At 29.8% G+C, this 144,179-nt stretch overlaps 11 protein-coding genes across 15 annotated transcripts; 4 read left to right on the top strand and 7 right to left on the bottom strand.

Moving 5' to 3' along the window:
* Positions 1-1,970: 1,970 nt before the first annotated feature.
* Positions 1,971-4,217, bottom strand: LOC109818141 (uncharacterized). The gene has a single exon (XM_083074699.1). It carries the CDS (start codon positions 4,067-4,069, stop codon positions 2,330-2,332), a length of 1,740 nt encoding a protein of 579 aa, XP_082930825.1. The 5' UTR covers positions 4,070-4,217; the 3' UTR covers positions 1,971-2,329.
* Positions 4,218-20,341: 16,124 nt separating this feature from the next.
* On the bottom strand, positions 20,342-26,941 carry LOC109818145 (plasma membrane ATPase). Its single transcript, XM_020383549.3, has 15 exons — positions 26,718-26,941; positions 25,336-25,455; positions 25,119-25,217; positions 24,646-24,783; positions 24,236-24,550; positions 23,785-24,111; positions 23,500-23,619; positions 22,991-23,113; positions 22,793-22,897; positions 22,389-22,698; positions 21,670-22,184; positions 21,405-21,578; positions 21,142-21,324; positions 20,872-21,056; positions 20,342-20,786 (listed from the first exon to the last, which is right to left on the bottom strand). Exons 1-15 carry the CDS (start codon positions 26,757-26,759, stop codon positions 20,690-20,692), a joined length of 2,853 nt encoding a protein of 950 aa, XP_020239138.2. The 5' UTR covers positions 26,760-26,941; the 3' UTR covers positions 20,342-20,689.
* Positions 26,942-55,548: 28,607 nt separating this feature from the next.
* LOC109789462 (ethylene-responsive transcription factor ERF003) lies at positions 55,549-56,931 on the bottom strand. Its single transcript, XM_020348424.3, has 2 exons — positions 56,712-56,931; positions 55,549-56,372 (listed from the first exon to the last, which is right to left on the bottom strand). Exons 1-2 carry the CDS (start codon positions 56,792-56,794, stop codon positions 55,901-55,903), a joined length of 555 nt encoding a protein of 184 aa, XP_020204013.1. The 5' UTR covers positions 56,795-56,931; the 3' UTR covers positions 55,549-55,900.
* A 13,200-nt stretch (positions 56,932-70,131) lies between these two features.
* Positions 70,132-74,747, top strand: LOC109789456 (defective in cullin neddylation protein (DUF298)). Its single transcript, XM_020348416.3, has 10 exons — positions 70,132-70,394; positions 71,155-71,239; positions 72,806-72,880; positions 72,983-73,019; positions 73,239-73,322; positions 73,451-73,511; positions 73,618-73,724; positions 73,811-73,876; positions 74,127-74,228; positions 74,416-74,747. Exons 1-9 carry the CDS (start codon positions 70,319-70,321, stop codon positions 74,220-74,222), a joined length of 687 nt encoding a protein of 228 aa, XP_020204005.1. The 5' UTR covers positions 70,132-70,318; the 3' UTR covers positions 74,223-74,228; positions 74,416-74,747.
* A 5,735-nt stretch (positions 74,748-80,482) lies between these two features.
* LOC109789453 (PPPDE putative thiol peptidase family protein) lies at positions 80,483-82,698 on the bottom strand. The gene is made up of 3 exons (XM_020348412.3): positions 82,044-82,698; positions 81,613-81,900; positions 80,483-80,886 (listed from the first exon to the last, which is right to left on the bottom strand). Exons 1-3 carry the CDS (start codon positions 82,177-82,179, stop codon positions 80,645-80,647), a joined length of 666 nt encoding a protein of 221 aa, XP_020204001.2. The 5' UTR covers positions 82,180-82,698; the 3' UTR covers positions 80,483-80,644.
* A 6,813-nt stretch (positions 82,699-89,511) lies between these two features.
* Positions 89,512-96,779, top strand: LOC109789450 (uncharacterized). 3 transcript variants are annotated; one of them, XM_083074697.1, is made up of 6 exons: positions 89,512-89,863; positions 90,276-90,641; positions 95,006-95,055; positions 95,154-95,206; positions 95,738-96,169; positions 96,527-96,779. In XM_083074697.1, exons 2-6 carry the CDS (start codon positions 90,475-90,477, stop codon positions 96,578-96,580), a joined length of 756 nt encoding a protein of 251 aa, XP_082930823.1. In that variant the 5' UTR covers positions 89,512-89,863; positions 90,276-90,474; the 3' UTR covers positions 96,581-96,779. The 3 variants fall into 3 exon arrangements, with proteins under 3 accessions (XP_082930823.1, XP_029125278.2, XP_082930824.1); XM_029269445.2 differs by lacking the exon at positions 90,276-90,641 and having other exon boundaries at positions 89,517-89,863; XM_083074698.1 differs by lacking the exons at positions 89,512-89,863; positions 90,276-90,641 and adding an exon at positions 91,295-94,417.
* A 3,064-nt stretch (positions 96,780-99,843) lies between these two features.
* LOC109789452 (uncharacterized) lies at positions 99,844-101,016 on the top strand. The gene has a single exon (XM_020348411.2). It carries the CDS (start codon positions 99,844-99,846, stop codon positions 101,014-101,016), a length of 1,173 nt encoding a protein of 390 aa, XP_020204000.2.
* Positions 101,017-101,860: 844 nt separating this feature from the next.
* Positions 101,861-103,386, top strand: LOC109789454 (uncharacterized protein At2g39795, mitochondrial). Of its 2 annotated transcripts, none has more exons than XM_083074696.1 (3): positions 101,861-102,154; positions 102,241-102,617; positions 102,958-103,386. In XM_083074696.1, exons 1-3 carry the CDS (start codon positions 101,957-101,959, stop codon positions 103,118-103,120), a joined length of 738 nt encoding a protein of 245 aa, XP_082930822.1. In that variant the 5' UTR covers positions 101,861-101,956; the 3' UTR covers positions 103,121-103,386. The 2 variants fall into 2 exon arrangements, with proteins under 2 accessions (XP_082930822.1, XP_020204002.1); XM_020348413.3 differs by having other exon boundaries at positions 101,866-102,154; positions 102,286-102,617.
* Positions 103,387-107,180: 3,794 nt separating this feature from the next.
* Positions 107,181-108,673, bottom strand: LOC109789458 (zinc finger protein 1). Its single transcript, XM_020348417.3, has one exon. The coding sequence runs from the start codon at positions 108,265-108,267 to the stop codon at positions 107,563-107,565; it is 705 nt and encodes a 234-aa protein (XP_020204006.1). The 5' UTR covers positions 108,268-108,673; the 3' UTR covers positions 107,181-107,562.
* Positions 108,674-116,891: 8,218 nt separating this feature from the next.
* GOS11 (golgi snare 11) lies at positions 116,892-121,613 on the bottom strand. Its single transcript, XM_020348410.3, has 5 exons — positions 121,376-121,613; positions 119,072-119,311; positions 118,454-118,621; positions 117,435-117,548; positions 116,892-117,183 (listed from the first exon to the last, which is right to left on the bottom strand). Exons 1-5 carry the CDS (start codon positions 121,412-121,414, stop codon positions 117,070-117,072), a joined length of 675 nt encoding a protein of 224 aa, XP_020203999.1. The 5' UTR covers positions 121,415-121,613; the 3' UTR covers positions 116,892-117,069.
* A 4,435-nt stretch (positions 121,614-126,048) lies between these two features.
* Positions 126,049-130,908, bottom strand: LOC109789459 (aquaporin NIP6-1). Of its 2 annotated transcripts, none has more exons than XM_083074695.1 (7): positions 130,786-130,908; positions 130,377-130,718; positions 130,023-130,292; positions 129,487-129,711; positions 129,034-129,228; positions 127,289-127,350; positions 126,049-126,606 (listed from the first exon to the last, which is right to left on the bottom strand). In XM_083074695.1, the coding sequence occupies exons 3-7, from the start codon at positions 130,251-130,253 to the stop codon at positions 126,408-126,410; spliced, it is 912 nt and encodes a 303-aa protein (XP_082930821.1). In that variant the 5' UTR covers positions 130,254-130,292; positions 130,377-130,718; positions 130,786-130,908; the 3' UTR covers positions 126,049-126,407. The 2 variants fall into 2 exon arrangements, with proteins under 2 accessions (XP_082930821.1, XP_020204007.1); XM_020348418.3 differs by having other exon boundaries at positions 130,377-130,468; positions 130,575-130,861.
* Between the last annotated feature and the right edge of the window lie 13,271 nt (positions 130,909-144,179).

Genomic DNA, 144,179 nt, shown 5'->3' with positions numbered 1-144,179 from the left:
CTTGTTAGGTTGGCATATGTTATGGTGATCTGTAATTTTCACTTTTAAGACTTTTACTTTTCATACTGCTTTTTTTCATTCAACAAGAAAGCAAAAAGTAACCTCAGTATCCTAGTTATTTACCATGGCTAACTCCTTCAAAAATCTAAAAGTACTCAAATGGATAGTAACTAGTTCAATATAGTGTGTAAAAGTCTCTTTGAATATAAATTTAGAAATTCTCAAAAACACTTTTAATTTATATTCCAAATTATTGTAAGTTTATGGATATTGAGTTCAATTTTTATAGATAAAAAAAAAGTTGTTCCGTTTTAACAAAATTTTCTCTCTACATACGAGTAAGATTCAATCCTTCACTTGTTTAAGAGATTCAGTCTATTTCCACTTATACCAATCACACTTGTCGGTGACTAATTTGTTCGTGGAACTCTTTAAAGCCACCCACAAAAATTAAATCACCACTCATCGGACATTTCCTATTATGGCATATAGGCTTGTTGCATTATGTTGTGTGAAGAGCTCGTTATTTCTGCACATTACTCTTTTCTTTGCTTTCTTTCTACTTACTATATTGCGGACATGACCATTGATTTAACCACGAAATTTGATGAAAATGCAGCGCACGACTGCCAAAATCATTCATGCTTAGATAGTTATTTAAAATAAAAAAATTGCTATTTGGTGTAACGTAATCACGAAAACAAGATAAACGCGGCCGATGGTGTTTTTATTCATTTTGATGCCATTTAATAATATTGGTCATAAGATATGATCTCGATTTGAATAATGGTCTTGCAAAAAAATAATATTTGTGTATCTATTTATGAGGTGTGAGGTGTGGAGTGCAGGCACACCAGCAACTGGTACAGAAGGATTGGTAAGAACTTTCTCCTTTCTTGACAAGATGCAAAAGAATATTAATTTGTTAGACGAATAGGGCACTTGTAACTAGTTAACTGCATGAAAATTCACGATTATTCTGAATCATTACAATGCATTTGGTATCCACAAAAGAAAAAATAAATAAAGGCATTAGGAATTCTGTTTTTTCTGCAAATTTATACATTTTCCTTACAGCAAATCACGTTCTTAAATGGGAGAAGATTGATATGAAGTTATCAACATACCTCAATTAGCTGAGTCTCATTAAATAACTAAGGTGACTTTTTATTGATTATTTGCATTTATTATTATTATTTTTTGCATTATGAGTATTTAATCGATAATTAATCAATATAGTATTGGTTCAAGTAGAATTGGTCTCAAATTTCCTAAATGAAGTTTCATGTTCAAATTTTATGGATAAAAATATATGATTAAGAAAGAAAATTTTACCAAAAATATCAGTTAAGTTCTTAACAAAAATTAATTATTAACAAAACAGTCAAAACTAATAAAGAGATACTATGCAACAATAATATGGTAACCAAAAATTTGGCATTTGTTTAACAGTGCTTTCCCTTGAACATTTCTAGTAAACTTTCACACGAGACTGATCTAAACACGTGAGTCCATATCATAGTTGATTTTGTTACAAAAGCCTCGTAAAAGTTGTTGATACATCAGAAGCTTCATCTCATCCAATATGATATGTTGTCTAGGGTCTGCTGCCTGCGTTGTCTTCTAGTTTGTTCACATTTGGTCATTTCACCAAACAAATTATTAAAAGTTTTGGTCGTCCCAAAACCAAGGTTGTTAAAACTCACTCATCATTGGTCCAAAAAAGACGATAATATTATGTTGTTTTTGAAAATTGAAAGGACTCATGTAAAACTAAAATAAAAAATGCAGAACAACTGTATTCTAACTTTCAAGGCAGGTCCGCAAAATCTAATATTTTCAATTGCTGCAATATTAAGTTTCAACTTATTTTCCCTCCAAAGTTGCCATTCATTACCATCACTTTGAACAGTGAAACTATTTTCAACAACACAGAAGAATCCAAGTACTATAATTCAAGGCATAGCAAGGAAAAGCAATACAATTCGAAACTGTATACCATATATATAATACAAGTCCAACTGCTTACAACGTATGCTATTCACAGTTAATAATAAAAGATGGATACAACATACAAGCACTATCAAAACTAAAAAAATGCGACCAAGGTACAGAGTTACATAATCAAGCACGAATAAATAAACAAATAGTCAAATTCAAATACAAGAAATGTAGACTGATATATTTTCCACCTTGAGTGCTTCTTTATATTCATCTCCTCATTTATACTACTTTTGAATGTCTCTCTTCTCCCGGCACACCCTTAATGGTGTGAAAGCATCTTCGTTCCTTTGAGAAAACAAAAATATCCTACATTTCATATCTCAAATTAACAAACAAGGCATCCATGTCGCAAGAAGAGTTCTCTCTGGCCATCACTGAGATCAAACCTAGGGGGAGCCATTATCCTTCTCAATGAAGGCCTTGAAAATACCATCCAAGCAACAATACTAGCTTCCACTTCATAACAAGACACCAAACTTATCTCTCTCAATTGCGTGCAATTCTCCACCATTTGCCTCACTCCCTTTGCCGTAACACGAGAGCAATTTTCCAAGTCCAACTGCAGCAGCCAACGACAACATTTTGAGATCACAGAAAGCGCCTCATCATCAATCCCTGACCGTGACAAGTTCAACTCCTCAAGTTTGCGAACTTCAAAGTTCAAACCAGTTAACCTCACTCCTGAACAAAAGGCCAAACTCAAATGCCTTACCTCAGTACACCTCCTTAAAACCTCAACAACACCTTCATATACACCACAACAAGAGCTCAAATCAAGCACCTCCAAACTAGGGAAAACAGAAGCAAACATTTCAACACTCTCATCCCTCAACCACGAATTGTTTCCCAAATATAGAGACTTCACTTGATAATTCACAACACCACTCACCAAAGCATCATCGTCAACCTTCCTTTTACCAACATCTGTAGCCCCCATTCTGACCTCATTCAACAAAGGACAATTCCTAGCAAGTGCCAACAATGCCGAATCAGTCACCATCCTACAACCACTAACATCTATATACACCAAATTACCAAGAAACGCACACAACTCCTCCACACGCTGATCGCACAAAAACTCAGCATTCTGAAGATCCAAATGCTCCACAAACCGACACGTGGACAACAAACACAGCACCCCAACATAACTATAATTACAACAACCTTGCAAAACAAGCTTCCTCAGAGGAATCCCCTCCTCCGCGACACAACATAGCAACTCGTCGGAGATCGAGGAGAACGACAAATCGAGGCAAGTCAACCCCTTTAAGCCCACCAACGCTTCAATGAAATCGGAAGTCACATGGGGTCTAAAAAAGTCCCCTTTTTTGGCCCCGCACCCGAAGTTGCTAACACAGAGAGAACTCACACAAGGCCTTTCACGAATCGCGGAGGCGATGCCACGTTGCGTGATGAAGTGGCACTCGAAGATGACGAGTTCCTCGAGAAATTGGCAGTTTTTGCAGAGGCTGAGAATGGAAGGGTCGTGGATGAAGAAATTACCAGAGAGGTTAACCCTGCGAAGGTTGGGGAGGCCCAAGGAGAGAGCCTCGACGGCGGAGTCGGAGACAGGGTCGGAGGAGTTGTCGGGGAAACTGAGGTCGAGGTGTTCGAGGAAAGGGAAGTAGTCTTTGATGAGGGAGAGATCGGAGTTTGTGAGGGAAGCGATGTGGGAACAGGTGAGGGACTTCAAAGGAGGAGTCTTTTGGGACAAATAACGGAACCCATCGGAGGGAATTGAGGGGTGGGCGGAGAGGCTGAGGGAGCGGAGGGGGAGGGCGGAGCGTGAGAGATGGAGGAGGAGCGCGTGGAGATGCGCGTGGGGGAGGCGCGTGATGTGGAGGGTGGTGAGGGAGGGGAAGCGGAGGAGGAGGCGGGGGAGGGTAGGGAGGGTTTGGGGTGTGACGGTGAGAGAGGTTCGGAGGCGGTTGGTGATGGATAGGCATTGTTTGGAGAGAAGGGAGAGAGGTTGGAAGTGGCGATGGGATTTTAGGGTTTTGAAGATCAATTCCCAGCACTCGTCGGGTAAGTGCAACTCTATACTATCCTCTGAACATTCAGACATTGTAATACTATTACTAATGGATGCCTTACCTCTTTTCTTTCTCACTCTGCAGTCTGCATCCACCAGATTTAACTCACGTCTCACGCTCCACTTCACCTTTTGCCCTCTGGAATTTGATTATTATACGAGTTTAGCTGTCAAAGATTTCAAGTGGCTCATGTAACTGTTTTGATTTGGTTTACCTATCTATCACGATTAAATAGGTTGCCTCGTTTTAATTATGTTAATAATAGAACAATAAAATTTGTAAGAAAAAAAATATCAATTACAATTAACTTATAATATTAAATAATATTAAAATAATGATATAAAATATTAATAAATAATATCAAATACACATTAATTATAATAATTCATAGCTAATATATATACAATTTAATTAATAATATAAAGATATAATCACATTATATTAACTAATATTTTAGAATAAAAAGTAAATTACATGGTTAACATGTGAGTCAAATTGGTTCACCATAAATTAATCTACGGTAGGTTAAGTTATAAGTAAGATAAGCTATTTTTTTTCTTCTTATAATTATTATATATATATATATATATATATATATATATATATATATGAGGAGGGTTCAAACGACGCCGGTATAGCTTTTACTAAGTGTTACACCGCTCAATAACTTTATATTAAATGTGAATTTTGAAAATCAAACCGTTAGATTGAAAGTTCATATCTCTTAGATCATATATGTTAAATTTTGTTAAAATTGAAGAACAACTTGAAGGTAATCAAAATGTTCATATTTTAGTATATTTTGAAATGTATATATTATGTCAATTTTGTTTTATGAGAATGAAGTATCAAATCATCTTAGATTAATACAAAATTTGACATATATGATCTAAGAGATATGAACTTTCAATCTAACGGTTGAATTTTCAAAATTCACATTTAATATAAAGTTATTGAGTGGTGTAATACTTAGTAAAAGTTACACCGGTGTCGTTTGAACCCTCCTCTATAATCCAACTCAAGCTCGTAGTGGATCAAATTGACTCCCGGATTCTATTTATTTTGACAACTCTACATATGATTGTTTAATAAATGTCAAATTATAATATATGTAATTTTTCTATTTGTTCATGATTGCAATGATGAAGATTTGTTTCAATAATAATTTTTTTATTTTCAAAATAGAATATTTGTCCCTAAGTAAAAAAAATGAAGTTACATTGTCATATGATTTACTACGTATTTGTTTTACCGATAGAATATCATTTAACAGGTTTTTTGAGAATAAAGTAGGTCAACGCATATATCTCAGGTTAGTGGAAGCAAATTTATTATTCTTGTTCTCTACGTAGATTACTTTTACTTGTTAGCAACAATTATTATATGCTTGTTGAGATAAAGAAATTGTTGTCAATATCTTTTGATATGAAGGGTCTTGGAGAGACATCTTTTGTTTAGGGGTATAGAGATCCACATAAATAGGTCTCATAATCTTTTGAGTTTTATCCCGAGATTGACATCTTTTGTTTAGGGTATAAAGATCCAAATTTTTATTGATAGTATTTTGAAGTGTTTTAACATGGAGAATTGTAGGTCTGGTGATGTCCGTATTGTCAAAATGGATAAGTTGTGTAAGGAAAAATTCCCTAAGAATGACATTAAAAAAATTTCTATGGAGAATATTCCATATGCCAATGCAGTGGGTAGCCTGATGTATGTACAAGTATGTACTAGACTTGATTTGTCCTTTGTTGTTAGTGTCTTGGTTAAATTTTTGTTAAACACATGATATGCTCATTAGGTTGTTGCTAAAAAGGTAATGAGGTACTTACAAAAGTCAAGAATACATGTTTGTTTACACGAAAGTAGATGAGCCCAATGTTATTGGCTACTTTGATGTAGATTTTGTTGGTTGTTTGAATGATGGGAAATTTATTTCTGTATATATTTTTAGGTTGGTTGGACGAGTTGTATCTTGGAAGAGTGTAAAATGAACTTTGATAGCTTCTTTTACTATGAAGGCTGAATTTGTTGCATGTTATGGGGTTGCATCACATGCTTTATGGCTGAGAATTTTGCTTATGCTCTTGGATTTGTAGACTCCATTTCTAAGCCATTGAAAATTTTTCTTGACAATAGTTCTATTGTTTTCTTTACTAAGAATAATAGAACTACTACAACATTTAAGCATATAAGGATTAAATTCTCGAATGAGAGATTCTTGTTAAGCATATATCTACTGAGGAAATGCTTCTTGATCCACTAACTAAGGGACTAAGTCTCAGATCCATAGTGTTTATGAAACATGTTGGGAATATGGGTATTGTACTGTTTTTTTTGATATATTTAGTTAATGGGAGTTGCAATTATTTAATATGTTTATTTCTATTGCATTGAACTTATACTATTTTTAATTTTAATATTAATATTATGTAATGGCATTTAACATTATTGATGTAATAATTATTATATATTTTATCTCGAGATGTTTTTAGTTCCTTTTAGGAATGTTGTTTCATGAGAAACATGATGAATATATAATTTCCTTGAGAAGATTGATTGTGTTTTCTTGGAAACACACAATGAAGGATCCATCCATACAGTATAGCATGAAAATAACACATAAATTATGCTATAATGTGTATCTACATTTCACACTAGTGTTATGATCATGCTAATGAGATTGTTAGGTATATATGTGGTCATTACTAACTAAAACTTTGAATAGTTTATATTTATCATGGCTCTTAACTTGTGATTTTATTAGTAGTCTTAATCATGTTTTTAATGGTGATTATATTCAAGTTATTTTCTTACCACAGTTGTTCAACTCAAGAGTCATTTTCAAAATAAATAGAACATGATTAATATGACCAAGTGAAAGAATGTTAAATTTTTTTATTTATTTGAGTTATTATTAATCAATGTGATTTCATTTTATTAAAATGGGTTGAATTACTTAACATATATTTTCTCTATAAGTTCATTATATTATATGATCTATTTTGGATTTAAGAGTCATTGTGTAAGTATATATAATTATTAGGTCCAATCTAATAGACAAGTGTGTTAAGTTTTTATGTTAGGTCTAATATTTAAGTTTCAAACTTTGAAAAGACAAGATTTCACTATATTCTTATAAGTATTGTATATGTCCTTTTTGATTCATTCAAGAGATATAGTGGTTGCAAAGAAGAATTTTGATGAGAAAGTTGTTCTTGACATATAAAAACAAATATGTACGCAAAATTGTGATAATAGATTCACAACAAAAATATCTACAAAAATTAAATAATTTATAATAAATTAATAAATATTATTATAATATTCTAAATTCTAATATTGATCGAATATATAAATCTATTACATATAACTAAGTAAAAATAACACTAATATTATTCCCATATTAAATAGATTCATTAAAAGTTTCTATTAAATATATAATTAGTATTTTCATCGTGATTATTATTAGCTAAGTTAATTGTATCAAAACTAACCCATTACCCACTTGATTATAATTTGATCAATATTTGCAGGTAAAGTATTATCAAATTTGGGTATCAAAATTTGTCTAGCTTAGCCTTATCAAAAAGTTAAATAAATGTAAAATAAACACACACCAGTCATTCATCGAGTATGCCGAGAACCATTTCAAAATCAAGTAATTTGTGTTTTGTTAAAAAAGCGATTTTAAATCTAAAATTAATTTTAAGGCATTTTACGTTAAATAAAATTATATTAAATTTATTATTAATTTATTTTTAAAATAGAAATATTTAGACATAAATCATCCACTTTAAAATAAATTTATAAATATTCCCTCAAATCAACAAATAAAAATCAAATATAAAACCACAAATTAGATCAAGAGAAAAATTAGAGAAATAGTGGAAAGAGATATTAGTCACACTCTTCCTAACGACTAAAATTTATTAAAAGCTACAATTTTTTTTTTTTGAAAAAGTGGAAAATATTGTTGATTATTTAAATTTTAAACCCACTCATTTACGTATAAACAAAGGGGGGCCCATCATCACATGGTAAACGGCGACGGCGGCTCTACATGGTCACGAACCTCATTCTCCGGTAGACGGTAGCTCATCTGGAAGCTCCGGTGGCTCTTGTGGAAGCTCCGGTGGATCTTGAGGGAGCTCCGGTGGCTCTTGCGGAAGCTCCGGTGGATCTTGTGGAAGCTCCGGTGGCTCTTGCGGAAGCTCCGGTGGGTCTTGTGGAAGCTCCGGAGGCTCTTGCGGAAGCTGCGGTGGGTCTTGTGGAAGCTCCGGAGGCTCTTGCGGAAGCTCCGGTGGGTCTTGTGGAAGCTCCGGCGGGTCTTGTGGAAGCTCCGGCGGGTCTTGCGGAAGCTCCGGTGGTGCCAAGAAAACATCCGGCGTAGTGGGCATGTTAAACGACGGTGGATCCTCCGGAAGCTCCGGCGGCGGCAGGGAAATATCCGGCGTAGTGGGCATGATAAAAGACGGCGGGTCGTCCGGCATGGTGAAGGCCGGTGGCACGTCGGGGACCAATGGCGGCGGCAACAAAATATCCGGCGTCTGCGGCGCAGTGAAAACCGGTGGCGTAGAAAACACTGGAACCAATGGTGGTGCTGTGACGAAGGGGTTGGGAGGTGATAGCCACGGAAACGTTGGTATTTCAGGCGTCGGAGGAAGAAGGGCAAGAGGTGGCGGAATTATCAACGTAGGCCCAGGTGGCGGCGGCGACGGAACCAACGGTGGCGGCTGAGGTAGCGGTAAGGCCGGCGGCAGAGGGCAGCACGGCGTAACAGGTGGTGGTAAAGGGCAGCACGGCGGAACAGGCGGAGGTGGACACGCTATTGGCGGCGGTGGAGATGGCGGCGGTGGTGATGGAGGTGGTGGCGAAGGCGGTGGTGGCGATGGTGGTGGTGGGGACGGTGGTGGTGGTGATGGTGGTGGAGGTGGTGGTGGTGGTGGTGACGGTGGTGGTGGAGGTAATAAAGGTGGTGGAAAATATTGAAGTGGTGGTGGTGAGATTCTTGGAGTGTAAGTTATTGGTGGAGGTGGAAAATAAGGATATGAATATGATGGTGTTGGTGTTTGGTCAAAAGGGTTTTGAGGGCATGTGAAAGTAGGAAAAGGCCAATGGCCACATCTTCCATATAGAAATAAGTAAAATGGATCACACTTTGATGATGATGATCCTCTCCTTCTTCTTCCTCCACTGTGTTTGTTTCTTCTGCTTTTTCTATCTCCTCTTAGTTCTGCTTCATGTGTGTGGTTTTGTGGAGAGGTTTTAGTTTCAGCAACAAGAGACAGTGTGAGCAAAAGAACTAGTACTGCCAATAATACAAATGATGTCACTGAATTTGCTTTCATGCTTTAGATTATTGCTTTTGGCACTGTTTAGATGACACTGCGAAAACCACTACTACTACTGCATGATGTGTGCATGTTGTTTGTTGTCTTATACACACACGTACTTTGATATTTTTAGAATATTGTAATTGCATGAATGTGTGAGGAAGGCTTAAATGCAGCGTGTAAATTTAGACAGGAAGTAAATACTATAGATAAGATGTGCATGCATGGTCATCAACCATGCACTCTCTCTGATTGACACACACACATGAGTGACGCACCAAAATCGAATGTGAGGCTTCTTACTTAATACATACATACGAGACTTGCAGGAGGTAATGAGGGGAATTAATGGAAGGAAGAGATGCCTAGTTGTACGTGCCAACTCCCTTCACAAATTTGATTCTTCTCCAATATTTCACTTGAGTGTGGCTTGTAACTCGAACGTGTCTGCATCTAGTATTGCAGTTGTCAAATTCTCATTCCAATCGATTGCATGCATTTCTTTGGAGAAATTATCATTAACACATGATTACTAACTATTTCCTATCCAGTGTTATTAATTTTTTTTTTATAAATTAAAAACTTAAATAGATGTTATGTAGAATTTAGTTAAAATTATAGACACGTGATAATTTATAACCATTACTTCTGGTAAGGGACAGAACCAAAATCAAAAAATATTAGAGCTGACAAAATTTTATCACATGAGAACTAATTAACATGTAGAAAGATTAGGCGAAAAAATCTAAATTGGATAAGAATTAATATTTAGAAGAAATAAAAATTTAAAAAAAATACAAAAGAACAAAAACAAAAATTACTTATTTAATTTGACTAAAAACGTGTTTAAGGTGAAAAAAAAATTGGACTAAAAATTCAAAATTAGAATTTTGACATTGTAATATGTAACGAAAAATTATTTTTTTTATAAACTTTTTAATTTTTTTTATTTGTAGTATAGAGGTAAGGTGATTCAAATACCCCAATTTTAATATTTCGTAGTTTCGTCACTAATTTATGTAAGACCTTCTATTTTCATTCAACCATAACATAATGTTTCATTTATAGATATAAAGAAAAAAAAATATGTTGAAAAAGATATATAAAAAATAAATATATTATTTTTTTATTTTTTTTGCAGGTTGGTCTAGTGGTCCCCCAACTCACCCTTAGGCGGATTGAGCCAGAATGTCTAGTTTATTTTTACTTGTCGAGCGAATTCCACCCATTTTTTACGAACTAATGGCAAGTAAAGTCTAAACAGGTTAGACTGATCCATTTTGTCATTCCTAACATTATTTGAAGTACCTACAATCAATATTTTTTTTGTTTAAAACACCTTTTAACAAATTAATTAATCATACATGTCATATGTTTGTTTTAATAAATAAAATTAGGGAAAAGAGACATTCTTCTAAATTTATCCTATTTGTTAATAATGGATGAAGTTGAGACACTTCGTATTTTTATATATATTTTATTTAAATAAAAACTAATTTATCCATTGAGAGAGAGATGTTATGTTTTCTTAGACATTCTAGTTTCAAAAACATAGTGAGAGAAATAGAAAATCAATGTTTTAAAATTGCATGTCTCACAATGGTCATCCTACCACCACACTCACTAGATGAACCTTTAATAGGGTCACTTGTGACCTTCACTCCCATAATTATTGTTGTTAGGTTCATTAAGAGGTATTTTAGTTTTAATACAATATATATAAATATTTGAATACCTCAACCTTTTAATTGACGCAATTTTAAAAAAATACACTTCATCATAGGAAAAGGAATCGGAACCAAAACATCTCCATTAAATAAATATGTACTTTGATAAAAAAAAAAAATAACTTTGTTGTTGCCTACTAAATTCATTCATAGGATAGCCATTCACATAAAGTTGGGTGTCCATCTAATTAATGGGTTTTAATCTCATTCCCCTCAACAATTCAATATGTGTTCACACAACTTTTTTTTTTCTCTCTTTATTATAAGAGAATAAGCATAATTTCTTCTGAGAAATAATTTCATTCTCCACAAGTTAATGTTTCTCACTACTATATATTGTATCAATCTTGGCCATAATTTTGATAGGAACACACCTGTTCACACCTTCTATTGATAAGAACACACTTGAATTGTTGAGAAGATATATAAGAAGATTAAAAAAAAATAACATTAATTGGTTTATCAAACATTCTTTTATTTTCTCACAAAAATTTTGTGGGTGTTTTCCTCTTTTCCAAAGATGAAACTCATAAAGAGTATATGTTTTTCAATTTCATTTTCCAACTTTCATATGACAATTGAAAATTATAGGAACACCAACCCCTATCTCAAGGTCATGCCACAACTCTTTTAGAATTATGCTATGCACTATCCATCTTGATTTCAATTATCATAATTGTGCAAGAAATCAACCTGGTCAAAACACTCAAAAGAACGCAACAAATTTTCAAATTAAAAAGTTAAAGAAAAATTAAATATAAAAATATTTAATTTAAATTTCATGACTTTCATCACTATTAAACCATAGGGTCAATCACATCCATTGGATTGGATTCTTTACCCTAGTCTTCATATTTTCACATTTGCACTCTCCAAGACAATTTTTATTGTCTTTATATCATCATTATACGATGTTTGTCCTCTATCACATCAAAACAATATTCATCAAATAATAACTTATTCATATCATTGACTTCTAAAGTAATAATTTCTATTTTCATGATAAATATTTTTTATGAAAAAGAATTATGATTTAGAATCAATTTCTCTCTCTAAGATTACTAGAACCATGAAAATAGAAAATAAAATATATATTATTTATCAATAAAATTACTTCAAAATGAACATAAACAAATGATAAATTAAAAAAGACCAAAGTCTAAAATAAATAAGATAAGAGTTTAGAAGAGATTGGATTGAAACATGCTAAATATTATCTTTAGAGAGAAAATGTTTCACTACTATGATACATTAGTTTGTAATATGTTTCCTTCCCAAGATATGACAATCCGTCATATCAATCATGTACAAAAAAAGGATCTTTGATTTTTTTTTTTTGTAAAGATAGAAAATATTATAAAGATCGTCGCAACGAGGATTGAACCTAAGTTTTCATGCTTCTAATTATCTAAATCCCTCTTACTCGACCATTCGGCTAACCCGAGTGATTAAAGGATCTTTGATTTAGAACATCATTCCATAATATATAGTAGTAAAAATAATTTTTTAAAAAGAAAGATGAGTAAATTATTATGTCTCTTATTTTCATCCAGTGCCGATTTTTATTTTATAAATTAGAGTATGACACGGTACTAAAATCTTTTTCACAAAAGAAGGAACGGTAACACCAACAACCTAACATGCAAACGTTAAGAATAAAAATAACATGCAACGTGCACCAAATAAGACTTGGTCTAAGTAAAAAAAAAAAAAAAAAACAGATTTAATCCTTAAATCTGTCAATAAAAGTTAATTAAAAATATTAAAACAGAAATTAAATAAATGAAAACATTTAATTAAGTTTTAAATTATAATAAAATTCTTCCACAAGAATTATATATAATATAGATATAGATTAATGTTAAATAAATATATATATATATATATATATATATATATATATATATTAAATGTATATATATTATTATGGATTATGAATTATACATACATGATATAGATAATAGATATAAGTTATATATATCATAATAGATATATATTATGCCCCAAAAAAGAAATAGATATATATTATGTATAATATAAATATAGATAAAAGTAAAATATATAAATAGAAAAAATTTAAAAAGGATACAAGTTTTAAAAAAATGGGATAATATAGAAGTTAAATAATATATATATATAAATTATATATAATATAGATATGGATTAAATATAATAAAAGAGAATTTAAAAAAAAATTGAGATGACATAGAAGTCAAATAATAGTGAGTGGAATAATTATAGGGAATATAATGATGTAAAAATTGTGGACCAAAAAAAGTTAAACAATCACTATCTTTTATATATAATATTAGTGAAGTTGAAGTATTTTGTGCCTCTATATATTTTGCTTAAAAATAATATAAAATAAAAAATAAAAAATAATAGAGGTCACAAAATGTAAATGAAGTGAGATAATATATAACTAAAAAAGAGTAAAATAATTTGAAACAAAATTGGAGACTAAAGATGCTTACAAAATAAGAGGATAGTTATTATTGATAAAGTGAATAATTAATTTTTGGTTTAAATATAATTTTTACTCCTTTAAATTTAGATAAATTTATTTTTACTCTCTCAAATTTTAAACTACTTTTTTGATCCTGTAATTTTTAAAAATCTTATTTTAGTCCTTTAATTCACTAATAACACATCTAAAAGTGACAAATTGAGACAATCATGCAATATTAATTGGATTAAATGTTATAGGTAGATTTTGTGTAACAATATTTGACATTCCCTAAAAAAATTGAGTATAAGGACTAAAACAAGATTTTTTAAAATTATAAAGATTAAAAAGATCAATTTTAAATTTAAGGGACTAAAAAAAAATTTACTTTAAATTTGAAGGACTAAAAACATATTTAAACCTTAATTCCTTTATTCATATTTTTTTCTTCTATTTTACCCTTAAGAGATATGATGGTGGAAAAAATAATATATAATAAAGGGGTATAATTAATGTCTAAAAAAAATGTGAGAACCAAGGGTGTAACACTATGTTTTTTTTTCTTAATTATGTATATTTGTGATATATGTAATTAAGAATGATATTTTATGTTGTTTCGTTATTTTTAGCCTATGTGAGGTGAAAGTTAGTGTTGAGCTAACTCTAAGCTTAAGTTATTGAAGATATAATTTAAGTGTGTAACCTAAAGTGGGTTGGGGTATATAAGGTGGATTTTGAAAAATGAACATCATAAATTTATAATTCTATAATCATAAAGAAAAGTTAAAGAGGGGTGCTCTAGAACCAACAGAGTTTGATCTTCAATTCAATTCCATCAGAAGATCTATTTTCTTCCCTTGATCAATAGTTGGTATGGTAGAAGCTAAAAAGATAAAAAAATCGGAGGTTGAAGTTGTTGTACGACAAAGGCATAGGAGGTCTCGTTCTTCACCATTCTTCCTTCATTTCCTTCTTTATGGAAGATTTGAGGTTAGCAAAACTTGTAGATTGATTCCTTTATGTTGCATGTGTTGATTTAGGTGTTGTTTGGCCCTTTAGTGACATTTATGTTGAGAATGTATGAATTCTATGTTATGGGTTTTCAAGGTTTTTGAAAGTTGAAGATGGGTTGATGATTTTTAGTTTGACCATTGTTGCATGTGATGTTTTAAAGTGTTTTGAGTTGTAGTAGATGTGGAGAAGAATAATCATAAGATGCATGTGTTGTATTTGATGTGGTTAGTTGCATTTGAACTAATTTCATGTTGTATATGTTGTTTAGAATCACTTTGATGGAGTGCATGTGAGTTTGCAAGTTTTGTTTAGATTTTTGGGCTTATAGATGAGTTTAGGATGGTTTGGAACTCATTAGAAGTGTTGTTGAGGGGCATATGCTCATAATCCTATGTTTGGGAACTGTCACATGCGTGACTAGGTGGTCATGATCATGATTGCATTGCTTGAGGTTGAAAAATATTGTAAGTGATAGAATAAGGCCTATCATGGACATGACTCAATGGTCATGACCGTTATCTTTGTTGCTAGAAGTCAAAAACAATTGTAGGTAGCAAAGTAAAGTTGGGCATGACGAAATTGTCACGACCATGATCGCCTTAGGAGCCCTTTACATTAATTAAATTAGCTTTTATGGTTTTCATGAAAGTTGTAATTTTGGATGTTAGCTTTCCAATGATTTTGGAATCACCTAAAAATAATTTCTAAAACTCCAATTATCACCTTTTTAGTATAGTACATATTTTAATTAAAACTAGAAGTCAACATTAAGGATGATAATATGTTAGGTCAAGCAAAAGTTTGAATATACAAGTCAAGTCTGTTCTATAAAATTAAAGTCTAAGTTTGGTCTATTATCTATCATAAACTTTTTTATATGTCTGACCTAACCTTTTTAAAAGTTTGGTTTGACCAATAAATTTATTTAAAAGCTTATTTTACATTAACAATGCTAAATAAGTTAATAAATTTTATTTTAAATAAGTTAATAATTATATTTTTAAATACACATGCGTCTTTTTTTTAATTTCTATGATAAAAGAATAATTTACTCTATTATTATTATTATTATCATTAAAATTTAAAGTTTAAAATAAAAAAAAATAAAAAAACTAACTAAAGGACAACTCATGTATATCCATCCAACATGATTCTAAATTGTGGTTGTTGTTGTGACCACTACAGCTGTTGTGATGTGGATTATAGCCATTGTGGCATGAAGTTAATATATATTTGCATTAAATATAAACAAATAATTCTATAATAATAAAAATCAAGCAAACCTATTTTTCTTATTTTTTTTACTCCAAACTCCTTTCTCTATTTCTTAAAATGCATTATGCACCTCCCAAAACTCCAACCAACCATCATTAGTTACCTCCTTCCCTCTCTTGACATCCCATATGATCAAACTTATTAGCTTAGAAAATTAAAACTTGAATATATGTTTGTTTTTTAACACAAAAATTAGAGTAAAATGGTGTTGCAGATTTATTGCATTGTAGAACTTTAAGTGATTTAAAATCACATTGCAATTGCGGGTGGTTGTAGTTGCGGAGAGCACCACAACAACAATATTGTGGTCAAAATAGTTGTTGTGGACTGCAATTTAAAAACCATGATACCCAAGTACACTCATGCATACTCATGCACATGATATAATTAAAGAAGATAATCTTATCCAAAAGAAAACTTTCTAAATATTTCTTATGTTCCTGTTGAAGTATTTTAAATAATTAATTATGAAGATGAAAGAAAAGAGTAGGCGAACATGGTACTGCTAGAGCTTTTATTTTTGATTTCTTGATTTCATATGAATAAAGAATGTAAAATATTTAAGTATAGTGGAAACGTAAAAAATATTGATAATTTTATTTTTTGTATTACAAATTTATTCATTTAATTATATTTTTTAAAATGTAATATGCACATTATTTTTTTATTATGTCATATGGATAAATAGACTAGTTTAACAAGTTTTTTTTTAATTATAAGCTTAAGACAAACCTTTTTAAATAAATATGTTAAGTTAGATTCAAGTTTGAATAGACCAGACAATATGTCCATGTAATGTCTAATCTATTTTCATCCCTAATCAACATAAGCATTGTAAATAATCTTCTTAACTTTCATATGAGATAAATGTGAATGTGATAGGATTAGTATAACTCTACATGTGTTGCTTTATGTGGAAGTTGTTGTGTGATAGTTGATTATGAGAAGTTTTATGTTGTTTATAAAATGGATATGATTCTATGCTTTAATAATGATAATGTAGTCTATGATATTGATATGATGTTGTTGTGTAGAGTTGTGTTGTGATATGCACAAGACTTGTTGTTGTATTGAATTATCTTGATAAGATGCATGACGTTGGCCTGTGTTGTGAACTTAGAACTAGAGGAGATGTGTTATTCTAAATGTTGAAATATTCTTCTCAAGTATTGTTGACTCTTGAAGTGAGGTATTGAGTCTCCTATAAATATTTAATTTATATAGTATAGGGCTAGGTCGAGCCATGTTATTAATATTATGACCTATTTAAGTAAGGTATGAAATTGAAGGGTAAAATCCTTAATTAATTGTTAGAATGGTACACAATATTTGAAGGGTAGTCGACGGGTTAATTTCATATAAGCTTAGTTGATGCATACTAATGTCATAGTAAACTCACATCCAAGTCGTTCTATTCTTGATAGTTGTATTGGACTTTTCTAATGTAAGTGGCGAAATTTGAAAAATTATGTTGTGTTGATAATGGATTGATATCCAACTTTATTGTTGACCTAGAAAGTCAAAAAAGTCATGTTATTATGTTGGTTTGCTAGGGTCATGTCACTTTGACTGCGAACTTATGTCGTAAGAAATCTCTTAATTATGTTGTAATCCCATTGAAGGATCTTCATATTTTAAGTTGTTTATTCCTATACATATATAATGTTGCATGAATATCTAAGAATTTCATGTTAATCCTATGTTAGTTTATATTTATGTTTTTCGCTACTTAATTGTTAGGTTGTAGTAATGGTAGTGATTTGTCAGATCGTTACAAAGAATGTATCCCCTTTTATATAATCTTGTAAAATCAAAAGGAAGCCCAAAGTATAATTTGAAATCCCCTTAAGTGTTATAAGTTTTTATGATAACAAACACATTTTTAAACAGATTAGAGTTTCATAAAACGTTAACGCCTTTCTCACAGATTAGAGTTTCATAAAACATCTTTCTATAAAAATAACAAACAAGAAATCAAAAGTTTTTTAAAAAAAAACATTTAAGATGTAGTGCATATTTGTTTATAAGACGAAGTACACCTGATGAAACATATGATTTGGAATCAATGCCATATGTATTTCTCGTTAAATTGTCAAACTATTCTTTGAGGAAGCATTAATACTTTATTCTTTAGCAAATCGAACGGGAAAGCTTCTCCGTAGATAACGAAAGCCTTCAAAAAGGGAATGTCAAATCATTGTGTCTGAATAAAAAGAAAAAAATCTGGATATCTCAGACAAGACATTGAAAAGGACTACTCTACGCTGACACCACTTTGCCACACTCAATCCTGATGGGGGTTATTATATGGTATTTGTTTGAGGGGGTTATTTTATGGGGGTTATTTTTATAAACTTATATAGCATAAACATACTTCAATGATTGAGAGGCCTTTTGAGTGATGACCAAAAGCAAAACCGTGAGGGCTTAGACCCAAAGAGGACAATATCTCATCATTGTGGAGTATGTTTGTGTAATAACCTAATAAAAATAACCCTCATAAAATATCTCCTTAGACAAATACCATACAATAACCCTAACAAATCCATAAGAAAGAGATGATAAGTGGCTACAACGATCATTTTCTCTGAAGCTGCTATATAAGGGTCAAGCTCTCAAACAACAATAAAAAAGAAGAAAAAAGGGAGAATGCACAATGTGAATAAGGATAACACAATATGAAGTAAAAAAAAAGTGTGCGAGCAAAACATAAAGTGCTAAAAATAAGAAGCATCATAATAGAGCAAAACTCACGTAGTGAGAAATACAAAACTGAAGCTCTACGGAGAAAATCTTCATAGAAAATCTTGTATAGAGTTCTTTGTAGATTACTTGTGCCAAATTTGTATAATACCACATCTAAAAGAGACGAAGCTATTTTTGTAACTCTTATCAAATTTATTTGTAAGGGTTGAGCCTGAAGAGGTTTGTGCAAAAGAATACGTAGTTGTTGAACCTGAAGAGATTTGTTTAAAGAATACTTGTTTAAAGAATACTTGTGTTTGAGTCTGGAAAGACTTGTTGAAAGAATATTTGGGTTTAAGTCTAGAGAGACTTGGTGAAAGAATACTTATTTTTAGCCAGAAGTGACTTGGTAAAGAATAATTGTATCTTGTTAAAGATAATGGAATTCAATCTAATTGGATCGAGAATTGGACGTAGTCTCTGGGTTGGAGACGAACCAGTATAAAAACACTTGTGACATTTCATCAATTTCTAATACTTTGTCTGATTACCTTCCAATACTTCATTTGTTTACATTTTTCACTACCTTATTATAAAAACGCGAGTTTTTGATATAGACTATTCAACTCCCTTTTTAATGTGTATCTTTCTCTCCAATAATAATCTATATAGTATAAAAGAGAAGAAGAGACACTATGTGTCTATACATATTTATTTAAAAAATAACAAAAAAAATATAAATTACTAAAAAAGATAATTGTTGTATTTTTTTAATGAGAAAATATAATTATTCAACGATTGTTATTAGAAAAGATAACATATAGTTACTAATGTCTTCAATAAGAATTAATAACAAATAAACGTAAACAATTAAAATATTTTAAACAAATCTAGATAAATAAACTAAAGAATAAATGTGTCTTAAAAAAAGTGAAAACCAAAATATGTTTAGTTATAATTAGTAGAGTGAACAATTAATTTTTGTATACATATTTTTTTCTTTTATTTTATTCTTAAGAGATATGATGGTAGAAAAAAGATTAATTTATAATATAAGAGTATAAATGTCTAAAATAACTTAAAAATTAAAAGGAAATATCTCTTTTATATATAGTAGAGAATATATAACACCTTTAAATTGATACTTTAACCCAATTTAAGTAAGAGACTATTTTTGAAAGAGGTAAAATTCAACAATTAATTAAGAAAAATTAAAATTAAAATGTTATTTTAACATGATATAGAATTAATTCAGGGATCAATCGAGACATAATCAAAATTTGAGGTTTATATTCATAAATGTGTAAAATTTAAAGATCAATTTGGAGAAACTAAAATTTAAGGATTATATTTATAAAAATAAAGGTAAATTTTAGGGGCTTGAGAACTCTTTTTCAATATTATATTACATTACCTTTTAGCTTTAAATAGTAAATTAAAAAAATGTATTTACAATTTATAATGATAATAATATTAAAAAATAAAAAGATATCTTATAATTATTTATAAAAATTAAGAAATAAAAATATTTGAAAAACAAAACTTAACTTTAAGTCATAAGGATATTCAATGATGACAAAAAGAATTAAACTACACTTATTAGATTAAGTGAATTGCATAAATTATAAAATAGGATATAACTCCCTTTAATAAAAAAAAAAGGATATAATTCTAACCTATTTAGTGTAAAGATATATCATTTAACTTTGCAGGTTTGACCAAGACCAATAGTTTTCAATCTCGTGTTACCTATAATTATTGAATTATACATTTAGTAAGCTCTACTTATAGCATATATTTTTGAGACACATTTGGAAACCATTCGAGATGAAAATCTATTTCAACTTTCTATTCAATGATTGTATTTTTAGCCTGAACATGTGCAAGGAAATTCACTGACACCACACTAAAACACAATTTGTTTCAACAGTAAAACAATATTCGATTATAAGACACAAGACTAAAACGATTTCAACATGACTTCAAAATAACATTTCACAATAGAACGATAACATCTGTTGATAGTTTCGTCTATCGATCCAACATTGGATTGTCTTGCACAATCTCAAAGTATTGGATTATTTCAAAGCCCATGCATCATCCAAAAACTAATCAAGTTCGAGAAAATAAATGACAACATAACTAATCTTCCAACATGACTTGCTACACTCAAACAGTGTAATGCTGCTGAATTGTGTCAATGTCCAGTCCCTTGAGTTTCACAACAGACTCTACATGCCCCTTCAATGTGTGAAGTTCCCTCAACCTAGAAAACAAGATGATTTATCAGATTGATTTTGGTTCACAGCTTTAACTAAAAATATTGCACAATAGCATTCACTTCACGTTACCTTGCAACTTCAGCGCGTTTCCTTGCCTGCTCTGCGATTTCAGACAATTCGCGGTAGTTGTTCCTGTCGCTAAATATTTGCTCTGTTGTTTCAGGAGGATTCAACCCATGTAGCGTGCGCTGAGCTGAAGCCCATTGTGCTTCTCGCTCTTCCTTTCCATAATCTTTCTTTGTTGTGAAAGCAGTCTGCATCATTGGACATATAAGCGAGGGAAATATATATTTATCGTCTATATATGATACCATTAAGTACAAGAAATTTAAACGGCACCTTGTTCTCGGTAATATTATTCCATGCCTTGCCACTCAATGCATATCGAATGAAGAATTTAAGAACATCTAGGGGGAAGTAGAAAATGATGCTGTAGAGCCAAATGACACCAGCCCAGCCCCACCCAATTCCTTTCATCCTTGCGAAGCCCCAGTTTCCATAGACAGCTATGATTGTGGCAATCTACGAGATAAACATGTATACTAGAGTTGAGTAATTTGTTATAGTCGAGAACAAAAATCAACCTATATATTACAACTCACCAGCTGTGCTATTATAAAGGCTGTAATAAGCAAGAGACCAGGGCGCTCAACAAAAGACCAGCTCCGTGACCGAGTAACAAAGATGAGAGCCTGACTTACAATACTGACTTGAAGGTAAACAGCAGCTGTGAGCTCATCCTGGTTATTCTTGATAGATCTGACACCAAATTTTTCCTGCCAACATTGTTGTACTTTGGTTAAGCCCGAAACAATTTTTAAAATATTTTGTCCGTAAGTCTAATCATAAAATAAGACTCGTGCTTACCGAAAAGAAATCAGAAGCATGAGCGGCCCAGAAGAAGACAACAGTCATGATAGCAAGGTAGGCACCAAGCACTATGCCTGTGGCAAAAATCTCATTCAACTTCCATGAATCGGGAAGAGGTGATGGCTTCACTCTATCCTTGGAAATGGTCATAATTGTTCCGTCATTTAGTATTGCAATAATCAGAACCATAAAAGGTGAGAAATCAAATTTCCAGATAAGAGCTAGCAGCAAAAAGCCCAGCACGATTCGGATTGTGATAGAAACAGCATAAATGGTGTAGTTCTTCATTCTCTGGAAAATGGCTCTGCTTGTCAAAACTGCACTCACAATCACACTTAGACCAGGTTCTGTCAGGACAATGTCGGATGCACCTCGAGCTGCATCAGTTGCATCAGCCACTGCAATCCCAATATCTGCCTTTTTTAGGGCTGGCGCATCATTCACCCCATCTCCAGTCATCCCACATATGTGTTTTCTCTCCTGGAGTATCTTCACAATCTCGTATTTGTGCTCTGCATTTTACATCAATCAATAGTTCAATAAGTTATTCTAACAAAATTGTATCTCGATCAATGAAGTAAAATCCTCTTTTAAAATTAGAAGACTATATTCAGATTATTTCTAAACAAAATTGCAGCAAGTTATTATCAAGTATTGAATAGTTAAGATCACCAAGGAAAGGCACGTTACATAAGTTTTATTAACAGTATATTTACCAGGAAAGACACCAGCAAAACCATCAGCCTGCTCAATAAGCTCTTCAACCGGAATCGCAGCCATACTCTCATCTTTGTGGTCACCAAGGAGGGAGGAAGAAGGATACATGTTACTTCCCATGCCAAGCCTGCGAGCGGTCTCCTTTCCAATAGCTAGCTGATCACCAGTGATCATCTTAACATTCACTCCAAGATGGAGAGCACGGCGAATGGTCTCTGCACTGTCATGTCTAGGTGGGTCAAATAGAGGCAAGAGACCCACAAACTTCCATGGTCCTCCTGAACTTTCCTTGGTCTTCTCTGGAACTTCCTGGTAGTAGATAACAAATCACAAAACTAACTTTAATTTGAATGATTATTGCTGGAGATCAGAAGATATGAGTTTACACAGAACCACAACTTACTTGCTTGGCAACAGCAAGGGAACGGAGACCCCTATCTGCAAATTTTCCGATAATGGCATGAGCTTTCTTTTTCACATCTTCACGGAGATTGCAGAGAGATATAATCTGGCAAAAAGTTTCATCATGAGCTACACTAATCATAGACATTGTAAATGCAAACAAGAAAGATCAATCTTATGCACTAAAAGATTTATTTACCTGCTCTGGTGCCCCTTTGCTTGCTCGGTACCAATTGCCCTTGTCGTCTATGTATGTTATGGCCGTACGCTTGTCCACTGGATTAAAAGGTAAGAAATGCACCTCTGTGATACCATCTCTGGCCTGTAACAAGTGTGAAAAAGTTGTTAACGCAGTTACCATATATCAGACCAAAGATTGTGATTATTATAAAGTTTGACATGCTTGTTAAAAGAGCTAGCGCGCCAAAAATATTTTACCAGTGTAAAACCGACACCATTAATCAGGCTAACATGCTCGTATCCAGATAATTTGCCCTTTACCCTACTTCATGTCAATATTATATTTATGATCTAATCAATTCTCATCCAGATGCATGAGAGAGCTCGAAAGAACGAAATTGAATTATAGAGTCTTTACGGTCAAAATGCTTGCTCCGTTTATGCAGCAGGAGTTAATTAATTGATATTAAGGTACAAATGCAAGCAGAACCTAGCAAGTCAATATATCATTGAGAAGAAATTACAAACCTCTCTTGGGTCACCCAACATTCCAACAATGCAAGCATCAATAGCATCTTGGTTCTCTACCCTAGACGCCCTAGCTCCGTACAAAATTACAGAGTCCTTGTCAAATTCTTTTCCAAAAACCTGCAATATGTATAAATCACTTCCATAATTAGTAAATTCGAAATAGTTCTAGACAGCAGACCCTACACATCAAAATTGGTTAGTTGAACATTAAATTGACGGATCCTCGTTCATATATCAATAATCAATTTTAAATTACATTTTTTGTAATCTATATCTTCTGACCTCAATCAAATTCTTGTCTACAGTGAGCTTGTTCAGCGTTAGCGTGCCAGTCTTGTCACTGCATAAAACATCCATCCCAGCCATCTCCTCAATGGCTGTCATCCTCTTTGTGATAGCTCCTTGTTGGGACAGCCGATGGGAACCAATAGCCATCGTCACTGACAAGACCGTCGGCATGGCAATAGGAATCCCTCCAATGAGAAGCACCAAGAGATTGTCAATTCCACTCCTATAGGGCCGGTGCTGAATTGGGTACATGACAATGATCTCAATGATCATACCCACAGCTATTGAGCAAATGCAAAAGTTACCAATGGCTGTCAACACCTGAAAAAGTCGAAACCATCAAATACATATCAAACAGGTTGAAGTTGAATACGCTACACTGCCAGCGTAACACAGCTAGAAAACATTTTCACAAATCCATGTTAGATAAGAGGGGAGATAGTACCTTCTGAAAGTGGCCTTCTTGGTTGGTGCTGTCCACCAAATGAGCAGCCTTACCAAAGAAGGTGTGTACCCCAGTAGCGATTACAACAGCCTCAAGCTCTCCTTGCTTAACTGTAGACCCAGAGAAAACTTCATCACCAGGATTCTTGGAAACAGGCAATGATTCACCAGTAAGTGCAGATTGATCGATCTTGAGAGGATCTCCTTCCAAGAGACGAGCATCAGCTGGGACTATGTCTCCCAACTTGATGCTGATGATATCTCCTGGTACCAATAAGGCAGCATCCTCCTCACTCCACTTTCCGTCTCTTAGAACCTGCCATCCATTCAAACATAATCAATATATAAAGCCAAACTATATGTGATTACCAACTGAAGCAAGACCTTAATTAGCTTTTATTCTAATTGTACCTTGGTTTTGGGTGCAAGACCTGCCATAAGTGCTGCAGCAGCATTGCCTGCATTGTTTTCTTCTATAAAACTAATAGTGGAGTTGATAACAAGCAATGCCACTATTCCCACAAAGTCCTGCCAATCCGGTGGCCTTCCCTGTACGTTTAAAGAGGATGACAATGAGAATGAAAACTGAGTGAAAAAGGACATAAAAAAAAAAAAAAGGAAATAGCATACTATCACAGGATTTTTTCCCTTCTAGTCCAATTGAGCTTAAAAATGACATTTTATGTTATACCGTGTATAATAATCTGTCTCATTTATTTTTTTATATATAGTTTGTGTGCTTGCACTCAAAATTAGTCCCAAAATGAAAAGGAACAAATTTTTGTTATCCTATTTCGATCTCCAATTTTTTTCACTGTGCTGATTTTTTTTTTAAATTATAGTGAAATGTGATCAAATGCATGCAAACAATCAAAAGATGATACCCCTCCATTTGCCAATGCAATTGCCATGATAGCAGCCGCTTCCATGACCCATGACAGCGGATTCCACATAAACCCCAAGAACTTCAGAAACTTACTTTCCTGTTTTCAAAGTAGTTTGGCAAGGCTTAGTAACTGATTAATTGATGAGAACGGACACAAGTTTAAAGTAAAAAACATAACCAAGTAGCAATTGACCAGGTAGAGATTAATTAATTGCCTTCTTTTCTTCTAACTTGTTGGGCCCAAAAAGATCCAATCTCTTTTGGCCTTCATCAGTGGTAAGACCATCCTTCGAACAGTTCAACTGTTCGAAGACTTGGTCCACGGGTATTCGCTCCTGCAACACAAGCATGCAATTAAATTAGTCATGATTCATCCCTATCAACAATAACATGTCATACAACAAAATTACACAATATAGATTTCCAATAAAAGAGATGCAACACATTAAATATTTAAACTGCGTACATAGAATGAGTAATGTCTGATTGCAAGACGTCTATCAAACACATGAAAATTACATTGGACCATTACAAGCATGAAAACGTTGGTGTAACATCTATTTAATAGCAAAAGAAAAACTAGACTTTACGCAATCCACGTTCAAAATTTGTCATAGTCTTGTAATTTTAAAATAATTATTGTATTTTATATATAATGAGTGGATTTTGTTTCTAACAAAATTAGAAAATAAACTGCTTAGTTAACTTTAAAATGGTATAATAGTTGAATAAATTAGTTAAGAAAATTAAAAAAAATAAAAAAAAATATCGACACCAAATCAGGATATATCTTTCTAAAGAAATCAAGGTTAGGGAATTCACTCATTATATTACAAAAACTAAAATCATAATTTTTAATGAAATGAGATCGAGATTTTGAATAACGGTAATTTGCTTCAATTTCAACTGAAATGTCAAATTTCTAAACTCTCTAAAATCTAATAATCAAAACGGTTCAGAATTTTCCGCCTCATCAAAGAATATGACAAAATTACAATCACGATGACAACGCGACAAAATTACAGTCATGATAACAGTTTCAAACCTAATAATAATTAAGATTTATTTTGACCAAAAATTGAAGGACCTAAAACACATCTAACACGCGAAAAAATCCGTCTAACACATAATAAAAACAACATGAACTCCGTTTAGATATAAAGGAAGAAGATCATCGAAAAAAGATGACACAAACACAACATAACCTAAAAAAAAAAATAAACAAAAAATGATTTTTATATTTTCATTGAGCAACACACAATGATATTTGATCGTAGGCATAAATAACATGTATCATGAGTTTTACGACCTAAATTAAAAACATTCTGAATCACAAATCAAATGCAGCCACGGATTAAAACACAAATGACAAGTGAAACACAAGATCAGGATCAAAAAATTTCAATTCAAATCATAATTCAAATCAGCAATAATAATAAATAAATAAATAAAATACTCCACAAGGATGGAAGCATTATCATAAACAAAATCAGCTGGTTATCAGGCACGCACGTGAATTTCCGAATGAAGATAAAACATAAAAATAAAAAATAAAAAAAAACGATACGAAGGAGAAGACAAAAGGACGGAAACTAACGAGATCGATGTTCTCATTCTTCAGCTTTTCGAGGTTATCCATCGCAGCGAGAGAGTGAAAGAGAGAGAGAGAGAGAGGGTTTATTGATTCAGTAGAAGCGCCGCTCCAACTGCATCAGTGAACCCTGCCGCACTGTTTATATAATGCGCGAGACCACGTTAACGGAATATGACTACTAATGAATCTCCCTCGATTGGTGTGAACGAATGCATGTACACTGTACGATACAATACGCTTTCCCTCTCAATATATAGGATCCGCGACTACACTGTGCAAGTCAGCCTAGAGAATAGAAAAGTAAAAGTAAAACCTTTTAAGTCATTAATTTAATTAATTGCTTTATTTTATTTTATTTTGTTTTAATCTAAATTGCTTTATTTTTATTTTTTTAATCTAAATTGCTTTATTTTTAGATCACAATAAAATCAACTATATCATATGTTTTTGTTGATTTTCTTTTAATATCCTGATATTATTTACCTTATCTTTGATCCTTAAAAAGGAATTAAATCTAATCTGAATAAAAGTACAACTTAGACCAAACAGCACTGTGCAATGGCGGTGTAGTGGTTGACTCGCTCACTGCCGCTAGTTCTTCGGGTGTATTAAATATTGGTATATATATTTTTAGGATTAAAATTTTGAATTTTACTTCTTATTTAATATATGTATTCATAAGTTTTGACTAATGTCAAAATAAAATATATCACATTTTTTATTTAATAATGAATGTACATTAAATGTAAATCAAAATATATAATCAAAAATCATGATTTGACACTAGAAGAAAAGAAGTATTTTGTATTTCTTGATTTTGAATAATAATAAAAAATAAATAATTGTTTAATGGGTAAAAGATTTAGAAACTGAATATTACTCAAGTAGAAAAAGAAAGAATAAGTAAAATATAATGAAAGATAAAGTAGTTTAAAGATAATTTTAAAGATAAATTAGTTTAAAATTTATATAGATTATTTTTTATAAATAATATTAGTATTTTAATTTATATATTTTGCAGCTAAATATTTTAAGTTATTGTTATAAAAATTAATAAATTTATCGTAAATAATTATTTATGAGATTGAGTGATACCTAAGTTCTGTATATAATTTCTTTTGTTTCTTTTTAAATGGTAACAACCTAAATGCTTTTATGGGAAATAATAAGTTTCAAGATTCAAAAATACGCAAATTGACATCGGATCGATCGCACTTCGGCATTCGTTCTCCATTTTTTATTTGTTCTTTTTTCTTCTTTTTCTCATTTCTCACGTTTGCCACATGTTTTATATTTCTCAATTAGTTATTCATGTAATTCTTTCTAATTTTTAAAATATTACTCTTTCATGAATGAATTTCAGAAGAAAAAAAAATTAAATCACATTAATTAATAAAATTAGTTATTATAATATCATTTAAGCTTAATAATCTTTTTTAAAATATATTTTTTACTTTGTTATTATATCATTCTATTTATGATTATCTTGTTTCACATTTTTTAATCAATTAGTGTTTATATATTAAATACATATGACTATTTTGCACAATAGTCTTTTTAACTGACGAGAGATTTTTTTTTTTTTTTAAGTTTTAACTTATATAATTTAGTTTTTATTTATCATAATTATTTTTTTAATTAAATTTTAATATTTAAAATGAATCATCTATAAATATAAATAATAATGTGCTACAATATAAACTATTTATTATGAATTTAAAATATAATTTATATTTTTAAAATATTTATTTATATAAATTTTAAATATAATTCATATATTTAAATATATTATTTATTAATATATAATTTATTATAAAATTTCGTTATATATTATATAATAAGTATTTAGTTTGTACAAAATATTAATATACTAGTGATAAATAATTTCACAATTTTTTTAAACCTTCTTATCTTTTATTATTATTGTGTAAGAAAAATCTCTTTACTTATTATAAAACGGATAATCCTAACTTCTCTATTTTTTTACACTCAATTTTATTGTTTTTATATTACAATTAATACTAAGAATATAATAATAAAATTTAATTAGTATTTTAATTTATGTAATACATATATATATATATATATATATTATATATAATTAAAAATTATAATAAATTATATATATACTATGTTTAAATATATAAATTATTTTTAAAAGTAATAATATACATAAATATTTTTAAATATATAAATTATATTTTATGTTTATGATAAATAATTTGTATTGTAATAAAAAAATATTTATTGATAAATTATTTTAAAATATTAATTTTTAATTTTGAAATAATTATGATAAATAAAAATAAAGTTAAATTATACTTTTGATTACTTATCTTATTTTTTAGATTCATTTTAGCCCTTTATCTATTATAATGTTCATTTTGATCTTTTATTTTTTTATATTTGGATTAATTTGGTCATTTTAAAACAACAATAATTTTAATTTTGCGACATAGTTTTGAATTGATTTTTGACTAATTCGAGACATAAAATTTGTAATAAAAGATTTAGTTATATAAAAACTATGAAATTCAATTGACATTTAAATTTATAAGAGCTATAACATAATAAAAATTGTGTGAAAAATATGTCTCATAAGCAACTAGAAAATAATATATAATTATAATTTTTGGATTTTCTATTGCATTTTATAATTATTTTTATACAATTTTCACCATGACCGTAATACTTTTTATTTAAATTTTAGTTGCTTTTAACTGTTTTCATATAAATAAATAAGATGAATTTTAAGTGTTGAATAGTTAAAAAAATTCAAAATCATTTCTCATAATTAAAAATAATCATCATTTCATAAGGACCAAATTGATCCAAATTTAAGAGATAAATGATTATAATGAACATTATAAAATATAAAAGATCAAAATGAATCTAAAAAATAAGATAAAGGACAAAAAATATAATTTATCCTAAAAATAAAATTAAATAAGATATTAAAACAAATTCTTATCCTAAAAACAAAATTAGATAAAAAAAATTAAAAAGAATTCTTATAAACTCTCTCTTTAAAGAAAACCTCGTAAAAAATATTTTCACGCATGATAGAAGTTCATATTTAATAAAAGTTGATAAATATATACTATTAATATAAAAGATATTATATTATCTGAGAAATCATATATAATTTTAAGGTAATTATTTTCAAAGTCAATATATATAATAAATGCTTAGTTTGAAATTGAATGACAATTTTACATTGTCCGTGTATGTATGTATGTATGTATGTATATATGTGTGTGTATATATATATATATAGAGGATGGATTCATTTACTTTAGGAGTAAGTTTATTTATACTTATTCTATTCAATAACTCATGTTGTACATCAAATTTCAACAATCTAACCGTTTAATTTAAAGTTCTTAATGCATAGATCAAATCTACAAATTTTTAGAAAATTTGAAAAACATTTGATACTTTGTTTCATTAATTCAAATCAATGTATAAAATAATTTTATAATTATCTGTCAATTTGAATTAATGAAACGAAGTATCAAATAATTTTCAAATTTTTAAAAAATTTGCAAATTTGATCTATATATGCATTAAGAACTTTAAATTGAACGGTTAGATCGTTAAAATTTGGTGTAGAATATGAGTTATTGAGCGAAATAAGTCTAGGTAGACTTATTCCTAGAGTAAACGAATCCCTCATCATATATATATATATATATATATATATATATATATATATTATTCTCTTTAATATTTTTTTTAATTATTTATTATTTTTACAATTTAGAATAATAAGATATAAAATATATATTGATTCATTTGTTTTTTCTTTATCTAAACCCTTTCTATATTTGAATTAAAAGTAATATTTTTTAATGGGAGGCTTTGTAGGGATTATCCTTCAACCAAAAAGTATTTTAAGCTTTCAATAAGTGCTATGTGGACATATTTTCACTCTCCTCTTATATGTTGTAATTTTTTTTTACTTTTAAATTAAATTTTAATTTTTAGAAAAATTTCCAATAATTAAAATTAATAATGTGTTACAATATAAATTGTTTATTATAAATTTAAAATATAATGTATATACTGAAGTAAAACTAAAGTAAAAATTTTTCTCACAGAAAATACTTACTATCATAAAAGAAATAATATATATAATAAACATATAAACTGTTATATTTATTTTGTAGGAGTGATTAAGTGGAAAGAATTTATACTTCTTTATTAAAAAAATAGACTAAAATTATAGAATTAAAAGAAAGAGAGAGAAAAATTATAGATTTAATATTATAGAAGATCAAAAATGAATTTAATATAAAAAATGATGAAAGTTCGAGAGTACTTACTAAACAAATTATTGTGAGAATTAAAAAAATTTAAAAAGTAAAAAGTATGATGAATCAAAATAATATTTTTTTTATTGATAGAAATTATAATAATAATAATAAAGTTTAAATTTATAAATATTTTATATACAACTCCCAACTAGAACAAATAATATTATTATTGAGAAATTTTTTTCCTAAAAATTAAATCTTATACCACATTCTTCTTTCAAGTTTCAATTATTATTTTAAGAAAAAAAACTCTTATTTATTATTTAAAAATTTTGAAATAACATTAATTATTTTTAATGATATTTTCTCTTACTAAATAAATTAATAACATTAAAATTTATTAGAGTTGACCTAATTATTACTTGTTTACCATTATATATGAAAACATGAATATCATATAATACTAATTTTTTATTAAATAAAAAAGTTTTTTTTATTGGTAGCAATATTATTATTACAAAATATCTGTTGGGGGACGTGATTGGCCATTTTTAGTTGGATCATTCCAACCACAATTTTTTTCAATATATAAAATTTGAACCCGAAATCTTATTTAAGAAAATTGAGTTTAATATCACTTAAATTAACGATTTATTGATAAAAAAAGGTTAATTATAAAGAGAAATACTAAATAAATTAAAGTCTAAAGACTCATTAAAAAAATAAAAGTTAATAGTAAAATTATTGGAAGTTTATTTTTTTATAAATAATATTATTTAAATAATAAATATTATTATCATTATTTTTAATATATATATATATATATATATATATATATATATATATATATATATATATGAGGAGGGTTTATATGTGTATATCAAATTTTGTTAAAATTGAACAACAACTTGAAGGTAATCAAAGTGTTCATATTTAGTATATTTTGAAATAAATATATTACATCAATTTTATTTTATAAGAATGAAGTATCAAATCATCTTGGATTAATATAAAATTTTGTATATATGATATAAGAGTAAAGAATTTTCAATCTAACAGTTGGATTTACAAAATTCACATTTAATATAAAGTTATTGAGCGGTGTAACACTTAGTAAAAGTTACACCAGTGTCATTTGAACCCTCCTCTATATATATATATATATGCCCTATTTTTGCAAAAAGTGAAATTTTACACACTTCCCCTCATCTTAGTGGGAAAGTTTTACAAGATGTGTCTCAAACTAAAATACTCATACTTCTCTCATGTTCCCTCACATTAGACACACTTCATTTCATTTTTTAACTTATCATTGTATCCTTACACTTCTTCACACTTTATTTTTTTACAAACACACCCAAAAAGTAATATGGAGAAAAGAAAGACACTAGAAGGGGATTGAATAATATCAATCAAAAACTCAACATTTTTTCAAGACAATAAAGTAGTATTGAAGATCTTAAAAGTGTAAAGAAAGAGTCAAGAGTAAAGATCACAATATTTTTATACTATTTTGTCTCATTATCTGAGGCTACGTCTAGTTTCTGATCAACTAGATTAAGTTTTACTATCTTTTACAAAGATACAAAGTATTATTTCACAAGTCACTTTTGGTTCAACCTAAGTAATATTAGACTTGTCTCTTCAAGCAACTACCCAAATATTTTTTAAATAACAAAACCTTTATAGACTTAAACAACCAAGTATTTTTTACAACAAAGTTTCTTCAAACTTCAAGCAATAAAACAAAGTTAAAGCTAAAAAATTACTTGTTATTTCTTCTTACCGTTAAAACTTGATACAATCAAATTAAGTACAAATCCTTTTATAGAAAGAATGAATATGTTTTTACAATGAGCACTAGTGCAAAAATTGGATTTAAAATCAGAGTTTTAAGATCGGTTATAAGGTAACAAATCTTAAAAGTGACGCGATGACAATTTTGTAAATAATATGAACACTTTTAAGATCGGTTATAAAAATAAATGATCTTAAAAGGTATGTCTGAAATAACTTTTAAGATTAGTTACAAAAGAACCGATCTTAAAAGTTGTATCAGACATCACTTTTAATATCGGTTCTTAAATAACCGATCTTAAAAGTGCTACTTTTAAAATCGGTTATTTATGAACCGATTTTGTATACTACATACTCATTAGAAACCTTTTATATTTCCCTCCATTCTCATTCTCTTTAATTTTTCCTTCCATTCATTTTTTTACTCTCTCGCGCTCTCATTTTTTAAGGTCTCCAATAAGGTAAGTTTCGTTCTCATTTTCATTTTCGTCTTCTCATGCTCTTTTTGTGTCTCTTTTCATTTTCTCATGCTCTTCTCTTGTCTCTATTTTCGTTGTAGGATCATTTTCTCATGCTAGGAGGCCCGCACTCATTTTAAAAAACCTGGAACGGCTCGTTCCGGTTTTGGAACGGCCCATTCCAAATTAATTTTTTTTGCAGCCCGGACTTTTAAGATCGGTTATAAAATAACAGATCTTAAAAGTTAACTTTTAAAATCGGTTATTTAACCGATTTTAAAAGTCTAACTTTCAAAATCGGCTCTTTTAAAATCGATTACGGAACCGATTTTAAAAGTTGAAAATAACGGATTTTAAAAGTCTTTTTTCCACTAGTGGAGTTTTCTCTTTTTTCTTAGTCTTCAAGCTTTTTTATATTGGTGTTCCATGAAGATAATCATTGCAAATCCTTGAGCATCTCTCACAAGGTTGCTTCATCATCTATCTTTGTATTCCTTTATTGTATAGAGAAGTGTTTGTTGGGGTATTAAATGTATTTCACCAAATTGTCACTTTTTATCTGATCAAGGAGGTTACTTATCACTTTTAAGATACCAAATGGAAGGAACTAGTTAAAAATGACTTTTTTTCCAAGACTTTGCATACTTTGAGGGATTTGTTTATCCTTTCTTTGACGAAAAACATGCCTCTGTTCCTTTTTGAAGTGTAAGTACCAAAAAAAAGTTTTTTATTCCTTTCAATCTGTTAAGGAATAACATAGATAAATATGATTTGATTATCAAATATCATAAATGATATATATATATATATATATATATATATATATATATTAAATGCATTCGTCTTACAAATAAAATAATTCGTTTGAGAGATTACATGTCATCATAATCAATCCTTTTATTTTAATTTGTCGTATTATATGATTTGAAAAACTTTTCTTTAAAAAATGTTTATGTTTGTTAACATTAAAATTAATACTTTGAGAGATCCTTTATCGTATTTTGATTTGACAATCTATGCTTTTCTTTATAGTGACAAATATATTTTTTGAAAAGATAATTTTTTTACGTACATCAGATCTAGTCAATTTCAATTATTAGATAAATAATCAATCATTCAATGTATTTCTTATCAGAACAAAAATGTACATTCAAAGCAAGTATTTATGATATGTTTAGACAAACTATTTATCATTTCAACAAAGTCATTCAAAGCACATATTAGAGCCTATATATAGGAGCATATAAATGTTCAAACATACTATATATTAGAGCATGATATCATAGCATAATATCATAGCATGTACTATATAAATATCGTAGCATATAAAAAACTTTCAATGTATAAATTTTTGAACTTTTAATCAACTTCCTAAAATGGAGCAATAAAGTTTTTAGTGTTTAAAAATAAAATTTCAAAAACAAAAACTATATGTACTCCCTCAATAATTTATTTTGGATATAATAAACAATATTTTCTGCTTCTGTTCAAAAGTGTTTTTAGTAAAGAATTTTTGTAAAAAAGAGTTATAGCCATTGTTTTTAAAGTTTGATTCTTTATTTCAACTATCTTGTTTTGTTGAGATATTTTTGGTAAAGAGAAGTTATGAAAGATAACCGTCTTTTCACAAAATAATTTAAAATATGCATTTTCAAATTCAATTCTATGATCACTTCTGATGGCAGTAATACAAAAACCTTTTTCAGTTTAAACCCTTTTACAAATTATTTCAAAGATATTGAAGGACTCGTGTTTGTGAACTAGAAAGTATACTAATGTGTATCTAGAATAGTCATCTATAATGACAAATCTATACTTGCCTCCCAGACTTAGAGTTCTAGTTGAACTAAACAAATTCATATATAATAGTTTCAAAGGTCAAGAAGTGGAAACAATTTGTTTTGATTTAAATAAAGTTTTAATTTATTTCCCCTTCTGACAAGCTTCATAAAGAAGATGAGTTTTTCTAGAAATCTCAAGCAATCCTCTTATTAAACCTTTCTTATTTAGTTTAGAGATATGTTTCAAATTTATGTGCCCAAACTTTTTATGTCAAATTTATCTTTCTTCTTCTCTGAAAACAAAACAAATTACATTTTATTTTCTAAATCATCAAGATTAATTTCATAGAGATTATTTATAGGCTAAATATTTATTATATCTAATTAAAATTTATAATAAACTATATATACAAATAAATATTATGTTCAAATATATAAATTATAATTAAAATTTATATAAATATATTATTTTAAACGTATAAATTAGTAAGTAACTTGTGCGTACGCATGAGAGTTTTCTTTTACTAATTACTTGTGAAATAAGTATTAGTTAAACATTTTTACATTAAATAAAGATAAGATAATAAAATGAAAATATGTAAGAACGAATAAATATAATATAAAACTTTATATTAGACACAAATAAAAATCATATTTATAAATTATTATAATGTCACAAAAAATGGTCATTCTAGTTCTACTAAAAAAATATTTAATTGAAAAATACATAATATCATACAAAATGAAAAATATCATATTCTATGAAATTAGACAAAATGAGTAGTAAAAGTTTGTCTATAAAATAATTAAAATCATGTTAACATAAATAATATCAAATTCTTCAATTAACTATTTTGAAGATTAATATATATATATATATATATATATATATATATATATATATATATATATATATCAAACAATATAAAGAGAATAAAACAATTATACATAATAATTGGACTTTCAATCAAACACTTCTTTCTTTTTAAAAATGTACATTTTAACAATATATTCATATTACATATAAGACAAATTTCTTATATATAAGTAATGTATTTAAGTTTATTAAAGTGTGATTATACATATAATGATTAATACGCAACTAAAAATAAAAAAGACTAATTCAAAAATTCGTTGGTCATATTATACAATCAAAGTTCCATAGGTTTAGGGGAAATATATATATTGATATTTGAGATATGAAGTGCAAATGAAAGTCAAATATAAAAATTAAAATGTTAGTTTATAAGAAAGCTAATATTGTATGGATATAAATTGAACTCTTTATTGAATTTAGTAAATAAACACTTGTTTTAGATTTTGGAAAGTAAGGCACTCATGTGTTGCACACCTCACTTCCATTTTTACACATATACAATGTGACACCATCTACCCTACATACATAATACACAATAAATAAACATAAAGTACATTCCTGAGTAAATAAAACTTTCTTAAAAATAAGGTTTCAAATCACATAGATAGAGAGTTCACATTCATATTTCGCAAATCGTAGTCCAATGAGGAAATAAAAACATCAATCTTTCCAAAACACAATAACAGTAATGAAACTCCTATGCTAAACCGAGCTAAGCCCCGATGTCACATATCCTATCAGAGCATGCCCAACTGAAGCCTAAGCCTCATCACCAACATCCTCATGCTGATGATCACCTGCAACACAATTTAAACACTTACAAAGAACAACAAGGGAGTGAGAAACATCTCACTCAGGTTCAAGTGCAGAAATAAAGGTTAGATAGCACACACACAACAAACATAAGTCACAAGTACAACTCACATGTAAACAATACACATACACAATCAACATCACTTACACACTCATTTATCATGTAATGATGTCATGGACTCGACTCATAAATGCATGCATGTGGCGCCATACGGAAGTTTCACATTTTTCATCACTGGTGACCCAAGGTACACCTAGAATAAGTCATTTCATCACATTGCCTATTACATCACTGGTATGCGGCCTAAGTAGCACACCTGGCATAAGTCATTTCATCACATTGCCTGTTACATCACTGGTATGCGACCTAAGCAACACACCTAGCATAAGTCATTTCATCACATTGCCTGTTACATCACTGGTATGCGGCCTAAGCAGCACACCTGGCATAAGTCATTTCATCACATTGCCTGTTACATCACTGGTATGCGACCTAAGCAACACACCTGGCATAAGTCATTTCATCACATTGCCTGTTACATCACTGGTATGCGGCCTAAGCAGCACACCTGGCATAAGTCATTTCATCACATTGCCTATTACATAACTGGTATGCCGCCTAAGCAGCACACCTGACATAAGTCATTTCATCACATTGCCTATTACATCACTGGTATGCCGCCTAAGCAGCACACCTGTCATAAGTCATTCATCACATTGCCTGTTACATCACTGGTATGCGGCCTAAGCAGCACACTTGGCATAAGTCATATATGCATATGATACATGTCTCACATTCACAATTACATTGACTCAACACTTCACATTTCACATCTCATCATATCTCATGTCACATAATGTCATATCAAAGATCATATGTTCACCTTTCACATTCTCACATCATATTCCTATAGTCTCATGAAGAAACTTCTCATCATCATATACATCAAAATAATACATAAATCATATCAAGAACTTATCTAAAACATGAAGCTATCATCAACATTACATATAATGCCTCAAATCATGCATAGATCATATTCCTAATTTTACCTCATAGGATTTCCCAAAAGAACCTACAGAGCACTCTAATTTATATCAAAACTTATCTGTTTTCAAAATTAATCACATATTTTTATACATCTTATTCAACAAGGAATACAACAGAAGAATCAGGAATCAAAATAGAAAATGTTCATATTTTGCTTGCTTCTCACAGGGTTCTTTCAAGAACCCACATAGCACTCTAATTCATATTAAAACTTATCTAATTTTGAAATCAAATACATATTCATACATCACACTCAATAAGGAACACAATGAAAGAATCAGAAAGCAAAATAGAAAACATTCATATTTTACCCGTTTTCTCATAGGGTTTCCCGTAGGAAACCACAAAGGACTCTAATTCATATAAAAACATATTCATTTTCAAAATTAAACACATACTCATGCATCACATTCAACAAATAACACAACAAAGCAATCAGGAGGCAAAACAGAAAACATTCATATTTTGCCCTTTTTCTCATAGGATTTTCCATAGGAACCCACATAAATCTCAAATCATACAATTACAATTTTAAAACAGAAACTAATCATTCATTCAAACAATTTATACAATTAATTACATACGAGAGGATCAATAGATGAAACAGATACAATTGGGGAAAACCCCTCATACATGAACATACAACAAACATAAGATTGGAGGCCAATCCCACTACCCAACATACATTCCCACACCCAGAGTAAGGTTTCTCACTTCCCCCTTACCTGGATGAGCAGAAGACGAATGATCTTGGTGTGATCTAAGATCGTTCCTGAGTACTCTTCTCTTAGAGCTCTTTGTTTCTCCTCTTTTTTTCCCTAACCCTCCAGAACGCAAATGAGACAGATAGGGTTAACGCTACCTGACTCCTTTCTTAAAATTAATCCGTTGGGTTGGGTCAACCCAACCCATTTTTCTTCTCTTCTAACCCACTTCTCTTTTTCCTCAAAATAATTAAATAAAATAAATACATGTATATTATAAAATATTTTTCTTCTATAATAATAATATATTGCTGACCCCAACATATAATAATATAATATCAATAATAAAATATTATATAAAATCAACATTCTCTTAAAACATATAAATATTTATTTAAAAAAATGCTAATAAAAATACTTATTTAATACGTACAAAATAATTGTCCAAAACAGTAATTATTTAACACGTACAAAATAATATTCTTATATAATTATTAAAATAATTATGACCAAATACCATCTAATAATAATAATAATAATAATAATAATAATAATAATAATAATAATAATAATAATAATAATAATAACCTTTTTGAAAATTGGGATGTTAAATACAAAATACACTTATTTATAAAATTAAAATTTTATACTTTAATCAACATAATTAGTTGTTAAAGCTCTCTAAAATTACAAAGAAATATGAGACATTCAAGCATATAAAATATATCTGGGTATAGTCTTACATATATATATTTTTATTTTTTACATATTTCTTTTAAAATATATATTTTGAAATGATAAAATAATTCAATCATTTTATAAGTGATTGTATATAAAATATTTTTTTTTATTTTTATTATATTTAAAGTTTAATTTGTGCATACATAAAATCATATATTTTGTTATACAATATCATAATTATGAATTAAATAGATATTATGTTTACATTTAAAAATATTAAATCTAGATAATTTTTCAAATTTAAATATTAAATGATAAAATTTTATTTATGTTACTACTATATTATAAATAAAAATAAAATAAAAGAGTATTTAAGTTTCATAAATTTATTTCTTTTATTACATATAGTCTCCCTAAAATTTAATATTTTGTCACAGTATTGATAATGCTTTTTTACTGGAAAAAATTACTCATCATATCATTAACAATTTGGTACACAATACAATGGGGATGTAATGAAAATCAATGAGACCAGCTTAATCCTTAAAATAAGTTTCCCTTACTAATTTGTGTGCAAGTAAGCTTGCTTGTCTAGGAGAAAAACTAACATCATAGTTTGGACATATACTCTAAGTGCCTCTTTGCATTTTTATTTATTTATTTATAACATATCTCCATATTCAGTATCAACAGTATCAGACTTGAAGCTTTGTAATATCACTCTGAAGTCTAATTCAACTGATGTCGTCTTAATGCCTAAATCCTTCAAGGAAAGTGCTTCAAGTAATGCAACCACCTCACAGACTCATGGATCCGAGTTGCATTTCAACAAACCAGAAACTGGGGCCGACCAATGCTTCTGATTAGTCTTCTTCACCCCTATGTTATTCTGTTGATCTTTCTGACGTGCCTGAGTCCAATCTCCCAGAACTACCTTTGCTTTGTAAAGAATATCTTCACTGCTACAAATAGTTTTTTCCCAGAGTGATAAAGTTAAAGTTTGAATCATCTTTAATATAGATTGTTTTTAAAACTTTTAATATTTATAAAATATCTTATATGTATAATATTATAAAATTTATACAAAAGTACCCATTTGACTTATATGATATCAATCATAATAATAAAATAAAAAATTATATATTATTATGCTAAAAAAAGTTTAAAATATTGATAATTGATTTTGTAACCCTAAAATTAAAGATTGATCCAACTTATATATTATTTGAGATATTTCTAACATTAGTTTGTAATATGCTGATTAAGAGTCAATAATAAAAATATTGTGTTCTTATTTATGGTATTACTAACTGCTAAATTACTATTTCTAATACAATTTTAAGTTTTCATTTTAAAGTTAATATATTTACTCGTATTGTAGAAAAGTTGTCTAGTTTATTATTTAAATATTATTCATGCATTTAACAAATTAGCAAAATAACGTGAACTTTATCAAAGTTTAAAAGTTCAATTTATATTTGACATAATTATTTATTTACATATATATTCTTTCCTAATGAATATATAATTATAATTCTACAAATTAGTTTTTAAATTTTTAATTTTTATTTATAGGTCAAGTGTAGCATGTCACATATTATCATTTAATGATCAAGCTATCATTTATACAATAATTATTGCACTCCTTTCTAACTATAAAATGAAAAAACGAGAATGAAGTAAACTAATAGAATAACTTAAAAAATTAAAAATAAGAATAAATAAATAAATAAATAATCATATCAAGAAGAAGCTTAAGAAGCTTTTTGTGTGAGCATGAAAATTTTTTATAAATAGATCGAAAACTCTTGAACATTAATTTAGTGTGAAAATGATTTACAAATCTCTTTTGTAACTAACATATTTAAAACTTTTAATTTTAAATATTTAAATAATTTGATAATTTAAAATATATTTTATATTTACAGTTTAGGCTTTAGAATTTAGAGATTATTAGCTTTATTTTCTTGTAATAGAATTTTCTTTTGGTGAAAAATATTTACAAATTTCATAATTATTCTGGAAATTTTGTAACTGATATATTTAAAATTTTAATTTTAATTTTTAGATGATTTGATAAATGAAAAAAAGATTTATAAGTCTTCTAATTATAATAGTTTTTTTTAACTGACATATTTAAAAATTTTAATTTAATATTTTAGATAATTTGATAAATTAAAATAAGGTTTTATATTTAGTGTTAAGGGTTTTAGGATTTAGTTCTTTTATTTTCTTATAATAGAATTATTTTCTGGTAAAAAAGATTTAGAAATCTTGTAACTGTTCTGATGATTTTTTGTGAGTGATATATTTAAAAATTTTAATTTGAAAATTTCTAGATAATTTGATAAATTTTTTAAAAAAAGTTTTATAATAAAAGTATTTTATGGGGAATAAAAAATTATAAATCTCGTAATTATTCTATTGATTTTTTGTGAGGGACAACTTTGAAATTTTTAATTTTTTAATTTTTAGAACAATTTTAGATCATGTTAATAAGACAATTAAATCACATCATCAATTTAATCACACAATTAAGTCTTACACAAGCATAGTAGACTCGTAACTCACGGTCGAATGAATCGACTTGCTCTAATACCACTAAATATGACACACATTCTACCTTAACAAATAATACAATTGAAAAAAAAACAAAATTCAATTAAAACTAGTTGGTAAAACAGGTTCACATATAAATTGTCTTTAACATCCGATCAGATTTAAAGCAAATTAAATTATAAAATGTAAGGTTTACAATTGTGTCTAAATAAGAAAGAACATGGTAAGTTGAAATGAATTATAAATTCTTATGTTAATCTCGTGGCTTCGATGTCACATTATCATAACAACCCATTGTCTCAACTCTTGCCACCTTGAGTATCGACCTCATCACTTACATCATTACCTAAAATAAGCCACAATATATACGGGTGAGAAAAATAAGCATTCACATGTATGACACAAGAAAAGAATCTTACTCAAACACACATAAGCATTCCTCATACAGTTCACAATAGTACCCCAACACAATAATATTAATATCAATACAATTATCCATCGATTGAAATCACCACAATCACATCACCATAAAACTCATACATAATGTTTATGCTCACATCAATACATATGCAATGCAACCTCCCAATAAGCATCAACTTAGGACATCGGACAATGGGCAAACTTCATCAATCTCCTCAAGCACCGTCACGCATGGCCACACCGCTTACATTACTTATGACCAGTGCTACATTGTTAATCACTATTTATGACCAGTGTATAACTAATGCATCCCACACCATTTACATCACTTATGACCGGTGTCACACTGTTAATCACCATTATGGTTAGGGTAAATGTGTATGCAACATGCACAAATACTCATGTCATGTCACCTCATACTTTCATCCTTTCTATCCATACCAATGCACAATTAATAATAATAAGACACATCTAACCACATTCGTACACCAATTCATCTAAACACACACCATTCATACTTAATCATACAATAGCCATCTATGAACACCACACAACTCACAATCATCATCAAACACATCAATACACATAGCATATTTATAGATTGCATCGGGCTTCACCAAGTTACACTCGAATTTAAGCCACCACAGAGAGCACACACATAGTTTTCACGTCTGACGAAGCTCAGTGCTAAGGAGCCATAGAAAGCACCAAGTCTCTCTCGCGCCCGGCCCCAAGAATTTACGCCCGGGGCTAAGGAGCCACAAAGAGCTCACCACATTATCATGCACAGCGTAATATATCTCACGTCCGACGTGATTTTGTCTTGGCTACACATTCATTAGTATGAATGCAAATCCGGTGCCAAGGACCCAAGCCCAACACCAACACGTTTTCCAAGAAATGTAATATGAACAAGGCGTCACCAAGGCTCATAATCAAACATGCACACATCCTTTTGTCAATCCAATTGGCCATAAACGTTTATTTTTACCCAAAAACACATTATATAACATCAATTCATGGATTCACATATCGATTAACAAGATCCTAATTGTTTAAGAACCCTAACCCACCGAGACATTCCAATGAATTCAATTAACTCTTAGATCTTCAATTTTACCATTTCATGTAATAAACACATTCACAAGTCAATATAGAACCTAATTAGATCGTCAATTTAAACTTCAGAATAGAAATAGAAAAAAAAAATTCAGGATTTAGGAATTTCTCCCACTACTCATTCTCTCTTGTAATTCTACATATGAATTACTCATTTTCCTCCCCCATACCTTATTAGGTCAATATGAAATAATTGACGCAGTTTTGGGACAATTTGAGTACTTCTCCTTAAAGCTCCTTTCTTCTCCTCCTTCTCTCTCTTGGTTCTTCCAGAATGTCAAAATAAGACAAATTAGCATACGCTGCCTAATCCCCTCTCATAAAATTCACTTAACTAGTTCAACCTGACCCGTTTTTTCCTTCTCCCATTAAAATAAATAAATAAATATATAATAAATAATTTTCCTTGTATAAAAATAGGAATAATAATTTTGACCATAAAAAATAATACTTTAATAATATTATTATTAGAAAAATAGGATGTTACAATAAGTATAAAAAAAACTAATAAAGGTAATATTCAATTAAAGAAACAAGAAAACTTGGATAAAGAATGTCAATTATAAAGTGTACAAATTAAAAAAGAAGGTATATGCATTTTAAGAAAAATCACCTTGAGCATGAATTTTTTTATGTTGGTTATGCATTTACAATAGTGCAAAAATAATGTGATTCTGAGTTGAGAGTTGGTACAATGCCTATTATTTCTGTAACACCCCAATTTTTATTTCATTTTTATTTTATTTTATTAAGGGTATTTTGGTAATTTTTATAAATGTATAGGGGTGATTTAGTAGCTTGGAATGGACTGTTCTGGAATTGGAACGGGCCGTTTCAAACTACCAAAATGAATGTGAGTTAGTAGCCCAGAACGGGTCGTTCTCAAGTTGGAACGGGTCATTCTGGACTATTAAAACTACCTATAACCCTAAATGGGAACAGGCTTGGAACAGGTCGTTTCCAAAATATGGTTGTTGTGAGCAATAAATGCACACCAGAACGGGCCGTTCTGGTTTGAGAATGGGCTGTTCTGGATGTGATTTTTACCCATGATTTAAGGGTCCAAAACGGGCCGTTTCGGCGAAGCTTGATGCCTATAAATTGAGCTCTCTGCCACTCCCAAAAAGCACACCTCTCATTTTCTGATTTCTTTTCTTCTGCTCTCTCTTCTTTCCCTCTACTTTCTGCTTCAGATCGAGGGGAACCCAGCGAGGGAGACCAACCAGATCTTGTGTAGGTTCAGCTTCTACATATCAAGGTACGGGGTAAAAGGGAATTATTTGTGTAGAGTTACATGAGGAAATTGGGTAGAGGAGGAATCCCGTAGGATTAGGGGTAATTTTATAATTATTTCTGTTTGAGAAATTGATGATCCCATTAGACTGTATATGTATTGAGGATTAGAAATATGCTAATAATTTGTAAGAATGATGATCTGGGAGAGAGAAAGAAATTGTAGAAAAGTGCCTATGAGCTAGATTTTGGAACAATTGGGAGTTTTACTGTTTATGTTAAAATTATATTAAATTGATAATTCCATTGATTATTATATTAATTTATGAATGTTATTGTTATATTACTTGATAAAAATTGATGATTTAGATGTGAATTGCTTGAGGTGTATGAAACCCATTATTTTGGACTTATTTGACGTGTGCATGAAATTGAGCTATGAGATGAGATGTTGTATGGATGTGAATATGATTATGATTGTGGTTCCTCACACTAATGACCAAGGATGGCACGGCCCCTGGGTAAGTGATGCTACAGGGAGGGCGTGACCTTGGCATGGTGTGGGATGAGTAAGACAATTAACACATATCACTTATATCAAATATGGCAGCCCTGACATAGGATTAATTATAAGAGATTGTGTGGATTGTGATGTGATTGTGGTTCCTCACATCAATGACCAGGGATGACACGACCCCTGGGTAAGTGATGCTACAGGGAGGGCGTGACCCTGGCATGGTGTGGGATGAGTGAGGCAATTAACCCGTATCACTTATGTCAGTTGTGGCGTGGCCTTGGCATAGTGTTAATTGTAAGATTTGTGTGAATTATGAATGTGAAAATGATAATGTTAATTGCAAGATTTGAGATGAATGGGTGTGATTGCGAATTATGATGTGAAAATGATGCATGATTGATAAAGTTATGATATATAGAAATGCTTGTAAATATTTCATTATGTAATGAGATTACATTGTTGTGTGTTTGTATGTGCTTTACATATGGATGTTTTCTTTTCTTACCGTACAAATTGTGAATGTTTTAGGTGAAGAAGATCCGGTTACGAGTGACATCTAGAATGCCAACAGTTAAATTATGGGTATGCTATGATATTGTGACATCGGGACAGAGGATTTTTAGGATATAAATTTTATATGGATTTGGAATTGTAAATATTATTTTTGAAAATAATTTGTAAACTCTTGTGTTTCATTTTCTAAATTTTTTTATTATAGTGGTTATTAAAGAACAATTTTGAAGATTCTCATATGAACCCTTTTACCGAAATTGAAAATTTTATTTATAAGTTTTCATTATTACAATATATGTGTTGGGATAGTAAGGGTGTCACAATTTCCAAGAGAGATAATGACATTCTAGAAGATGAGGTTTGAAAGAATTATGAGACACAACCTCCAGAGAAGTTAGTAAATAAAAAAATGGAAATATAATTTAAAGTAAAGATAAATAGATAACAACAAATTTTAGTCAGGATAATCAAATTCTAGTTACAAAATAAAATGTTTTTTTTATTACAATTTCAACTAGAATTTCAACAAAAAAAAATAGAAATGTTAAAAAAAAATAAAAATCAAGTATTACTAAAAAGACTTAATTAACCCAAATTTTTACACATAGCAAAATTTAGAAAAGTTAAGTAAAATACATTTATTAATCTATTTCATTTATTTATACTAGTAAGGTTGAGTCACTTATTATTTATATATTTTATTTAATAAAAATATTTAAAAATCATTAATATTTATGTTGCGTTTGATCCTCAAACTTCAAAATTTTGAGTTAATTTGAATCTTATATTTATAAAAATAATTAATTTTTAATATTATATTTTATTATTTTAAAACTTAAGGATAAAATCATTAAAAAGAATATGTATACTACTATCATCTTTATATATATGTCATATATATATATATATATATATATATATATATTGTGAGACCCGTGAACCCCTTACTCATTTTCTTCTTCTCAACTCACTCTCACTCTCACCCTCTCCTTTTTCTTGTTGCTGGTTTTCTTCTTTGGGGTGACCTTGGACTGAAGGTGTTGACCAAGCTTAGGCAGAGCTAGCTGAAGATTGTCTCTCTTCTCCGTTCGTTTTCAAGTTTCCTCTTCTTCTCCGATCTCCGTGGTCCCAAAGCTCGGATTTTCGCATCAAGGTAAGGGAAGCTAGTAATTTTCTTTCTTTTGTCGCTGTTTTTGGCTGTGGATGAGTTCTAGAAACTCATTAGATGCTTATGGATGGTTGATTCGTGGCTGTGTTGAATGAGAACCTGTTTTTGGGGGTTTCGGGGTTTTTGAGAAAATTTGGGGAAATCCGTGATTTGTTGTTGCATGTTGAAAAAGGTAGTATTTTTGGGTTCTTGGATGGAAATGTGATGCTTTGGACCGATTGCATGTGCCTGGGAAGTTGATTTTGCAGGTTTTTGGGTGAAATTTTCGAACTAGGAAGAGTTGCTGTTTGAATTCGCGCTGAGCGCGACTTGAAATGGGGACTCACTGGGTGAATCGCGCTGAGCGCGGGGAGAACCGCACTGGGCGCAATAGACCTCTGTAGGTCTCTGGTTGAGACGCGCTGAGCTCGAACTTGAACGCGCTGAGCGCGCATTTGAAGTTCCGAAATTGACTTCATAGTCTTCATTAAAGTTGTAGCCTTGGATGTTAGCTTTCCAATGGCGCTGGAATCACCCAAAAAGGAGTTTTAGAACTCCAGTTATGGCTGTTTTAGTGAAGAGAGGTCAAGCTGCCAGCATTACGTATAGCTGTTGCGGTTTTTAGAATTTTTAACAAGGTAGATGAAAGAATTAGGACTTGGTGTCTTCATGAGAGTTGTAGGAAATTTGATTATCTTTCATATGAGATAAGGATGAGCATGATAGGAGTAGTATAACTCATGATGTGTTATTTTCTGTAAAGGTTGCCATTTTCCATTTAGTGATTTGGTTAAGTTTAAAGTTGTTTTAGGTGCTTAGGTTGATTGGTGTTGTTTGGGTGGGTAATTTGACAAGATAAATGAGTTGTAAATAAGAGGATTGGGTCGGAGTATGTGTTGAACATGTCGTACGTTGTGAAATTGTTGATCATGCTATTTTATGTTGTTGATGATGAAATGCCACGCTATAATGGATATATATGTATATGCTGATATTGATGCGTTGCGCTGAGCGCGGCCCTTGTCACGCTGGGCGTGAGACTCCTTGGGAGTCCCTGCCCTGTGGGCGCTGGGCGCAATTTGAATTGCGTTGGGCGCGAGACCAAGGGGAGGTCTCTGCCTTCCCCGCGCTGGGCGCGGGTATGGGCACGCCGGGCGCGCGAGACTCCTGGGAGTCTCTGCCTGGCATGCGCTGGGCGCGTGTGAGCCTTGGGCTCTCTGGTTGAGTCCCGCCAGGTGCAGGCATACCTGCGCTGGGCGCGCTAGCCCCTGGTGCTCTCTGGTTGTACCGCGCTGGGCGCGACCATGAGTGCGCCGGGCGCGGAGATGAGAAATTTATATATGTTGGTTAATGTTGTTTTATGCTTAGTTGAGTTGTAGACGAATATAATGTGATGACTAATGGATGATGTTGGTTGATTGATGTTGAGTTGTCCAGTTGTGTTGTGTTGCAAGTTGATATGTTGAGTTGCAAAAGTTGTGTTGTGTTGAATGCTGATATGAATTGTTGTAGGCCATAATGGCTGAGTTGTTGTAGGCCATAATGGCTGAGTTGTTGTAGGCCGAAAGGCTGAGTTGTTGTAGGCCATAATGGCTGAGTTGTTGTAGGCCGAAAGGCTGAGTTGCTGTAGGCCGAAAGGCTGAGTTGTTGTAGGCCATAATGGCTGAGTTGTTGTAGGCCATAATGGCTGAGTTGCTGTAGGAGATCTCCGAGTTGATATGCGTGACGACGCATTGTGTGCTGATTGCTGATTATGCTGTAAGATTGATGAGGTGTATGCTGAAGATGTGTGCTGTTATGGCTAAATAATGTGGTACTTTAAATAAATTTTGTTAAGTTGATTGATGTGTTGAAGTGCTGTGTTGTGCTGTGCTGGGCTGTGCTGAGTTGGGGGATATTATAGCCGCTAAGTCGGTGCTGTTGTTAGCCACATATGGGTGCTGATTCTAACCGCTAAGGCAGTGCTGATATTGCCGCATTGCGGTGCTGATATTGTTGAGTGGTATAAGCTGTATAAGTGTGCTGATAATTGTATCTGTTGTTTATTTATATTGATATATATATATATATATATATATATTTGTATGTTGAATTTTAATTACACTAGCTTACCCTTTTGTTGTCTCCATGATATTGGACTGCGATGATCATACTATGTATGGGAGTAGAGCAGGGATAGGTGGGCGTCTAAGGATGAGTCTTCGGCGGACCAGTAGAGCTGATCGTTTTTGTGACTATTTTGTTATGTAGCTACTTGGGATAGTAGCATTGATTGGACTTTGTGTTGTACACTCTAACTCTAGTCGGATAGAGACTTTGTATATATTTATATTCTAGATCCTATATTTATATACTTGTCCTTTCTGTCTGGCGTTTCCGGTGTACAGTGGTGTGTGTGTAGTGACCAGCCGGGTCGTTACATATATATATATATATATATATATATATATATATATATATATATAATTTTAGATTTATAATAAATAATTTATATTTGTAAAAAAAATATTTTTATTTATTGATAATTTTAAAATTATTAAAATTAAATAATGAATAATTATATAAATAAAAACTGAATTAGATAAATTGTTAAAAAATTTCTAAAATCCCTTTTGTTAAAAAAAATTTAAAAATATTTTTATTCAAAATAAAAATTCGTATTTAATACATAATATTGATTTACTTTAAAAATATTAAAATTTAATTTATAAATAATTATGTAAATAAAATTAAATTAAATAAGAAGTTAAAAAAATTATTAAAAATTCTCTTGTAAATAAAATCTTAAAAATATCCTCGTCCAAGATAAAAATTTATATTTAATATATAAAAGTTGATTAATTAAAAATAATCATATTTTTTTTCTCAATGATTTGTCTTGTATTGAAAAAATACTATTTTATCTAAAGTTCAATTTTACCGGCTTTATTTGACTTCTAGCTACGGTAAAAAGTCACCAGATTTGAATACACGTCCAGAATCAGAATTAAAAACCTAGGCACACATGAAACTTACTATTTCACTCTAATTGGGCTCCTCAGAATAGTTCATAGACCCAAATAAGAATACAATCCAAAATCAAGACATTTTTGTTCAAATAAGATGGATAAAACAATTAATATGCATGATTGTTTATATATTTTATGTACAATTAATTTTATATGTTGTATTCATAAATGATATACTATAAAAAAAATCGAAATTTTGTATAAAAAAACGAGATTTCTAATTATTAAGTAAGATGGAAAACAATTAATGAAGGTTGCATTTTTTTTTTGTTCGTCGCGGGAGTATCCGTCGGCGACTAATCTCCTCACTACGAGTGAGGCACCTCAAAGGATGGGACAGCTGACTCCAAGATTTAACGCGACTGTATACATACACAAGGCAGGATTCGAACCCCTGACCTTGCTTAAGCATGGATAAGCCCCTACCGCTGAACCACACGCTTGGAGTTTAATGAAGGTTGCATGCATTACTTTGAAGTAATTATCTTTTATACATAATCTTAACGGAATCCTTCAGCGAAGATATACATACTTAATTACTAAAAATATTATATGCACCATATTATTTGTAATAAATTATAAATAAAAAATGTTCACTTTAATATTTTTTATTTAAATTAAACTTAAATATATTTTTAATCTTTATAAAATGAATTATTTTTTATTTTAGTCTCTGTAATTTTTATTTTTTTCATCTATCTAAAATTGAAATTGTTATTTTAAATTTCTATTATTATGTGATATCTTTAACTACTTTTATCTTTTGTACATCAATTATCAGCAAATGGTATTAAATATTTAAACAATACCTCCCATATGACCAGAAGAGGCTTCTAAAATTCGTAGGATTCACTATACTTGGACGTTGTCTTTGATTTTCAGTTAAACCATATAATAGCAATTAGCAAGGTATATTTGTCTGGTAACAACCTCAACTTAAACTGTAAGACTACACTAAAATTTGAGTTTTTTAGGTTCATCAAAAGAAATTTATTTGTTATTAGATTTTATGAAGTAAAAATATTGAATTTCACTCTTTTAAACTGAAGAGTGTATTTTAAAAAATAAAATATATTCATAACTATTGATTATAAAATCAATGATTAAAATTTATGATAAAATCAAATTTTTACAAAATAAAATCTAAAACTAATTATAATATCAATAATTAAATTTTTAATCAATGATTATTATTATTTCACTTTAGAGAAGTTAGATTCAAAAATATTACATATTTGTCACAAAAAAAAAAAAGTGTCATGTGTCAATAAAAAGAATAATAGTGTGTATTGGATTAAAATTTTTAAAGATTATTTTAATATGAATTTTTTTGTGGTTTTTTTTTTTTAAATGTAATGACTATTAAAATTTTCTGAAAAACTTTTATAATTAAGATTTGTTTTTAATTTAAGTTTTAATAAATTTATATAATAAGAATTTATAAGATTTGAGAGGATTTTATAAGATTTTAAAAGATAGTATGAATTTAAAAAAGAATAACTTAATAAGAAATTAACATATATGATAAGATTTGAATAAAGAAAAGTAAAATCAATATAATTTTTTTAATATTTTAATAAACAATTGATTCTATTTTATGTCCTTTTAATTAACATTTTTTTACATATAGCTATTAATATATTGACATTTTTTTTTCATGGTATTGAATTTAAACAATGATTTCAAAAATATGATATTTAAAAATGAGTTTAAAACAATTGAAAATTCATCGGACATTTCATTTACTAATTTTATAAATAACCAAAAAGATTCTTTTAACTTGTATTTAGATGAAGAATTTTAAAATTTCAAATGCTTAAAATTGTAATTGTTTTGGTTTAAATTTCTCCTGTTTTATGAGACAAAGTAAATTAATTTTTACCATATAAAAATTATTTGTTTAATGCATTTTTTTTATTTTGTAATTTCAATATTAAGTATTATAAAAATAATAATCAATATTAAAAAGAAATAAAAAGTGCCAGAGAAAGAGAAGAGGAGAGAGAGAATTGAGGAGATGGAGATAAGAAAAAAAAAGAAAAAAAAAATCAATAAAAAAGTCATACAAAATTTTCAGAATTTGAGACAAATTATTGGATGAGTATATCATGTACAAATTTTATCAAAAAGTGTTACAAAATCTATCTTACAAAATAATTCATAAAAGTTTGTATGTTTTTTAAAATGTGAAAACAAAAAAGTCATAATGGAATATTATTAGATTTTAACATATTTAAAAAAAAAAAAAACTTTATTTGATTGAATATCACAAAAAAAAATGAAAAATAAAAGTCTTTTAATTTAAAATATTTTACCATTTATTTTTCTAATTTAAAAAAATCTCAAATTTATTTTAAGTCTAACTTATGGTTAGACCGAACATTGATAACTAAGGTTCAAATTCTTCGGAATTCCACAGTGAGCAATTCTTGTTCACACCAGACAAAGAAGAAAAAAAACAGATAACCAAAATCAGATGGTGAATAGATGCAATCAGCTGATAGTAGATCCTGTAAGCAGAGACAACTACAAGTATCAACTCCATGTGAAGAAATGGTGAGCTGAAAGGGAAACATGCATGACATCCCATGTGTGCCTCTGTTTATGTCTATCGAGAGTGTCCTATTCCTTGTTTCTTACAAGTAGAAGAATAGAAGGTGAGAACATAAATGTGGCTTCAATGTGCATAACCAACATAAATGCTACAACATTTATTGATTGGTTCATTGAACCAAAAATTGGAATATATGTCCATGAACTTTGTTTGCGTACTTAGTTCACTTAGAAATATGAAGCCTCCCTTTTCGAGTAAAAAGTCTCAGATTTGACAGCACCCATTTTTCCAATTATGTTGTACCACATAAATGTAGTTCTTCAAGGGTTGATTGTTTGTTAATTGTTACCATATAAGTAGGGTTCCTCCACTTCGAGTGTTTCAGAACAAATCAGTCTATTGCTTAATTAGCATCTTAGGTTATATTAAGACATAATTATGACTTTGTTTTATGATATCCATTGCGAGGCACAACATTAAAGAGATTATTCAACTAATGTGAATTATTGGTTTTCATTTGTCATGTCACTAGGCTTATCAAATTTGTGCTTTTGAATGATTTTGTGGGGGACAAAATCAATTACCAGATAGATAGATAATTATTAAGCATGGGGATAAAATAGTGGAATTCACTGTGCCTCTAAACCTTTCAAAGAATTAAATAAGTAAACAAAATAACGTGGTACCATATGGTGGATATTTGATGATTATAACACCCGTTGTTTTCACCCCCAAGAACATATTTCACATGCAAAAAAGATCACTGAGAACATTGAATCAAATTTGGTTTGAAAGCAAAATAGTAAAGTGTGTCATCTTCATCCAAATATGCTAGGACAAAATTAAGTAGAAGAAAATCTCTTACAGAAAGAAAATGTGCACTTTATTATAATTTTATATGACCACCAGCTAGATACAATGTTTGACTTATGCATGATTGCACAACCAATTGAGACATACGGGTCCGCAATGTTGGAATCAACATGTTTGTGATTCTAAGCATGGAGGACACTTCCCGTGCACATAATTAAAGGTGTTAGCTCAACAACCATAGTATTTCCAAAGTTACAGACAAAGTTCCGAATTCATTTATTTTATTTATTTAAGAGAAAAGAGAAAAATTGCAACAAAAAAAAATAATTCAATAAATTGAGATAATGATTATATTTCATGCACTCACACATTATAATGACGATCTATACCGAGAAAAATTCATGTTTCATTGCTTTTATATGTGAAAATTTAACAGATTAACAATCACAATACAGTAAACAAAATTAATCTCTAATTTAGTAAACCCGAAAAACACATGGCAGGAACATAAAAATAGGATTGCGAAAGACATCTTATGTTAATTTGTTTGCATCATGCCGACTGAAAGTCTAGGCTATTCTATCACAGAGAAATTTTGTTCTAACAAATAGACTTGGTTTCAATTTTTTAAGAAGATCGGTCTGAAAAAGAGTAAGCAATGTGATGCAATCAATCCTCCGTCGATATTTTCTAAAGTGGTGGAGATCCCTTTATGCTAAACTCGGATAAATATTAAAAGTGCTATCTACTTAATTGATAATTAAAGTATCATGCATGCAACTTGTGACTTTAGTATTAAAATCCCATATTGTCTTTGCTAAAGATACGGTTTGAGAAAAAGAGACGATTCTCGTTGAATAAGTAACTAACAGAAATGAAAGAAGAATTTTTCAGTTATAAAATTGATCATTTTAACTTCAATGTTTGTTGGAGATCGAGGAGATTAAAATTTAAAATGACAAAGGAGATATAATGAAACGCGTGATGAAATGTGCTTAAAATTAAAAGGAGTTGAGTACGTGGATTTTGAATGGAGATGTTTTGCGGTTAGTGTGCAAGAATCGAGGATGGAAGGAAGGATAGTTCAAAAGACAATATGAAAGGTCGTATGGTCTGTTATCAACTAGAAAAAGCAAGTTACAAACAACACAGTAATGACCAAGGGTGCTTTGATTCACATGGTCGGCATTTCATTTGTTGCAATCACATAACTTGAATTTGAATCTCGATCTTTTCATTGGTAGGTAATATGAAGCCAGTAATAATTGCAACAACACAATGTTTATAAGCACAACCAATTAAAAGTTTAAGATGCATTAATATAATTATAAATTTCGTAATGTAATTTGTGTCAAAGTTATTTTAAAGATGATTACTTGTGTGATCATATACAAACAAGAAATCAAAAGTTATTAATTTCAGTAAAATTGAAATTAATTTTTACAAAAAATAGTTCTTATTCGAGTTTTGTGAACTAAAAAAAACATGGTCAAATAATTAGTCAACAGCAAATTTTATGAATAGTTTGAACCTAAAGGATGATTACCAAAGGTATATATATTCACACAATAATTGGCAAATTGCTCAGTGCTCACACGAAATTGCACTATTAGGAAGTTGGCATCTTGTTTTGGTTTTAACTCGGGTAAAACTTTATCTCATAAAACTTTTATGTAGAAATAGAAAGAAATGTTTGTGTTTATTGTCAAAGAAGTAATGCTTCATCATGATCCCTGCGGATTGGCATACTTGGTCATAATTTGCAGTATCTGTCTGTACATTCCTTGGATACAACACCCAACAGATTGACTTTATGTTTCGAAAATAAACATTGCGTGATCATTTTTTCAAATTGCTGCCTTTTCTGTTTTCATCTCTCCCTTATCATGTTTCTTTGTGCTTAGTTACTGTTGACTCTTGTGGCTGCTACTGCCAAAGTGGTGGCCTTTATGACAACAATGTGCTAACCATGTTTGAAATAATTTCCCTTTACCTTGGCAGTACAACGGTTAAAGTTTGTCATATGTAGCATCCACCAAGTGTTTTCCCACGTGCTTTGTAACAAATGTTTGATGAATTTCATTAAGTGTTAAGTATTTGTATGGATTATAGTTAAAAAGTTAAATTGGATTGAATTTAACTTTTCGAACTAACTTTAAAAAATAAAAAATAAAAAAACTTTCTTACTTTTGATTTAACTGAAATTTCCTTATGTTACATACTTAAGCAGAAAAAAAAATTATCAAACATATAAGTATTACGTTCATGATCAACTAATTAAAATAATAGGAGGCAGACGTGTATCCTAACTGGATTAGCCTCATTTTCTCCTTTATGTCTCTCTTCTCGTCATTGTCTTTATTGACATATAATCCAAAATTATCTGTTTATTGATGATAACAAACAATGTATAAACTAATGAAAGCTGAAGATATCATGTCTAACACAGACAAAGGTCCCACATGCATCCTGCTTTATTAGAGAAGAATTTTGGGCAACTTTCAGTAGTAGGATATAAACAAAAAGCAGAAGATGGAAAATTGTATTCTACTGATATACTAATTCTCTATTATAGTCCATCATATGCATGATATGCCTTTCGCATCGTTGGCTGGTTACATTCTAATTCCACATGATTGTCTACTAAGAGTCTGATCAGATACAAATTTAGAAGAATTATTTAGAGTTTTTCTATCAATAATAAAGAATATTTTTTAATAGAAAAATTCTCCAAAGTTTTTTTAAATTTGTATCCAAACAGATTCTAATGGGTAAAGACTTCCCTATTGTACTAAACTAAGCTTATACTTTTATTACATGGTGAATTAGTACCCCAAAAAGATGTTGCACTTGCCATTGGAGAATGCTACTAATTACTATAGAGTCTAAGTTGAGCCAACAGAGCAAAGCTCAATTGATCCATAATCAAGCAACTCTTGTATCATTTGCTCAATGTGATCATCTTCCAGAACTGGCTGAAACTGTTGATGGGAAACTTCAACCTGGCCTTCCACACCAACCCAATTCCCATCTAGCCACCTTAATCCAGTGTCAGCACTTGATCCAGCAATGGCATTGGCAGAGGCAAATGGATTGGATCCAAGGGAGGGTTGAGGCTCTTTGTTCTGTGGGGTTTTCTGTTTGGCCATTTGAAGGGAAAGGGAAGCCATGTGACACTTATGTAGTTTGGCCGTTAAAGTGGCAGAGAGAAGCTTCGATGAGGATGAATGTGGTTCATTAGGGTTGTATGTGAAATTGGTACGTGCTTTTGGCCCACACATGAGTCTAGCTGCTTCATCATATGCTCTTGCTGCATCTTCTGCAGTTTCAAATGTTCCTAGCCATATTCTAGTCTTCCTGTGGTGCAAAAACAACACAAATTGTTTTAATAACCATATCAAGTGCTTAGTAATGAATAGTAAATTTCTTAACTTAAAACATTAAAGGTCATAAGAACCAACAAGTCCAACTCAGTTTGTTAAACAAAGTGAGTTTTATAAATTTTTAGCACCAAGTTCGATTCTTATGCATCATAAAAGAAAACTGTATTGGCAACATTATTCTCTTTGATAAAAGAAAATTTAATGTCATCTTGTCGTGATTTAGCTGCGACAGATGGTTGCAACCAAGATCACGATGAGACGACACTAAGTTAATGTGGTGTGATGACTTTGTTGGGAAGGGAAAGTGAATTACAATAAAGGGTGGCGAATTTCGGAGACCCAAGAGCCCCAGTGCCTTTGGCGGACTCCACGATAGCGTTGTTGGGGTCTGGCCATGATGGTGAAAAAAGAGAAACGTAGAATTTGAAGGCTCAAACGTGTTTGTGAAGTGTCTTTGAGAATGGGAAACGAACACAGAGGAAAGGTGACTTGAGTGAAGTGAAGGAGAAGGAGCTTGGTTAGAATATTTATACAATGCTCTTTGAGGAGATTTGTCCTCTATCAATTTATAAATGGCCCACACAAATGCTTCACCCCTTTGATGCAGTTAAAGTTCTTGGAGGCTGACTACTAATATTTTTTATATCTAATTTTTTTTTTAAAAATTATTTATGTGACTGATAATGTTGATATTACAAGGTGATAAAGATGTGCTCAATTAAGCCAATTATTAGACCAAAATGATCCTATTGGCTACAATTTATTTAAAATGAGATAATATTTGTACACACAAGTCCTGAGTGATGTATGAGATTGGTAAAACGATATCATTTGAACTTAATTGAATCGGACATGCCATATTTCCTTTTAAAATTACAGAAATACTTCTAACGGAGAAAAGAAAAAGTAATTTTCACATGTAATGAAAAGAGTAATTTTATAGTTTTGAGGAGTGTATATTTGTCTACTATCACTTTGCAGTTTGCACTCCTCTTTATCACTTTCTTCACTTTTCATCATATTTCTCCCCATAACTCTTCAATTATATATACTCATTTACATCGTGTAAATGGAGTATAATTTCAAATGAGTGACCAACACTAATCCATTGTGTAGTTTCATGAACAGGTGAATCTTATCCAACTAGCCCTTATTTTTGACATGGGTGATTCTTAATTCTTATAAAGCTTTCACTCACTGTTAAATATACAACTAACAGATTTGAATTTTTTGTCTGGAGCCACTTTGGAACTAATTAAAGTTTGTTTGTTTCAATTTTCAATATATAGGAGCCACTTTATAACTAATTAAAGCTAGTTTGTTTACATCTTAAGGTCTCTAGTTAGCTTTTGTCTATTACTTATCAGTCACACAAGATGTAAGTGAGTACTTATAGGTAAGTGAGATGTTTCTTTGAACTTGTTTAAATATAAGATTTTAGAAGTGTTTTTGATAATTTTTTATTCAAAAATATTTTTATTTTTGGTAGAAAAACTCTCAAAAATGTTTCAAACTTGTATCCAATCAGACTTTTTAAGAAATTGTAACTCTTAAGGTGAAGAATATCGTAAAGTCAGGGACTATTCACACTCATTGGTTCGAAGTAACTAGAGTCTTGATTCCTCATCTAGTCTCATTATTCTCATAAATGAAAGTACATGGTGTTGGTTAGCACAATATTAAATTCACACGACTCTGCTAGCTCTTGAATTAATTTCAGTGTCACATTCTTTTAAATTTTATCTTGTGTATACTTCATATCACGACCCCCTAAATCATCATGTAATTAGCTAACTATAACGAAGACAGACAATTAGGATATCCAAATATAGAAGACTAGAAGTACAACTAGGACACAGTTTATTAGTTTAACAATAATTATTTATCATGGTCTTCACTAGTGGTTCAAATCCATATGATGATATTCATCCCTGATTTTCAATATGACGGCAAAATGTATTGAAGAGGAAGCACTGATGTTTGTCTATTTTTGAAAAAGTTAGTATAAGCTACGTGACTCACATCAAAGACAAATTCACATATAGTTTATGCAGTGTCTCAAAATTAATAATTAAAGATTAATTCATATTTATATTTTAATTGATAAAAATTATTTTGGCATGGGCGAAATCAAATCTGAAATCTTAGAGCTGGACAAGTAAAGATTTATTGTGTTCATACGTGATTTCTTTTCAGATAATTTTAAAGGCAAGTACTGTGTTTTGATGTGCGCAGTGTTCGTAATAGCTGCTATATTTGACCACGTATTTGTTGCATTAGGCAATCTATGATAACAACTTTTCCTTTACATGAATTATATTATGCGATTCTCATTTTGTTTTCCCTGGGCTTAGGTCAGCCTCACATGTCAATTAAGTTTGGGTCTTGCTAGCCCCAAGGAAATTATAAGGCTTGTCCAAAACCCCGTGTTGTGTGAAAACTTGAGGTATAAGTTACAATGATACATTAGAATAATAATTGGTGTGTATAAACACTAAATATGTCATTTCATGTTTACGTGTGGAAAGGCATAACAAAAGCACGAGTGTGTAAAAAAAATACTAATATAGTGAAACCAAGATAATATAGATATCAAGTGATGTATGCATCACGAGCCAATAATTTGAATCTTTTAGATAAAATACATATATGAATCTCATGAAGTAACATTAATTAAGAATCAAATCAGAATCACTTCATAAAGACTTTAACATATACATATATATATATATATATATATATATATATATATATATATATATATATATATATATAGTGTATAACAACAATTAATAACTTCAATTAGAGTTTAATTCCTAACCACTTCTACTTTTAAAAAAATTATATTATTACTTAATTAAAAAAATTTATTATTATTATTATTTTTAAGATAATTATTGTAAAAATTTAATAAAGTTATTTTATGTAAAAATTTATACAAGCACTATCTACTCCTAAAATTATCAGATAAAAGTACATAAATAATTTTATAGTACATAATAAACTATAAGTAACACTTTTGGTTTTATAATGTCCACCGTCAAAAACTTGTGAGGGATGAGAATGTATTCATGATTTGCTTTTTTGTCATTAACCCTGCGTAAATTTAGAGCTGTTTTCTTATTTGGAGGGTGTTAGTGAAATTCTTTTTTACGTGAATTTTTTAAAATTTATAATTTATTAAAATTATTTTAAGATCGTATTTAAATAGGTTCTTAATTAATTAGTTAACAATATAAAAATCTTTACAATGAAAATAGATTATTACAGTACATGTAATAATCACTCTTAGCTACTAATTGATGATAACATTACATGTAATAATCACTCTTAGCTAGTCATTGAGTATTATGTGCTTTTTTAGGAGAAAATAAATGACATTAATTGATAATGTAATTTTTAAAAAAAATTGTGATTCAATCACAGACCATCATAATTGGTAAATTTGATAACTTAAATAATAATTATTTTAAAATCTTTTCAAAGTTAATTTTTAATTGATTGTGTAACATTATAAGTTGTGATAATGTTATATTACCTCAAGATGTTTTATGTTGTTAAGTGAGTTGCCAATGTTGGTAGGCTTTGGAGTCTAAGGATCTCTTAAGAGTTCCAATAATGTTGAGAGAAGATTTGTCTAGGCAAAGATTTAATTTGATCCTAAAAAAAAGAGTATATAAGATTTCTATTTTGAATGAGGTCTCAAACTCTTTTCCTCAACTTTCTAAAAAAAAGGTTTCTAGTCCATGAGCTCTTTTTCTCTCAATCTTCTTTTATTCTTCTTCCAATTCTTTTCTGAAATGTTGAAGAAGATATGATGTTATAATTGATGAAATGTTGAGCACTTGTTGTTTTAAGTTGTTAAATGAAAAATGATGCATGATTTATAGTGATAAAGTAGTATGTGATGATTTTGTTGTGAGTTTTTAGTTGAGAAGAAGATATGAGTTATATATGTGTTGTGTGTTGACAGAGTCGTATGTTGTCTATGTAATTGTGTTGAATATACAATGTGTTGTTAAGATGTTTGTTGATTTCAAAGTGGAATATAAGTTATAATGATTGAGTTGTGAGATGTAAAGTTGTATGTTAATTTTGTTGTGTTGAATACATAAAGAGTTGTTATGTTGTTCAGCTATGATGACCACTTAGAATTAGATGAGAGGTTTTCAAAAGTTGCATATCTTATTATGTAGATATTGTGTTGTGGTGTTCTAAGAGTCCAATTTGTTAAAAAAAAACCTTCTTAGGTATAGTCGATCCTTGAGGTGGATATTGTGTTGTTTCTCCTCTAGGACTTTGTTGGTATTGTGTGTGGGTAAGGTCGAGGCACACATGTATGAAGCGATTATAGTATAGGGGTCAGGTCGAGCTATACTGATTACAAGTGAGCAACCAAATAAAGTACAAAGTTGGGAGTTTAGTTCTTAACCAAGTATCGAAAAGGCATGACATTTGGAAGGTAGTTAGTGGGCTAATCCTATAGAAGGCTTACTTAAGTTAGTTAATGTCATGGTAGGTCCGTACCCAGTTGTTCTACCCTAACAGTAGTATTATACTCCCTTGTTTAAGTGGTGACATATGAGAAATCGAGTTATTGCGTTGTGGATTTATATTAAATTTGTTGTTGATCTAACAAGCTCAAAAAGATCACCATGTATTGTCGGTTTGGTAGGGTCAAGCCACTTAAACTGCTCACCCTGTGTTATAGGAGATCTCCTAATTAAAATGCATGATGACGCATATAGTTGTTGTATTAAGCATATAATAAGTTGAGTTAATTGTGTTGTTCATATGTTGTGTTGAATTGTGATGAAATGTGTTGTTGCATTGAATTAAAGTTGTTATGTTGATTTGTGTAATATACTATGATGCCCTATTGTTGTGTTGTTGAAGATGTGAGCTAACAATGTGATGTTTCTATGTTGTATATATTTGTTTCTTTTTACTCTAGTTTATCATTGCATGTTTTTATGTGGTTTGGATTACAATGATCATACGTGTATGGTAGCAGGACAGGGGTAGGACCGGAGAGTTATTCTAAAGGTCACTCAATGGTGCATGAGCCGGAGGATGTTTTGTTGACCGGTAACTTAAGATGTATAGATTGCACTTACTGAAATACTATATGTATATTGCACACATTTACTTAGTTGATTGCCTTTATATGCATGCAGTATAGTACATGTTTTTAATATTTTTAAATATATAGTCCTAAGTTAGATGTTTTTCGTTACTAGTAGTTATGTCGCATAATGTAGGGATCAAGGTAAATCATTACAAATTAAAATGAATGTATAAACTTTTTAAAAGAATTAAGTTGATATTCTATTTAATTGAGAGAAAAAAAAGAGCTAACAATCTATTTATAGTAAATAAAAATTTAATTTTATATATTGTTAAAATATTTAAATTGCTAATAATTATTTAAAAATCACCTTATATATAAATTTTAAAATAATTATTACAATAATTAACAATTTTATCGTCGTACATAATAATTTATCATTAGATAATAATAATAATAATAATAATAATAATAATAATAATAATATATGTACTATCAATATATTCTAATTAAATCAATAAACAATCTCAAATTGATCCTATTAAAAATTAATCTAATCTAACTAAAATGTAGGATTGTATGAAAATCACTTATATACTTTTTTTATAAAAAAAAAAAAAAATTATAGCTAAAAATTAGAAAACAAATATTCGGCCTTTTAGACACTCCAAAAAGTATAGTACATAACTAAAATTAGCCCACACCAAAATAATTAATGATACCAATTTTATAATGATTTTGAATTGCTATGACGAAAATATGAACGTACGTAAATTATTTTAGATGGATTTACCGTCCTTTGTTTTAATCTAATGATAAATATCAACATGATTTGTTTATATCAGAAATAGAAAAAATTATTCATTTATATGTTGCAGGCAGAGTGAATGGGATTATCAGCCCTTTTCTAAAAACAAATAATAAAAGAATTGGCTTTACAATGCAAAATAAATTTTGTGAGACAATGATGGGGTCTCTACATAGAATGAAAGGACACTGTAAAAGGTTGATAAAATAAGTAATTTAGGAGCCAAATATATAATATAATATAATAAAGTCATCTCTTACTGTCGTTGACATGGTAAACGCTTTTGTCAAGCTTAGCTGAAAGCTTTGCATATATCTTCAGATTACATAATGCTAAACTTCATTATATATTTCATTTTCTTATAACTTTATTCTATCATTTTGTCATTATTAAAAATATGGTTCATGACACAAGACAAGAGACAAAATTGCTGCCGGCACTGGCCATACATACATGCATACATTATATTATTTTTGTCTATTATAAAGTTGTCACATGCCATTTATTAATTACTATAAAAAAATTATTTTTTTTTATATTGGTATCATATTAGTTATCAAATTCTTCATTTCATTCGTTATGTTATAAATAAAGCACTATGGTAATTATGTAGTATTTGAAAAGATAAGAAGTCTCGCATTGTTTAATTAATTAATTTTGTCTCTAGATATTGCTTTACAAATTAATTTATAAGGGATGTGAAGTCCATTTGCATGAACATGATCTAAGTAAGTTTGTTGTAGTGCAAATTAATTAATTAATTTTTTTCACTGTGATAATGGATTTTTTTATAGTTTTAATATTTTAATTTTAACTAATCATTTTAAATTAAATTTTAAAATCGAAAGTCTATATGTAACCTTTGATTTAAGAATTGAGCTTGTAAATTTTAGGAAAATAATACTAAAATGATATTTTTTTAATTTAATTAAGTGTTTATATGTTTCATTTGTAATTAAACATTTTTTATTTTATCTTCAATTATCATCTTACTGTGCATTAAAATTTATTTGTAAATATTATTTAGTGTAAAGTATTCACTAATATTTATTTTTACTTATTAATTTCTATCAAAAACACTTTATCAATCATCTTTAATAGGTCTATATTCCAATTATATTTTTTTCAAACAAAACTCAAACATAATATATCTTAATGCAAGCACATATTCTTTTGGATTATAGAAATTTAATTAATTTAGAAGTCAAAGAAATATGATGGTATATTAAAAGGATAAGTGATTTAGAATATCAAATATATATATATATATATATAATACTCTTTTTTTACATAATAATACTTTATTTTTGAAAATAATATGTGAAATGTAAATAAAAATAATTGAAAAAAAAAAAATTATTCATGAACATAATTCATACGATGTCTCAAAGTTAACAACTAAATATTAATATATATTTGTGGGATGTAAATATATATATATATATATATATATATATATATATATATATATATATATATATATATATTCTAAACATTGTGTATTATAATTTATTATATAAAAATATGATTTTGTAAAATAAAGGAAAAATAATATAAAAAATACAAAATAAATAAACTACATTTTAGTACTAATTCATATGAAATCTACACAATTAGCGTGGATGTAAGTTAATTGAAATCATAATGTAACATATAATATTAAATTAACAAATTTGTAACCTGATTTGATACCAACTAACTTTTTAAGGCCATCTCTAATGGAAGCAACTTATTTGAGTTGTTTCATGCATTGAAAAATGAAAAAAATAGTCTCGAGTGTCTCATGTTAGTATTAAGCAACTCAAACACAAATTTACTCCAATGGTAAGAAATTTTAAGAAATTTAACTTTTATAATTTTTTTCTAATCATTTATGAACCAATTTTAAATTTTTATTAAAAAAGGTAATTGCACTACAATGAAAGAAGATAAATTACGAGAAAAAAATACACAATAAATAAATATTAAAAATAAAATAATAATAAATACATAGACATTATACAAATTAATTTTCATCATTATTATTTTCAAAACGTTCCCAAATATGTTCAATAAGATTTGCTTGAAATCTGGTAAGGAACGGTTGCCTGAGGAAGCAACTTTCTCTCTTCTTCAAGCAACTCATGTTGCCACGTCAGAGTCCTCCAATAGTAAGAAACTGGGGTTTGAATTGTTTCATGGGACAAGCAACTCCCATTGGAGTTGCTCTAAGTCTATTTTTTCCCCATGTATCTTCATTCGAAAACAATTTTGTTAATGCTGGATCGAACAATTAATGTAAACATTATTCTTAATAGATATTTAAATACTGGAATTCATTATGTTAGGAAAGACTAGTAATATATGATAGAGAAAAAGTGATGGATTAAATTATTTATTGGATAAATAATTAGGGAAGTCAATTTAAGGTTTGTAAGACACATGTCTCTCAGCCTTTTAAGCGAAGAATGCAGCCAAGAATTTGGTTTAATTAATGAAAGAATATTATTAATTAAGCTAACGATAATGATATGAAGTTATGAACCAAATTGACGCCTACGAATCGTGTTTTCCGAACTTCTGGCTTTTTGATGCGCCTGGGACAACTCATAATATAGTAACCATGAAATACAGATAATAATTTATATATAATATGATTCTTTATTAAAAATATTAGTATTAATTTTATGTTTTATTTTTCTATTTTATTATTTATTACATTCAAATGTCTCTCTTTTTTACGTTTTAGTTCTAAAATTTCTTCTATAAGTATTATTTTTATGTTTTTAATTAGATACTTTTATTTTATTTTTAATAATATATTTTTCTGTTTTTAAAAAAACTAAAATTAATATAGTCATTTTATCAATGAAAAATTAATACACATGTTATGCTCCTTATTTTTATTTTTATTTTTTAAAAATTTGTCTTTAATTAATTTTAAAAATCAAAATTATTTAAGCATACTTTTTTTTTATAAAATACTAAAAGTAGTTAAAATAATATACTAAAAATGAACAACTTTTTTTTTTAATTTAATAAAATAAAAAAGTATCCTAAATTAATTGTGGTAAAAATGTTTGAATGATGGAATAATTGTTTAGCAAATGAATACTGAATATGATAAATATATTAAAAAATTAAGCTTGAGAAAAAATATTTAAAGACATATTGAATGTGACTTTTAACAGTAAAAATAAAAAATACTAAATAAGAAAAAACATTTTTTTAGTTAAATAAATTAATATAAAAACTTCGACTAACATGACAACAACAAAAAAAAAAGCAAAGAGAATACAAACTTTTTTTTCTTTATGTAATATAAAAAAACTTATATAGTTTAAGTGTTGATTGTAATCTTACAAGTTTATATTATCTAATTTTAGTAGTAATCACTAATATGGTATGATATTTCAATGATTCAACCGTCACAAATTTATAATCTCAAACTCATATATGTGTGTATATGTGCCCAATAATTTAAACATACTTGTAGCAGTATAAAGAAAAATGTGTATATCACTATATGTATATAAGAGCCTTCTCATATATGTCATGAAGCCTCTCTATCATGTTTATTGTGAAAAGAGTAGAATAACATATTCTCTTGCTAAAAATTGAGAATATCTTTGTTAACTCTTTAGTTGTGTGGTCTTTTTGTCTTCGAAGAGATATTTTAATTTAAATAAAATAAAAAGGGTGTAAATATAGAGTATTGGGTTGGACTCCGATCCTAACCCAAAGGCTTATTAAAAATAAAAGTAAGTTAAGTCATATTACACATCTTTTGAAAACTATCTAAGAATGTGTAAGAAGTTAGGTGAATGATATATTTTGGTGTGTATGTATTAATGTTGCTATATGGGAAATTATATTGATGCATGATTTGTTGAATTACTATGAGTAATATGAAGAGATGTAGTGGTCAAGTCCAATGTTGCAAGCTGACAAATGAGGAAGATAGTTGTTACATATTTGTAATGTTGTGACATGATTGTTAGCGTCCATGCATACATACTTTATTTGCATAATAATGTGAGTCTATGCATGTGAGCTTTCATAGGTTATCTACCTATATGTCTTTGGGAGTGTTATTGTGAGAAACCTCTAATAAGAACGAGAGATAAACAAGACCAACTGTAACACTTTGACAGAATCCTGATAAACATCCCCGGGAAGAGGGTGGTTTAAGGGGATCACCACAGATGGGTGGTTCCTACATCATAGATGGGGTGGTTTGGTATCACATGCATGTTGAGTCGGACACATACATTTGCGCAAGTCTTTATATTGATAATTGTGAGTGATCGAAGTATGTAATATGTTGATTTTTGATGATGAACGAATATATTACCAATGTGTTAATAAGAGGAATGTTGCATTGGATGTGTGGATGAGGATTAATATAAAGTTGTAAATATAATTATGATGTATGTATGTGTGTGTAACTATCCTTATGCTTTACATATATGTTGTAAATATTTATTTTTCATTTTGATTAATTGTTCATTTTATATCACAGTATTGGTGAAAGTATATTTTGACTTCATCGTGATTAGTCTCAAAACTTTGAGACCTCAAGTTTCTTGAGACCTTAATATATTAGGGTTTAATTTGTGTGAATGTAGGAGAATGAAGGAAAGAGAAAAGAAATTTAGTTTCATTTTTATTTTTGATCTATTGTTTAAAAATTAGCATTGTAAACCTTGTTTAAAAAAATTCCTCAAAGAAAAAGTTCAAATCAATGAGATGAAAGATTAATTGTGTTGAGTTGATTATGATAATAATACTATTATTTTCTAAATAAATTTAATACAGCTATATAAAATTTATGGATAAATTTTATTAAAATCAAATATAAAAATATTTTTTATAAAAAAAATATATTTATTTTTAAAAATATTTATAATCAATCAAATAAATTTTGATGAATAAAAAAAACTAAAACACACAAACGACTTTCTTGATACATTACATGTCACATAACTATTACCCATACATTAATGTAATGTGTGTGTGGGGTTATAATAACACTAGTGTGATTTTTATTAAGTATTATACCGCTCAATAACTTGGTATTAAATGCGAATTCTGTAAATTCAACCGTTAGATTGAAAGTTCATATTTCTTAAATCATATATACAAAATTTTATATTAATCCAAAATGATTTGATACTACATTTTTATAAAACAAAATTGACGTAATATATTCATTTCAAAATATACTAAAATATGAACACTTTGATCATTTTCAAGTTGTTGTTCAATTTTAACAAAATTTGATATATATACATATAAAGTGATATGAACTTTCAATCTAACGGTTAAATTTACAAAATTCACATTTAATATAAAGTTATTGAGTAGTATAACACTTGATAAAAATTACACCAATATAATTATAACCTCCCTCTCTCCATATATATATATATATATTTACAGAAAACTATAAACTTCCCACCCAAGTTATAGATTAACATTCACATACCTATATACTATATTAAATATATTGATGAAGTAATATATTTCGTAACAATATTTATATGTTGTTGTGGAATAAATTATGGTAGGTGAGATATGTATTGTGTGTTCACATCTTTGATTAATCACTATTTTTAATGTTAAATACTTCATACATATATCATGTGTTTGCTCTTCTTCTTTACTGGGCTGGCACTGCCGTGTGGCCCACCAGGGTGGCTGTTACGGTTCTTAATTTCTGTTGGGCTGCGAAGAATTTGGCCCAAATTAGGTGCACCCGAATTAGATGTTATCCAACGGCTTAGATAGCTTGTTTAAATTGTATCCGTTGGATTGATTGGTGTGAGGGGTACAAGTTCAACAATATAGTGTGGGGACATTGGAATAACATGGCCCAACACTTTGGGCTGCATAAAATTCCCCTGCACGTTATGCTCGCAACACATTGGGTTGGGAAGCACTTTAAAGAACCCAAATAAGAGTAAATAAATAAAACTAATCAAAATAAGAGTATAAATCTAACGATATTGTCATTGGTTCAGCTATCATAATTTTAACGTGTAAAACTTGAACCATAAAAATTAACAGATATATTAATATATTTAGGTTTTGTGAAAGTCTAACCTTTTTTTTACGAATTTTAAAACTTTACTTTGTTAATTCAAATATATTGCGATTCGTGAGTAAAAATCAAAGTAATGAATACATTATTAATGAGAGATTAAAATAATTAACTTCAATAAAAATGTTTTAGAAAAAATAAAAACATGTTTGATTAATATTAAGGATAATTTTAAAAATCGTATAAATATAAGACAAATTCAAAATAAATTAATTATTTTTAATTTAATAAATTAATTAATCATTTATTATTAAAAATCCCGAAATAAAATAATATAAAAATCATCCTTTGTTGGCATTGCCAATTAAATCCTAAAAAGTAGTTATATAACATTCCTTCAATATTCAGGGCCGATAGGAGTGACTAATCTCCTTGCTAGGTTGGACTCAAGATTTAATGCAGTTGCATACACAAGGTAAGATTCGAACCTCTGACCTTTCTTAAGCGTAGATCAATCCCTACCACTGAACCACACGCTTGGAGTTACATTCCTTCAATATTTGAGAATATATATATATAGAGAGAGAAGGGTTCAAACGACACCGGTGTAACTTTTATTAAGTGTTATACCGTTCAATAATATCATTTAATTTAATAATTTTATTAAATTTATATATATATATATATATATATATATATTAATTTATGCTAGTTAGTGATATTAATTAATATCATTTAATTTTAATAATTTTATTTAAAAATAACTTATTTTCTTATATTATCTTTCAATAAATAAAAAATGAATTACTAAAAATATAATCTTAATTAAATAAACAATTATTTTAGAAATAATATTATTAAATAAAATAAAATAAATATTTTTTTTTTATATTTTTATGTAACCACAATCTTGTTATTAAACATTGATTGATTTTGTCAATAATTATTTATTACATAATAATTTTATTAGAGTCTTTGTTTCTAATAAAATTTTTTATTTATAATTCAAATTTAAAGCCTTATTAAAGAGATTTAATTAAGAAATTGAACACAAGTAATTAATATGTTTAATTCAAAGTTAAATTGTTTGGATAATGTTAAAGTTCCATTCTTAACAAAATAATCTTTAATAAGATTTTGCTTATTTTTTAACTGAACTAAATTAATTTAAGATGTAAAACAAAACAAAAGGTTTAAACCTAAATTTACTTCACTAATATTTATATTTGAAAAGAAACTAGTCTTTAACTATTGACTAGAGGATATTATTAAAGAAAAAAATTAACATAAGTGATTATATATATATATATATATATATATATATATATATATATATATATATATTCGAAATTGAAGTAACTATATTTATTGTGTAGCTGAAATAGTTTTTTTAAATTTTTTTTATAATTTCATGAGTTTTACATTTCAGTTCTTATAATTAGAAATATTTTATTTTAATTTTTAATTATTTTAGTTTTAATTGTTAATTTTTTTATAAGAAAAAAAAGTAAAATTTTGGAAATTACATGCATTAAAAAAGAAAACAGAATTGTATGCATTGAATCTAGAATGAAATGTTTTTAAATTATAGAGATTAAAAGAGAAAGTTTATGTGATTATAGAAATTAAATGTATTTAAAAATATTTTTTAATTTTATTTTATTTATTAAAAAAAAAAAAAAAAAAAAAAAAACTAACACACAAGTATGGAAGCATTTTGCTGAAAACGTGTTTACATTGAAGAAAGAGGATTTACTGATTTGATTTCATTTAACCTATGACAAGTCAAATGCAAGGTACAAGCTACTTAAATGAAACTCTGGTGTAGGCACCACATTCACAATTATAAAAGCCCACTCCACGTCATCATCCTCAACCTTTCCGAGAACCAGAAACAAAGAACATCAAGAAAGGAAAACGTGTTACCCTCTTCTCTCTCTCTCTCTCTCTCTCTCTCCCCAACAATTTGGCGCCTTCCTTCTGCTTTCGATTTCCTCTTTCAGAGTGGATTTCTTCTCGAAGATGCGACGCTCTGCGGCCAAGAAGACGGGTCAATCCAATTCCACTCCCAACGCCGCCGCCGATCTCTTCCGCTCCGGTATACCATTCCCATCTTCCAATTTTACTTTTTTCTTTCGTAATTCACCGTTTCTCTGCGCCTTTCTTATGAATCTTCCATAAAAAAATTTCCTTCTTCCCTTTTTTACCCTCTAGTAATAATTGGAATCACCCTTGTTTAAACCTTAGATTAAGGGTAAGGGTGTTCTCTTTTATTATAATTAATTTATGTGGGTATCTTCTGGTCTTGGTAAAGTTGATTTTTCCCCCTATTTTTCTGGTCAACCCTGCTTGTTTTGGCTGTAAACCTCTCTTGGTCTTTGGTTTTGGTTTTTTCAGTGAAAAGGTTACATTTTTTAGGAATTTTCTGTCATAATTCGGTGGGGTTTGGGAATTGTGGTAGTTGGTAAGCACAAGTGGGATAGGAGAGGCATAGTAATTCTTACTTAAGATTTTAGATCTCAAGAAGAAAACACATCCTCCCTGTATTTGTCGAGTCAATTTAGTACTTTTTCAAGCAAAGAGTGATAGATGATCAAATTCTTCAACTTCGGTGCTTTGCGGGCTCAATGAAACCTCTTTAATGATCAAATTCTTCAATGATTGCTCATTGATGGCTTGGTGTCTACCATATATGTTGTTCATCATTGCCTGTTTATTCTCTAACCCCATGTTTGTGTGTTTTATTGTAACATGTGTATACCATTGGTCAAATATAATTGGACTTGTATTTTGCAAGCACTGTTATTGAGGGCAATTAATTGTTTAATGCTCTAATTTATTCAAGCATAATTTTTCAGCTTCAAGTAAGGCAAGCTCGAAGGAATCAGAACGAATTGATAGTCTATTCTATTCGTATGCCAATGGGTCTACTGGGTTGATTGAGTAAGTGTGTTTCATCCCAGAATGTTTTTTTCTTCTGCAATTCAATATGAATATATCAAATTGCATCGTGCTGTTGTTGTTTTCTTAATTCAAGTTTGTAGCCTAGGACATGGGTCTATTGGGGGTAAATAGCATTCAATCAATGATTACATACTGTTGTGAGTGAGCTGTTATAGACGCATATCTCCTTTAATACAGCTAGGTGAATTTCGGAAGTATTTACAAGCAGTTTTTTCAAGAGTATATGTATGTACAATCAAAATGACAATAACGACAATAAAGCCTTAGTCCTGTTATGCTGAAGTACTCAGACTACTCATACTCTTTGGCTCTATGTATAAATATGTAATAGGGTAAGACTTGATAGTATAAAGAATTTGATAAACTCTAGTATTATCAGTCATTTGGTATGCATAGAATAAGGTCAATAAGCAACTTAATTTTGTAAATGACAATCTGCAAGACTCTACAGCCCTTCAGCTGTTGCATTATTCATTTGCTATCTCACCCAATTCCTCACAGCAATACTCCAAACCTGAACCCAACTTGCTCCTCACTTCCGGCAATTTATCATCATCACTTTCTTCCCACCCCTTCCTGTCCTGCCATGATCAAACTGTTGGATAAGGTTCTGGTGATGGACAGCCGCATATGGTTCCATTGACAAACAGTCACCTTCACACTCTTCTCTGTCATGTACATCTTGTTCCCAATGTTGGCAATGGATACTCAACTAGATGCTGTGAAACCCTTGACAGTGGTGGCATGGACTAGCTTGCAATGCAACTGTGGCAGTGTAAGTTGGAAGCTCAAGAAATGGTAGTGGTGTTCTGGTTTCTTCTTCCATGCTTTGGCAATGACAGCTCTTTTTTTTCCTCTTCATGTCATGGATGATAGTTTCTTTAATTGGATGGGGACATCTAGGAATGAGTTGAAGTTTAATTTGTTTTAGATTTCTATAGGTTTAATTCAAGGGAATTGCATGTTGATCAATTTGACTTCTTTCATTGAGTGTAGATATTGTTTGGTTGAAATTTGGACTTATTTTATGTGGGTTTATAAACATTAGTTTTCAGATTTCAGTATGTAAGCTTGAAATTTAGTATACTGGCATGTTTATGAGTAATTGAAAGTCTGCAGAGGGAGAGAACTAGAGTCAAATGATGACTGGTTAGGTAGAGGATAGGGTTATCAGGCTGTGATGGGATTAAAAACTTGGATCTAATTTGACTATACTATCAGGTAGATGCACTAAATAAATACTTGATAATGTTAGCTGATACTATCAAGTCTTCCTTCAGCAGTGCGCAACTCTGCCTTGCATTAAGATAGGATGATGTGTCACAATGTAAGATATTAATTGTATATGTAAATCGAGAACAAAAGAAACAAAAAGATCAAATGAAGAAGAATTAATGTGTTTAAAGTGCCAGAAAGTGATTCTTGGTGTATAAGTGGCTATATATATATATATATATATATATATATATATATTATAAACATTCTAGGTGAAGGTGTTTACATTTTGAAAGTAGGCTTGTTATATTTTAATTACTTTGGCTACAGCCCAGAAGGAATTGAAACGCTTTGTGCTGATATGGAGGTGGATCATACAGATGTGAGGGTCTTGATGCTTGCGTGGTAAGTTATTTTTCTACACTTAATTGCCACTCAATACGATATTATTAATTTTCTATATATCTTAAGTTCATGTTTGGAGTTGATGGAGACTAAATGTAACAGGAAAATGAAAGCTGAGGAGCAAGGATATTTTACCTTGGTATGTATATTATCATGTTCATTGTTCATAAAACTTCTTTTGGAATTATTTCAAATTTTTTTTTAATACAAACTCACATGTAGATATTCAAAGCCACAAATATAAGTAAATACTCAAGTTTCTTGTATTTTTGGCGCACAATCATGTAGTTTTGGTATTATCTTTCTTTTTAACCCCATCCTTATACTGAAATCACTCTCATATTCCAAAATATTCTAGGATGAGTGGAGGAGAGGCTTAAAAGCATTAAGGGCTGATACAGTGAGTAAATTGAAGAAGGCACTCCCAGACCTAGAAAAAGAGGTATAATTATTGAAGTGATACTCTTTTTGATAATTCATAGACAAATTAATTTATGGCAATTGTTACATATTTATGGTGGAAATATTTTATCAGTTGCTAACATTTTTATTTTGACATCTACTGTAAAGGTCAGGAGGCCATCAAACTTTGCTGATTTCTATTCTTATGCTTTCCAATACTGTTTAACAGGTTAACTTTAATGTGATTTTGTGTACATTAATTTAACTTTTTGTTTTTTCTGTACTTTTCTTTTGTTCATTATATGTCCTATATCTAATTTGTCCAATTTTACCAGAGGAGAAACAGAAAAGCATTGACATAGAGAGCATTTGTGAATTACTTACTCTTGTTTTGGGTTCAACATTTCCTGCACAAGTCAGCTCATTTGTGGAATATTTGAAGGTGAGTAATGGGTTTTACACTATTGTTTTAGTTCTTAGCACAGTGACTCTAACAATTTTTTTTCTATTATTTATTATTTATGGCAGACTCAAAATGATTACAAGGTCATAAACATGGATCAATGGATGGGATTTTTCCGCTTTTGCAATGAGGTAGCCTCTTTTTCTGCTACTTCTAGATTGCTTTTATGTCAATTACCAAGCGGAAGATATTTTTTAGCGTTTTTTAACTCATTCATCTCACAATGTAGTTAATACAAAGGTTATGTTTGCTTTCCACAGAAGCACGCATTTGTTGCAACACCATTACATTCTTAACCGCTTGCTTTGTCTTCTTTCTTTGGATTTTTTTGTTTTGAAAATTCTAGCTGACTTGTAATTGCAAATTTCAACCTATTCACAGATAAGTTTTCCGACCTTTAATGACTATGATCCTGAACTTGCCTGGCCCTTGATCCTGGATAATTTCGTTGATTGGGTGCAAGAAAAGCAAAAATAATCATTGGTACGTGTTTTCATGAAATTTTATATATATTGATTTGAGAAATTTTAGCCACACTTTCTCTAACACTCTTTTGTTAATATTATATATAGTATTGATTGAAAATTACAAATTTTGGTGGGTCCTACCTCTAAATAATAAAGAAAATGTTAATTTTTGTTCTAACTTGTGCAAATTGGTTTGTTGGCAGCACTCCTATAAGAGAAACTGTCAGATTGCAACTAAATCAGATGGGATGCCAGTGGCTCGTTTATTGTACTTAACTAGTCATTATTGTTCTTTTGTTGGTCCAATTTCTTTTTGGGCATTTTAAACACAAACCATTATTATTATTATTATTTCTTTTTAAATTTTAAATTTTATCTATAGGTGCAGTTGAGGCTAGATACAAGCTTTACATTGTGATTACTACTGCCAATGCCAACATCATTTATCATACGTAAGAGCTTTTATAGAACTAAATTGAGTGAGAACAGTCTTATGTTGTCGTAATTATATACGATACAATTTTATTTTAGTTTATTCTCCCTGTTAGTGTGTGCGCTGTATGTACATGAATCAAGCTAATTTTTTTCATGAGAGTTAGTGAAAAGAGCATGAAAAGAATAATTGAATTGTATATTTTGTATCAATGATACAAAATTGATCTCATCAGTTATTGTATAATAAGATTTAAAGTCATTTGAAAAATCAAATATGATGTAAATTACTACCTACTACCTGGCTAAATTGCATCAAATGTCATTATTCAAATGACTATGACGTGTAACTTGTTGGCATCGTTATCCCCAACTTCTACATTTTCGGTGTAATTCGGTTTAGTTAAAAAGTGAAAAAGTAAAGATAAGTAATTTTTAATTTAAAAAATAACAATTAACGCGTTACACATGCAAGTGTAAATTTCACACCTCAATTTATTATTGATTTTAAACTTATTGGTAGTTTTTTTTTTAATGAATATTCATGTTACAAGATATCTATTGTTAAAAATAATTATTAATTGTTGACAGATATAGTGAAATAAATATAGTTTATTCCATATTCAAAAGATTGGATTATAATAATGTTACACATACTAAGGCTTATTCATGACTAAACATCCTAACTATAGGATTAGGTTTTTTACTTGGCTATCTTGATGGGAGAGATACAACCTAATTTTCTTATACATCCATTAATCATAATGAGTTATAGCTTATAAGGGGTAATGATTAGGTTATAGATTATTTGTACTTTTATCTCTTTAACAAGATTTTTAAGTTTCATCCGGTTGAACTGATTGAATCATATATACTAAAGTATGTAATAAAATATGAGAGATAGTGACTACTCTCTAAAATAATAATAGAAATACTCGAGAGTGGGGTAGATTCATTTTTACAATTATTAGCAAATGAATTAAATCTTTGAGTAACTCACCACAAAATAAGAATTAAAAATTGTGTCCTATGAATTCATGTGCTAAATATTGAGAAAGGTCGAGAAATTAGGATTTTTGGTTTGGAAGAAAGGGTTGAATGTTAAAGAATTGAAGATCAACTACTAATGAGAGGTTGATCTTCAATTAAAGATTATAACTTAGATTAAGAGTTAAATTGAATTACATTGAGAGAAAAGAATTGAGAGTATTATGACATTAACCATTATTAGGCAATTGTTCAATTATTATTTTGTTGAATTCACTGTGTTGGTGTTGTTTGAGTTATATTATGATATTTATCTTTAAGAAAATATATTTAGCGAGAGAAATATTATAACTAGTTATTTTTATTAGGATATTTGTGATATTTATATACATACAACTCTACCATAATAAAATACTATCCACTTTAAACTTTCACTCTCATTATTTTGTTTTTGTTTATTATTCAAAAAATCTCTCAATTAATAGAATATGTGTATGTTTTATAAATTTTTATTTCTTTTATTATTTTAAAAATATAAAATCTTGTTTGTATTCTAACAATTGCATTCTTGTCATTTGTTACTTTGTTTTAATGCAAATCCAATTCATTATTCCAACAATTAGTTCAAATAATAGTATTTTGTTTGTTGGTAGCTGAATCTAAGGATTATATTCTTATTCAATCTATATCTATTACTTGATAAATTGATCTACTTGCAAAGAGTCATTATGGTCATAGAAAAGTGCACAATAGACAACACTTTTTAAAGACAATACTTTTTTATACATATAAACTAGCTCAAAAAGATAATAGCTGTTTTTTATTTTCTTAAAAAAAATGTACTACTTGTTTTATTAAGATTTACCAACTCTCCAAATATTATTTTGCATCGGGTAAAATTTTCTTCTTTCCCACAAACCTGTAAAACAAATTTATCCAAATCACAATATTTTACCAAAGCATCATGGATTTACTACCTTAAACATCTTGTTCTTAGCCATGGAATTTTTCTTAGGTGAGGAAAAAAGAAAAAAAGAAATGAAAACTGTGTATGTGTGCAGTGATACTTGTTTCATTGTGTACATTATTGCTTTGGTGGTCAAAAGTTGTTGTGCTAACATCCAGCTTTGCTGACTCTAATAGTCCCTTTGGAGGAAAAAGTGGAAAGTCCAAAGAGCAAAAGTCATGACTCTAAAATAAGAAAATGAAGAATAGGGACAGAGATTGACAGAAAATGACAGCACCAAAGTTCTTCTGTAGTACATGTCTCTTTATCTCACTTCTTGGCAATGGCAACTACATTATATGGTCTATGCATCTTATCATCAAAAAAAAAAAATATGGTCTATGCATCTCAGCATGTTGTAATTTGTCATTAGTTCATCATCATTTACGACTTCGACAGAATAAAAAAAGGTAATGTCTGCTTCCATATAGACTCAATCGGTTGATTCGGTTCCATTGCATATATTTACATATATTAGCCATCTTCCTTTTAATCACGACTTTAGAAATAAAAATCATACGTTCTGATATACATCTTTTATGTTTAGGTGTGTTTTAGAATATATAATTTTATAATACTATACAATTTTTATATTCTGAATTAGTATATCTTGTATTCTACCGAGTATGATTTAATAAGAAATTAAGAACTTTGTTTTGCTCTTAAAAAAAGAATTAAAAAACACATTATTTTTGTGGTTATAAGAATATTTTTGGGCACCTAAAAGGTATTTGCATCTTTAAAAAATTGATATAATTGATAATGTGTGATGAGACAAGAGAAAAATAAACACAAATTAAAAGTGTCAATCAGATATTTTATTTACTCGAGTGGGAAAGCAAAAATAGTTTCGGACGCAGCGCATTTTATTATTGTAAAAGCATAGCATGCATAAAGCCCCAACAAAGACGGTCTAAATGCGTATAAATTAAAGGTTAGGAAAAGGAATAATAATATCTAAGACTTTCTTTCTTACCAAAATTGTTTGATCTTATTAGTTCACCCAACTCTTACCAACATAAAACTATAAAATTTGCTTTTGTTTGATAGTAAATAGCTTATTCGAGCAGCATAAATATTTAATTTAATAAATTCTACGTATAATTTGATTTTAGGATTTTTCTTTTATATCAAGGATATATCCTAATTAAAAGTTGGAGATGTAGTAAAAATAATTGAGAACATGATGAATTTTCAGAGGTGTGTTGAGCACATTATATAATAGGAAAGTTTCGGTTTTGATTTTGTAATTGAGGTCTAGAACTAGTAAGTAGAAAAACTAAAAGCCTAAAGAGAGTTGTGCTCATGAATTAAAAAGTAATTAAAAGAAAATAATGAGAGTTGTGCTCACAAATTAAAAAGCAATTAAAAGGAAATAATGAGTAATAAATTACGCTTTATAATATAACCATGTTTTGTATCAAGAAAAAAACTTATGCTTAGTGAATAACAAAAAATAAATACATGAATCTCTCCGTTCTTACTAGTTTTTTCATATGTCTAAATCACAACTTGATATATATATACTATTTTTCGAAGGTAATATTAACTAATTTGATACTTCTACCTTTTATAATATGTATATACAACAAGGGATTAAATCTTTTGTGATAAAAAATTATTAATGTGATTTTTTTTTCTATCAATAAACTTTTTTTATACATGTGACAATAAATCGAATTCTTTTTGGACCCTTTATTGAAAAAAAAATGAATAAAGAGATTTTTTTATATAAAGAGACAATCAATATCTTTTGTAAGAAATAATTTTGCTTAGTTTAATAAAATTGAGATTTAAACTTAAAATTATTAGTTAAATTGAAACAACTTTGTATTATATTATTGATCAAATTGAAATAATCAATTAGGTTGATAAAATTATTTGCGATTGATTAAATTGATAATTAGTGTATTTAATTTTTCAAAACTAAAACAAGACTTTCCTTTTGAAACTTAACATTTTTTTTCCCAAGCAATAATACAATGTGGGACTGTTTTTTTTATTATTTTTATTATGATAAAGCTTGACAAAGTAAAACTTGTTGACATGTGTTTTTATTATTCGTAGTTGTTATATCTTATGTTTGATGATATGGTATAATATTGGATAAATAATATTATATAAAAATTAATATTTTAACAACTCTTTATACTAATATTCTCTCTCTATGTGGTAATTATCAAGAGACATATTTGAAATGCAAGTGATTGACAAAATTCTTCAAATATAATTTAAATATTTATTATTATAACTAAAATTTATTAAAAAAATTATATATATACAAATCAATCTATATATATTAAATACAAATGACTATTTTGTGTAAAAATATTTGTAAAACTTTTCTTTAACTTTTTATGCAATCAAATTCTTTATTTATCCAATTCTTTTAACGTAAAAGTTATCTTGTGTAGGAACATTCTTTTGGAGTTAGTTTTCAAGTATTTTTAGATTTTTTTTTTTAACTTCTTGGTTAATTCAATTTTTATTTACAATCAGTATTTTAACATGTGTAGTACACAAGTTAAATGATTATATATAACTAAATTTTAAAATAAATTATGTATATAACTGAACATTATCTTTGAATATATAAATTATATTTAAAATTTGAATAATTAATATTTTTAAATATATAAGTTATATTTTAGATATATGATAAATAATTTGTATTACAGTACAAAATTATTTTTATTTTAAATAGATTAATTTATAAATATTAAATTTTAATTCATAATAATTATGATGAATAAAAATTTAATTAAATATAAAGTTAAACAAAAGAATTTTTGAAAATCCTTTTATCGAAGAAAAGTTCCTAAAATTGCTCTTGTACAGAATAGTTATTCATATTTTATATGAGGTTGATATTTATTTTTTTAAAATTTTAAAAATTTCATAAAAATTATTAATAATTAAAAATAATCTTATGTCACAGTTTAAATTATTTATCATAAATTAAAAATATAACTAATGTTTCAAAATATCTACTTGTACAAAATTTAAATACAACTTATGTATTCAAATATAGTATTTATTTGTTTATATAATTTATTATAATTTTTTGTTATAAATAATAAAAATCTTAGTAAATTTTTGTTATAACATTTAGTCAATGAAATATATAGGTTAAAATCCTAGTAAATATTATGCTTAATATATTAATTATATTTAAAATTTGTATAAATAATTTTTTTAAAATATATAAATTATATTTTAGATTTATGATAAATAATTTAAATTATGATACAAAAATAATTGATAATTTATTTTAAAATATTAAAATTTAATTTTTTTAAAATTACAATAAAAAAAAATTAAATTAGATTAAAAACAAAAAATATTCTAAATTTTAAAATATTATTTTTTTAAAATTATGATAAACAAAAATTAAATTAGATTAAAAATAAAAAATATCCTAAAAACTCTCTTTCATATTTAATACATAAAAATCGATAATATGTATCAAAATAAATATATATATAATAAATATCAGTAATTCGAATGTATACTATTGTCTTATTATATCCATTCTAAAAGTCTTCCTCAACTCAATCCATATTAATCCATTATGCAAACAGAAATAATTCTAATCCATATTAATCCATTATGCAAACAGCAATAATCCTATATGTTTGATGTTACATTCCTGCTTCGAATTACTGATATAATATAACAATAGTATACCTTCAAATTCCTGTAATGTATCCTACTCCTACCTCCATTTCCTATTTTCTTCCCCTTGTCGTCTTCGTGGGGTAACAATTTCTTTTTTCTCTATAAAGTGGGTCCTCTCTTTCATAAAATCAAACATTAAAAAAAAATAAAATAAAAATAAAAAGCTGTGAGTCCGGGATTCCTGGCTGGTTTTTTTATATCTTTACAAGTCATTGGATGTAAAGAATGAAGAAAAACAATTTTATATTGAAAATCAAATCTGTTGCCTCTCTTCGTTAGAGCAACTTTTGTAATTAGCCAAAACCAAAAAAAAATAATAATAATAATAATTAAGATCTTGATCCAATAATCAAAGGAGAAGATGGAGGAAGGGCACGTCTTGTTCTACTCCTTCCCCTGCGCCCTCCCGCAGGGGAAGATGTTGCCGAAGATGTTGATTTTGAACCACTAAGCTTCCTTGCATCATTTTTTAACGCTTCCTTATCTCCTTCACATTGCTTCTCCTCTATCCTGTGGTGCCTCACTTTTGTTGAGTTCAATTTCACAGGAAGAACACAGTTGCACATAAATCCTGCAACACATGCATGAAATCTATCACGTTAAATTAAATCAACCTAAAAAATATTTATAGAATCAAACAAGAAAAATTTTACATCAAACAGTTGATCAAAAATGGAATTTAAATAAGGTCTAAGTTTCTATTCTTATAGAAAAAACATGATTAATAACATGATTATATAAAAATAAATAAGTAAATAGAAACTAAACTAGACACTTGTTTTATACATGGAGAATTTTACCTCAATAATCTACATATCCCAAAAAATTTAGAAAAATATTTGCGTGGCAAATGAATAATGCTGTTGCAGTCATGGTCATCACTCCCACTCAATTTTCCGTGACATAACTTACGAACGAATCAAATATGATTCCAAACTATTCTTTTCCTTATAAAACTATCATTTCCTTTTCTATTCTTTTTCCATCCTCTACGAAACAAAGTCAACAATAACCATATTTAATTTTACCTTGACCACTACAAGCAAGCGATCTATCTAACTAATATCCACATCACCGAATAACTATATTTTATTTCAGATACCATAACTTCACCGAAAATTAACACAACAACCACACCCCTTCAATTTACAAATTTCAACAAAAAAAAACAAGAGCACCTGAGATGAAAACGACCAATAATAGACTAATAAACAAAAAACCATTTTGGGTTAACGTTGTTGTTGTTGTTGTAGCAATAGCAATAGTAGAGAAAACTTAAAACTTAAAAGTGAGTTACCAATTCGTGCAAGACGATTGACCCAACTCGGAATAGGATTTCCGGTGAGTCTAAGACAAGCATCGTTGCAAAAATGGTTGCAATTCTTCGTTATGAGATTGTAAGCATTCCCTCTGTACTCAGCAGCGAGATTTTCCATCACAGTGCTAACCTCACCGGGCCCCATATCGGTTTTTCCGATCAGAATCGTTTTTCTGAACGTGAAACCTTCGCACTTCTTAGGTTCACCTTCGAATATCCCCGTCGAGGAAAATTCGTGAGCTCCGAACGCGAACTCAACGCCGTGAACTGCACCGGGAAAAAAAATCATTTTTTTATTAGGATGAAGAAGAGAGAGAGAGACCCAGAATTATTTTTCAATCGTAGATCGTAGATCTGAGGTGGGTTCTTGAACAGATTCCAAAGGGTAAAAAAAAAATTAAAAATTGAACCTTCAACGCCGGAATGGTACACTCCGAGCCCGAACCAGTAAGCGTAACCGTTCATGGGTGTTAGATCGTAGACATTGAGGTACACCGGCACGGTTCCCGAAGCGACGCCGTTTTTGGAGCTCTTCCTGCACAGCATTCTGCGGCGTCGTTTTGGCTCGCGAAACGACAACTACTTCATCGCCGTTTAAGAAACAGAGCCCAATGAAGGTGGAGTGTGGAGAGAGTGGAGTGGGTTTTTCGTTTTTTTTTTTTTTTTTTTTCACTCAGCGTTTGCAAAATTGTTTGCTTTTCCCAATTGGGTATTCGAATTCGCGAGAAATGGAGAATGGGTTGGAGAAGAGAATGAGAATTGAGAAGGTTATTGTTTTTCGTTAATGGATCCCACCGGCGGTGGGTGGTGGTGGTGGCAGTGGTGGGTGTGTGTAAATTGAGAGCATATATAGTGTGTTACATACGCGTGTAAATGTATTTATAAATCAGAGTTTGGGAAATGAATGGGCTTCGGTTTGGGGTGAAATTACGGTTCTGCCTCAAGAAATGAGCTGGTGTGGTGGTCTCTCGGACGAAGGATCTGATTTTTTGGGGAAACAAAATATTCTTAGGACAAAGAAAGTAACGTTTGCTCATAATTGTGGCGTATGGGTGGGGGGTTCCATGTTATGTTATGTTATATATCTATGTTTATATTATGAAGTGCGATTAGTGGAGTTTTGATCTTAAAGTAAAGAAAAGGTAAGGGAAGGTCATGATGGCTTTCGCAGAAAGGGGAGTGGGCTCTAGACATATGATAATGGTTTGATTAATAATTTTATTTTTTTTGTGTCAAAGAACTTAATTAGGTATATGGCAGTGTTTATTGATGTTATGAATATGAATAATCACACTAACTAGTGGTACTCTCCTTTTTGGAATCTACCCTTCTATCAGAAGTCAAGTGAAGTAAACAAGATGAGAAAGATGATGACTGGGTGACTTTGACCTCGGAAAGTGGTGGAATTAGTTTTTAATTAAGCCAATCTTTGGTTGTTCTAGTTGTTTATGGTGATTATAATCATGCATGTAACTTGGTCCTCACGTGGGTGTGGTAAAGAATAGCACCAACAAATTCTAATTTCATGTGGTTGAGATTCGTGACATTCAGTTTTAAACTGAGATTGAGATAGGATTGAATGAATTTTTATAGAAGAAAATAAAGAAACAAAAATTAAAAATTTAGAGCAATCGCTTAAGGTGTTAATGTTGTACATGAACTAAAGAATTAAGAATGTGATAAATTATTCAATTTTTATAAAATAATTTTGGCCTTTGTTGTTATTCTCCTTTCATTTTTATTTTATGATAAATATTTAATTGCCAACATAAATGTTAATTAAAAATTAATTGAAATATGAAAATATAATTGACAAAAAGTAATTAATATTGTCTTGCATTTTAAAAATGACATGAAAAAAATAAAATTTCTTTTAAAATCGACAATTAAAAAAGAAATAGATGAAATAATTTATATATAAATTAATTTATATAATTTTTCTTCTATTAATTTTTTAAAAAATTAATTTATGTGCAAATTAATTTTAGATTATAAAAATTTATTTTATTTTTTATTTTTTTTTATCGAAAAATGCTTCTGAAAAGAAAAAGTTATACACATCATATTACACAGCCGACTAATGAGAACGGGAGACAAGTGATAGTGGAATTGTTATTTTCTTGGTGTATTATGACAATGGTGGAATTCTTATTTAACTAAAGAAAAGTATTTCTTTGTTTGAATTTATTTAAATGGTTAAAGACGAATTACAGAAACTAGACATTAATTTCGAACGTTTGAAGTAACTATTCGCGCATATGTTTTTGCAATATTTGGGGGAGTTATACTTATAGTTAACGTGATCTTTGGGCGACATTTCCTATCTCAATTTCTATTATTATAATAATAATAATAATAATAATAATATTATTATTATTATTATTATTATTATTATTATATAGGATATATATATTCTATGATAAGAATTAATAATAATTGTTAAATTAAAATAAATAATTTAGATAAAAAAATTACAAATAAAAGTTACTATATAACATTGTGAATGTAATTTTTTTTTATCATTTTTATTATTATCTCTACCACGTTCACTTCTATTGTACTTGTTATATCATCATCACCAACAATAATAGTGATAATAGTAGTGATAGTGACAATAATAATTATAATAACGAGGATGACAGTATGGTCAGTGATATTAGTGACCAGTAATAATAATTGTAACATAATGACCATATAGTGACGGTGACTAGGGATGACAAAAATACCCGCACCCGCTACGGATAATAAATAGATAGGCTAATTGGGTACTCGCGGATAATGGGGACGGATAATTTTTTACCCGTTTATAAATGGGGCGGGGGCGGATATGATGATATTCATACTCGCGAGTACCTGTTTAATAATATTTATTAAATATCCTAATTATCATTGTACCACATAACCCTAAAATTACACTCTTATCTTTGTGATATGAGACTCTCACTTACTTGTGAGATTAATGTATTTTAAGTTATTGATTATCTTGCAATTTTTATTATTATTTCAACAAAACTAACGTTAAATACAAGTTCAAAATTAACATTAAATTTTTTATTTTTAATATTTCAATGACATTAAATTTAAACTTAAAATTATTTATAATATTTTTTTTAATTTCTTAAAAAATTTATAAATATCCATGAATGTCCATGGATATTCGTGGGTATTCATGGATACTCGCGCAGATATGAGATGTGTATGAGACTAATTTTCATCCAGTAAGGCAGAGATGAATTTACTATTACCCACCTCATGAGCTCCATTGCCATCCCTAACGGTGACGGTAACAATAATGGTGATGTGGTAGTTACATGGTGAAAATAGTAGTGATAGCAACGGTTGTAGTATCTAGGATGAAGACAACAATGATAAAAAAAAATTACGATAACAATTATATTTGATAACTTTATTTATAATTTTTTAATTTAAATCATTTATTTCAATTTAAAGATTATTATTATTTATTCTTGTGTTTTCATATTAAAGATTATTATTATTTATTCTTAAATTTCAGAATAAGAAATACACAGCCTATATTATAGATTATATTGGCATTCAATTATAAATAAATTTATTGCCTTTTAAAATAATTAATTGAAAAAACAAATCAATAATTATCTTTGATCGATTGAAAATTGTAAAGGAAATTACATCAACGTGAATAAAAATAAAAGTCATAAACTTCAGATTTTCATTCCTGGTCAATGCATTTGTTAAAAGTTAATTTTCATAATAATAATTATACTTCATTGATATTAATTATTTCTTTAATAAGATTATTTTGACATTTGATTTGGTCAATATAATATAAGTTGACAAAATCTACAATTTTATAATAATTACTTTATATAGACGTGTTAACAATTAATTTTTGTATCAATTTTTTTTAAAGTGATTTATCAATTATGTTAGCATTTAATAATTTTTCTAATAGTTTCTCAACCCAAATTAAAGGTTTAGGTAGAGGTAAATTCAATGTGCATCACTTCTTTAAATATATATTTTTTTGTAAGTTTTATGGATAAGAAAAATCGTTAAGAGAAAAATATTATTAAAGTTGATTAAATAAGTTTTGCAACATATATAAGTCATTAGCAAAATTAGTAAATATTTGACGCATAAATAATATGGATATATAAATAAATAAATAAAAAGGTATACCTACAAGTTGTTAGTTTTAGTTAAACTGATTTATATCTCTGAAGTAAAGTCTCTAGTTTTAGTATTGTAATAAAATTAACATAATTTGAAGATGATATTTTACTAAATAGAGTTAGTCTAACCACTATAATTAACTTAGTAGTTGGGAGAAAGGAGTTGAATAGTAGAAATATGAGGACCTAAATCTAATCCTTAATGTGACTATCATTTTAATCTTTTTTTATCTTAAAAAAAAAAGTTAGTGAAACTCTTAGGAAAAATTATCCAACAAATACTAGTGAAAAAAACACTTTAAAATTTGTAATTTTTGACTTTTAAAATCGGTTCTCTAACTAATTTTAAAAGAACCGATTTTAAAAAGTACACTTTTAACATCGATTATTGACCGATGTTAAAAGTTATACTTTTTAACATTGATCATGCACCAACCGATTTTAAAAGTAAGACTTTTAACATCGATCATGTATAAAGTGATTTTAAAAGTTAGACTTTTAAATTGGTATAGGTCGTTCCAGTTTCCTCAAAAACCCTAAAATTATAAGCGGGAACGACCCGTACTGCAATTAGAATGACCCGTTCTAGTTGCAGTAATGCCGTACTAGAAAATAAATTGATTTTCCTATTTCAAACCTTACTCCTAGTCTCCAACAAAAATAAATAAATTATTAATTTAAAATTTCTTATTCAAAGACATTATAAAAATATTTACAATAATATCTATAATATTTTATATTAATAAAAATAATATATTTTTTAATTTACATATTTTGTTGAATGTTTTCCTCTTAACTTTTAAAATACTTTTTCTATTCCACACTTTTTATTTAATTTTTATTTTTTTTTCTTTATTTCATTGTAAAGTTATTTTTAAAATTTTCACACCTAATTTTAATTATTACAACTTCATATAAAATTAAAGTTAACTACCAACTTTTCTAAAGATTCTTATTACAGATTGTCTATCTTATCTCAACGCAAATTCGCATGGAAGAATATAAAACATGAGAAAGAAGTTAAATTTGATCACAAATCTTAACTATTAAAAGTAAATGAATTTAACCAATTATGTTACTCTCATGGTGCTAAAATACTTTTTATGTTAATAAATATAATTATTATTTTTATACATAATCAAAACAGGTTTAATCCATCAAAATTAGATTGAGTTTGGTTGGCATGCCTTCTCAACAACATGCTCACAAATGACTCCAACGTTAAAATGACTCGAGAGCAACAATATCCAGTAAGTTAGAACCGGTTCATTTAGAAAGCATTATGCATGATTGAGCTGATTTGCTGCTACAGCAGTAAATTTTTATCATAAACGATATATATGGTAAATCAAATTGTTAAAAAGTTGATTTTTTTTTATTAATCGACCAAATCTTCTTATCTAAGTTGAATTTAATAATAGTGAATTAAAGTGAGATATATAAACTTACTTGAAAAGATAAATTTGTTTCGTTTAAAAGAATTTTTGTTAACTTAATTATATTTTGTCTTTTATTTTATTTTTTAAATTCATTTTGATACTTCATATTTTATTTTTAATCTTTGATTTCTTAAATTTAGGTCAATTTAGTTTTTAAATTATTATTTTTAACCAATTTAAGATTTAAATAATTGTTTCACAATATTCACTTATATAAAAAATTTTGAATACAATTGAAGTTCAAATCATAAGTGTTATAAACATAGTGAAAATAAAAAATTTCAAAAATTATAATTTCATATTGTTTTTTAATTGTTCATGAAATATATTTTTTACACGATTTTCACTGTTTATGACATTTTTTTGGATTCAAACCACAATAATTATGTTTCATAGTTTTCATTTGGGTGAAAATAATGTTACAAGTTTCATGTTTAATAAAAAATTATTTCAAAGTCCTGTCGCAAAATTGAAAATGATCATTATTTTAAAAGAATTAAATTGATTCAAATATAAAAAATAAAAGATCAAAATAAATATTTGAAAAAATATTAAATAAATGATTAAAAGTATAATTTACTAAAAAATTATCAAATAATATATTTTTAGTCATATATTTTTATTTTTAAATAAAAAAATATTAAACTTTTTGTTTCATATACTATACTTATTTATAATAAAAGGATTCTATCAATTAGATTACTAAGATAAATATTATATCTATTGATAGGAAAAAAATATTAGAAATATAAAGATAATTTGTTTTATCATAGCTAACAAACATTGAAATATTTTTCTAAAAGGAGAAAGATGAGAGAATAGATTTATAAATACTTATATAATTTAAAATTTAAGGGTATTTACGTGTCATGTTGATTCAGATTTGAAAAAAAAATAAAATTAGAAGTAATTAATTTTAATCAATTCAATTTGATTTGAACTAAAATGAATGATGATTTCAAATGGAAATAATTTGAATTTTCAAATGTAAAGAATAATTTGTGCAATATTAAATTTGAAACTGAAATGCAAAAAATACTTCCAAGTCATGCACAAAATTACTATCTTAACCAGTAAAAGAATAATTAAAAAAGTTAAATTAATCTTTTATTTATTTATTTTTTTATATATTCATTTTATGGCGAAATCTCCCGTGAACCATGTCGGATTTTCTTTTCAGTATGTAATTTATGGGTGAGTCAGTGACTCTTAAGTCTTAATCGTATATGAATTTAAAATAATCGATGGTTCAGATTTACAACTAATTACTTATATGATATCTTTATCAAAATAAATATATTAAATGTAAATTAAAATAATTTAAAACATAGAATGTCAATTTTGCACTTAAACATGCATTGTGTAAAAATTTTGTGATATTTGTCGGAAACAAGTCAAAGTTGCCCTTGAAGGTAAGGGAATCTGTCGGAAAATTCGCCCACAGCAGCCGTGCCCCCTTCTGAAAATCAAGGGTTAGAAGGAAGGGTCTTATTTGTAATTTCACTCATTAAAAATTATTAATTATTTAATAAGTCAACAAAATATTTCCAACTCTACCCATAATATATACTTCCTCAACTGAACAATCTACTGAATTTGTCCTTCATATCAATTACCTTCTAAATGTCATTTTGTTACTTCATCTTCTAAATTTGAGTTGATTTAATCTTTTTAGATAATAATTATTTTAAATTAAAAATATAATTTTGAATCATTTTTTTGTTTAATTTAATATTTAAAATTTGTCTTATTAAAATCATTTATATAAAAAATATTTAATATAATTGAGGTTCAAATTAAAAGATTATAAACATGATAAAAAAATTATATAAAAATAAGTTTAAAAATATAAAAATTTAATTTTATATTATTTTTTAATTATTCATAAATATATTTTTTATGTCAATTAAATTTAATATAAGTAAATTTAATATTACAAATAAAAATTATTCAAAATCATGTCATAAAATTAAAAATAATCATTATTTAAAAAAAATAATTCAATCTAAATATAAAAGTTAAAGAATAAAAATAATAATTTTAATAAATAAAAGATTAAAATAAATATAAAAATATTATAAAAGACAAAGGATAATTTAGCTAAATAATTATATTCTTCCAAGTTAGTTCAAGTTTTCAAAGTGTGAATTCAATATCCAATTTAATCATCATCGAATTTCAATTAATTTAATTTAATTTGAACTGATTTAATTCGTTTTGTATTTGTTGGAGTTAGCCCGAAACAATGTGATTAAAATTCTCCTGATCAAATTTTTTTTAAAAAAAAAACTTTAAAATTCTTTAAGCACTTGCAGCAAAAATCAGTTTTGTTATAGCGAAAATGGGTGGTTATTCTGGATCCGATTTTTGAATTGAAGTTGGTAGTGGTGGATGTTTTGTTTTCTATGATTCATCTATGTTTGGCGGCGGAGTAAGGTGGTGGCGCTTTTCAGAGCGATTCAAGTTTCTGACAACCTCATTCTCCATCAACGCTAAGACCAATTACTCCTTTTGTACTTCAGCCAACAACAACAACAATTACATCTCCGATGAAAGGTATCGTTAACTGGAGAATCTCGACATCATGATCGGCGCAAAGATTCTTTTCACTGATCCCCCTAAGAAGAACAAGTTTGGGTATCCCTTTTTCTCTATTCTATCTTTATTCTCTTTCGCATTTCATCCATCACCTTGGCTGCACTCTTTCTTTTCACATGGGAACCAATTTCTCAGGATAATATTACTTAATCATCCTATGCTCTCTTTGCATCTGTTTTTTACTACCACATTTGGGGTTTCATATTTGGTCCTGCACCTTTGCATTTAGTTAAGTAGATGAATTAAGTACTTGTTCAATAGAGTTATTATATTAGAGTTCATATAGTCGAGGATCACATGTGTCAACCGGTATGCACGCTCCAGCTTAACTAGTAATCTCGAGTTTATAGAGTGTTTCTAACATGAAGTATTATGGTCCATGCCTCATTCATGAGATAGAAAATTTACCGGCAATAGCAAGTTTTCTAACTTGTTTATATTTGCAAAATAGTCCTTATATTATATGTGGAGGCACGATGGTGGCGGATGCACGGTGGTCGTGGAGGTGTCGTTTCCTTCCACGGTGGTGGTAGCACAGGCGTGACCTCCTTCGTGCGGTGGTAGCGGAGGTGCGGGCTCCTTCAGGCGGTGGCATCGAAAGTGCGACCTCATTAGTGCGGTGGTAGCGGAGCCGCAGGCTCCTTTAAACGATGGCAGCGGAAGTGCGGCTTCGTTCACGCGGTGGTAGCGAAAGTGCGGCTTCATTCACGCGGTGGCAGCGGAGGTGCGAGTTCCTTCAAGCAGTGGCAGCGGAAGCGCGACTTCCTTTGCGCGGTGGCAGCGGAGGCGCAACCTCCTTCGCACGGTGGCAATGGAGGTACGATCACACACCAACAACGAAGCCTTCTATATTTTTACACAAGGACTAATCTGCAAAATACAAAAATAAATATTTCCAAGTTACGGGTTACAAATCTAAATTGTTGATTATTATAATATTAAATCTAATGGTAAAAAATAATGCTTCATCCATGTACCATATTTTTTATTACTTCATGTTAAAATTTTATGATTTTATATAACTGTAGTAAAATACTCAGAGAGAGAGTTTCGCCGCTCAATTATCGTTTTCGTTTCAAACAATATTGTCTCAATTGGAGGATACATGTGGTTTAGAAAAGAAAAAAAAACATAGAGTGTGTTTAGATGAGAAATTTAAATAGGATAATTTATTTATTTGAAAATTTTCAAATTCCTTGAAATGAAATTTTTTGTTTGGATGTAAAATTGACAAAGAATTTGAAATTTAAATATTTGTGAAATTCTTTAAAATAGTAGAATTTCAAATTTTCTTGAAAGAGAGAAAAGTAAGAATTTGAAAATTTTCATATTTGTTTTTTTATTTTACTTATATATTTTATTTTATCTCTTCATGCTTTTAATTATTAAATATTCAAAAATATTTTTAAAATTATTAAATATTACCTAATATTAATTTTTAAAATTATTAAATATTTTAAATTTAGTTAATATTTATTTTTATAAAATTTAATTTAAAATTCTCAATATATGAATATATTTTTAAAATCAATTTTATCATGATGGAATCAAATTACTATATCCAAATTGTACTATCCGTACCGCTATGCCGAGCTCGAGCTGGGCATCTCAGCGCAAGTGACCTCGGACACGCGCTAGGCCACGTCAGCCCTACATCCAATTAGGTCATAAAATGATCTCGGGCCCAAGGCCCAGAAAAACCCTAATCCACACAAAGCTACTTGCATTACTTATACGAGACTCATACTCCCACAAAGACTAACTTTAGCATCGGAGTCTCTTTTGCAGGTATCACCCCCATCTTGAAGCATCAACGTACCAGTGAAAGAGGCTCACCAATCTTACTTGGCGAATCATCTCTACAACAGATCTCCGGTAAGAACATTTGGCGCCCACCGTGGGGCCAATCAAGACAGCTCTTATCGGCCAAACTTATGGTTTTCACCCGAAGCCATAGTAGACGCGCAACAGACGACGTAAATCACACAACTACCATGGACAGCGAAGCAGCATTGAGGAGACTGATCGAGCAGATGCGACAGCAACACACCGCCGATCTACAAAGTATGCGTGCCAAGCACGAAACTGACCTAGCTGCGATGCGTACCGCTAATGAGGTTGACCTAGCGGCGTTGCGCGCCGAGAATGAGTTTATTTACGCTCAGCTCCCTCGGCGTCCCTCTGATCAACCCCCTCAACAGAGTAACCTACACGAGGAGGAGGGGCACTCGGTTTCTCAACCGCCAACAGCGACTAGGGCACCGACTCTCAGGCCTGCCACACATCGGTCCCTCGTACCGACGAACAGGTCGGCCCATGACGTCAGCAATGCTCCTGCCCACATCACGGACAATCAAGCGACCTTCTGCCGTCATCCTTTTGTGGATGGCATCATGGAAACACCTCTCCCTTTCGGGTGGAAGCCTCTCCACATCGACCGTTACGATTGCACGACGGATCCGGACGAGCACATCGATTTATATACTACACAGGTAAACCTTTACACTAATGAGGATACTATTCTGTGTAGAGTTTTTCCGACCTCGCTCAAGGGGGCTGCGCTCAAATGGTATACCCAGCTGCCTGCCTAGTCGATTGACAGCTTCGGCACTCTGGTCAGACGGTTCACAGTGCAGTATGCAATGAGTCGACCTCATCACATAACGTCAGCTGCTCTGGCTAGCCTCAGACAGAGCGACGACGAACCACTACGGACGTTCATGGAACTCTTTGCCAGTATCTCGGTCAAGATTCGAAACTTGAACCCCGAGGTGGCCCTACATTCCATGCTCATGGCGTTGAAGCCAGGACCTTTCGTCGACAGCCTTTGCCGACGACCTCCTCCCAACATGGACGAGCTCCGAGCTCGCGTTGCTGGGTACATCCAGATGGAGGAGCATGCCGAGTTCCACAAGGCAATTCGCGACAAACCACAAGGAAAGCAAGACCAAGGTCAGGCCACGAACATTTAAAGTTGGCGACCTTGTTTGGCGATTACGGGGAGAAGCAAGAACAGACCCCTCCAAAGGAAAATTTGGAACTTGGAATTCCACCCACCTCAAATTTTATTTCTCTTAACTTGTAAATTCAGGTGATGTACTCTTTTTCCTCCTCAGCCTTTTTTCCCACTAAAGAAAAGGGTTTTTGGCCAAGGAAGGTTTCAACGAGACACACCTCAGAAATAAATCAACAAAGCAACTCCATTCCCATACATTTTCGGTATTGGCACATTAACCATGACTACTTGCCAAGGTCGAGTTTGAACCTTGGTGTTAAAGTTGAGTTTGAGCCTTCAAATACAAATTACGTTGCCAAGGTCGAGTCCGAACCTTGAGACTACATTTTCTTAACTAAGGTCGAGTTCGAACCTTGTTATGCCAAGGTTGAGTTCGGACCTTGTTATGCCAAGGTCGAGTCCGAACCTTGAGACTACATTCTCTTAACCAAGGTCGAGTTCAAACTTTGTTATGCCAAGGTCGAGTCCGAACCTTGAGACTACATTTTCTTAACCAAAGTCAAGTTCGAACCTTGTTATGCTAAGGTCGAGTTCGAACCTTGTTATGCCAAGGTCGAGTCCGAACCTTGAGACTACATTTTCTTAACCAAGGTCGAGTTCGAACCTTGTTATGCCAAGGTCGAGTTCAAACCTTGTTATGCCAAGGTCGAGTCCGAACCTTGAGACTACATTCTCTTAACCAAAGTCGAGTTCAAACTTTGTTATGCCAAGGTCGAGTCTGAACCTTGAGACTACATTTTCTTAACCAAGGTCGAATTTGAACCTTCGAACAACAAATTTGGGAGCTCCTCAGAAGCCCCTTCGCTCTTACATCACTCGGTGCTTGGGGGCAAATGTACTGGCCAACCGAGTTGCCGACTTGTCCCTCACCAATCTATTGACTCGGTCAAAGGTTTACCAGCCTGACCAAGCAATAAACTCTATATTGCCGAGTTCCTCAGCTCGGCCATGAAACATGGACATCAGAATACCACATCGGCCCAAAGAGACGACGTCATCAAACAGATAAAAATACAATCTTGTCACCGCGCCGCAATCATAAGGTAAAACCCTAACAATGCCAATGTACCGGTAGATAGTAAAAACCCAAATATTACCAAGGTACGTCTACATAACCGTCACCTCCCATTAACACGCCGCCCGCACGTTCCAGGGAGCGAGGTGACATTTATGACACATGGCATCATAGCAGAGAAGCGTACGCGAAGGGTCACGACCCCTTATCGAGCTCGGCATTAACTCCTTGACCCACGGTCTTCGGAGCTCGGGGGCTAGTGTACTATCCGTACCGCTATGTCGAGGTCGAGCTCGGCATCTCAGCGCAGAGTGACCTCGGACACGCGCTAGGCCACGTCAGCCCTACATCCAATTAGGTCATAAACTGATCTCGGGCCCAAGGTCAGAAAAACCCTAATCCACACAAAGGTACGTGCATTACTTATACGAGACTCATACTCCCACAAAGACTAACTTTAGCATCGGAGTCTCTTTTGCAGGTACCACCCCCATCTTGAAGCATCAATGTACCAGAGGCTCACCAATCTTACTTGGCGGATCATCTCTACAGCAGATCTCCGGTAAGAATACAAACTAAAAATTTAAAAATTTGAAATTAACTTATCCAAATAAATTATTTTTAGAACGATAAAAATTAAAATCAAAATAATTCAAATATCAAGAATTTTAAATTCTTTAAATTTATAAAATTCTTCATCCAAGCACAGAATTAGAGTTTATATCATAAACTTGAGGTAAACTGAACTTATTGATCTGAAGTTTATTGAAATTAGTCAAAAGAATTTCAAAGTCACTTTAAGTCACTCTCACAAGTCATTAAATCCAAATAAGTTCGGTATATTAGCTTTTCCAATTGAAAATGATTAAGGTAAATTCAGGGACTAAAGCAATTGATATATCCTTCATATTATTGGTCCTTAACATTAGTAGAAAAGGCCGTGGAAATGATTAAAGCAAATCATGAATTTCAAAGTTAGAGATCAGAGTGAAATTAAAAGCCAAGTGAGGACTAAAATGATTGTTGCATACGATATGAAGGCTAAAGTATTTACTCTTTTTCTTTGTGGAATGGAGATTACTTTGTTTGTTTATACTGTTAATAGTTTGAAAAAAGATTCTTACTCTGCATCTATGTTTTTCTTGTTCAGGTTTGATTTCCATCTTGTACAGTTTTGTTTTGCCTGCTTGCCTTCCTTGGGTACGAGACTCACACTTTAAGTTTTCCTTTTTTCATTTACATTATTATTTATATAAAAAAATCTAGTGCTATCGTCTGAGTAAGTTTTTTCAGCACAGCTGTATATTTGGTGGCGCAGTATGCTCGTTACGAAATGAGAAAAATGGAGGTGGTAAGTTGTCTTTCCTTTGTTCTGATATTGTAAGGGTGAAATTTCGATCATCATATGAATGTTGGTAGGATGCTTGTGATCATCTTATTCCTCATCATAATCTAATCAGTCAGTTCAGAATCCATCTAAAGTACTTCATTGGAATCCTTTGGAAATGGAACTTCTTGTATGAAAATCTAACAAGGCCTGTATAGATTATTCAGCGTTCTGATCCATTTTGTTTTCCTGGTTAGACATTGATGATGTCTATGCCATATCTTTGAAACATCACACTTTCTGCAATTGTTTGATGTGGCAGTACTGTGCAATTATAGGCTGGGAATTATGAGAGATATAGTGTGCTACTTGTTTACTTTTTGTTTGAAATACATTAGACTTTTTTAGATTGTATTCTACGTTTTTGTTTTGTTGTACCTGTTACTTATTGCTACTTTATTATTAATTATACATCTAAATAATTGGATGAACGGTACTCCATTTTTGGGTTGATTTTCCTCCCTAATAATGGTTTTTCTCCGAATCACTTAATAGGAAGTGGCGCTAAAAAGGAAGGAGAAAGAAGAAGAAGAAGCAAAGGAAAGAGAAAAGGCAATGGAACTAAAGCCCCCTGAGGAAAAGGAAGAAAAATCTGATCCCCAGCTTTCAGAGGTGAAAGTGAGACTTGAGAAACTTGAAGAAGTTGTGAAGGAGATTGTGGTTGAAACAAAGAAACAATCTAGCAGCAACCTAGGCAAAAATCAGGTGTCCGATGATGAGAAAATACACCCAAATTCCCCTGCACCAAGGAACACGAGTACCCCTGATTCTGCATCAAATAAAGCTGTAGACGAAGACAGTCTTGATAAGCACAATTCTCTCAAGTCTAAGCCAGAATTACATGAAAAGAGCAAGGGTTCAGTTGCAACTGCAAATTCTTCTCCTCTGGATCCCAAAGGCCAGAATCAAGTGGAGGTGCTTCTTAAGGTACTATGATTTTTAGAAGTCATTACACTTAAATGATCAAAAAGCTATTGGGTTTTTGTTGATATTTTTCATTTTTCATGAAATGAATAGTTATGTAATCATGCTCCACGAGTTACCAAACATGTAAATCCCCTTCCGCCGAGAATGATTTTTTTAAGTTTTATTGGGGAAGAAGATATAAATGGGAAATCTAATTTTGGTGCTTGGTGCATTAGTTTAGTCACTATTTGTAGAAGCTAGAACGCAATTCCTACTTTGGCCTTATGCTGCCTGTAATCTCGCAAGGATCCAGTAAATTAATAGATTTTTTCTAGGCTATGATCATCTTGAATGTCTTGCGGTGACGATTTCAAGCAGGGTTTAGGCTTTGGAGATTTGGAATTGAACCCTCTTGGACCAACACTTGGGTGAGAACCAACACTGAACCAAAATTTAGTCAGCTCTGTCTTCTATTCCTATGGGCGAATCGAAACCGAAACCAGGGCATTTTCTACTTTTGTTTGTGACAACAGCTCTGAACTCTGTCCATGGTTGTGGTTGCAAACTGGTAAACAGTTCGGTGTGTCTATTCCATGACTCTTTTTGTTCATTTACTTTCATTCTTTTTTTATTATGGGTTATGATATCTCATTTTGTTTTTTTAAACTGAATTCTTATAAAGTTCTTCATTTTTTTGGGGTAATTTTATACTGTTTAATTATTTATTTTCCAAAATAATAAAAATAAGTTAGGTAGTTCATAGAGTAGGCTAAGCTGACCACAGACCGGCTCAACTCACTTTGAGCTCAAGTTGGTTAATTAAAAAAAAAGAAAAATTTAATATCATGAACTAACCTTTGCGCACGATAAGGACTACTAGGTGTGGAGGGGTTGAGATAGTTAGAAGCATGAGGACTTAGATTCAATCCTATTTACGACCATTTTCATAATTTTTTTTTATCTTTAAAAAAAAAAAAAAAAAACCTTTGCGCACGATATCTTGTGATTGGAGACTTTTCTTTATATAGATTTTTGGGCCTTGTGGACTCTTATGGCCATGATCCATGGGGTTAAGTTTGTGGGGTGAGCCATTATCACTAATTTTTTCCTGTTGTTATTACTATCATCGTATATTCGACCATCATTGTCTTTTTAAGGAGTTTCAACAACCTTTGTTTTATGGATTGTATATCCTAAATACTAATTATAATTATATGTTTACAATTCTTTATACAGCTTACATAAAAATTATAATTCTTTTTTATAAATTAAATATGATTGTTATTTTAAACAATAACATTTTTTTAGAATTTTTTAACGAAAATTTTTGCAGAGACTTTTCTGTAATAAAAGAGTTTTTAAAGAATCTTTTGATTTCTTATCGATTTTAAATTTTTTATTATATTTATTCATAAATTAAATTAATTATATTAAATAAGTTATTAATAATTAAAATTAATCTTGTATTATAATATAAATTATTTATTATAAATTTAAAATATAATGCAATGTTAAAAAATATCTATTTATAAAAATTTTAAATATAACTTATACATTCAAATATAATATATATTTATATATAAAAATATTATATTTATTTTTATATAATCTATTATAAATCTTTGTTATATAAGACAAATATTTATTTTATGCAATTAAAATTTATAATAAAAATATCTTAAATACATAAATCATATTTGAATTTACAAAAATAAGTAAATTTGTGATATAAATTTATTTCTAATTTGTTAAGTCAAAAGATGATCTTGGATCTCTCAAAATTTAGAATTTTAATATTAACAAATGAAACGTTTTTATAAGAAAAAATATCTTCAAAAATGATTGTTAGACGAAGTGTAAGATATATATCATTTGTAAAACACTGTGAATCAGACAAAACATCCAATTTGTCTTATATACATTAAATGTTTATTATTTATTGAGACTAACAAAAAAATTTATTTGAATGCTTTATTTCTTAATAGATCATATTAGAAAGCTATCATAAAATTCATAAATTTATTAAAGAGAATAAAATCAAGCTTTTCATTAGAACCGTGAATGAAGATCCTTGAAATCATGGAAAAAAACAAATAAAGACATTGTTCTTGTTGCTCTGTGCTGGCATTGCTTCTACAAATTTCGTTTGGTATGAAAAGATGATAAGTAATTTCATTGATTAGATAAAAGGTACTATTTAGTAAAATGTATTTAATACTTGCATTGAATGAGTCAACAATTACTTTTCATTACAAGGAAAAATGTTGAAGACAAATAAATAAGCTTGTGAGCTGGATTCAAAGTACAATGATCATTTTCTCCAAAGTTATTATATAAGAAAATTTGAAATGCAAAAAGAAAAAAGTAAGAGAAAAGACATATTTCGTAGAGACACATTCTATAAATTATAATTGTGTATAAACTTCATTATTTCTTGTAAGAAACTTATTGCACTATATTAGTTGCATAACATTTAAGTGAGACGGAATAACATCTTTGTAAACTTTATAACCAATGTTGTAAGGTTGAGTTTGGAGAGGTTTGTTGTTAAAAGAATACTCAATTGTTAAGCCTAGAAAGGCTTGTTGTAAAAAATATACTTGGATAGTTGCTTGAAGAGACAAGTTAAAGAACACTTAGGGTTGAGTCAGAAGTGACTTGTTGAAAGAATACTTGTATCTTTGTTAAAAGATAGTGGAACTCAATCTTGTTGGATTGAGAATTGTACGTAATCTTGGTGGTTTAGATAAATTAATATAAAAAATACTCAGTGTTTCATTTGACTTCTCTTCGCACTCCATCTAACTAGTGTTACTACTTCACTATGAAAAGGTGCATTTTTTGATAGACATGGTTCAACCCCTCTTCTAGTATTTATCTTTTCTCCACATAATTATTAATAATATTTCATATTAAATTCAACTTTGAAATAAAAATAAGAGATGGTAAATTAAAAGAGATAAGTGGTTAAGATCTTATGTTTTTGTTTGTGCAAATCACATGTATTTAAGACAATTACATATTTAGGGCTTAAGATTTGTTGTTGAAGTTAACCATTAGGGGCCCCATTTAAATTTTTAAGGGGATTTAGCTTAATTGATTGAACCAAGTGTGAGTTGTTGTGAATACCCTAATTAGTACCATATTCGATTCCAATAGATATAAAATTATATATGTAGAACTTAATTTAATACCATAAAGTAATCTTGCACTAGTTGATTCATGCATTTGGTGGATCAACATAATATTAATTAATATGTCTCTATTTTTTTTCCACCGACAATAATATATAAATAAATGAAAAAATATGACTAAAAAAGCTAGTAGATATATAAAAATAATAAGATATAATTAATGTAATAAATGCTAACATTTCTTTTTATAATACTTTTCCGAACATATCTCGATCTATCTCACTAAAAGTCGTCTTTCCTTAATTGATAAAACTTTAAATGGAGAATAGTCTTAAAATATTTGAAAGAAAACGTAAATCATTTATGATAGTATTAAAAATAATAAAGAAACCATAAAAAACTTGGGTATATTAAAATTGGGTTAAGGAACGAGGATCAATAAGAGCAAGCAAAAAAAAAAAAACAATTCACCCTCTTCTCCATTCATTCTCCTTTGTCAACAATGTAGTGTAGAGTAGTGTACCATTTGATTTATGTAGAAAAACAATTGAATCACTGCGCATGGCTAATATCTCATTCTCTTCATCATTTTTGAAGCGTTTTTCTTTATTGAATGATATAAACAATTTACCAGATGATGTGTTGGAAAAAATATTCTTTCAACTTTCATATAAATCCACTGTGAAATGCAAGTGTGTGTGTAAGCGTTGGTTTCAATTGCTTTCAATTCCTTATTTTTCAACCCAATTCGTGTCTCGCCAACACTCTCTCTCCAAAGCCATCTTCACCTTCATTTCACCCCACCAACTCATGCTCGCTTTCCCACCTCTAGATTTTGAATCCAATACCCAAACCCAAAAGGCTCCTTTGTTTCCAAATCATATGCCCATAAAGGGAAATGTGTGTGGCTATTCCAATGGCTTATTTTTGTGTTGCACCGGTAGATACACATCAGGTCAAGGTTACTTTGTGTATGATCCACTCACCAAGGAATGCACCCACATAGCTCCTTTTCCTGACACAAATAAGGAAGCACACATGTTTGCTGTTGGCTTCATTTCTGAAACCACAAATTCTACTCGTCATTTTTTGGTGGTGATTGTGAATTCCTTTATAAGAAGACTGAGTCATTTTAGAATAAAGGTTTTCCTCTCAGAGTCAAGTAAGTGGTTTATAATATATATGTCGTGCTTAAATGGATTTGCTTTTGCTCCTCAATGGATGCTTAGTTTGGCACATAAAGGAAATCTGTATTTCATGGGTGCGACAAGTATTCTTGTGATTAATTGCATTTCGGTGGGCTGTCATACCATTGATTATCCCGAAGATGCTAATGTTATGAATATAGCGAGCTTTGGATACCTAGGGTGCTCTGGTGGAACTTTGAAGATTGCATATATTAGCGACGATAATCATTTGAGAATGTGGGAACTGATATCGCAAGCAGAAGACACCACCCAAAATAACTTTTACCAAACATGGCAATTGGTGCACATGACCAATCTCTCTATGCACCTCCCTACCAAGTTTTGTGTTAATTACTTCAAGCGTGTAGGGGGATTTCATCCCTATGATGGGGACATTGTGTATTTGCATTCCTTTATTGATGGGATTTTCGTTGCTAACCTAAGGACTAATAAGTTTGAGTACATTCCTGGTTATGACAAGTTCGATATCAGTCCTTTCCAACTAGAGCTCCCGCTCCCACCTCCTCTTTCATCCACAAATAATTAATGTTATTCTGTATAAGAAACTGAAAGTTCTCATATTTAGTAATAATAAATATATAATCTTTAATATATGATTAAAAATTATATTTCATATTGATTTATTTATAACATTAAAAATATTAATTTATCAATAATATTATTTATGATGATAATATAATATGATATGCATTTTTTTTATTTAATAGTGATAAACATATATGCAGTTTATAACATATCTTCAATAATTTAGTATAGATCGAGTGAATCATTTAATATAGAATTGTTGTAACTAAACCAATGATTTCGAGTTTTAAATATGTAATTGTGTTAATGACTTAAAAAATTTGTTGTCTAGAATAGTTCTATTTGACTCAAATATAATTATTTCTTACATAGGATACATGTGATACTAAAAAAAGTACTTTAATTTTATTATGAATGTGATGACAATGAAATTTCAATTATTAATACTAAAATTATGTCACACTAAACTAAACTAATGATTTCGAATTTTAAATATACAATTGTGTTAAAGACTTAAAAAATTTGTAGCGTAAAATAATCCTATTTCACTCAAATATAATTGTTTCTTATATAAGCAACATATGATATTAAAAAAATATTTTAATTTTATTACGAGTGTAATAACATTGAAATTTCAATTATAACTAAACAATAATACTAAAATTATGCCATATTAATAAAAAAATGTAATTAAAAAAGAAAACTCTACTAAAAATAAATAAAGAATTTGATCAAATTCTTGACAGAAACGAATCATCACATCAATAAATCTTGTAATAATAATATAATTAGTAAAATAAAAATTAAATATTATAGTCCATATGAATCGAATACTTTTCGTTCCCCGTTCCCTGTTTGTCATATATGTCTCGTGAGATTTTCTCTTCTCATAAACCCTTTATCTCTAAACCCTGCGCTCTAATCCCACTGCGTGTTTTTCAATGGCACGCCTCATTCGATCCCTCGCGAAACCCCTAACCCTAACCCTAACTCACCAACACCAACAACTATGTATTTCTCGTTACCTATCCCCAAGAACTTACATATCAGACATGCGCAAATCAGCTTTCGAAGGATACATTTTGAGACTCCTCCGATCTGAGATTCAGTACGAGCTCCAATCCTCTCCTCCCAACAACGTAAGATTTGACCTAAATCAGTAAATCATGTTTTTTTCCCTTCTTCTTTCTAATCGATTTACTTGGCCACGTTTTGTATCAATTAGTGTGCTATGCATTTGGAGAAGATTACCAACGTTCCTGTTTTGCAGCCTGTTACCAAATTCAATTCCTTCATGGTGGATGGCCGAGGTGGGGAGCGATGGATTACGTTGAGGAGACAATATGCTGATGAAGATATCAAACTTGAAGCCACCATGTTTGATGGAGCAGTTCCTGCTCCAAGTAAAAATGGCGGTGTGGCTAATTCAGATGAAATGCAAATGCACATTACTGTAATTGTCACCATCTCCAAGGGAGAAGGTGCTGGTGGTGTGTTGGAATTCATGTGCTCTGCTTGGCCTGACAGTATAGAGATTAAAAGGCTGTTCATTCGTACGAATGAGAAGATGATCGCTGAGCCCTATGCCGGTCCTGAATTCACGTAGGTTTATTTAGCTTCTCATTTTCACTTTTAGAAACCTATCTAGAAGTACTTAGGAAAAAAATAAGGATGAAACTTGAAATAAGTTATTCCATAAGCTAAAATTAGCTTATACATAAGTTAAGAATAAGATTTTGGATAAGTTAATAAGAGTGTTCTTCTACAAATTAGCTTATGCTTAAGTTAATTTTAGTTTATAGAAAAAATCATTTCAATTTTCTTTCTTAGAAGTGTTTGGGAAGAAGTTTACCCAAACTGACCCTTAGTTGTTTGTTGAAATTTTTGGGTGATGGTTGGATCTGGAACTGTGTTAACACCTTTTGCTGTTGGTTCTTGGCAGGGAATTGGATGATGGGTTGCAAGACAGCCTTTATGATTTCTTGGAAGTAAGGGGTGTTGGTGATGAACTTGCTGTTTTCTTGCATCAGTATATGAAACAAAAGGATAAAGCGGAGTTGGTGGGATGGATGGAAAGGGTTAAGGCTTTTATTGAAAGGAAATAAGGGCGTTGTAATTTCAATGTTCTGGATTAGATAAGCTATTGAATCACTTCTCTTATGTGTTTTGTCACTGAAGTGTGAATCTAAGCAAGTACACATTTTTGTTTTTTGTTGACAAAGGTTTAGATTTGTAGTTAGATTTTGTGGAAACTGTGTAACATTGGAAATGGCTGTATTGTAATTGTTGTTTTTGCTCCGGATTCCACCTCAGAAAAAAAAAAGTAGTGAATTGCGGCATTTTTAATGGAATATTTTTCTCCTCTTCTGTAGATTTTGCATGTTTATTCACTTCTATGACATTGATTTCAACTTTCCAATCTGTAAACAGTGACACATAATGTTTGATTACTAGTTTCCTACAGCTGAATAATAGATGCAATTATTTTTGAGCTTGTTTCAAAATAATGTTTTAGTAGATATTACTTGTAATTGGCGAAGCTTTTTCCATACCATTTTTGAATTGTTATTTCCCAGCATGTGCTGCTCCAAATAACCTCATCTATATTGTCATAGAATTATGTATGTCTCCTCCAATATTTAAAGTTGGTGATTTAACATGTTTATCACTAGTTATGTTCAGACACTCTCAGATTCCGAAAAGGTTGGAATATACAGGCTTCAGTTTAGGATTCTTTGCTCCAACTATATTGCATAATTTGCATTAACAGAGTCTTGATTATTTAGTTGAAAACAGAGGACCTGTTGGACTTTAGTACCGCAGATTTCTTTCTGACTGAGTAACTTCTGGGGCAGATATGTATTTGTGTTGAAATATATTCCTAACTGAGAAAGGTTTGATAACTTGGTGATTCAATCCATCCACACAAACCAGAATATAGAAGTCTAGTTAAAATAAGTTTGAGAGTGAATTTGTCAGATGGCAGAGGCACTAATATAACCAATTTTCTGTCAGTCACTTTTTCAATTTGTCAAACCCTTAAACCCGGTCTGGTCAATGCTTAGGGGGAGTCGTCTTTATTGCTCGCTGATATTAATGGTTTATGATAAAATTAGTATCCAACTAAATTCGACAACTCTTTGTGGTTTGGGTAGTGGGTACCAAGGTAAGAGCAGTCTTTCCGTACTCGCTGTTAGAGCAACTCCAATGGGAGTTGCTTGGCTCATCAAGCAACTCTAACATCAGTTTCTTACCATTGGAGAGGTGTGAGGTGGCAGCAAGAGTTTCTTGCAGAGGAGAGAGGGTTGTTTAGTGAAGCAATAGTTGCTTACTTTTGTGAACTGAAGGAGGCGCGGCGGAGGCGCGGGGTTGGACGGCGGAGGCGCGCGGGTGGACAGCGGAGGCGCGCCGATGGAAAGCGAAGGCGCGCCGGTGGACGTTCTGCCTGGACAGTGGAGATGCGCCGGTGGACGTTTTGCCGCGAGTGGACGTTCTGGATGGACCTGCGCGCGACGGCGGCGATGCGGCGGCAGCGGTAGACAGAGTTTGAAGGTGGAGTTGAAAGAAAATGAAGGGTGAAGAAAAATGAAAAAACCCTTTTACGAAGAGAACAAGAAGAAAAAGAGACGTTTTAAAGAATTAAAAATTAAAAATTAAAAATTAAAAAATTAAAAAAATTAAAAAATTAAAATTTATTGTAGTGCAATTGTCCTTTTTAATAAAAATTTATTGTAGTGCAATTGCTTTATTTTATTTTTAATATCTACTTATTGTGTATTTTTCTCATAATTTATTTTCTTTTATTGTAGTGTAATTATCCTTTTTAATAAAAATTTTAATTTAGTTCATAAATGATTTGAAAAAAATTCTAAAGTTGAATTTTTTAAAGTTTCTTACTATTGGAGTAAATTTCTGTTTGAGTTACTTAATGCTAACATGGCACACTGGGATCACTTTTTTCATTTTTCAATGCATGAAGTAACTCAAATGAATTGCTTTCATCGGAGATGCTCTTATGACTATACTCAACACTATGCTTGTAATGTTTGTTACCTCCATCAGCATTCAGACATGTGCCTGTGAATATCATAGCATGATTAACACCGAAAGGCAAGCATTGTTAAAATAAGTACATGTTCATTTGGTTTGAAAGTTATTGAATGTAGAAAGTTTGTTTTGTAAAGGTGTGTTTGGGAGTGTTGAGTTTTAGAGAATAAAGGGAACAAATTTTTAATTTCTAATATTATTTTAATTTGATAAATATTTAAAACAGGAAAATAAAATAATAGATTTGTATATATAAATCTTTTTTTTTTTTTATGAACATTGCATAAGTCTCTTCCTTTTTTTTATCCGTTGCGTTTTTAATTTCTTGAGGTTTTTTTATTTATTATAGAATATATAGGAGTTCTATTTCATGAAACATTTTTTATATTCATTTTAATGAAATGATTGGCGGCTTTTTATCTCTTAAAAAAATAAAATATTTCATGTTCAAGTTTCTAGAACTAAACCAGGCTAGACTAAATGACAAGAAAACGTAAAGGAAAACCTGAATTGTGTAGTTTTTTAGTGAATTGGAGTGGTATGTACAAGAAATGTCGGGTCAACAAATGTAATTCAAGATATCAGTCTTTCCGATCAATAAAGGTTCATGGAATGAATAATTAAAATTTAATTTAAATTTATTGACAGCAGTTTTAATAATGAACGATATATATAAGATAATTTAACTGGTTGACAGTATAAACATTCCGTAAAAGAGTATCAAAATTGAACTCAGAATAATTATCTGGTAGAACACTATAATAAGTTCAAGATTCTTAGCCTTCTTAAAAAAGTCAAAATACAACTAATTCTCATTACTATTATTTTTTTAATGGAATTGAAAATAAAGATGCAGACCTTATCATGGATGTATTGCATGTGGTATTGTTAAACCATGCAATTTACCGTATATAATAACGTTCAGTGTTTCTTTACATATAAAGAAATGATTACAATCCAACTTATTTAGGTGAAAGGGAAATAAACTAAATAACAATTGTTGAAATCTACTGTTTGATAGGCTACTAATTTGATCAAGAGCATACATACAAACAGTGATCCCAAAGTAAAAGTAGAATGATAAGAATAGAAAAAACAAACAGGCACTGCTTCACTAGCCTTGTTGAGATGTTGATGTTAATACAACTTTCATTTCCTATCTTTTATAACAGAAGAGGACGGACAATCTCAAATTTGATTACCATATAAGATCTTGTTGAAGAAGAAGCAATTTTTGCTTTAAAATTTCAGCTCCACGTGTTCATTTGTGTTTCTTTCTTTGTTGGGAGGCAAATTAAAGGTTCTTAATATTTTATTGGACGAATGGTGAGGACTGAGGTATGCCACCACAAGTAAAATAGACACCTCAACCGAAGTGATTCATATAGCAAGAAGAAAGCCCAAATTCAGAATCCATGTTTGGAAACATCTCATATCCCTTTGTTAGCGTGAGATTACGTGATCATTAACTGTCATAATGACTAGACTTTCAGTTGCTTTTGGTCCTTAATTTCATCATAGTACTTATGTTTAATGATTAAAACGAGATTAGTGTAAACATCAGGCGGATATGGACCTACAAATTTGTGTGTCTGCTTCAGATATCTTTAGGTAAGAAATCAAGATTCAAGATTTTAATCAATAACATTTCCTTTTAAAATGATGTGATAGCAGAGCTGAGTGTCATTTTGGCTTACTTTCACATGGCTTGCCTCACCTACTTCTCTGATCCCAATAGAGATGGTCGATTTCTCCAACTACAGGTGGGTCAAAGTACGAGTCAGTGAGACAATCACAGCCATTGAAACTGTGCATTTTGGTGGACCAATCTTCCATAACATTTTATAAAACGACACTCACTACCATCCAAATTTCTACGTAGTGTGGACCTTTGTCACCCAATATGTGAGACATACATGCCTTGATCCAAACAGTCCCAGGTTGACATTTACTGCATTGTCAATAATAAGGGAACTCCAATAACTACATGGTCCTAGAGTCATTAATTCTGGGAGTAGAAGATGCTCAGTATCTAATAAACTTGACCAAAACATAGCTAAAAGAATATCAGTAGTCTAGTGAAATAAGCTCTACCTGCTTTTATAGAACTGACTGGTGTTTTTGGTCGAATCAAACACATGTAGATCCATCAACTTTTATAATTTTATAATCAATTATTGAACAGATCAAAGCAGTGAGGACCTAACTTCCCTACCTCTATAGGCTCTTAGTTTGATGTACTCATGCTATTACAAAGCAATTCAAAGCTTGATGGATGTTTTAACATGGAAATAATTCCATGTAGAATCATTATTCATGACAAAATAAAGCAAACAACATTAAAAGCAAAACACAACATCTGGTAAGTAGCCAAAATGCATTGACTTGCTGGATCTAGAGATACATGAGGACAAAAGAAGTGAGAGAGGAAAGAGGTGCCAATGAGAAAAGACACAAATAAACTGCGGTAATGGGGTATGACATGTTGGAGAGTAACTACTTAGAGCTTGAGGGACAAGTCCAGCTTCTGCAACTTCTCTTGCTTAGACTTCAAATGAGTAATGCTACCAAAGCAGTAACCTCCAAAACCCTCCGTCACCAACCTTGTTGAAAACTTGCCTAACTTTGGAACACTATCAACCAAGGATGACTCAGTTTCTGCCCCCACACGAAAATTCCCTATTGCCGGTTGTGAATCCAAAGGCTGCCTCTGACATCCATTGGAACGGCACCGCCCAAAAAAGGGTGTTTGAAAAGAAGGTTTGTTAATCATAGAATGAACCTGAATTCCAAGTGCTTTGTTGTATAAGCCATGTGAAGGCAGAAAAGGCATGTTGGAGTATGTGTGTCCAAAATCTGCTGCACCAGCTTTGTATCCTCTTCTTGCCAAAGTTCTTTCACGTTTGTGTGCATTCTGGTGTCCCCCTAGTGCCTGAGAACTATAGAACTTTCTTTGGCAGTAGTTGCATGAGAAAACCCTGGGATCCAGTTCATTTTCATGGCTAGATTCGGAGGAATTTTCAGAGAAATTTGCATGGAAACAATTGAGGAGATTGAGTTCTGGCTTTGAGTCGTCACCTGAGTCCTTGGTGGAGAGACTTAGATCTAGTAAAAAACGAGGAACTGAGTCATGTGGTTGTTTGTGACCCTCCTTTTCTGTTTGAGTGACCATGGAAGGGCATGGCTCTTGCCTTTGAAGATCCATGTGGCAAGGAATTTGCAACGATTGGTTATGGAAGTTTGGTTTAACAGCAAGATTGAAAGATGGAGTTTGTGAATGATGCAACAACAATAAATGATGTGTGCTATGTATAGAACTAGATAGCACTATTTTACAGTTACAAGGTCTTAATATAGCAAGACCTAAAAATTAAGACATGCCTTTGTCTGTGTGTGCTTGATTGGAACATATGTAGAACACCCACGTACAACTTGCTAGTGCATACCCCATTGAATGTTTCTTTTTATTTTATTTATTTTTATTTTTTTGTAATTTTTATTTGTCTTCTCACTTGTCACTTTACATTTCTGGTCTCTCTGTATGTGCCTTTTATCGGTATATTCATGTCTATAAGTTATGACGGGCTAAAAATCCAAGATAAGATCAATAGTCTACTTTCGAATTTCAGAACAATGTGGTATTGTAGAATGGACTTGTCTTATAAAAGGTGTGGTATTCTGAATTTCTTAACCCTGTTGGTGGATTTGCAGTATCTTCGCTCAAACTCTTCTGTCCTTGTCCTGCATTATGGTTTGTTTATCTCCTAATAGGAAATACACTTGTCCACACTTTTCAATTTATTTTAGAAGATATCTGCACGTTTCTTTTGAAGTATTAAACTTATATCACTTTAATCCTTTTAGAATTATTTATTAAATTCTTATTAGAACATGGATTTAGACTTAACTTAATTCTATAAAACCGTGAATATGAGTCACAACTAATAGACCAATTAACTTAATCCTATAAAACTGTGAATGTGAGTCACAACTAATAGGCCAACTATTTAAATAGACAAACTACAAATACAAATCCTGTGTAGCAACTAATCTTCTATTTAAACAAAGTGGAAAACAAAAAATGTAAAAGAAAATCATTATCCTCTATTTTCATGCATTATATATGAGAGATTATTTTTCAAAGAAAATACGAACAAGTTATCATAACATGTGACAGTTGGCTATTGGATTGTATTTATGTCTTTTATGTATTTTTCATTGTCATGAATCAGTTATTCGCAAAATTTAAGTTGTTCCAAGGATTAAAGTCCTAACCACTAAATTATTAAAGCTCCATAAACTAATTATTTCAAAAGCTTAAACTAAATAAATAAAGTAAAATCTTTCAGACAAATCAATATAATCGAGGAGAATTTGATTAAAGCTCATTAAGTATGTGTTTTCATATTAAGAGAGATTAAGAATTCTCACTATTTTATTTATTTTTAAATAAATGAACCCAATTCAATCACGCAAAATCTTTTATTCAAACTTTTTTCATCAAGAAGGTTGTATAGAACTCCCCAATTTGAAGTATTTTACTTTCACGCAATTAACAGGGTATAATGAGCAATCGATATTTCACAGTTAATTAAGGATGCAGTTTTATATTCATATCATGCATAAACATCATCAATCAATAAGCTGTCTTATTTTTCTAAACGGTAGTAATAGACAACCAAAAACAATTGATGGCCTTCTTTCAAGATGTAATCATTCGAGGCCTTCTGTTTCTGTAATCATTCTTCAGAGTTCAGATGAACCCTCTACACATACAAACAAGCAACCAAAGATTTGAATTGCCTTAAAGCCATGCAAGAGGAATATGCTGCCCTCATTGCCAATTACACTTGGACATTGGTGTCACCACTTCCCAATGTCGATGTAGCACTAGGCCCTACATCGATGTTTCAAGCTACTGATGTGGATAGTGTGTTCATGATTCAGACTCAATTTACGGAATAACAATTTAATATATATATAAGAAAATATATTGAATGGTCAGAATGTGGTGTACTTTAAAGATAAATGCAGATGATCAACCATGCTTTTAAATTGTAGTTTGCAATTTTTTAACTTTAAAGTATCCACAATGACATTGCACATTTTCTCATAATTTTCTGTCATTTCAACAATTGTTAACTGCTGCAACTACAACCTTAATTTAAAACCATGCTTTGAATTGAACTAACCATAGACAAGAAGTACATGTGGAAATGCTTAAAGCAAGTTTGGTTGCTTAGGGATTTTCATAAAAATATGAAACTTACACCAAACTTTCTCACCTGTCGTTCGACCAACCACTATTAAAAATGTTCACAACCAGATTTCACTAACTGGTGTTTTTATTATTATTAGGTTCCTTCAAAAGATTGTCATAATGCAAACAGCCAGAGATTCATAATTAATAACGGTGTCTTAGCAGTAATGGCAGCAGCATACTTGATCCCTTAAACTTGACATAAGACTGTTTTAGCTAATTCCTTTTAGAAAAAGAAATAATTTTTCAGTGTCTGTCATACGTTGTACCCAGACACAGGTCTTTGGTGTCAAACTTTCTCTTATGCTGCATGGTGATATCTTTGTCAGAGTTGTATATTATGTCTTTTTGTTTCCCTTTTCCTTTTGTGTGCGAAAAGTTTTCTTCCATGTATTTATACTTTAGGTTTCATTTTTTTAATGTATTACTTATTAAAAACGTGTTTGAATAAAAATATTTATAGGAGAAAATAAAATAACTCTGTTAAGTTAAAATTAACTTTTATACAAGTTTAAAAATAGTTTTAAAAAATTAATATGAAAGAACTTTTATAAATTAACTTATGAATAAACTAATTTTAATTTCTGGATAATTTTTTTCTTACTTAATTAAACTTTTAATGGATACAAATAATAAATAATAAAAAACAAGAAATTTAAAGGTATATATATATTTTTTATCCTAAGAATTAAGATAACGGCAATAAAGTTCAAATATAAAATTTTGTGCAATTGTGCACAATACTCTAACTCTGAAATCGGCTTTTCAGAGTTGGGTATGCTTTCTGGTTTGTGTGTTTAGTTAAGATGACGATGCTTGGTTTGAGCACATAATAATTGAAACCTATTCTGGGAATTTCAGATGGCAGTTTCCTATCTTCTACTAGTAAAACGTGACACGAACAATTGCCATATATATAGGGGCAACCAATCCAACTTTCTCCTATTATACCTGCTTCTACCATTTATGTTTTATTAATTTACCATTTTGCATCTTCTGTACCACACAAAACGTGTCATGCCACCATTCCACATTTCCAAACCACCGTGGACACTTAACTCCATCTTGGTTCTTTTACTATTTGATTTGGACTGTGTCTCTTATACCAAAGATAATCATATTCAATTCGAGTAAAACTGGTATAAATGAAAAAAATCATTAATTAAGTTGAAACAATTATACACAGATTGATTTATATACTTTGTCATACTCCATCCATCTTATCTTGTCTCTCTTTCTCATTGCCAAACAACTTTTTAGTGTTTTAAGAGTATATAATATTAAAATCATGATATATAATATATTTATAAGGTTATTTTGTTATTATCAATTTTTTAGGTTCAAAATAAGAAAAATAAATTATCAAATTGAAAATATAAAAACAATTAAGGTTTACTCACCACAAACGTTTTAATCTTTTCTACTAAAAAAAATACTAATCATAAAAACATAAAAGCTGCAAGAGTACTGAAAATTTAATCTTCTCTCAAAAGGTATATTAACTGCCTCTCTTTCAAGTGGAACAGCTATTTGGTCACGAGTGTACTATTAACTAGCTAAGCTAGGTCTAGGTGACACCTGAAATTGACATGGCAAATGTTAGGTAAGTTTCTATGATGATAAAACCTGACTATTACAGATTTTGTCTTCTACCATATCTTGATATGAAGCTTTGGCATAAATCACGCAATGATTAAATTCTAATATCTTCTTTAATGATCTAATCTTGCAATGATATATGAAAAATGAGGTCCCCATTAAACTCTTGTAACATTTATTTTTCCTAAGGGTTCGAGCCTTTTTGCTTGCAACCTCATTTTAATGGTGATTGTGACAAGAACCAACAGCAAACATTGTACACAAGCAACTGAGGCCGCACGTACGGTTGGCTTGCAGAAACACATGCAGAGAATTGTTTGACATTTGATGGATAAGTAATAACTTTTGAGATTGTTTAACTCTTTTGCTTGTGCTCACGTTGGCTTGGAATCAAATGCTTGACAAGAAAGGATAGTGACAACAAAAGGATAACTTGTTTGTCTGCATCATATTGGAAATGCATATACTTTAGACGGGTTAAAGATAATGAACCATCAAAAAGGACAAAAACTAGAATTGATCGATATCTTATTTCTTTTTGTAACTATTGTTTTCATCTTAGTAACTATAATTAACAAATAAATTGCGAGATGAAATGTTATCTGTAAAACAAGATATGTATAACAAATTTTACAATCATGAGAGGGAAAGAAAAAATAAAGAGAAATTTGACATTTAATAAATGATGTCAATTTTATTATAATATAGTTGATAAATAGTTGAATTTTTCAAAACATGTTAACAATTGTTCCATTTTTTTGGTTATACAAATGAAAAAATTTCACCTTAAAATATATCTCAAAAGAATTAATTTTTGATTATCTGTCAATAAATGTTAGTTAAAAAATTAAAATAAAATAAATGATGTTATAGAGAAATAAATATATAAAAAAAATGTTACATAGTATTATTATATGAATTATTGCACGTATATAATGTATAGTAATTTTTAATTTTAATTATACAATAAGTAACTAAAGGATTTGTCCAAAATGTTCTTTTAGGCTGAATTTTCCGTGGTCAGTCTTTTAGTTCAGTTGGTTAGTTTTGAATTTTCTGATTTTGCGGGTTATTTGACTCGGTTTGAAATGCGTTTTGTCGGTCGGGTTCGGGTTAAAATATTTGAATCTGTCGGTATCCATACCCGACCGACAGATAACAATTAAAAGTATGTTATTTCTTATGCGAGAAACTAAAACCCTAGCGCCGCGAAACCTTTTGCATATAGTTGAAAATGGAAGATAGCATTTTGCGAGTTGTTAGATTCTGTAATGACAAATCTGATTTCTCGACCCACCCGCGTTAATATTCTATACTTTTATTTAAATTAGGTGCATGAGATAAAATGCAGGTAATGAATATTTGAGAGGAGCAGAAGAAACGAAAAGAATGGGAAGGGAAACTGAAAAAGGAAAACTGAAAAGATATGAATTCAAATAAGAACAGGAACACTAGAAAGGTAAGGTGGCCTAATGCTCCTTTTCTGCTCTTGCATTTACTTCCTCTTTCTTATTTCCATTCTTTCTATGTCGTGTTGAAGTGAAAATGGAGCAGTATGAGATTCTAGAACAAATTGGAAGAGGCTCCTTCGCTTCTACTTTGCTCGTCAGACACAAACAGGAAAACAAGACCCTATAATTCCCTAATCCGACTAATCCGATCCAATTAACCCGATACCCGACAAACCCGAACCCGACAAATCCGAAACACTGTTACGGTCAAAAATAGGTTAATTTATGTTTGGGTCGGTTTGAATTGGGCTAAATATTTTCTACCCGAACCAGTCCGAACCCGCCCCGTGCTCAGCTAATTTTTACTCTTGTGGATGAATGATTAAATTGATTGTACTTGTGTGGTTGGGTAGGATACTGTTATGACAGGGGCTCTTACTTTGTTGGTTCTTTTAAAAGGTAAATCTGATTGGAAACTCTGGCTTCCCTACTTTGTCGTCTTCTTCTTTGCTTTTTGGTCAACTGTCGTGCTGCACATAGCCGTGGAGATTGTGACATCTGGCCAATAATTAGATGTTGAAATGATTAATCCAGTGTAAAGAGGATCTAAGATGTTTTCTGAAAAATCTTTTGTATTTGTATAAATAATTATAAAAATATCATTCTCTTTAAAATTTATACAAAACTGTTGAAAACTATATAACTAGTTTATGGGTACTGAATATTTATAATTCTTTATATTATTGTGATAGTTTAAAATTATGGCTTTTCAAAATAATAATTATATAAAAGTAACTAATCAGTCCACAAACTATAAACTTTTTCCTATATTGAATAAGTGAAATAATTATATTAATTATTTAATTTATTTGTAGTTATGTATATAATTATATTGTATTGAAATTCAAACATGTTTTCTAATAAAAATATAAAATGTCTCTTGTTTAGACTTCCATGTATTAAAGTGAGTTTATATCTCGTAAAAATTTGCTCAATCTTGACGAGAGACTAAACCTATCAAACTAAATGTAAAGACTAAAAATACATTATTAAATTTCATAGAAATTAAAACTAACATTTTGACATATTTAGAGGACAAAAATATTTTAACTTAATAATGTAACGTGTTCCACTAAAAAGAAAGAGTGATTTGTTTGAAAGAATATTTGCATGATGGATTCTGTAGGTGAAATTCATTGTTGTGATCGGAGTCAAGGGGACATCAAAATATGCATTGATATGGTTTGAGATAAAGGTGTAATGGGATAAGTATTCAGCTGCTCTTACTGTGTTTGCTGGGCCTAATTTGACTCAAAATCCCTTTACAAGATCTCCATACTTATTTATTCGGTACCAATCCTAATTGACACAACTCATAGCAGTTTATTTGCTTAATCAAATTGTTTAAAGGTTTAAATTTGTCTTAAATATAAAATAAACCATATTAAAAAGTAAATATTTACTTTATATGTATTCATAGTTTTTTAATGGAGATTACTGATTATTTTTCATGATAAATTTTTTTAACCAATATCACGATAATAAAAAAATGTTTATTTATTCAATATGAATCAATGTTCTAAAAGTAATAGGTACTCAAGAATTGGTCCGTTACCAACCCATCATAGCAACATGAGAACATCAAAGGATAACTCACATCATCACTTATTTCCACAAAGTGTTAATCTGAGTATGACAGAAGAGATATAGGTAAACACGTGTCAATGGCTCAGTTGTAGTTGTATTGCTACATAAGATTTCTAAAATCTGATGCGGAATGAAGAAAGTTGGGTTAAAATGTAAAGGAGGCAAAGTAGCTTCGATGGTATCCGAAACTCAAAGGAACTTGGTGCCACTTGACTTGAGACAAGGGCCAAGGCTTTTTGGACATGTAAAGTAATGGCATATTTGTTTTGAATTTAGCCCAATCTGTTCTTCCTTTTCACAACTGTGATAGGGATCTGTGCTGAAGTTATCAATGATCATAGGATCAAACAAATAATAAGAAGTTATGTGAAAGAATTTCTATTTAGATTTGGTAATGATTTCCAATCAATCTATTATGTAAAGGCTTACATTACATCTGCAAAACCATTAAAAAGTTATCTGTGTTGCATTATTTTTTCTGAAAACAAATACTGTCAGTTTCTTTCTTTTCTTTTATTTATTCCATTGAATAATAAATAAAAAAACTGGCAGTTTTTTTTTTTTTTTTTTTTAATAAATAAGAGATTCCTACTTCTTTGACTTGTCCAACTGTCAGTCTATCACCTTAATAAATTCTACTAGTTGGGATGAAGTATTTGAGAATTTTAAACAATTTAAAATTCTGAAAGTTTCAATAGCTTCAATCGAAACTTCTTAAATTTAATTTTTTTGTTTGTATAAAATAATTAAATTTCTTCAATCTTAAAATTGTGTTTGGATAAAGTATTTCTTTTATTTCTAAAATTTTATTTTGATAAAAGAGAAGAAAAAAAGAGCAATACAACCCAACAAACAAGAGCAAGAGTTCTGAATTTATTTATTTATTTATTATTATATATTCTTAGATGAATTTTAGAATTATTGAATTTGTTAATTCAAATTTTGTTTTAAATTCATTTAATAAAATATCCAAATAACAAACTTCAGTATTTTTTAAATTTCGTAAAAAATTAATTGTTCTTCTCAAAATATTACATTAATCAACAAATCATTAATCTAAATGATACAAAATTTGATCTTTTTAAATATTTGTCTTATATATAAAAAAATTTAATTTAGAGAGAAGATTCTACTTAAAAAATGAACCTATTTAGATCTTGAATTTCTCTTATCTCTTCCTTCTTTGCTAGAGGAGAACTGAGTTAAGAAGAGGACAAATTCTGCCACGACAATATTCACAAGGATTTTCCGTTCCTTCCATACCACTAATATTAATTCTGGGAAAATAATCGTATTTTTTCCCCAAAAGAATAAATAAGTAAACTAAATATTCATAATATATATATATATATATATAACTTTTATTATTTATTATAATGTTCAATAACTTTTAATTAAATAATTATTTTTTAAAATATACTGCTAAATTGAAAATTCTTTTCCTATATCATATATACAAAATTTTATATTAATGCAAAATAATTTAATATTTTATTCATGTAGATCAAAATTAATGTAATATATATTTTAAAATATAAATAATTTTATTATCTTCTAATTATTATTTAATTTTAACAAAATTTGACATACACATATAAAATAATATGAAGATATTATTCAACAGTTGAATCGATAAAATTCACTTTTAATATAAAATAAAAGTCATATTAACTATAATTTTAATTATAATTTTAATTTATTGATAGTGTAAAATTTATATATGGTTGTTAATTGATCTCTTTAAAAACCATCTCAACAAACTGATATAAAAAAATATATATATTCAAAACAAATGCACCAAACACACTTTAATTTTTTTTATATTCTCTCCACTCACTACAAGCTATGATCTATGAAATAGAAAGCAAGAAATGAACACTAGGTAATTTCTGATCTTTTACTCAGCATTGCTTTTTGATACATGGTTAAACAATGGAATAAAAAATAGACTACTACCAGAAAAACGCGTTTCATCATGGCAGCTACTAAGCTCAATAGACAAGGAACATACAAAGTTTACACAAAAGGAGCAATCAAAAAAGCAACATCCTCACTTGGATAGCCAGTAGATGAAAATAAGAAATGTGCATACGGCTGCAACTAGGGAAAGTATAATGGTATCCATTGACTTTTTCCTCTTTATTGCAGAAAGTATGTTATTTACCTGCAACATTATTAAACAGTGGTGCATTAAACAGCAGAATTTCAAACAATATCCATGCAGACTACACAAAAACTTCAGAACCAAAAGGGGGTCTCAACATTCTCATGAAATATGAAATTCGTCATCATGTTTATGTATAAATTAACATCAGTATTCAATGCCCCTTTTTTTACTCCTTATTCAATCTCAATGTAAATGGCAAACAGGAAAAATGAATAAAACACCAAAATCCATGATGATAAGTATCATACCGTCGGGAGCCGACTGCTCACGTTACCAAGCTTTGAATTGATGCCACCAAATGTTGAACGTTGGAAGACAAGTGCTCCTAGTGTTGCTTGTGCTTGTGAAATAACAGTGTCCATCTGCAGCACAGGAATACGTAGAACAAATTAAAATAGGGCTAGTCAAATTGGACATCAGATAGAATTTTAAAGAAAAATAAAATACTTCTTGGAAAGTAGTTCTTTATAGCAGTTGTGTCCCAAGCATATGCTTTTGTTACAATATTTTAGTATTGAATATTGATCTATCCAAACAAATTTCCCATGCATCAAAGATTACTAGAAAATTTCCATGCATACATTACAAAGGCATTTTTAAATATGTGAAATTTAGATATATAAATTGAAAGAAAAATATCACCATTGTCAATTAGTGGTGAAACCATGAGTCTTAGAGGAGAAATGAAGTATAATAGGAAATATCATCACAGTAAGGATTTTATTTTATTATATAGGAATAAATTAATGAGATAAACTATTGAAATTGAGGAATTATGAAAATAAATTGTATGAATCAATTATTAATTTGATACGATGTTCAAATTCAAATTTTTGAACTCAAAATTTAAAAACATGAAAAGTTTTGGCATTAATAACCAGATAAATGAGGACTAACTAAATTTAAGCAATAATATTTGAGAAGAAAAAAAATCAGAAATGCTTGATGTTGGAAAAGTCATGTTGCTCTTCAAGACAGGGTAGACTAGCGAGGATTCTAATTTAATATATAAGGGTTGATTATGAATTTTTTTCTAGAGCCTAACAGGCTAATGCAAAATCTGTTATGCTAACACATGACTTGTAAGTTAAAAAGGCTCTAACCCAGCAAAAGAAAAATTAGACTATACAAATCACATGCATTGTCGTCAAAATAAAATAAAATGTTCATATATAATAGTATAATATTCCACTGGAAATATCTGGATTAAAAAGAAAGAAAACAGCACTTTATATCAGAAAAACAAAATAAGTTTTGTATCACTGACATGTCCTGTATTTCGGCTGATAGATGCACGCTCTTTTAGGAGTGCATGCTGTTCAGAGTCTACACCCTGTTCCAAATCTAATCTTGTCCGATCAAATTCTTTAAAATCCTCTAGCAGTGAAGCATGTTCTTGCTTAGCTATAAGACTTGAGCGAAGCCGATAAAACTCCTGCAATTCAATTACATCAAAGCTTAGAGCAAAAAGTTTAAAGGTTTGAAGAAATAAAGTAATTAGTAAAAACAACAAATAAAACATTGCAAAGCAAGGACAAAGGTAACTTCATGTCAAAGATTCAAAAACACATATCATTCAATCACAAAGTACAGGCAGTCTGGCAAGATATAATGCTGATGACAGTTACCAGCAGATTGTCACATCTCATGGCTGTCAAAGATTATACACAAAAACTTATAGATTAATTTGGGAAAACTTCCTACAATATTTACTTGATTACTTCCCAGTAATGGAAGTGAAGAAGTTGATCATATTTGTTCAAAAATACTTCAGAATAAACCATTGGTATCAGGGTATACGATACCTATATCCCTATTTGCACGAAGAAACCAATTCAAAACAATGAAAGCACCATAATCGGCATAGCCTCAGACTATAGAATACCTGGGTAAGATCTTGAAGAATTTCTTGATGTCTAGTCAAAGTATGAGAAACCATTTCTGAACCACCAGATGATACCCAAGCTTGCATCTGTGAGTTTACATGTTGGAGTTGTTTTATTAATCGCTCGATCCAAGATTCTAGATCACTCCCTGCAGTGTCAGCTTTTGTAGAAACATTAGCTGAAACCAATTTACGATAAGAATTCATCTGCTCATCCAACTGAGCTTCAAGTTTTCTTGCCTGCAAAAGATCGAGGGGAAATTTCTGCTATCAATCATTTGCTTAAGAAAACAAAAGTATGTATAATCTAGGTAACCACAAAAGAAGACAAGAACAACTTGAATGAGTGCACCTTCAAGACACAAAAATATCAAATTCCACATTTTATTATGATTATTATCAATCATCGTCATTACTATGATGATCATGTTATTATGATTAAGGAATGAAAACCATGTCATTAACAGGTTGAAGAACACTTGCACAGGAATCAAAACAGTTCAACTTATTGCCCACACTTGCATGATGGGAGAACTTAATGTCCCAAAAGGTTAATTTATATATTCTTATACAATATACATGAAGCAATCTTGAATATATAAACAACTAACACAACTAAAATTCCATAATATTATGTAGAGATATATCATTCATATAACACTACTTTTTTCTCTCAATGTTACATCAACCATCTTATCTCTCATTTGTCTCTCTTCTCTTCCCATCTCTCACTTTGTTGTACATAATTTGTACAAATACAATTCCCTATTACATAAGCTTTCCATCAGGACTCTAGCAATTACACTCGCTGTAAAAAAACCTGGGAGGTTTTCTGTCTGTATTGTAAGTTTTGACAAAATTAACATTCTATCCCATTCCCTGTCTGTATGGACAGAGAAAAGGCATCAACAAACATATCTAAAAAACTAATAATTTTAACCATCAGTACATATAAACCATCGGTGGAAATTGTTACAACTTAACTACTAAGAATTGTTATTAAAATCCTACGATTCACAATTTGAATCATACAACTGGATGCGATTCAGTTAGCTATCTATTCGTATCATAAGATGAATCTCAAGTGACTTAGAATCTTACAATATATGAATGAATCAATGCAATTTTATATAATTGATATGAATCACACGATTCAATAATTTATTTTCTTTTCCCAATTCTTTTGAAATAAATTGTGAAGTGCAAGTTTGGTTTATCGTTGAAAATCAACAAAACCAAATTGAACGGAAATGACAAGAATTCTTGCTTCTTAATTCAGTGCATATAAATTACTGTTTGCATTGATACAAAAGGGTTCCCAAACACACCCAAAGTCATATAAGCTTAAATTGTTAAGTGAAAAGGAATTGAAAGAGCACTTCTGAAATTATCCTATTTGATTATTCCACTACTTTCAATGCATGCACTCTAATTGGTTGTTTCATTTCTCCATTTCCATTCTTCGGAAATGGAGGCTTCAGAAACTCGGATACAGCTAATATCTGTTTTATGAGACTTCTAGTTAAGTTGTTTTTATCTATTACATTGAACACTATATGTTATCTATACCATATATTTAGTTATTTTTCAGTCTTTGAATTTTACAATTCAAAAATTGGCTTGGATATTCACGATTTGAATCTCGATTTGAGTGCCTGATTGGTTTAGCATTGGAGTAAAGTTAGATAGAATTCATTTTGAAAAGCCTGAGATAGTAAAGCAAATAAAATCATTGGGCTCCTTTGTTGTAAAAGCACAAAACAATATCCTACATAATCTATGATCACCTGGTTATCACAGCATTTGTTACTAGTTACAACAACCCCAATTACCTTCAGACGATCTTTGTCTAACCGAAATTCACTCTCTGTGGAGTGAGGATGTAGATCACAATGCAACAAATCAGATGTGTTCCTAACCTATCAAGCGAACCTAAATCTAGAAACAACATTCACATCTGAAGCATTTCAAACATTCATAATTCGATCGATAAACAATTCAAAAACTAAAACATCTCCATAGAAAAAAAAAAGAAAAAAAAAGAAGGGTTTCCCACTCCCGAAAACCTGTAACTCAATAAATCAAACCATTTTCAAAGCACAGATATCAAAAGGGCCGAATCCCATCCCCGATCCCACGAATTCCCTGTCACCGACAAAACGAAGAAAGCCTAAAATGGAAAATTTCGAAACTTTGGCGAGCTGGGCACTCGAATTATGCATGCCCATATCAATTTTATCATTTGCAACCAAATCAGAAGCATAATCTAGCAAAAAAAACATGAAAAGGGGAAAATTTTGGAACCTGTTTGCGAAGGGCATCCCAGGAACTCGGCACCTCCATGGTTCAGAAACAAAACAAAGATCAAAAATCGAAACTTGATTTTATTATTTGATGTTTAGAAGGTTGTTTGGCGATCAAGACAGGTCGTCTGCACCCACGGAACAGACGACTTGACAATTGCTTTCTTCCTTTTTTTCTCTTCCAATGATTTTTTTCTTTTTTATCGTGTTTTTTCTACCAATAGGGATATAATTATATAAATTAGCTTGCTTTCTTTCTAATCCAGAACTTTAGGATAGATCTGAATCCTTCCTTTCCTTTCTTAGATGAGACGTGTGTTACTGTTGAGCAATGTTTATGCCTTTAATGGGGTCAAAAACAAATTAAAGAATCATTAACAAACCCATAATTTACATCATAAGTTGGTCCAAAAAAATCCATAATTAAATATTTACATCTATATATAAATAATTACAGATCTATTATATATATTTTTTGTATAATTATGTTAACGAATTTAAATTTAATACCGTCAACAAATTATTCAAACTTTAGTCTACTAAATCAATTTTAGTGAGAAAAATATTTTAGGATAATGATATGCACACAAAAATTTATACAATATATATATTTTTATATGTTTCTCCCCATTATATAGTTTTAGACTTCTTTGGAAAAGCATATAAAAAGTAATGATTTTTTTTAATATAAATCGACAAATTATATACTTACATTTTATTTATTAATAATGTAGAGATAAATAAAAAATATATATGCAAATTATTGTATAAATATTATTTCCAATATTTATATTAGTTTATTTTGTATAAACATTTTAAAAAAAAATATTTAACTTGTATATAACTTAAATATATGCATAAAATTAATTATTGTATATTTTGACAGAAATAATGAAAATATTTTAAATTATATTTTATAATTATTGATTTTTATTAAAAAAATGTTTTATCACAGAGGAAAGGATCAAATGACATTTATTTGTTCATAAAAATCTATAATATATATATATATATATATATATAAAGAAAATAGGTTTTGCAATAATTATTTTCTTTCAAAACTTTCCTCCAACATATTTTGATATGCAATTTTTTTAAATTAAAATTAAATTATTTTAATTTATTATTTATCATTCAACCACTATTATATATGTTAACCTTTTGCAACTTTAATTTATTAAAATGTAACAATATTTTTTTTTATATATTTCAATATATATATATATATATATATGATTTCAAAAATGTAAATAAAATTTCTTATATGTAAATTATTATGGATTTATATTACAAAATACTATATTTACTATTTTTTAACATATAAGTTATTATAGATTCATATAACAAATTAATATATTTACTATATTGGATATTATTTTTAAAAAATGTAAAATGAACCATTTTTGTCCCGTTGCTTTCTCAACTTCTCGCTAGTATATAAAAGTTAACCTTTTGCAATTTTAATTTATTAAAATATAACAATATTTTTTATATATTTTTTAAAATATATATACATAGACATAATCTATGATTGGATAATAATTTATAATAATTTTACTCTATTAAACTATTTTCTCTTTATTTAAATATAATGGTGATTTACCTATTATTTATTTTAAATATAATTAATTAATTTTCCATATACGTTATATATAAATTGATTCTAATGTTATTAATATGAATTAGTTAGATTTTAAGTATAAATTTAAATGCATTTAGTAAAAAATTATATAAGTAAACATCAATTATTATTTAATGAGATGAATACTACATAAAAATGTGATCTATATGTTACACTTTCAAGAACATAAATATATATAAAAAAACACACTATAAAAATATATGTTCACATCAATATGTTCAAATTTAATTTAATTTTTTTATTGTTTAAGTTATATTTTTTAAAATAATAATATTTTTAATTATTTTTAATAGGAAGTCTTTATAAATATAAATATAAATAATTGTCTTTAGTAAGAGCATTTTTACTATCTATTATTTAATAAGAGTGTTTTTAAGATTTATTTTAATTTTTATCACCTTTAATATATTTTATATTTATTTTAAATTAAATATAAATATTTTTAAAAATAGAATATCAACATTCGGTATTAATTCCACATGTTTTTAAAATAGAACATTGTTGGTGAAATCTGATTCTTTAAATGCGATAACCTTACTTCAAAAAGGTTGTGAATCGTATCACTTTTGGTACAACATATTTTATCTTTCGGTATTGCAAGTGGTAACGTGCTGGTGTCATATATTAATTAGTTCAAGAATTTTTAATAATATTATGTCATTTTTTACTTTGTTTGTAAATGTTGATGTAGCTTCTGTTTTTACCTTTTTGAGTTTAATTGATTTTGTTGGAGTTTTAGCCACAAATTTACCAAAAAAAAATCCACATGTTTTTGTTCACTTTCGATTAATAATTATTAATCAATTAGGATTGCACTGGACTGTGCATGCCGGGCTTGTGTGTTTGGGTCAGATCATTTGGGCTTTTACTTCCTCCTCTTTTTTCTGTTGTTGGTAATTGGGTTTCAAACATATTGTTCATAAAAGAAGGGTGGCCGGTGATAAACACACCTCCACTCTCATATAAACACACCCCCTTTTTAAAAAAAAATATATAAAATGTCTAAATTACCCTTTAAAAAAAATGAAATTCTTAAATTTACACCTCCCTTCCCCCACCCTCCTTCCCCGCACCCCACATTTCACACCCCTCTTCTTCCCAAAGCCTCTTTCCGCTCAATGTTATTAAGCAATATACTTTTACAGTCATTCTGAATAGAAAAAAAGGACTAGTCCCACCATAATCAGCATAAGAAAGGTTCTTTTACAGTCATAGCATTTCGAAAAGTACTTTTACAGTCATTAGCATTCCGGAAAGTACTTTTCGGAATAGAAATTATTGTTCATATAATTCCGGAAAGAACTTTCCGTAATAGTAACTTTAATATTATGGAATATACTTTCCGGAATTATATAACAAAATATTTCCGGAAAATACTTTCCGGAATAAGAATTTAATATTATGGAAAGTATTTTCCGGAACATTTTTATATAATTCCGGAAAGAACTTTTCGTAACAGTAAGAAGAAGAAGAAGAGGAGTGCCAGAAAGAGAAAGAAGAGGGGTGCGCAATGTCGGCAAGTGATTTTGTATGAGAAAGACTCTTACTTGTTCTATGAAAAGAAAGATTAGTACAAAAATAACTTTTAAAATCGGGGTTTTAAAATCAGTCATAAGGTAGCCATTTTAAAAGTGACGCGGTGGCCTGTACTGCAACAGAACGGCCCCAGAACGGCCCTTGCTGCAAGCAGAACGGCCTGTACTGCTTGCAGAACGGGCCGTACTGATTAAAGAACGTGACGTACTGCTTGCACGGCCCGTTTTGCTGCAGAACGGCCAGCACTGAAAACAGAACGGGCCGTATTGCAAGCAGTACGGGCCGTTCTGCTTGCAGTACGGCCCGTTCTGCTTGCGGGGAAGGGAGTGCGAGGAAGGGGGTGCGAGGAAGGAGGGGTGTAAATTTAGGAATTTTTTTTTTTTTTAAGGGTAATTTAGACATTTTATATATATTTTTTTTTAAAAGGGGGTGTGCTTATAGGAGAGTGGAGGTGTGTTTATCATGAGCCAAGAAGGATTGGTAAATGGAACAAGCGATTTATGGTCATATCCGAATCCCTTATAGATAACTAATTAAAGAACTTGTATCAAGAGAAAGGATTAAAAGATGACTAGTAAACCAAATCTCATTTATAGGTATAGTGTTTACTGGGTTTCACTTCAGTTCCAAGTTTAAAAAGATTTTTGCAACTACTCCTCAAGCTAAAAAAATCAGTTTATGAATGATTGAACCACAAAGAATATAAAGTAAAGAAATAACAAGGTAGAACATAGATTAATGAGTTAAAAGTAAATACATAAAGTTCAATCAACCCCAATAAAATGGAATTCAACTACTCATACATGAGAAGCACCAAAGTTGGTAGAGAAATCAAGAATATAGAAGATAGAGCCATATGAAAGGTTACACGTTCCCTTTATCCTTTTTGTATTGTTCTCATCAAGTGACGTGATACTAAAAACTTGTTTTTATACAACTGATTCTTAATTGGTTCAATCCAATTAGAAAACGTTATATATTGAACTTTAAAATTGATAGAATAAGTTAAAATTGGTCAAACCAGTAAAAAATAGCCAAACTGATTTCAATCGATCTATTTTTTTTTTTTTCAAATTTAATTTAAAATATTTTAAAAAAAATTATATTCAATAAAAATTTATAAATTAAAATACTTTATTTTTAATTCTTATAAATATAATTTAACAATTTATGTTAATTTATAATTTTAATATTTTATTTTTATATTAATTTAATACTTTTTATTCAATATTTAAACTATTTTAGCGGACATTGTTATATTTTATTAAAAATTAAATTTAAATATTTTATTATATAATTTAGAAATTTATTTATACAATAAATATTAAGAATCTATAAATAATATTTTACTTTAATATTTAATGTTATAAAATTATAAAATTATATTTATTTAATATTATCTTCATATTGATAATAATAATAATAATTTCATTAATATTGATTTAAGTATAATTAAATTATAAAACTTTAGATTAGTGTCTAGATCGATTCGATATTGAATACATTAGTTGTTGCTACTTTTATTTTTCTACTGATTTAATATCTTTAAAATATATTTATTAATATGACGACGTACAACAGCAACAGATGCATGTACAAAACAGCAGCACTAGCTGATTTTGTCCTTGGATATTTTAAAGTACACAATCGATGCATCTGAACGTACGCAAATATATAATCTAATATACGTACGAACGTGCATGCAGCAAACAGTGCTCATCTTTGGTTGCTTCCCACAATATTCATATTCATATATATCATCATGCATGCATACATGGCTGACTCTGAGTTGGTTTTGTGATGTGCATTGCATGATGAGATGGTGAATTTGGGGAAGCATATATATATATGAGCATCACCTTCTGAAGCTGCCAGCAGGAGCAGAAGGTGGCTTTGTATCTTCTTGAGGGAGCTTGACCACAGTGTAGGCACCTGCCCCACATAGAGTTCCAAGTATGGGAGCAAGGAGATAGAGCCATATACCCTTGTAGTTGTTTGCAGCAATTGCTGGACCCAGTGTTCTAACAGGGTTCATTGAACTTCCAGTTGCTGGCCTTTAGTTAGTACGTGTACACCATATATATCATTATCAATATATAATAATCAAGGTCACTTTGGCAACAATGCTAAATATATATATCAACCAATATTCCTATTTTTTGTGACAACAACACTTGTTTCCTTTTCACACTATTCCATTCCTTCTTATCTCTACTTACCTTCGGCTTCGCTAATCCAATTCAAAGGGGACCATTTTAAAAAACAACTATTATGTTTGATTCTCTTCTTGATATTTTGTTTTGAAATTAAATTGTTTTTCAAAATAATTTCACACTACTCAATAAACAATTTTTGTTCAAAACTAAAAAACGGTTTTTCGCAAAGGAAAATCATGATACACAACACAACTTAAAATACAAACTCCCTTCTTGGCATATTCTATTTTGGTTCAACCAAACCAAAACACACTTTTTCAGAGGATTGAATTATGGCAACTTGTACTAATTGCTAAAGCGTTCCCCAGCCCATTGGGGTGACGAAAATACACTTTCTCAAAAGATTGAATTATGCCAAGAATAATTCGAATTCGATCTCATAAACAACTAGTATTGTTCAATGACGTCGTATATATATAAGTATTGATGTTGGTACTAGTGACTCGTGTTTGTTGTAATGTTTTAATTTATTAGTATATTTGAATAATAAGTTGGGACATATGTATATATATATATATACCCGGCTATGAGTATGTTGAGCATGACAGTGGCTCCCACTGCAATTCCCGCGAGCTCTCCCACCTGCACCATATATGATATACCACGCCATATTAAATTAATCACAATGTCATCGATCGTATCTATTATCAATAACTAATATATATGTTACATGTATTAATTACACCTAGTGATGTTACAAATTCCTTTTGTTGTTAATTAACTTGCAGAGCTAGACACATAGTTATCTCACTGCAAAATGTAAGTGTTAATGTTTTAATGGTTGCAACTTGCAAATGAACAAAATCTGCTGAGATTTGTTTTCCATTAATAACTCTCGTTACTACCAACTAGCAAGTAGCAATCATAGGCTTTTTGGATTTGTGTACGTCCTCCTCTTTCCAGGGTTAACACTATCTGGTTGTAGCAAAGACAATAGAAGAGAACCAATTTCTGGTTCAACTATATATGGAAGAGGAAACTTATTTATTTATTGTGTCATGTCAGTAAGAACAGGAAATTAAATATTTTATTTTGCCCCTTCTCATCCCATGTGCACTAATTGCAATAAATAAACTTATTTACCACTTGTTTTCATTAGTTTACGGGGTAAAATGATATATTTAAATTTTAAAGGTTTTAATTAACTTAATAGCTAAAGTTGTTTTGCAACTCTAATTTGAGACTTTTAGGAGAAAAAAAATGTGATTGAGAACGTCAACCCACTAAAAATAATCAATAATTCATCGGCAGAAATTAATTAATTATTGACAAAGTTAATAAATATTATATATTAATATCATAAATTAAATATATTTTTAGTTCTTGAATTTTTTCCAATTTCTTGTTTTTAGTCTTGAACAAATTTTATTTGGTTTTAATTTCTAAAAGTTTTCTTCAAAAGCAAAACAATTTTATGTTAGGAACCAAGATATCAGCCAGAGAAAAAAGTATAAGGACTAAGAGTGAAAAATAATAGAAGTTTAGGAACTAAAATTAGTATAAAAAAATTCAAAGACTAAAAATTGAAATTGACAAAAGTTCAAAAATTAAAAACATTTAATAAAAAATACTAAATTGACCTTGTAATAGGAGTTAAATTAATATAGATAAAATTTTAAATTTAAACTTTATTATTATCATCTTCATTTGCAACAAGAGTTGAATTAATATGCATAAAGTTTTAAATTTGAATCTTATTATTGTCATCCTACTTCTTATTGGTAATTTTTTTAATAAAAAGAAGTTACAAAAACATAAGAGACACTTTATAGTCCTAAACAACTAGTTTTTCTGTAAATAGGTGAACTAATGATTTTTGGAAGGAATCCAGCATTTACGTGAATAATTCATAATGAAATATATTAACGCCAATTTCTATTTTATTTTGAAGAAATGTAAATACAGTGAATAAGTTTTGATTGAACGAAACTTGCAGGGTACGTATGAGTGACCAACGTCCTTCTCGTTTTTCTTGATATCATGACCTACGTCCTTTTAAAATTGAAAACATGCATGAGAAAAATAAAACTTATCATCTAATCTGACAGATGCATCCTAATATTAAATGCAGAAAAGCATATAAAAACCAAGAACTAGACAAAAACGTTCTTTAGAGTTTATATCACTGGTCCCCCTAACATAAAAGTTGTTTCACGTAATTAATTAGGGTTTGTCGTCGATCGAACACAAAACATCGTTTTCATATAGTTCAAACTGATTCGGCTTACTTATCAGACTAAGTGGTTAATAGAATAAGATACTCACAGCTCTTGTGTCGGTGGCCACTGCAGTGACAACGAACATAAGAATAAAGCTGACAATGAACTCTGTGGCGAATGCTTGGCCATATCCTACCGAAGGGACCGTCACTCCACCGCTCATGAACGGATGAAAAACCACTTTCAGAGCAAATGCAGCACTTATTGATGCCAAAACTTGTGTACCAATATACACCGGCACCTGCCATTCATTCAAAAAAAATAAACTAATTAAGCACCAAAAATAATTAAATACAAAACTTAGGTTCTTTTAATCAAAATTACAACTTCATATGCTGTATTTTATTCAAATACAACACCAAAATGATAATACGAAATCAATCTCAGTATCAAAAAGTTTACAATAAGTCACACACCTGCGCAATATACTGAGTTAATTAGATATAAAAACTATATATGTTAGTGTACTCTTGTTTTAAATATAAAGCTTTTTGATTACATTTTTCCACGGGAAGTGCTTTAATGCAGCGAATGAAATGGTGACAGCGGGGTTTAGATGAGCCCCAGAGATGTGTCCGGTGGAAAATATTATGATCATGACGGCAAGTCCATTAGCGGCAGCACAACCAATCAGAGTCTCTGAGCCATGTGTCTTTTGGTTCACAATAGCAGTGCCTATTGCTGCAAACATGAGAATGAACGTGCCAATAAACTCAGCTCCAACCTGCAGGTTTTGGAAGCAACCCAACAACGTTAACACATCAAGGTAAAAAGGGTCTTCATAGTTTACCGATTACCAAACACAAAAACTGGTCTTTTGATTCATCATTGTGCTAGAAAACCCCACTTAACTTGGGTGCAATTTTGATATGTTTATATGGTTGAAAATCTCATATTAACTAGTGAAATGATAAAAATAGGATATATAAATAGAGTTAATTTTATAAGATTAAGTAAGAACCAAAATCAGATTCTTAAAACGGTAGGAGAGTTAAGACTAAGATTTAGTGTAGTATTATTATTATGTTTATGTACCTTTTTTGCTAGAGGGATATGAGGGGCTGGTAAAGAGCAAGAGACTCTAGGCATGGCTCCATCTTCTAAGGTCCATTCTTCAACACTGAAACATTTGCAACTTTTGAGGAAGGATGATTTCCTAACAACACCATTAGTTTTGTCAAACTTGAGGCCACCAAAAAGAGGAGCACCAGGAGTCCCTGGTGTTGCAGGAGTGGAAGGTACTGATGGTACTTCCTCGCTATCCATTATTAATTCCTCTCTCGAAGTAGCAAGTAACTATGTACCCTGAAAACAATTAGGGTAGATAGATAAGAATAAGACAAGAAAAAAAAAAACCAAAGCTGAAGAGAAGGAGGGAGAGAAAGATACCCTCGAGATTGATGCTAAAATTGTTTTATCTTTGGATTGGGGTGAGAATGGCAACACGGAGGTATACTTGTTATATAGTAGGTTGTAGTTGACTAGCGAATCCAAATGGAAAGAAAAGGGAAAAGACATGAGTGGTTGAAACTGATGGTATACAAAAGAAAAGAGCATAGTATGGTAGGCGTTGTTGAATGCAGGCACCTTGAATATGGGACTTGGGAAAGAGGCCCTAAACGTCAGACATCAATCATGGGTTTTCCTTGTGTACCATTCAATGTGCCTTCTCTTGTTTTTCCATTTCCCATTCCCATTTCTTCGATCGTGGCCATCCTTTTTTCTCTGTGCCTGTCAGGAATTATTAATCATCAAGGATGAAATGATACTATGAGCAATCTATATATCTTGTCAGAACCTTATTAGCATGTAGCAATGCAATTACTGATTAATCGCGTGACTTTCTGCATATTGCATGGTTGGTAGACACTGTTGATGTTGAGAATTGAATAGTGTGGCTTGTAATATAAACACATTTATGTGTGCACTTTTGCTTTTAGACCTCTATCAAGAGTTTACTTTTCTGAGATATACCGATGATTGGCTATTGGAAATCTCCATGTATCGAAATTGTTATTAAAAACAGGAGAGAGAGGAAACAAATTAAAATTAAGCTAATAAAATGAAAACACCTAACTTGTTTTCTTAATATGGCATTATCAAATTATAAATTAAACATCTTCCAAAAAGTGCGAACAAAGTTGACACATGATTTGAACGAATCTTCTTTCTAATAGTGTTCAGAAAAGGTAAATTGAATAAAACTGTAAATAAATTGGTTCTGACTCAAACCGAATCGATCTGCAAAAAAGGTTTCATATGAATTATAATTTCTACCGAACTGATTTTGTTTCACGTGAAGCGGGAATGATATGATTAAAATAAAATATATAAATAAGTGGATAATCTTTATTTTATAAGTTGATTTTATAAAATTTATTTAACTTTGTTAAGTTTAATGTATTTTATAGGTGTAATTATTACTTTCTTTCTTTTTGAGACATACTTTTACTGATGTTGGTGGCTGTGTCAGGGATCAGACTGCTGTATCTCCTTTTCTGTCTTATCTTGTACTCTCTAAGCACATATATATATATGAATGTTTTGGAGCTAAGTGTATAACACACACTTTAGCTTTTCTCTCATATTCCGTCAGTTTTCTCAACTTGGTATCATAGCGGGTTCGACCCGCTCTGCCTGTCATCGTCCACCGCCGCTGTCCGCGTCTCCGGCCGCCGCTCATCGTCTCCGGCCGCCGTCCGCCGCCGGCCATTTTCCGGCCATTTACCTTTGATGCTAATTCCTTTGTTATTCAGGAACGTGGCACGGGTCGGTTGATTGGAGGAGGACATGAATCTAGAGGACTCTACTATTTTGAAACTAGCCCCTCTGTCTCTTGTTTTGCATCTTCGACTCCTAAACTTTTGCATGATCGTTTGGGTCATCCTCACCTGACAAAATTAAAGAAAATGGTTCCTAGCCTTAACAAACTTCAAGCCTTAGAGTGTGAGTCTTGTCAACTAGGGAAACATGTTAGGTCTTCATTTCCAAAAAGAACTGAAACAAGATGTAACTCTGCTTTTTCCATCATTCATTCAGATATTTGGGGTCCAAGCCGTGTCACATCTTTTGGGTTCAGATATTTTGTCACATTTATTGATGAATACTCTCGATGTACTTGGATTTATTTAATGAAAGATCGATCTGAACTTCTGTCCATTTTCATGTCTTTTTGCAATGAAATTAAGAATCAATTTGGGAAAATAATAAAAGTCCTTAGGAGTGATAATGCTAAAGAATATTTTTCTTCAGATCTTACATCCTTTCTAACTACATATGGTATTTTACATCAATCTACTTGTCCTCATACACCACAACAAAATGGTATAGCAGAAAGAAAAAACAGACATTTAGTTGAAACTGCTCGTACCTTATTACTTAGTACCAATGTTCCCGTCCATCATTGGGGTGATGCAATTCTTACGGCTTGTTTTCTAATAAATAGAATGCCATCCTCCTCTCTTGATAATAAAATTCCTTATTCAATTCTTTTTCCAAATGAACCTCTATTTCACGTTTCTCCTCGTGTTTTTGGTTGTGTCTGTTTTGTCCATGATTTATCTCCAGGTTTGGACAAGCTCTCTGCTAGAGCCATTAAGTGTGTTTTTCTGGGTTACTCTCGACTTCAAAAAGGTTATCGTTGTTATTCTCCAGACACCAGACGATACTACATGTCTGCTGATGTCACCTTCTTCGAAGACACTTCGTTCTTTTCATCTTCCATGCAAGTTTTAGATTCTATTCAACAAGTATTACCTGTTCCATTTCTTGAGTCAGTGTTGACCCAGTCTCCTGAAACTACCAATCAAAACATAGATCCAAATCCTTCTCCAACTATCAACCCACCTGAACCATCTTCACCACCCCTCATCACTTACCAACGAAGAATACAAAGGGACAATTCAACACATCATGGAGAGCCATCTGTTTCATGTTCTTCACCATCAACTGCACCTACCACGATTCCCAATGATGAAGATTCTAGTTGGCCAATTGCTCTTCGCAAAGGTATTCGATCTACTCGAAATCCTCATCCTATTTATAATTTTTTGAGTTACCATCGTTTATCCCCTTCATATTTTTCCTTTGTTTCATCCTTGTCTTCTATCACCATTCCTAAAAATATCAATGACGCACTTGCTCATCCTGGATGGCGACAAGCCATGGTTGTTGAAATGCAAGCTCTTGAAAGTAGTGGGACATGGGAATTGGTTCCTCTTCCACCTGGGAAAAAGACAGTTGGTTGCAGATGGGTTTATGCCATCAAAGTTGGGCCTGATGGTAAGCTTGATCGCCTTAAAGCTAGGTTGGTGGCCAAAGGATACACTCAGATATATGGCCTTGATTATGGTGACACCTTTTCTCCTGTGGCCAAAGTCACTTCTGTTCGACTCTTTCTTGCTATGGCCGCTATTCGCCATTGGCCCCTCCATCAGTTAGATATTAAAAATGCCTTTCTTCATGGTGATTTAGAAGAGGAAATCTATATGGAGCAACCTCCTGGATTTGTTGCTCAGGGGGAGTGTGGATTAGTTTGTAAATTGCGTCGATCTCTCTATGGGCTCAAACAATCTCCACGAGCTTGGTTTGGAAAATTTAGTCACGTTGTACAGAGTTTTGGGCTCAACCGTAGTGAGGCAGATCACTCAGTTTTTTATTGTCATACCTCTTCTGGAAAATGTGTTTATCTAATTGTGTATGTTGATGACATAGTTATTACAGGAAATGATTCTGTCAAGATTTCCCAGCTGAAAAGGCATTTAGTCAGCCACTTTGAGACCAAGGATCTCGGTTATCTTAAATACTTTCTTGGTATTGAGGTGGCTCAATCAAAGGAGGGCATTGTTATTTCACAAAGAAAGTATGCTCTAGATATTCTGGAGGAGACAGGCATGATTAATTGCAAGCCAATTGATAGTCCTATGGACCCAAATAAGAAGTTAGTGGCAGACCATGGTGAGCCATTCTCAGATCCAGAGAGATATAGAAGGCTTGTTGGAAAACTTATTTATCTCACGATCACTAGACCTGACATCTCCTTTGCAGTTGGGGTTGTCAGTCAATTCATGCAAGCTCCTTATATTGATCATTGGAATGCTGTGATTCACATTCTCAGGTACATCAAAAAGAATCCAGGACAAGGACTACTGTATGAGGATAAGGGAAGCACCCAAATTTCTGGTTATTGTGATGCTGATTGGGCAGGATCTCCTATAGATAGACGCTCTACTACCGGATATTGTGTTTTTATTGGAGGAAATATCATTTCTTGGAAGAGCAAGAAACAAAACGTTGTTGCTCGATCTAGTGCAGAAGCAGAATATAGAGCTATGGCTACAGCCACTTGTGAGTTAATATGGATTAAGCAACTCCTTCAAGAATTAAAGTTTTGCGATGTTAAGCAAATGAAGTTGTATTGTGACAACCAGGCAGCTCTCCATATTGCTTCCAACCCCGTGTTCCATGAAAGAACTAAACATATAGAAATTGACTGTCACTTTGTTCGACAAAAGCTATTATCCAAAGAGATTGGTACTGAATTCACCAGTTCAAATGATCAACTAGCAGATATTCTCACCAAGTCTTTGAGAGGGCCTCGAATTAAGTTCATATGTTCCAAGCTTGGAGCATATGATTTATATGCTCCAGCTTGAGGGGGAGTGTTAAGTTTAATGTATTTTATAGGTGTAATTATTACTTTCTTTCTTTTTGAGACATACTTTTACTGATGTTGGTGGCTGTGTCAGGGATCAGACTGCTGTATCTCCTTTTCTGTCTTATCTTGTACTCTCTAAGCACATATATATATATGAATGTTTTGGAGCTAAGTGTATAACACACACTTTAGCTTTTCTCTCATATTCCGTCAGTTTTCTCAACTAACTTCATATATAATTCACTTTCTTAGTATTGTATTAGAGTGTATTATAACAATTATTGATTGTTACACTACAAGAAAAAGTCAAATTTTCCACGGATTATTTCCCACGGACCTAAATCCGTGGGAAATTTCCGACGGAATTTCCCACGGATTTTTACATGAAGGAATTTCCGGCGGAATTTCCGACGGATTTAAATCCGTGGGAAATTTCCGACGGAATTTCCCACGGATTTATATCCGTCTGAAATTTCCGACAGAATTTCCCACGGATTTAAATCCGTCTAAAATTTTTGACGAAATTTCCCACGGATTAAAATCCATCTGAAATTTCTGACGGAGTTTCCCACGTCTGAAATTATTAAATAAAATTTAAGCCAATTATTTTTCAAATGCAACCAATCCTAATCGCATCAATACACACAACAATGCACTATATAATGTTTTCATTATTATATGGGTGTTTTCAAAATATAAATAAGATAAATATAAATCAAAGTGTGTGAGGTATGACTTATATTACCTATATATAATTATATGTTTAGGTTATTATAAATTATAAACTAATTAGCGTAAATGTGTTTTTTGTTACTTATCTTGAAAAATACCAACACATGATGTTCAAATTTAAGAATAACACACATCTTTTCTTTAATTTTTAAAAATCACTCATCTCTTTGAAAATAACGTTATTAATTAAATAAGGGGGAAAAAGTTAAATTATGTTCTGCAAATCATATATATGTATCTATCATTTATTTCTAAATTACATCCAATACTATGTCATTTTGATGAAAACTTTCATTGATCTTCAATTTAGAAAATAAGATTTTTTTCAATTCATTTTTAAAATTATTACTTAAATTTAATATATTTTTTTAAATCACAGTGTGCATGATATTTAAAATAAATTTCAAAAAAGTTGAAATAATGAAATAAGAGATCAAATCTCATTTAATTATTGATATTTGTATTAATAAATTATTTTCTCTTAATAGTATATAAACAGTATTATCTTATATAAGTAGTTGTATGTGCCTCTTAAATAAATAAATAAGAAAATTAATACTCACTTAAAAATTTGAGAAGAGATATATGTATGACGTTATTGAGAAAAACTTCAAGTAGGGGTTAATGAAATTTTTTCTGGATTAAATCTTCTTTATTTAAAACTTAAAACATTAAAGTTAAAATAATTACACTAAATAATTATTTTTGTTCCTAATAACTGATTGATTTAAAAATCTCTTTAAGTTGTAGTAATTTCTTAAATTTACATTTTATTTGATTTCTGAATTTTATATTTAAGTAAATCAGTAAAATACAAAGTAACGAGTATAAATATGAGTATAAATATGAGTATTTAAAACTTCAATGAATCTATATATAGAAAGTAGAGATAAAGACAGAGAAAATGAATAGAAGAAAAATAGTTAAATATATAGTTGTTTGATTATCTATAGTAATAGATAAAGGGTAATATACGTCATCTTGTAACTGATTTTGTCTAATTTTATTTGTAATAATATGATTATATATTTAAATAGTTTAATTTTAATAATTTTTTAAGTATATTTTTGTCTTTCACTTAAAATATTTGAATTTCTATATTTTAATTTGAATTATTTTTTAAGTATATTTTTGTCTTTTTGTCTTAAATTTTTGAATTTCTATATTTTAATTTTAATAATTTTTATTTCTATTATTTATTAATTCTTTTCATTTTAAATATTTTATAACATTAATAAAATTTTATAATTTTAATCTCTCTAATTTTATCTTACTTTTTATTTTATAAATATAATTTGGATTATTCATTTTATAATTAAATTAAATTTTTTAAATTTTTTATGAGTTTACATTCTAAGAATGTATTGAAATTCCTCAATATTTGATTATTAGATAGCAACAATATAGATATTCTGATTATTAGACATTATGTTATAATTCTACTACTGATCGTACTATATGTTATTTTTAATTTTGAACTCCTAAACTTTATTTGTTATGTATGATATTTTATTTTGTATGAATGAATTTGTTTTGATTTACATAATTATGATTGATTTAATATCTTTAAATAGGATAATTATTTAATAAAATTTTGAATTTAAAAAAAAATAATTTTTCACAGAATTTCCCACGGATTTCCCACGGATTTATCCGTGGGTAATTTCCCACGGACTAATCCGTGGGTAATTTCCCACGGATAAATCCGTGGGAAATTACCCACGGACAAATCCGTGGGAAAATCTGTGGGAAATTACCCACGGACTAATCCGTGGGAAATTACCCACGGATTAGTCCGTGGGAAATTACCCACGGACAAGTCCGTGGGAAATTACCCACGGATTAGTCCGTGGGAAATTACCCACGGATAAATCCGTGGGAAATTCTGTGAAAAATAATTTTTTTTAAAATTCAAAATTGAGGAGTTTCAATACATTCTTAGAATGTAAACTCATAAAAAATTTAAAAAAATTAATTTAATTATAAAATGAATAATCTAAATTATATTTATAAAATAAAAAGTAAGATAAAATTAGAGAGATTAAAATTATAAAATTTTAATAATGTTATAAAACATTAAAAAAGAAAAGAATTAATAAATAATAGAAATAAAAAATTATTTAAATTACAATATAGAAATTCAAAAATTTAAGACAAAAAGACAAAAATATACTTAAAAAATAATTCAAATTAAAATATGGAAATTCAAATATTTTAAGTGAAAAGACAAAAATATACTTAAAAAATTACTAAAATTAAATTATTTAAATATATAATCATATTATTACAAATAAAATTAGAATATATAAAATAAAAATCAGTTAAGGGTATGATTATCTATTATTTTTTAGACAAAATCAGTTACAAGATGACGTATAACTTTATATTAAATGTGAATTTTGTAAATTCAACTGTTAAATTAAAAATATTTTACTCTTAAATCATATATACAAAATTTTATATTAATCAAAGATGATTTCTTATAAAACAAAATTAAATCTGTTGAAAAATTTATATTTTCGATGAGAAAATTTTTTGTAGGAAAAGCTATATTATTGATGAAATATTTCAGACAAATTTATATTTTTCGAAAATGTAAGAACTGGTTTTAAATTTGATATGAAAATATTATGATATTATTAGATAAGATTTTAAGTTAGTATTTTATTAATAGTTGATAATTAAAAAATAAAACAAGGATAAATACATTTTTTGAATTTTATATGTTTGATTTAAGATAACTTATAAAATAACTCTTTGGTAAAGTTATTCCGCTCAGTAACTCATGGCGTGTGTTGAAATTTATCGATCTAATTAATTGTTAAATTAAAAGTTACTAAATTTTACTAATAATTAATATAAAAAATTAATTAGTTTTGGAATAAATTATTTGTGAATTAACAATATAATTGAAACATTAATTATTTTAAATTATTTAACTAAAATCTTATTGAAAATTTACTATATGATCTTAATATTTTTGTATAATTAATATCTGGTTTTACTATATGATCTTAATATTTTTGTATAACTAATATCTGATTTTAAATTTGATATGGGAATATTATATATAATTAGATAAGATTTTAAGTTAGTATTTTATTAATAGTTAATAATTAGAAGAAAAAAAAACAACAAGGATAAATACATTTTTTGAATTTTATATGTTTGATTTAAGGTAAATAAATATATTAAATTAATTAATAATTTATTTAAAATATTAAAATTTAATTTATAAGTATGTATTAAATAAATATTTATAATTTTTTAAATTATATTATCATTATAAATTATAAAATAAAATAATTTAAATTATAATTTTAAATAAAAATAAGTAGACGTTAATTATAAAAGTAAGTACATATAAATAAATAATAATTAAATATATTATTATTATTAATTATTATTATTTGTAATATAAAATTATTATATATTATTATTATAGTACAAATATGAGATTGTATATTTGAGAATGACTTAAATGAATTAATTTGTACAAGTTATACTGACAACATACATATACATTTCGGTAGCTTACTCATAAGAACTTCACAGTTAAGCGTGCTTGACCTGGAGTAGTACAGGGATGGGTGACCTTCTGGGAAGTTTCCCAGAAATTGCACAAGTAAGGATAAAACACACTAAACAATGAAATATCGTGAAATAGAACCCTTGAGAGGCCAAATATGAGGGTTGTTACATTAATAAATTTATTAAAATTAAAAAAAATTATAATTTTCGGGTAATTTCCCACGGATTTATCCGTGGGAAATTACCCACGGATAAATCCGTGGGAAAATCCGTGGGAAAGTTACCCACGGATAAATCCGTGGGAAATTACCCACGGATAAATCCGTGGGAAAATCCGTGGGAAAGTTACCCACGGATTAAAATCCGTGGGAAAATTTCAGACGACCAATTTACCGACGGATTAGTGTCCGTCGGTAATCCGTCGGAAATGCCTCATTACCCACGGATTTTGGGCATTTCCCACGGATTTTTTCCGTCTGAAATACCGAATTTTCTTGTAGTGTTATTATGTTTATTAGTTTATTCTTTTCTTATAAATTGATTTTGTAAGATTTACTTAATAGCATGTTTGCTTTTACGTCTGATAGATTGGACGTGATTTTGAGAAGCAACTTTTAGTTGCTTTTGTTGCGTTATAACGTGAAAAATGGGGAAAACGTGCATCCCAAACGCATTACCAAACACACACTAAATCAATAATCTAATTAAAATTCATTTTTTGCACTTTATATGTATAAGAAGGGCTAGTAGTACAAGAATTTTTATCATTTATAAACATAATTCAATTTTTATGGTTCAATTCTCAAACATTCATTTCGTTTTTTTTTATAAATAATTTGGTTCATTTTTTTAAAAATAATTTTATTTTAATAATTCAATTCAGTTTAAATTAATTTTTTTTTATTTTTTTAAACACCTTGACTTTTTTTTCCATATTAGTTATGATTTGAGTTGATTTCATTGTTTTTTATTGTAGGTGTATGTATATAAATTTTTCTTTATGGTTTTTCTAACCTTAAACTTTTCCTTTTAATTTTTTTTTATGCCCAACTACATCACATAAGTTAGTATCATTGAAGGAGAAAGTAATGTACTCTTGTCCCCATTTCAGTTGTGCTGAAATGGTGAAGAAAACAAAAAAAAGAAAAGTCTATGCAAGTCTTTCAGCACCATTATGCCAATCTGGCAGGCAGTGGATAGGAGCATATTTTGAGCATAAAGTCTAAAATGTTGTTGCCTTCACTTTCCTCTGTATATTAAAACATAGTTTATTTTTGCATCAAAAGGCTAAACAGATAACTGCACTTGTTTCTCGTATTCTTACTTATTAATTTTTATTTTCTATTTTCAAGATATGTATTCTCTCTTTTTATTTTATATCAATTTAAATAATATAAAATTTACTTATTGCTTTGAATTGGGTTACACCCGCTTAAGCCCAACTGATATAATATTTTTGCTAAGCCCAAACACCTTCGGGGAAGATCTTGACCGTAAAAAAATGTAGGGAGTACAATAAATACTAATTAATAAGATGGAGTATTTTTTTTTTTCGTCCCTGGAGTATCCACCGCCAATAACGGTGACTAATCTCCTCGCTACATTGGCGGCACCTCAAAGGATAGGATAGCTAGTCCCAAGATTTAACGCGACTGCATACATAAGGCAAGATTCGCCCCAAATATTTAGCTTGAATTTTATCCTTAAAGTTTAAAACTCAGTTTATAATTAACTCTCTTTTTTTTTCATGTCTAATAGATAATTGATTACATGTCTCCATCATTTGTAATTATATACACTAAAGTATATATATAGTTAATTATGTGAACTTAATGTATTAAAATAATAATTAAAAAGCATAGTTACAAGTAGAGGGATAAATCCATAAAAATGTTTACTTTAAAAGAAAAGCCTCTAAAACATTATATGAAAAAGAGTTACACATGTTAAATGTATAGAAAATATGTATAAAGTTTTATATTGAAATCTAACGTCTTTATTATAATTACAATAGATCAAATAATATATAAGAAGATAAATATGACTCTCTCTTTTTTGTTGGGGTTAAAAGTTAAGGTTTTAGTAACTTTATTTTTTTGAACTCTTTCAACGCCAACTTTATCAAATAAAAAACAATTGGATTCACCTTCCCATGTCATTTTCAGATTCCACCTAAATCCTAATACAAAATCACCCATAGATTTGTGTCCACGTTTCATGGAAAATCCCCGCGCCCTAAATGCCTAGTGATGGATCCACTTACATTGACATACATCATTTCCTCTTCACAATTGTCTCCTCAATTTCGTTTTCCTCTACAAAAAGAAAAATAATAATGTACAATTTGATATCTCACATCAAGTGGCCGTAACAGCACTTCCTCGTTTTTTATTTTGAAGCTAATGCCTATTTACTTTTATTTTTTCATAAAACTACCATTTTGTTTTTAGTTTATTTTCTATTTTATAATATTTGTATAAAAACAGAGAAAAAATATTTTTTGTGTTTTCCATACAGTTTTTAAAAACTTAAAATAAATTAAAAAAATAAAGAATAAAAAAAATTGAAAATAAAAACAGAAAGAGTTTTGTTGTTTCCATTTGAATCGTGTTTTAGAAAGAAAAACAAAGCCATTCAGTTTTTTTTTTAAGATGCAAAACAAAATTATAAACAAAGAAATTAAAGTCATTTCAGCTTGATTATAAAATATTGTAATTGTAATTTGATTTAGATCAGTTTAAATATAGTGTTAAATTATATATAATTTAATTTGCTCCCACTAAAAGTAATTTAGACTGAACTTGATGATTTAGTTTTTTTTCCCTTAATTTAGTTAGCAGGTAATAAACAAATATTACTTTATTGTTTCTTTTACATCGACATAATTAAGAACAACTTTAAATTAATTTTAAACTAAAGAATTATAAATATATTAAAATAAATAAGTGTAAACTACTATTAATAATATTATATAATCTGACAACAAAATCGGGAAAAAAATATTAAGTATTACAATTTTTCACATATATAATTAGGTAAGTACAAGTGCGGAATTATATATTTAAAATATTAGTTATTAAAAATCTACTATGTATATCACTATCACTCCCAGTGGGGTCTATATGTAGGTTTTGTGCAAGGTTTACTTAATGTCTGGACCAAAATCGTGGTGGGATTAGAAAATATTATTAATAAGGGATGTTTTCAAATTTCAAGTTTTATACATATTCATAGGTGAAACAAAAAGTAGTAGACATGTTTACTCGTGATTATTCAAATTTTATGTATACCATGTACCAACGGTGCTCTTTGCGGTGTTACTATTCAAGAGTTAATCAAATCAAATGTGAGATCAATGTTTCGGTAATATGTGTTGAGTAGAATATCAAATCACGGAGACAAAAGGAGAAAACTCAAACTTTATTTCAATTATGTGTTAAGTAGAACATCAAATCACATAGAGAGAAAAGGATAAAATTTAGACTTTAGGGATAAAATTTAGACTTTAGGGTATGTTTGGTATAGGGGAGACGAAAAATATGGGTATGGCAAAATTTTAAAATTTAAACTCAACAAATAAATAGAATAAAAGAAATAATTTAATTTTTTTTAAGTATTTTTCTTTCATTAGCTTTTTAAATAGACAAAATAAAGTATCATTATTTAAAATAAATAAAAAATCTTTCATTCATCTAATTTCAAACATACCACAAGGTTAACTTTTTTTTTTTGGTACATAATGGTAAGAAAAAATATATGAAAAGATTCATTATACTCTAATGAAAATAATTTCAATAGCATTAGTCATTAGAAGTCGTCGTAAATTAATTAGTAGGGGGGTGATTTTACATTCACAACAAGAATATTAACATTAGATCTTAGTTTGGAAAGAGTACTAATCAACGCATTGATTCACTTTGCGAAGGAAATGCTTGATCTCAATATGTCAATCTCTATTCAGCAAGACCTTTGTATTTGTCGCCAGTCTCAAACAAATTTTGAGTGGCCACCTCTCTTTTGATTAGTGCAATGGCATATGTATAGAATCCGAAATGCTCAAAACATGACGAAATCCTTTTTCCAAGTGTACTGCAAACCAAATAGGATGGTTGAAAGTTCTGGTTTTAGATTGTTAGCTACCTCGATATTCCCATAGAATCCATGGAGCCACCCTCCTTCATTCTTCTAAATGAGTCCTTCATATCGGGCTTCCCTAGGGTTCCTCATGGCACTCCCATCTACATGTAGTGAGACGTATCCATGTGATGTCAAAGTGCAGCTAACCCATCATTCCTCGTAGTTCCTTTGGAGATGAATATCCTATACAAGGAAAGCATGTTGCACTATTTCAATAAGAGTTTTATTTTCTCAATTATTACCTAAATAAAGCTTTTTTTTTCTGACTAAAAACTTGAATATTTTTGTTCTTCCATATCAGCCACATAACCACTAACACCTCAAGACCCAGGTTTTAGCAAATGTTGCAAAACCAAGTGAAACCAATTTACGTCCGTGGTTAGGAATAGTGTGTTCCAACTTAAGCGATAGTTCCAAATTAAGCTAAAGTTATTACATTCAAACATGATATGAAAAAAGTCTTCTATCGGATGACTAAAAAGGTGACATCTTGTCTCAATATGTCTATGTAGTAGAAATTGGCATGTGGGAATAGCATTCTAACAAGTTTGCCAAATGAAAATTTTCAAATTTTCATGAAGTTGAGCTTTCCAAATCCAATTCCAGCTATCTAAGATAAGAGTGACAAATTTCATAAGCCATTCATAGCCCGATTTAGTGGAATAGCTCCTAGAACGATCCTTACTCCAAATAACAATGTATGGGAGAAAGGGCCGGGTGTATCAACACTTCTTTGTTTAAGATATTGGCTTTCACATCCTCACTCATCATGGTATAGAGTAAGTTTAACTACCATGCACCCTCTTTGAATACATTGCAGACTTGAGGATCCAAATCATTTACATGAACAAAGGGTACACATGAACATAGAGGGCCATTATTTAACCAGTTGCCAAACTAGAAGTTAGTTGGACCATTCCCAAGTTGAAGTGAAAAACCATCTTTTAATTTTGTGAAGGTATTACTTAATGAAGTTAAGAAATACGAACCTTTGTGTTCCAATTGCTCGAGAATATTTAGCTTTCACCACTTTGACCCATAATTTATCCTCATCAATGAGAAGTTCCCACACAAGCTTGCCCAATAAAGAGAAATTTTGTTGACGCGCCATTCTTACACCAAGTCCATCAATTTAA

The sequence above is a fragment of the Cajanus cajan genome, chromosome 5, assembly GCF_000230855.2.
Source record: "Cajanus cajan strain Asha chromosome 5, NIPB_CcT2T_4, whole genome shotgun sequence".
NCBI classification, from domain to species: domain Eukaryota; kingdom Viridiplantae; phylum Streptophyta; class Magnoliopsida; order Fabales; family Fabaceae; genus Cajanus; species Cajanus cajan.
This window is presented reverse-complemented; position numbering and strand designations above follow the sequence as displayed.

Bases quoted from the DNA above. Each gene is read 5' to 3' on its own strand.
- LOC109818141 (XM_083074699.1), bottom strand. From the start codon at position 4,069: ATGTCTGAATGTTCAGAGGATAGTATAGAGTTGCACTTACCCGACGAG.
- LOC109818145 (XM_020383549.3), bottom strand. From the start codon at position 26,759: ATGGATAACCTCGAAAAGCTGAAGAATGAGAACATCGATCTC. The intron at 23,620-23,784 runs GTCAGAAGATAT...TACATATTGCAG, and splicing joins TAGACAAGAATTTGATTGAG to GTTTTTGGAAAAGAATTTGA. The intron at 23,114-23,499 runs GTTTGTAATTTC...CACTTGTTACAG, and splicing joins TGTTGGGTGACCCAAGAGAG to GCCAGAGATGGTATCACAGA.
- LOC109789462 (XM_020348424.3), bottom strand. From the start codon at position 56,794: ATGGCCAGACCCCAACAACGCTATCGTGGAGTCCGCCAAAGGCACTGG. The intron at 56,373-56,711 runs GTAATTCACTTT...TTTGCACCACAG, and splicing joins GAAATTCGCCACCCTTTATT to GAAGACTAGAATATGGCTAG.
- LOC109789456 (XM_020348416.3), top strand. From the start codon at position 70,319: ATGCGACGCTCTGCGGCCAAGAAGACGGGTCAATCCAATTCCACTCCC. The intron at 73,323-73,450 runs GTATAATTATTG...TCTACTGTAAAG, and splicing joins TCCCAGACCTAGAAAAAGAG to GTCAGGAGGCCATCAAACTT. The intron at 73,877-74,126 runs GTAGCCTCTTTT...ACCTATTCACAG, and splicing joins TTTTCCGCTTTTGCAATGAG to ATAAGTTTTCCGACCTTTAA.
- LOC109789453 (XM_020348412.3), bottom strand. From the start codon at position 82,179: ATGCTGTGCAGGAAGAGCTCCAAAAACGGCGTCGCTTCGGGAACCGTG. The intron at 81,901-82,043 runs GTTCAATTTTTA...TTCCCGGTGCAG, and splicing joins GTACCATTCCGGCGTTGAAG to TTCACGGCGTTGAGTTCGCG. The intron at 80,887-81,612 runs GTAACTCACTTT...CATGTGTTGCAG, and splicing joins CAATCGTCTTGCACGAATTG to GATTTATGTGCAACTGTGTT.
- LOC109789450 (XM_083074697.1), top strand. From the start codon at position 90,475: ATGGCAGCGGAAGTGCGGCTTCGTTCACGCGGTGGTAGCGAAAGTGCG. The intron at 90,642-95,005 runs GTACGATCACAC...TTTCTTGTTCAG, and splicing joins TTCGCACGGTGGCAATGGAG to GTTTGATTTCCATCTTGTAC. The intron at 96,170-96,526 runs GTACTATGATTT...GATTTCAAGCAG, and splicing joins AAGTGGAGGTGCTTCTTAAG to GGTTTAGGCTTTGGAGATTT.
- LOC109789452 (XM_020348411.2), top strand. From the start codon at position 99,844: ATGGCTAATATCTCATTCTCTTCATCATTTTTGAAGCGTTTTTCTTTA.
- LOC109789454 (XM_083074696.1), top strand. From the start codon at position 101,957: ATGGCACGCCTCATTCGATCCCTCGCGAAACCCCTAACCCTAACCCTA. The intron at 102,155-102,240 runs GTAAGATTTGAC...TGTATCAATTAG, and splicing joins AATCCTCTCCTCCCAACAAC to TGTGCTATGCATTTGGAGAA. The intron at 102,618-102,957 runs GTAGGTTTATTT...GGTTCTTGGCAG, and splicing joins TATGCCGGTCCTGAATTCAC to GGAATTGGATGATGGGTTGC.
- LOC109789458 (XM_020348417.3), bottom strand. From the start codon at position 108,267: ATGGATCTTCAAAGGCAAGAGCCATGCCCTTCCATGGTCACTCAAACA.
- GOS11 (XM_020348410.3), bottom strand. From the start codon at position 121,414: ATGGAGGTGCCGAGTTCCTGGGATGCCCTTCGCAAACAG. The intron at 117,549-118,453 runs GTCAGTGATACA...CCTGTGCTGCAG, and splicing joins TCAGCCGAAATACAGGACAT to ATGGACACTGTTATTTCACA. The intron at 117,184-117,434 runs GTATGATACTTA...ATAATGTTGCAG, and splicing joins TGAGCAGTCGGCTCCCGACG to GTAAATAACATACTTTCTGC.
- LOC109789459 (XM_083074695.1), bottom strand. From the start codon at position 130,253: ATGGATAGCGAGGAAGTACCATCAGTACCTTCCACTCCTGCAACACCA. The intron at 127,351-129,033 runs GTGAGTATCTTA...TATATGGTGCAG, and splicing joins TGGCCACCGACACAAGAGCT to GTGGGAGAGCTCGCGGGAAT. The intron at 126,607-127,288 runs GTATATATATAT...TACTAACTAAAG, and splicing joins CTCAACATACTCATAGCCGG to GCCAGCAACTGGAAGTTCAA.